The sequence below is a fragment of the Rhinopithecus roxellana genome, chromosome 19 (assembly GCF_007565055.1).
Source record: "Rhinopithecus roxellana isolate Shanxi Qingling chromosome 19, ASM756505v1, whole genome shotgun sequence".
NCBI classification, from domain to species: Eukaryota; Metazoa; Chordata; class Mammalia; order Primates; family Cercopithecidae; genus Rhinopithecus; species Rhinopithecus roxellana.
The window spans coordinates 70,516,369-70,647,249 of record NC_044567.1 but is presented as its reverse complement, the minus strand read 5'-3'; the positions used below and the strand labels follow the sequence as shown (position 1 = coordinate 70,647,249).

Here is a 130,881-nt window from a genome sequence, read left to right as displayed (position 1 = left end):
ACTCCTGTTTCAAAAAACAAAACAAAACAAAAAAGATGTAGAGGAGATGCCAGGCAGGAGAGATGTAATGAGGTAGAAAGGCATTCCAGCCAGGAAACAACCCCAAAAACAGTATGAAAAAAAAGATCACAGAAGCTCACAAGCCCAGGGCCTTCAAGACCTGAGCTGGAAGCCAGAGCTGTGACCACACTGTGTCACAAAAGATAGCCCAGGGGAGGGGCTGGCTGGAGCAAGTCTCTAGAAAGCATTGAGGGCTTCATGGGCTCCCTGAGTATGGGTTTTGCCTCAGGGCAATGGGGAACCAAGGAAGTCTTCAAAGGGAAGGGACGGGATGGGGTGAGACCTGTGGTCACTGCCTACTGTTGGGCTGGGGGGCTTGGGAACCGAGGCAGGTGAATTGGGAATGAAATCAGTTCCTATTCTGCCTCCTAAGCCATGTGCCCTGACACAGCCTGAGAAGAAGGAGGGCCTTTTTCCAATTTACTTCCTAGAGGGAGGGGCCTCTTTGTGTTCCATTCAGAGGCCCAAGATGTCCCCGGTGCTACCAACAGCCCCAGGCTATGTAATACTGGGGCAGAGCCCACGAGGGTGAAACAATGGGGAACCTTGGGGCAAATCAAACCCTTGAGCTGGCTGGAGCAAGCCAGGCCAGAGCTGACAGCTGCAAATGGGTGGGGAGACCCTCAGAGCTGCACCAACCCAGGGTTCTCCCCTAGTCTCACCGTGGAAACTGCAGCCTCACCTGGGATGCCCCAGTGGCATCCTGTGGGGTCACTGAAGCAGCAGATCTCATCCCCTGGCCTTTGTGTAGGCTTCCCTAGGGACACGGCTGTACTTCACTGCATACTTTTGGGGTCCTTTGCCCTCTCTGGTTAGGCCCTCCCATCTGCCCACAGTCACCAGGTCAAGCAGGATGCTGAGAAGCCAAGGCGCGGCGGGAGGAGGGTCAAGGGTCATGTGCACACACACACACTCATGGCTGGGAGGTGCTCCCACCTCCTGCCCTTGTGCATCGCCTCACTGTCTTCATGCTGAGCACACGTGGGGCAGCCAGCTTGCCTTGTCCTGCCTCCCTTGCATGAGCCCATGCTCCTTTGGAGCCAGAACTGGAGCTGGCCCCACTTGGCCAACTATGAGCACTCAGGGCAACCGTGCTGCCTCCAAACAGCACACAACCTTCAGTGTCCCCGATCCAGGCCCTGGTCGGTAATCTAGGCCTACCCACAAGATCATTACCAGGTGTCTTTTCATGGACAGCAGTGACGTAAAAAGACCAAGAGTCTCTGCCCTGCCGAAAGTTGTCCTTAACCTGTAAATTCACATTCTCCCTCTCTCCTATCCCCTCTCCCACCTCTCTCCACTGCATCTGGGCTGGGCCTGCAGTTCCCGGCCCCTTGTTTGCTCCCAGCCTCCAATCCCTCTGCCTTAGATATTTGGGGTGACTCACATTTACTCTTATTAAAATGTCAGCCCTGGCACAACATTCCAAATAGCCTCAGTGACCTCATCCCATCAGGGTTGCCCCTGCCTGCTGCACCCACCCTGTCCCCACAGGGAGTGGCAGGAAGGTGGCACAGACAGCTGCGGAATGCCCCTGTGCCTGGACATCCAGTGTCCCTCCAGGGAGCAAGAAAGCCAGGAGCTTCAGGGATCCCAATTCCCTGGAGATATTGTGCAGGGAAAGCTGGGGACAGTGAAGACGGTTGGGACAGAGAGCAGGTTACTCTGGAGGCTCCTGGGGCCCTTTGAGCCTCCATCTGAGCTGAGCCAGCACAGCTTCCAGTCCTCCTCCCCTAGCCTGGAGGAAGGAGTACACCTCCAAGCTACCCAGGACCCCAGTGATTTCTGAGGCCAGAGGTTCCCACATAGGCTGCCCCTTAACATCACCTGGGGAAGCTGTTAAAAACTCAGATTCAACAACTCAAACTGTGCATGTGCATAAGGGAGAAAGCTCCAAGCTGTACTGTCCAGTAAAACAAGCAAGATGCACCAGCATGCATGTGGTGCACACCTTTAGATTAAAAACAGGGGGAAGGGCCGGGCATGGTGGCTAACAGCCACCTGTAATCCTGTAATCCCAGCACTTTGGGAGGCCAAGGCGATTGGATCACTTGAGGTCAGGAGTTCGAGACCAGCCTGATCAACCTGGTAAAATGCCGTCTCTGCTAAAACTACAAAAATGAGCCAGGAGTGGTGGTGGACACCTGTAATCCCAGCTACTCGGGAAGCTGAGGCAGGAGAACTGCTTGAATGCGGGAGGCGGAGGTTGCAGTGAGCCGGGACCATGCCACTGCACTTCAACCTAGGCAACAGAATGAGACTTCATCACACACAAAAAAAAAGCAAAAAAAAAAAACCACAGGGGGAAGGGTGGGCACAGTGACTCATGTCTATAATCCTAGTACTTTGGGAGGCCAAGGAGGGAGGATCGCTTGAGTCCAGGAGTTCAAGACCAGCCTGGGCAACACAACGAGACCTTGTCTCTACTGAAAATTTAAAAATTATCCATGTGTGGTGGCATGCCTGTGGTCCCAGCTACTCAGGAAGCTGAGGTGGGAAGTCATTCGAGAATGGGAAGTTGAGATTGCAGTGAGCTGCGACTGCAACACTGCACTCCAGCCTGGGCAACAGAGTGAGACCCTATCTCTCAAAAGAAAAAAAAAAAAACAGGGAATACAAATCCCTATTTGTATTTGTTTGTGTATATATAAATATAAATAACATGCACAAAACCAACTGCTAATAATAGCAGTTACCTTTTTTACTGTGGTAAAATACATACAACAAAATTTACCATCTTAACTTTTATTTTATTTATTTATTTATTTATTTGTTTGTTTGTTTATTTATTTATTTTTGAGACAAGGTCTCACTCTGTCGTCCAGACTGGAATGCAAAGGTGTGATCTCAGCTCACTGCACCCTCTGCCTCCCAGGTTCAAGCGATTCTCCTGCCTCAGCCCCCCGAGTAGCTGGGATTACAGGTGTGCACCACAACATCCGGCTACTTTTTGTATTTTTAGTAGACACGAGGTTTCACCATGGTGGCCAGGCTGGTCTTGAACTCCTGACCTCAAATGACCCACCCACCTTAGCCTCCCAAAGTGCTGGGATTACAGGCATGAGCCACCACACCCAGCCCATCTTAACCATTTTAAGTGTACAGTTCTGCAGTATTAAGTACACTCATAGTGTGAGCAACCATCACCACCATCCATCCAGAGTGCTCATCTTCCCAAACAGAAACTCTGTCCCTGTTAAACACTCACTCCCCATTGTGCCCTCAGCCCCGACCGTCGGCCCCTGGCAACCACCATTTCACTTTCTGTCTCTACGATTTTGACTGCTCTAGGAACCTCATTGAAGTGGAATCATAAAGTATTTGCCCTTTTGTAACTGGCTTATTTCACTTAATGTCCTCAAGGTTCATCCATGTTGTAGCAGGTGGTAAAGTTTCCTTCCTATTAAGGCTGAATAAATATTCCATCATGTGGATGGACCACACTGTGTTTATCCACTTACTTGTTGATGGACATTTGGATTGCTTCCACCTTTTAGCGATTGTGACTAACACTGCTATGAACATGGGTATACAAAGATCTACTGGAGTCCGTGCTGAAATTCTTTGGGGTATATACCCAGAAGCGGAATTGATGGATCATACAGTAATTCTATATTTAAGTTTTTGAACCACTGTACTGTTTTCCAAAGAAGTGCACTCTTTTACATTCCCACCAGCAGGGTACAACGGTTCCAATTTCTTCGTATCCTCACCAACCCCTGTTATTTTCTGGTGTAGTTTTTTTGTTTTATTTTTGTTGGGGGGTTTTTTTTTTGTTTGTTTTGTTTTTGGTCTTGTTTTTGTTTATTCTTTTGAAGGGATGGTTACCCTCTGAAGGGATGCACGGAAACGGACAGATGAGGGACAGGGAGGAAGATTAATATTCACTGCAGGTCATTTAACACTTTCTCACTTTTTTTTCTTTTTTTTTTTTTGAGACAAATCTTGCTCTATTGCCCAGGCTGGAGTGTAGTGGCGCCATCTTGGCTCACTGCAACCTCTGCCTCCCAGGTTCAAGCAATTCTCCTGCCTCAGCCTCCCAAGTAGCTGGGATTACAGGCATCCAGCTAATTTTTTAAATTTTTAGTGGAGACGGGGTTTCACCATGTTGGCCAGGGTGGTCTCGAACTCCTGACCTCAGATGATCCGCCCACCTCGGCCTCCCAAAGTGCTGGGATTACAGGCGTGAGCCACCGTGCCCGGCCACTTTCTAACTTTTGAATCATCTGAATATATTACTTATTCAAAAAGGTACTTTGTTTTTCCAACAGGTGTTATGAAAATTTTCAAACATACAACAAAGACAAAAGAATTTTACAAGAATCCATACATCCATCACCGAGATTCCACCATTAGCATGCACTATTCTTACGTTATCATATATCTAGCCATCCATCTATCCAACTATTAAAAATAAGGAGAGTGTACTTTCCTGGGCCCCTCCCAAGACCTGCAAGTCACAAGTGGGGCCTGGAAATCTGTTTCTGTAATCTGTTCTCCAGATGATTCTGGCATTTGGGAACTTCTGTCCTGGTCCAGCTACTCATCCCATGCAGAAACCACACCTGCAGTTAGTCAGTGGTCAGCGGGGGTGGGATTCTTCCCTTGTCTAAAAGCCCCTTAGCCTCACAAAAATGTCTCTCGAAGGAAGATCTTATCTCACTGGGGCCAAAATGGTCTCCAGACTGAACTCCATCCTGGCCAACCTCTTCCCCAGGACACGCTTTGGTGCCTCATCAACACCACTTTCAATGTGGCCCCAGAACTAGACAAAACTCTACAGCATGACCTGCCCAGGGAAGGAACTCCCGGTCTCGTCCCTCCCTAAGCTGGAACTATTCTTCCATGGTTCAGCGTGCATTTGTCCTTTCTGCTGAGAAGGGGAGAATACTCTAAAGTGACGTAGCAGTGTTTGCAACAGACACTTTACTCACTAAATCAGGACAAGATTAACCAGGCCCCTTGAGTCAGAAAGTGTTTGCATCTCCTTACCCACCTTTAGCCTTCTCTTCTTGCCATAATGGTAATAAGGATGATTTCCATGATAATCCATAGAGAGAGATAAATGAAGAAATATGTATATATATTAGACAGATGAAGAGATTGGATAGATGATTGATAGATAGATAGATAGATAGATAGATAGATAGATAGATAGACAGACAGACAGACAGATAGATAAATCTATGGAGAGATTGGAGACAGAGATTGGATGAATGGATGGAAGGATGGATGGATGAATGGATGGATGGATAGATTAACTGATAGACTGATAGAGAGATAGATCAATGGAGAGATAGATACGTAGATACACAGAGATGGATCAGTAGAGAGATTAGGTAGATAGATCGATCAATGAAGAGATAGATCAATTGAAAGATAGACAGATGATTGATTGATGGATAGATTACATAGACGGATGGATCAATGGAGAGATAGATAGACATTAGATAGATAGATGGATAGATGAACAGATAGATGGATGGCTGGATCAATGGATAGGTTGATTGATGGATGGATGGAGAGGATAGAAAAAGATTAGATAGATCTATAGATACATAGATCAATTGAGATAGATGGATCAACGGAGAGACCAGATAGACAGATGAATTGATCAATTGATAGATAGATAGACAGACATATAAATAGATCAACACTGACAGAGCCCCTCCTGCATAGCAGGTGTTGTTGCAGGCACATTACTTGCATTCATTCATTTTATTGTCACAAGAACCCTACAGAGTAGGTACTATTATCCCCATTTTCTACAAACGAAGCAACTGAGGCATGGAAGGACTAAGTAACCTACCCAAAGGTACACGGCAATTTCTCTTTACACCAACACACATAAACACACATAGAGCACTCATGAATACTCATATGCTGGTCTTTAGTTTCCCAGAGCTCCCTACCATCAAGTCCTATAGTGTAGGTCCTCCTGGCTAGTATACCTGTGCTCTTCACCTTTCCTGATAACTAATTCCTTCTTCCTGCCAAAATCCAACAGTCTACTTTCCCAGAAACTTGCTAGATGGCTAGAGCCAATCTGAAAGATAAATTCAAGTTAAAGTGTCTCTGGCTGATGCACTTACCTCCTCAGGTAAATGTGTGTGTCCGTGCCAACATATATAAGTATATGCAATTTTTTTTTTTTTTTTTTTTTTTTTTTTTTTTTTGAGACGGAGTCTCGCTCTATCGCCCAGGCTGGAGTGCAGTGGCCGGATCTCAGCTCACTGCAAGCTCTGCCCCCCCGGGGTTTACGCCATTCTCCTGCCTCACGCCTCCCGAGTAGCTGGGACTACAGGCGCCTGCCACCTCGCCCGGCTAGTTTTTTGTATTTTTTAGTAGAGACGGGGTTTCACTGTATTAGCCAGGATGGTCTCGATCTCCTGACCTCGTGATTCGCCCGTCTCGGCCTCCCAAAGTGCTGGGATTACAGGCTTGAGCCACCGCGCCCGGCCAGTATATGCAATTTTTTAAGTGGAATTCTTTTTCTTTCTTTCTTTCTTTTTTTTTTTTTGAGACAGAGTTTCACTCTGTCATCCAGGCTGGAGTGCAGTGGTGGCATCTCAGCTCACTGCAACCTCCGCCTCCCGAGTTCAAGCGATTCTCCTGCCTCAGCCTCCCAAGTAGCTGGGACTACAGGCGCCCACCACCACACCGGGCTAATTTTTTGTATTTTTAGTAGAGACGGGGTTTCACCGTGTTAGCCAGGATGGTCTTGATCTCCTGACCTCATTATCCGCCCTCCTCAGCCTCCCAAAGTCCTGGGATTAAAGGCATGAGCCACTGCGCCAGGCCAGAATTCTTTTTTCAGAACACAAAACCAAAACAGACAGTGATACTAAATATTTACATATTAAAGGTAATCTTCATAGTCAAGCTTCATGACAGGGCCAGTGGAAAAGATATTGGTACCTTAGGAACTTTGTATCACCCCATAAATCACATCCCAAAAATCTAAGGATGGCTGAGACTGGCTCTGTCTCCTCTCTGGGGAACACAAAGGGGGTGATACTGAGGTATTTGGGGTGCCTTTTCAGGAATCCCCAGAAAGCCCTAGGCAGAGTCATGAGCCACTTTGTTGAAGGGACTTAGAACTTTGCAATGTGCCTCTTGGAGGTGCCAGTGGAAGGAGAGAAATTTGGAGAGCCCTCTGGGATTAGACTTGCTGGATGAAAATACAGAATGCCCACTTAAATTTGAGTCTCAGATAGAAAAAGAATACTCTTTAGTATAAATATGTGCCAGAGGGCTGGGTGTGGTGGCTCACGCCTGTAATCCCAGCACTTCGGGAGCCCAAGGCAGGTAGATCACTTAAGATCAGTTCAAAACCAAACTTGCCAACGTGGCGCAACCCCGTCTCTACTTAAAAATACAAAAAATTAGCGGGGTGTGGTGGTGCACACCTGTAATCCCAGCTACTTGAGAGGCTGAGGCAGGAGAATCACTTGAACCCAGGAGGCGGAGGTTGCAGTGAGCCGAGATTGCGGCCACTGCACTCCAACCTGGGCAACAGATCGAGACTCTGTCTCAAAAAAAAAAAAAAAAAAATCCCAGATATTGTACTGTATTGTACTGGACATATTTATACTAAAAAGCATTTGTTGTTTGTCTGAAATTCTAATTTACCTGGGCATACTGCATTTTCATTTGCTAATCTAGGACCATCTAACACTCTCAGGGAGAGAACAAGAGAGACCATGACGACAGCTTGCACTCACCAATCTCTGTCCATGGTGAAGTGGCCGAGTGCACTGCCCTGACTGTCCTCCCCACCAGCTTCAAGGTGTCCATTGAGCCAGGGCCATGATTGATTGGACAGAAGAGGGGTCATCCTGTGTCATCCTATAGGGTCACACACATACTGGCCTATGCCATGGACCCAGTAACTTACTTTTTTCAGAAGACAACTGGTTTCTTGGTAACCTCCTGAGAGGACTGGGAGGGAATCCTCCAGAATGATTTCCACTTCCCCAAACTTCATTCCCCATTATTCTTGATGACTTTTTTCTTTTTCTTTGAGACAGAGTCTCACTCTGTCGCCCAGGCTGGAGTGCAGTGGTGCAATCTTGGCTCACTGCAACCTCCACCACCCGGATTCAAGTAATTCTTGTGCCTCAGCCTCCCAAGTAGCTGAGACTACAGGCTTGCACCACCATGCCCAGCTAATTTTTGTACTTTTATTAGCGACAGGGTTTCACCATGTTGGCAAGGCTGGTCTTGAACTTCTGGCCTCAAGCAATCTGCCCACTTCAGCCTCCCAAAGTGCTGGGATTACAGGCATGAGCCACCACACCCAGCAGATGATTTTTTTTTTTCTAATCACAAAAGAAACAAACTTTCAGGGTGAAAATGCAAACATCACAGAAATATAAAACTTAGAAAGTCTCTCCAGAGATAACTGCTATGAACAGTTTGATGTGTCTTCTTCCAGATTTTCCTCTATGAGTATGATCATGTATTATTATCTTCATAAATATAATTGTATTACACAGGCTGTTCTGAAACTTGCTTCCATTTATTGTGATGTCGGGGACTTCCTTCCATATCTGTGTGCATTCCTGCTTCACTGGTCTTACTCCGCCTCGTTGTTTATGTCAGTGGCTCTGGGTCTTTGGAGCTCTAAGCCCCTTTGGGTGTTCTATGAGTGACGAATGCACACAGGCAGATCCCACAGATACGTGACTCTGAGTGTCATGGACTTCCCAAGGCTGATCCACTACTGACCCCTTCACCCTGTGCATGGTGTGGGGATGGGGGTGTGGAGGGAAGATGGGGATCACTGAAATGGGTCCAGGAGGGTGGGAAGGACGGTGTGTGTGACTTTCCTATTGATAGGGAGACCCATGCCTGGCGAGCCTCAGTCAAAGGGGTCCTGGGTCACTACCTCCCCTGTGAGACCCTCTGACTCTCCTGATCACCCACCCCTGGGCTCCTCCTCAGGCTAGGGGTTCCTCTCCTGGCATCCTCAGCAAGATCACCTGACTCCAGCAGCTGCCAACCCCCTGGGCAACGCCAAAGCCTCCTGGCCTCAAACGGGTTGGGCGACATTCACTTCCTCGCGCTGTCCTCCCGACCTGCTCTGTCATTAGGAATCCCTCGGCGGCGGCGGTCACACGGACAGCAACAAGAGGAGATCGTGCTGCTGCCCAGCACCTCGGGGTGGCTCAGATCTGCTGGAGGCCCCAGGAGAGAAGGTGGATGCTGCTCTCTCTGGTCCCAGCCAAAGTGAGTCTAGGGGCCTGGCTGGGGGTGGGGAAGGAGCTTGGCAATGTTGGAAGGTTGCCAACATTGGAAAGATGCAGGAGAATGAGGGAGAGAAAAATTGAAAGAGAGGGAGAGAGAAGAGATAACTGTGGGTGAGGAAGTAGTCACAGCTAAAGCTGTAGGACCTTGCACTGGGGCTCCAGGAGGGAATCCCAGGTGCCTGGAAGTGTCATTCTATCCCACAGGCTCTGTGCTGGGGTGGGGACACCTGCCTCTGTCACCCTGTCCTGGAAATGGGCTACTGCTATGGGGGAGTCTCAGTACTGGGGCTTCATGAGGTCAGCTCCCTTGGGCCAGCCATTGCCTTCCCCCTGCCTCCCAGGTGGCCAGAGTTTAGGGTCACTCTGAGGAAGGAAGTTTGGGTAGTTACTTCTCTGTCAGTGCTATTTCTTCTGTTCCTTTGACCAAAGTCTGAAGACAAAGTCTTCAGCTCTGAGCCTCAGTTCCCTTGTCTATGAAATGGAGACACTCCCTACCTCCCAGCGTTGTTGTCAGGATCAGATGAGGAAGGGATGCAAAATGCCAAGCGCACAATTAGGATTCAATAAATGGTCGCTGTTGTAATTATTTATTATTAGCTCAATACTGGTCCCACTTCACCGAGGAAGACCTTCTAGCCCTCCTCTCTCCTCATTTTCCTAAGGCACCAATAGGGATGCTTTTGGCACTTACTGCATCGTTCTCGAACTTGTTTGTGCTCAAACTAGAGTATGTTCCTTGCACTTCTTCTGTTGTCCTCTCCCTCACCCCAGCACCCAAACAGAATCAGGCCTTAAGAGGAACTCAAGGATGGAGAATGGAATGGGATTCAGAAAGGGAGAGAGGCAAAGAGGGAGGGGTCAGGGAAAGACTGAGAAAGGGAAGCAAGAAGGTAGGGAAGGAGGTAGCATTGTCCAGGTGTGAATGGCGTGGCTCTCTGGAAGCACGGGAAGGGGGAAGGATTGCCCAGAGAGGCCATGTTTGGAAGAGGGAAGGATTGCCCAGAGAGGCCATCGTTGGACGGGGGAATGATTGCCCAGAGAGGCCATGTTTGGAAGAGGGAAGGATTGCCCAGAGAGGCCATCGTTGGACGGGGGAATGATTGCCCAGAGAGGCCATGTTTGGAAGAGGGAAGGATTGCCCAGAGAGGCCATCGTTGGAAGGGAGAAGGATTGCCCAGAGAGGCCATCGTTGGAAGGGAGAAGGATTGCCCAGAGAAGCCATCAATGGGGCTGGGATGTCTTCTGCACTCCCTGGGTCCTTTTTACTTCTCCACTAACTCGGATGAAAAGTACAGGCTCTCCTCCTCTTTCCCTGCTTGTCTCAAGGAGGATGGTGCTTCCTAACTTGGCTAATACCTACTCACCCAATCTATCAGCTGATTCTCACAATGTTCTACCATCTACGGAATCTCCTCTGTCTCTGTTAACTCCCCCTCCATCACCTTCACCGGTGACCTCAGGCGAGTCACTTCCCTCTCTCTAGACATGGATCTGCTCATCTCTGAAACTAGGAACTTCAACTAAGTGATCTCTAAAGTCCTTTATTCCCTCTAGGATTCCTTATTTGCTCGTCTTCTCTTGTCAGCCTTGATCTCTACTTCTCAGTTCTCCAAACGACTTAAACCATTGATCATCAATTCTCCTTTCAAAAAAGTATATTTTTTGAGAAAATTTATAAATGTCCACTAGGCTCTAAAGTTTTATAAGAACTTCCTTGACCACTACTTACCCCTAATATGTAAGCTCAGTACCTCAGGTGGTCAATAAATATGTGTTGAATAATTAGACTGATGGATGGATGGATAGAAGGATGGAACTCTTGCCGTCATACACTTTGGGGAGTTATGAAATGCAATGAAACATATTAATAGTTGATTGACTTAAGAAAATCATGGCCATCCTGATTATAATGGCTGTTTGGCATAAACATTTGCAAATGTGTTGTTAAAAAACTACTAAGAAACATTGGAATAACCATTTAAACTCTTATCGATCACCCATCATTTATCTTATCCATTGTCATCTTGTTCAGTTATTCTAATTTGAAATGAGCTGCCCTCTGTCAAGGGGGTGCGTTTTTTTAATCATCCACATACTAAGGAACATCTGGGGATGACAGGGAAGGAAAGGAAGGCAAATGCTGTGGCTGCCTCAAGAGCTGTAACAGGGGTCTCCAAGTCCCCTTTGGGAGAATAGGTGACAGGACATGGCCTGTCTTAATAATGACAACTGCTATTTACTGAGCACTTACTCTGAGCCAGACTCTTGACTCACATTAGCTCACTTAATTCCCCCAACAACTCTCCAAGGAAGATGGTACCATTATTATCAATTTCATCTTATGGACAGGAAACTGAGACTCAGAGAGGTTAAACAACTTGGCTAAGCTTATACAGACAGTAATGGGTAGATCAAAGATTTGAACCCCCAGCCCCATCCTGGGGGCCACACTGACCACCTCAAAGACCAAACCTGGAAACTCCCAAAGAGGTTTGGGGGCTGCCTCCAGGATGCCAGATTCCTTATCCCACCTCCAAATATTTTTGCTGTTTCTTAGACTATGGGACATTTTCAACTCGGCAAAATGGATTTGGAGCCAAGCCAAGAGAGGGAGAGATTCTGAAAGATTTGTGATCTTAACAGTTGTCCTTCATATACATTGATTTTGTTCTCATTATGTCATCTCTCAGGTCTGGGGGCTGCCATGCAGCTCTATTTTATCAGTGTACCCAGGAGTCTTTTGTCTCTGTCATGGATGGAAGAAAGTAGCAATAACAAGGAATCATGGTTCCTTTTAAAGAAACCGTTCTAGATAAGTTTAGGCGACTCAGTTGTGACACTGAGAACTTTTCAGTGAGGACACTTGGAGCTCACCACACACCCCAGTGGATGTTTCCCTTCAAAGCCATTGACTTGGGAAGCCATGTACTTAATCAAACAAATCTGCTCTCAGATTCTGTTTAAAACCCATCTTGTGGCCGGGCGCGGTGGCTCACATCTGTAATCCCAGCACTTTGGGAGGCTGAGGCAGGCGGATCACTGGAGGTCGGGAGTTCAAGACCAGCCTGGCCAACAAGGTGAAACCCTGTCTCCACTGAAAATACAAAAATTAGCCAGGGGTGGTGGCACGCACCTGTAATGCCAGCTATTCGGGAAGCTGAGATAGGAGAATCTCTTGAACCCAGGAAGTAGAGGTTGCAGTGAGCTGAGGTCGTGCCACTACACGCCAGCCTGGGTGACAGAGCAAAACTCCCTTTCAAAAAAAAAAAGAAATCATCTTGTTACTTTATAGTGACTCCGTAGCTTTGATTTCAAACTATCATGCCACTTGATCACTCATTTACTTTCCTATCAGACTTGGCTCCCAGTGACTTCTGGCTACTCCCAAAATATCAGACATATTCTCAAAGGATAAAATTCTGTCTCCATCAAGGTTGATCAGATGCTTCTCTCACTGCCTCAGGCAGCCCCATAAGAAGAATCTGGAGAATGACTGAGCTGTGGCAGGTGAGGGAATGAACCCAAAACTTCCTGACGTGACTGTGTGGAAGGCCAGCAGGCATTTGAATGTGTAAGTTCTGAGCTTTGTTTTTTTAAACAGTCATTGCTTTATAGCCACACTTAGCACAGAGGAATGCAATCCAATGGCTGGAGGAAATCCAGTGGACCCGCCAACCCCAGGTGAGGGCAGAGGTTGAGACTAGCACAGGCTTTTCTGGAAAATGGCCACTCTGGGTGCAGGCCCAAATTGGAGACTAGACTAGGTCTGTGCGTGCTCTTCTCAGCCACCTGCTTCCCCTGGTAACAGGGACTTCCTTTCTTCACTTCCGTCACTGAAGCAGGAAGACGTGAGGCAGTGACCTCACCATGTGTGTACATGGTGATTGAGGTGAGACATCAGGAACTCCACACACCTCCTCCTGGGGTCCAGTGTGACTGGGTTCTCTGGTTCTCTGTCTCCCAATTCTTGCTTCCAGAAGCATCTACTCCTCTCCTCCTAAGGGTCTTGGGCTCTAGGTTTGAGTCAGGTGGGCCATAGAGGAGGAGCAGCAGAAGAGCCAAGAGTAGGAGGAAGAGAGAAGTGGAAGACAGGGAGAGGGGATAAGAGGCAGTGGAGGCAGAGGTGTAGGTAGGAGTTAGGACGGGAGGGGAAAGAGGGAAATGCCTCAATATTCACGACCCTTCCCGCCCACAGCTGAGTGTGCCATCTCCCAGTGGCCATGTCAGAAGGGGAGAGCAAGGACAGCTCGGGCAGCGAGTGCCCCGTGTGCTACGAGAAGTTCCGGGACCTGGAGGGCGCCAGTCGGACGCTGAGCTGTGGCCATGTGTTCTGCCATGACTGCCTGGTCAAGTACCTGCTGTCCACCCGTATAGATGGGCAGGTCCAGAGGACCCTGGTCTGCCCCATCTGCCGCTACGTCACGTTCCTCAGCAAGAAGAGCTCCCGCTGGCCCTCCATGCTGGACAAGAGCTCCCAGACCCTGACTGTGCCTGTGGCCCTGCCCTCCGTGCCCCCACTGGACAGCCTGGGTCACACAAACCCCTTGGCCGCCTCCTCCTCCTCCTGGAGGCCACCCCCGGGCCAAGCCAGGCCGCCGGGCAGCCCGGGCCAGAGCACCCAGCTCCCCCTGGACCTGCTGCCCAGCCTGCCCCGGGAGTCGCAGATCTTCGTCATCAGCCGCCACGGGATGCCCCTGGGGGAGCAGGACAGCGTGCTGCCCCGCCGCAGCCTGGCAGAGCTCTCAGAGGCCTCCCCGGCGCCCCGCTCCGCCCGTGCCTTCTGCTGCCGATCGCGGGCCCTGCTGCTCATCACGCTCATCGCCGTGGTGGCCGTGGTGGCCGCCATCCTGCCCTGGGTGCTGCTGGTGAGGAAGCGGGCATGAGGCACACAGCAGGGAGACCGCCGGGCTGGCCGTGGCCTGGGGTGGGACGGGAGGCCCCACGGCAGCCCTGGTGCCACCAAGCTCCGAAGGGCACGCGGGCAGGCAGAGGGGAGGTCCTGGGCACAGAGAGGGCCCTGGGCTTCCCCGACCCCCGCAGGGAGGCTGGAGCTGACTGCATGGGCGCAGCGTGTTTCCCCTCGTGAATCCTCAGCAGATGCGTTCCCCTTCCATCTAGGCTGGGAAGATGGGTGGTTACTGCCCTCCTGCAGGCTCACCAGCCCTGAGCGGCAGACCTTACCTGCCAGGTGTCCTGCCCAAAGCCAGGTGGGCCCCTCCAGGGACAAGGAAGCCCTGCCGGCAGATGTCCTACTGGGTGGTCGATGGCAGGATCCTCCAGGCCAGAATTCCCACCCAGGATTTGTGGCTTGCCCTAGGGAACAGACAGAAGGGGCGCCCAGAATCTCAGCACTCACCCCTGACCTCCACCACAGTACCCCATCCCCAAGCCCTCCCTGTCCCCAACCTGCCAGCTTAGAAGGGCTTCCCTGAAGGAGAAGCTGATCTCAGAGGCTGCCTCAGAATTTCTGGGAGAATGAACAGAAACTGTTCTTCCCGGAGAGCTGAGGCCAGATCTAGAGACAGGGGTTTGTTGATAGACGCCACCCTAGCAGAGTGCCCCACGGACGGAGCCAGGGGTCTCCCTGAGCCCTCCAGGCCCAAGGAGGGATCCAAACTTTGAGTCCTAGGGTTCTCAAGGGTGGCAGGGAGTGGAGGGGAAGCCTGACAGGCGAGCCTTGAGTCAGCTGAGAACTATGTGGGCAAACGAACCCCTGGGGACTCCCACCTCCCTCCCAGCTGGTCCTCCTCCTCATGACCCAGCCACTCATTCAGAAGCCACACCAGCTGGGCCAGTTTCCTAGGTGGATTGCCAGGCTGGGCTGGGTGAGGAAGGGTGGGGAGGAAAACAGCTATGCTTGTCAGGGACGCCGCCATCTCAACTGACGAATGCTGAGGCCCAGGTGCCATCAGCTGCTCCCCAGGTCTCTTTGCCTGGGGCCCCCAAGTGGGACTATGAAGAGCCTCAGGTTGGGTCTAGCCTGAGTCATTCGGGGATAGCTATTGGCTGTTTATTGAGGTCCGTAAGTCAACCAACGCCTTTCAACGGAAAACAACAAAATCCTCCAGCAATTATCTCAAATAAGTGGCGGCCTGCACCCAGCTGTGCCCACGGTTGAGCTCTCCCAACTTCCCCCAACCTATACCCCTCTCAGCAATTTGCTGTCTGTGGGGGAAGAAATAGCAGTCTACATTTTATCTAGTTCCTAAATGCCTGCAGTGGCGGTCATCTGGGGACCGCTGGGGAATTGGGCCCTACTACAGGGGATATTTGGGACATAGCGAAGCCTGCTTTGAAAGCATTTGTGGGCTTCTCTGTGCTCATTTCAAGATTACAGAAGTGGCCGGGTGCAGAGGCTCACGCCTGTAATCCCAGCACTTTGGGAGGCCGAGGCGGGTGGATCACGAGGTCAGGAGTTCGAGATCAGCCTGGCCAATGTGGTGAAACCCCGTCTTACTAAAAATACAAAAATTAGCCAGGCGTGGTGGCGCATGCCTGTAGTCCCAGCTACTTGAGAGAGGCAGAATATCCGCTTGAACCCGGGAGGCAGAGGTTGCAGTGAGCCAAGATCGCGCCACTGCACTCCAGCCTGGGTGACAGAGCGAGACTCCGTCTCAAAAAAAAAAAAAAAAAAATACAGAAGAGCACAGGTGCTATTGTGGGGAAGGGATACAGATGGATTCCATGGGGAAAATATTTATTATAGGAATAAAAATAATGTTAAATTTGCAAACACTCCAATGAGTCTCTTTTAACCTCAGCCAGGCTGTTTTAAACAGTGTCATGTATTTTTGGGAACCTGGTTCTAGTCTTTTCAGATTCTGTCGTATTTGCCAAAAGTTTCTTTCAAAATACCCTCAGTGTTTTCACATTGTTCAGTGGTGACCTGTAGCTGCAACTTCTTTTATTTTCAGAGAATGCCAAAAGCTATTTTTAAAATAAAGGTATATATTTTCTCAAAGATTCCAGAGACTTTGCAATGTATGTGGGAAGCTCCGAGCCTGGACTTGAAGGACAATTCACTTTAGATGAAAAAGTTTGACGCGGTGTCTCACTCCTGTAATCCCAGCACTTTGGGAGGCCGAGGCAGGTGGATCACGAGGTCAGGAGTTCGAGACCAGCCTGGCCAGCATGGTGAAAGCCCATCTCTACTAAAAATACAAAAAATTGGCCGGGCGCGGTGGCTCAAGCCTGTAATCCCAGCACTTTGGGAGGCCGAGACGGGCGGATCACGAGGTCAGGAGATCAAGACCATCCTGGCTAACCCGGTGAAACCCCGTCTCTACTAAAAATACAAAAAACTAGCTGGGCGAGGTGGCGGGCGCCTGTAGTCCCAGCTACTCCGGAGGCTGAGGCAGGAGAATGGCGTGAACCCGGGAGGCGGAGCTTGCAGTGAGCTGAGATCCGGCCACTGCACTCTAGCCCGGGCAACAGAGCAAGACTCCGTCTCAAAAAAAAAAAAAAAAAAAAATACAAAAAATTAGCCAGGCATGGTGGCGCGTGCCTGTAGTCCCAGCTACTCGGGAGGCTGAGGCAGGAGAATCGCTTGAACCTGGGAGGTGGATGTTGCAGTGAGCCGAGGTCACGCCACTGCACTCCAGCTGGGTGACAGAGCGAGACTCCGTCTCAAAAAAAAAAAAAGAAAAGAAAAGAAAAAAAAAAGAAAAAGTTTGAAATACAAACACAAATGGCTCCTACACTTCTATTCAACCACACTTGCAAATGAAAATTAAAATTCTGCTGGAATGCCATTAAATTAAAATTAAAATTCTGCTGGCATGCCATTTTTCACCTATGAGCTTGTCAAAACCTGGAAGTCTCATAACTCACTCTGCTACTGAAGCTGAGGGAGGCAGGGGAATGGTTAGTGGGAATGCATATTATTAAAATCCCTATCAAGAGCAATGTGACATTATCTACCAAAATTTCTGTCTTGCTCCAGTAATTCCTGTTCTAGAAACATCCTACAGATATACTTGCATGTATGGGCAGCAGCATACAAATGATGCTATATAATTGCAGTGCTGTTTATAAAAACAAAGGATTGGAAAAAACCCTGAATGCTAATCAATAGGGTACTGGTTATTTATCTTAAGATCCAGGAAATATCATGCAGCTGTATAAAAAGAAAAAGAAAAGAGCAAAGAACAAGAAAGGACTCAATGAACTTATACGGAATGTCTCCAGGGTACAATGGAAAACGAGGAAACGCAAGGTGTGGAACACTGGATACTGGATACTACAATTTGTATAGAAAGAGCGAGAAATAGGCCAGGCACCGTGTCTCACGCCTGTAATCCCAGCACTTTGGGAGGCCAAAGCGGGTGGATCACCTGAGGTCAGGAGTTCGAGACCAGCCTGGCCAACATGGTAAAACCTGGTCTCTACGAAAAATACAAAAATTAGCCGGGCATGGTGGTGCACGCCTGTAATCCCAGCTACTAGGGAGGCTGAGGCAGGAGAATTGCTTGAACCCAGGAGGCGGAGGTTGTAGTGAGCTGAGATGGCACCACTGCACTCCAGCCTGGGAGACAGAGCAAGACTCTGTCTCAAAAAAAAAGAAAAAGAAAAAGAAAGAAAGTGGGGGAATAAGAATTTACATTCCTATTTGCTTACTTATGCATCAAAAAAGAGGGAATGCAGGGCACGGTGGTTCACACCTATAATCCTAGCACTTTGGTAGGCCAAGGTGGGAGGATCGCTTGAGGCCAGGAGTTCAAAACCAGCCTGGGCAACATAGCGAGACCCTATCTCTATAAAAAAAAAATAAAAATTAATTACCTGGGTGTGGTGGCACACCTCTGTAGCCCCAGCTACTCAGGGAGTTGAGGTGGGAGGGTCTCTTGAGCCCAGGAGGCTGCAGTGAGCTACAATTGCACCAATGTACTCCAGCCTAAGCAACAGAGTAAGACCTTGATGAGAGAAAGAAAAGAGAAAGACAAGAAGGGTGGACAGGGAGGGAGGGAGGGAGGGAGGAAGGAAGGAAGGAAGGAAGGAAGGAAGGAAGGAAGGAAGGAAGGAAGGAAGGAAGGAAGGAAGGAAACGAGGGAGGGGGAGGGAAGGAAGATGTACAAAAAACTAATAATTCTGACTAGCCATGGAAAGGGATGAGAAAATGATGGAATGGGAAGGGGAGTTTTCGCTTTACCTTTTTTTTTTTTTTTTTTTGAGACGGAGTCTTGTTCTGTTGCCCAGGCTGGAGTGCAGTGGCGCAATCTCTGCTCACTGCAAGCTCCACCTTCAGGGTTCCCGCCATTCCCCTGCCTCAGCCTCCCGAGTGGCGGGGACTACAGGCACCCACCGCCACACCCAGCTAATTTTTTGTATTTTTAGTAGAGACGGGGTTTCACCGTGTTAGCCAGGATGGTCTCGATCTCCTGACCTCGTGATCCATCCGCCTTGACCTCCCAAAGTACTGGGACTACAGGCATGAGCCACCACGCCTGGCCTTACTTTACCTTTTATACCTTTTGATGTTTGAACCAAGTAAATGTATCATTCAAAAACTGAATTGAAAAACTATTAGAAGCTAAAGATATCTTCAGTGCATACACCTGTTGCCAGGTAAGATCGCCCCAAGAACATTCAAGAGCTGCCAAATCACCTGTCCTGTGGTTCGAGTGTCAGCTACTGGCTTAGTGGGGCTGGTTTGTCTGGTTAGAGGTGTGACATCTTATGCTAATAGGTGCCCAAGGAGTAAGGTTTAAAAGGGTAATGTTCTCGGCGTTCCTGAGTTCCTGAGCATTTCTCTGGGCCCCGTCATTGAATGTGCTTGTTTTGATTCCCCTTTCTCTTCTTTTCTTCTTTGTTTTCAAATAAAATCTTTCGTTTTAAGCAACCATCATGGGGTCAGGGCACTACAGGACAATACCGTTACATAGATGGATGGATGGATGGATGGATGGATGGATAAACAGACAGACAGAGGGATGGATGCCTAGGGTTAAACTTAGTTGCTCTTCTCTTCCTTTCCTTGTCCAGAGGCACCCCAACCCCTGCAACACACATACAGACACACACACAGACACAGACACACACACACAGACACAGATACACACACACAGACACACACACACTCGCACAGACACACACACAGACACAGACACACACACAGACACACACACAGACACACACACACAGAGCCACTTCCCATCATCATAATAACCAATAACCTTTAACTGTAACACACACTCACACAGTCTGAGCCTACCAGGCAAGCTTAAAGATCCACAGCATTGCCAGCAGGACCCTGACGAGGGTTGCCAGGATCCTGAGCGGGCATATTAGAGACCTCTGTGCCCCTCAGAAACAGTTCTGTAACCTCTCCCCTCACTGAACCCTGTGTGACTCACAAGACCACTCAGCTGCTATCTCCTTTTGACCTCCTTGTCAGTATACATGTCCTTTTTGGGGCCAGGTGCAGTGGCTCACGCCTGTAATCCCGGCACTTTGGGAGGCCAAGGCGACCAGATCACGAGGTCAGAAGTTCGAGACTAGCCTGGCCAACATGGTGAAATCCCGTCTCTACTAAAAATACAAAAATCAGCTAGGCATGGTGGCGTGCACCTGTAATCCCAGCTACTCGGGAGGCAGAGGCAGGAGTATCGCTTGAACCCAGGAGGTGGACTTTACAATAAGCCGAGATCGTGCCACTGCACTTCAACTTGGGCGACAGAGCGAGACTGTCTCAAAAAAAAAGTCATTTTTCAGGGACACACAATAAACAACTTTGCCTCATCCTTACAACTCCTCACTTTTCTTCATCCTCCTCCTACCAGGACAGATTCACTCCGCAGCTCATTCTCAGCACAAACCACTTGCAGTTCCCAATACGCAGTGGCGTGCAGGCCTGGGCCTTTGCTTACAAGCCTCCCTCCGCCTGAAACACACTCCCCCCACCCCCAAACCCCACTCCACCCCATCTACCTGGAAAACTCCTACCTAGCTCTTTAGAAACAGTAGAGTTCCAGGGTTACTTCTGAAGACGTGCCCACTTCCTTGCTCAGGGGAACTGCCGGCTCCAACGCTGCCTCCCCATCCCCCACAAAGCGTCCCATCGGTGACACTTCCTTATGCTTATCTGGTCACATCTGTCTCCCCCTCAACAAAGTGCTCCTTCAGGGGAGGCTAGATCTTACAGATCTTAGTATCTCCAGTGCCTGAATTTAGTAAACAGTAAGAGCTGGAGAAATATCTGTAGAATGAGTGAATGAATGAATAAACCTGACAGCTTGGTGTCTAGAAAAAAGTTGAGTCCAAGCAACTCTAGGTGTGGAATCTAGCTATAACCCCTGCTTTGCTGTGTCTGGAGCTTCAAAATGATCCTAAAGGGACCTTTCTCAAATCCAGGAAGAGGAATGTGGGCAGCGAGGGAGAGGGCAGTCAGACTAGGCTGCAGGGTGAGGGCAAGGCACCCAACAGACGCGTGTTAAGAGAAAGGGACGGCCAGGCGCAGTGGTTCATGCCTGTAATCCCAGCACTTTGGGAGGCCGAGATGGGCGGATCACGAGGTCAGGAGATCGAGACCATCCTGACTAACACGGTGAAACCCTGTCTCTACTAAAAATACAAAAATTAGCCGGGCGTGGTGGCGGGTGCCTGTAGTCCCAGCTACACGGGAGGCTGAGGCAGGAGAATGGCGTGAACCCAGGAGGCGGAGCTTGCAGTGAGTGGAGATCGCGCCACCGCACTCCAGCCTGGGTGACAGAGCGAGACTCCATCTCAAAAAAAAAAAAAAAAAAAAAAAAAAAGACCATCCTGTCTAACATGGTGAAACCCCATCTCTACTAAAAATACAAAAAAATTAGCCGGGTGTGGTGGCGGGCGCCTGTAGTCCCAGTCACTTGGGAGGCTGAGGCAGGAGAATGGCGTGAACCTGGGAGGCAGAGCTTGCAGTGAGCCGAGATTGTGCCACCTGCACTCCAGCCTGGGCGACAGAGCGAGACTCCAGTTCAAAAAAAAAAAAAAAAAAAAAAACAGAGAAAGGGATGTTCTAACGAGGCTACTGGTCATTTGCATTTGCATGTGTGGACAATTTGTACCCTGCAAACCTTCACACTGTATCAAGCATCATGCTGTACGGACGGTGGGCTGAAGGTTTTTTTATTATTATTATTTTTTTTTTTTTTTGAGACAGAATGTTGCTCTGTCACCCAGGCTGGAGTGCAATGGCGAGATCTCTGCCCACTGCAACCTCCACCTCCCAGGTTTGTGTGATTCTCCTGCCTCAGCCTCCCAAGTAGCTGGGATTACAGGTGCCCACTGCCATGCCCGGCTAATTTTTGTTTTTTCAGTAGAGATGGGGTTTCGCCATGCTGGCCAGGCTGGTCTTAAAACTTCTGGCCTTAACTTCTGACTTAAACTTCTGACCTCAAGTCTGCCTGCCTTGGCCTCCCAAAGTGCTGGAATTACAGGTGTGAGCCACCATGCCCGGCCTGAAGGTTTCATTTTGAGACTCGTATTGAACAGAGGGAGAAAGGAAGGAAGGCTTGGGAGGGTAGGGTGTCAGCAGAGGATACGAGGCTGAGGAAACAGAGAGGGCCTTGGTGGGAAGAGAGGAAGACGATGGGGATACCCGAACAGGAGGAGAGTTGGGAAACTAGTCAGGACAGTAGGAAGAAAGAGAAGAAGTGACAATGTGAAGGCCAGAAGGGCAGGCAAGATAGGAAGGCCGGTACCTTCCGCAGCTCCCTAGGACTTCCAGACCCAAATCAGTTTCAGGGCTGGCTCATGAAAGATGCCTCGTAAATATTTGTTGAAGAGAGTCGCAACAGAGGAATTCTTGCTGAATTTTTCAGTTATGAATAGAATGTAGGGCTACTTCCTTCAGAACATATTTAAGAACACAATTATTTTTAAATCATGAAAACGTATGTTCGTGCTGACCATCCTCTGGGCAGTCCTGGGTATGAGGTCCCCCACCAATTGGGGCTATATATACAGTTCCCAGAAGAGGCCGGGGAGCCAGCCTGCACGGGTTCCCTGTGACTTGCGGGTCCTGAATAACCTTGCACCGAGTTCCTCTCATTTCTCTGTGGCTGAGTTGCCCAATCTGTAAAATGGGGACAGTAATACCAGCAACAACAGGGCCATTTTGTGGATTAAAAGAATTCATGATGTAAAGTGTAGAGAAGAGCGTCCCCACACCCAGCAGGCTCACTACATCTTCGGTATTGTTGTGAAACGCGTGTCCTCTGTCACTGTGACACCTGTGTCATTCATTCAGCAGAAGCCATTCAGCACGGGTGCCTGCTGCACTGCGGCTGCCTCAGAAACCATTTGCAGGGGCCGGGTGCGGTGGCTCACGCCTGTAATCCCAGCACTTTGGGAGACCGAGGCGGGCGGATCACTTAAGGTCAGGAGTTCGAGACCAGCCTGGCCAACATGGTGAAACGTCGTCTCTACTAAAAATACAAAAATTAGCCGGGCGTGGTGGCGGGCGCCTGTAATCCCAGCTACTAGGGGGGCTGAGGCAGGAGAATCGCTTGAACCCGGGAGGCGGAGATTGCAGTGAGCGGAGATCGTGCCATTGCACTCCAGCCTGGGCAACAAGAGCGAGAAGAAAAAGACAAAAAATGAGAGCGAGAGAGAGAGAAAGAGAGAGGAAAGAAAGAAAGGAAAGGAAGGAAAAGAAGAAACCATTTGCAGGTTTCCCCTCCCGCCTGGCTCCTTCGAAGCGTGGTCTGGACCAGCACCTCTCGCAGCACTGGGGGCGCCTTAGAAACGCGGCCTTGGACCTATTTCCGCGTGGGGGCGATCGGTGGCCCCGGTCCTCGCAAGGCTCCCCGCCACCCAGAACCGAATCTCTGGCGGGCCCCGCGGTGCGGTCAGCAGACGCCGAAGTGCAGGGGCGATGGCCGGCGTCGCGATGGAGCTCGTTAAAGGACCGGCACGCTGGCCGCGCCCACGCCACGGGCGGGCGGGGACGGTGAGTGCAGGGACCCAGGCGACCGGCCGGCCAGCCGGCGTCCCCGCGCCTCCTGGCGGCCAGAAGCAGGGCATGCCCTTCCCAAGGTAAGGGGGTGCCGGTCACCCCCGCCCCCCCGGCACCTGGGAGTGAAGGTACCAGGGGGTCTCCTGGGGCCGCTCGTTCCTTCATCACCCCCAGGGGCAGTTGGACCCTGAGCAGCCTTCGCCACTCGCCCGGGGACTACCCTTCCCAGAGGATTCAGCGACAGCACCCGGGTCTCGGAAGGCAGACAGACACTAGGACCCGGAAGAGAGAGTTTTGCAATTCCTCGCAGTTCCCCTCCTAGCCAGTAGGTGACACTAGCCATAAATTTATTTCCCAGTTTACTGCTCGCCCTCAAACTCCGCGCCCCTCTCGCTCCAAGAGACAAAGGTCTCGCGAGCTCTTTCGTAAACTTACAGAACCGGAAGCAGCGTATAGTTCTTTTCCCTTTTGCGGCCATCACCGAAGCGGGAGCGGGTAAGGATTCAGCGGGCAAGCGAGTGTAATCCACAGCCATCCGTTCTTGGGCATGGTGGCTTCTGATCGCGGGGGTCCCGAGAGTCTCCCGTCGGCCGAGTAGCAGCCAGGAAGGGGAGGCCGGGATGTTTTTTTTTTTTTACCTGTTGGTCGCTTAAATCAAGGGCCGCCGGACCGGAAAGGGATGGAGGGACCGGGGATCTGGGGACTCGAAAATGAGTTGAGGAAAGGGAGCCTGTGGAAATAGACTCGAGTCTGGGCAATGTCGTTTCCTAGAGAATAGTCTCTAAGTAACTTCTCGGTAAAGTCTTCACGGAACTTCCAGACCACACTTCCCTATTGGGAGACTTTAGGACCCGAGACGTGTGCAGGCTTTTCCAGGTTCGGGATGGAGGGCCTTACTCATTTTGGAGGAGCTAAATATGTATTCACTCTTAAGCCCGTAGAATATGAACGTTGATTGTACCTTTTAAAACGTGAGGTTATAGTTAAGAGAGAATTGTGTTGCCGGTCTGCTCTGCCCTAATTCAGCAGAGATGTAAGTCCAGTCTTGATTCCCTCAGGCACTACTTGAGGAGTTGGGAAGAATGTAACTAAAAGGTCTTATAACTGGGACACGTGTTTTTGATGCAAGAGTCTTTAGTCCGAAAACATATACGGAAAACACCCGAATAAAACATAAAGTTTCGAGCTTCGGTTGATAGGCCCTTCTGATCAAGCAGTTTTTATTGAAGTTGGAGAACATGACAGTTCCTGTGATTATTCTAGACTATCAAGATAAAATCATTGCGGTTGTTTGGAAACTGGATGATATTTTGGTCATTTAAGAGCCTTTTTAACTTTTTATGTAGCCAAAATGAAATTTAATCCCTTTGTGACTTCCGACCGAAGCAAGAATCGCAAAAGGCATTTCAATGCACCTTCCCACATTCGCAGGAAGATTATGTCTTCCCCTCTTTCCAAAGAGCTGAGACAGAAGTACAACGTGCGATCTATGCCCATCCGAAAGGATGATGAAGTTCAGGTGTGTATCCCTACATGTTCTCGTGGTCTTGATGGATATTTCACGCACTTAGCTTAGAAGAGGGATTGCATTCCTGAGAAAGATGCTTCTAAGACTCTTCCTCCCAAAGAGTGGCGAGATGAGCCAGGGACCGAAAAACAATAAGCCGCTGTTCAGTTTTTAATTGTATTCTTAGGTAAAAATCTCTATTTTCTTTTTTTTTTTTTTTTTTGGAGATGGAGTCTTGCTCTGTCGCCCAGGCTGCAGGCTGCAGTGCGGTGGCGCGATCTTAGCTCACTGCCAGCTCCGCCTCCTGGGTTCACCCCATTTTCCTGCCTCAGCCTCCTGAGTAGCTGGGACTACAGGCGCCCGCCACCACGCCTGGCTAATTTTTTGTATATTTAGTAGAGACACGGTTTCACCATGTTAGCCAGGATGGTCTCGATCTCCTGACCTCGTGATCTGCCCACCTCGGCCTCCCAAAGTGCTGGGATTACAGGCGTGAGCCACCGCGTCCAGCTGAGACAGGGTCTCACTCTTACCCAGACTGGAGTGCAGTTGCATGGTCATAGCTCACTTTTGGGCTCAAGTGATGCTCCCATGTGGGACCTTTTGCTTTTGTAGAGCGGGGTCTCACTTTATTGTCCAGGTTTGTCTCCAGTTCCTGGGGATCATGCCCGAAAATCAATTTTCCCAAACGTCAGATGATGTGGCCATAATTAGGTGACATATAATCAGAACATTGCCTTGGGATTATCCTTTTATCAATACGTTGTGACTACCCAACAGGCTCATTTTGTCTGCTGTCCAGATAGAGCTGATTTATCTAGACAGGAATTGCAATAAAGAGGTAATTCATGCAGAGCCAGAACGGGAGACCAGAGTTTATTACTCAAATCAGTCTCCCGGAAAACTTGGAGACTGGAGTTCTTTTGAAGGATAACTTGGCGGGTGGGGGCCAGGGAGTGGGGCGTGTTGATAGGTCACATCAGAGATGAAGGCATAGGGAGTTGAAGCTGTCTTCTTGCTCTGAGTTGGTTCCTGGATGGGGACCACAAGATCAGATGAGCTGGTTTAGTGATCTGGGTGGCACCAGCGGATCCATCAGTGCAGGGTCTGAAAAAAATACCACGCAAATCTTAGGCTTTACAATGTGTTATCCCTAGGAGCAGTTGGGGAAATTTAGAATCTTTTGGCCCGTAGCTGCCTAGACCATAATTTCTAGTCTTCCAGCCAATTTGTTAGTCCTACAAAGGCAGTCTGGTTCCCAGGCAAGAACGGGGTTTGTTTCAAAGTTAAACTGTAGACTAAGGTCCTCCCAAAGGAGTTAGTTTAGTCTATGTCCAGGAATGAGCAAGGCCGTCTTGGAGGTTAGAAGCAAGATGGAGTGAGTTAGGTCAGATTTTAACTGCTGTCATTTTCTCACTGTTGCAATTTTTGCAAAGGAGGTTTCAGTGTTTGGTCATTGAAGAGGCAGTTGAGGACCAGTAAACAGAATTGCTCCAAATCTAGATTCAGGAGCTGTAATGAAGCGTAGTCTCACGTGATCGTTGGTGCTTACAGGTAAATAATTTGTTGGATCTACTTAGGTGAAGGTTTCTATAAATGACCCTTAGGTGTAATCTGTAGTGCAGCTAGTGATTAAAGAATTCAGGCAGTCTCTAAAGCCATTTACATACACATCATCAATGTTTTTTCATGCTATTTAAATAAAATGTAATGGGTTCACAAATGAACAGTGTGGGTTGAGAACAGCTGTTGGTCCCTGCTATAGTAGTAGTGCTAAACTTGCCAGTAGACCTTGAAAACAGTCATCTCTGTTTTCAATACATATCAATGCAAGAAAGTCATAAACTGGGAAGAAGAATCTGTTCAGAAACACTTGTCCTGACAAACTGAGGACCACTAGGATTCCTGTCCGTTAACCTTTGGGAAAGAATTGGTTTGTTCCCTTAAGCATTTGTTGCTGCCCTGTGACTAGCACTAGGTTGAACACATTAATGGGTTCAGATTTAAATACTCTTGGTCTGTTGCTGCTTTTGAGATGGAGTAACAAACTCCTCGTCAACTTAACTACAAGTTACCAAAGTGAACTCTTTTTTTTTTAACCTTTTAATATAATGATAGGGTGAATGGTGTATGCATGAGTTCGTTTACTTGATTTATAAGGTTCATCTTTTCTTCAAATATTTACTTCTGAATTTGCACTTAGGTTGTACGAGGACACTATAAAGGTCAGCAAATTGGCAAAGTAGTCCAGGTTTACAGGAAGAAATATGTTATCTACATTGAACGGGTGCAGCGGGAAAAGGCTAATGGCACAACTGTCCATGTAGGCATCCACCCCAGCAAGGTAGGTGTTTTTGAGAATGAGAGAAGGAAATTATGGCAATTATTGTTGACATGTGATTGTTTACAGAGCAAGCCCATAGAAATAGTCCTTGGTTTTTCACATGTGCTGGAAAAAAATATATCTTGAAGTAAATACTACTGCACTTCTATTGAAAATTCTAATAACATTTAAAATGTTTCTGAAATCAGAGTGTCTTTAATGGTCATTATGTTTCTGTTAGTTTGTTTTTGAGACAGGTTCTTGCTCTGTCACCCAGGCTGGAGTGCAGTGGCACAATCTCTGCTCACTGCAGCCTCCGCCTCCCAAGTGCAAGTGATTCTCCTGCCTCAGCCTCCTGAGCAGCTGTGACCACAGGCATGCACCGCTACCCCTGGCTAATTTTTGTACTTTTTACTATAAAATTGCACCATGTTGGCCAAAGGTTTCACTGGGTTGGCAAGGCTGGTCTGGCCTCAGGTGATCTGCCTGCCTCAGCCTCCCAAAGTGCTGGGATTATTGGCATGAGCCACCATGCTCATCCCATCGTGTATATTAAATGTGTTTTTTCTTCAAAGGCTATTAGTAAGCTGATTAACAATCAATAATTCATAGATCTTAAAATTTGGGAAGTAGGTTTTTGTAAGATGAAATGGCACTTTGGCCCTGGTTTTTCTTTTTTGAGACAGAGTCTGGCTCTGTGGCCCAGGCTGGAGTGCAGTGGCGTGCAAGCTCCACCTCCCGGGTTCACACCATTCTGCCTCAGCCTCCGGAGTAGCTGGGACTACAGGCGCCCACCACCATGCCCGGCTAATTTTTTGTATTTTTAGTAGAGACGGAGTTTCACCGTGTTATCCTTAGCTAGGATGGTTTTGATCTCCTGACCTCGTGATCCGCCCACCTCTGCCTCCCAAAGTGCTGGGATTACAGGCATGAGCCACCGCGCCCAGCCAATAAATGTAATTTTTAAGCCTCAGAGAAGTCAAAAGCCTGGTAGAGTAAAACATCTGTATATCTCTGACCTAGAATTCTCTATTAAAATTTTGCTACGTGTTCTATGTCCATTTTCTCCGCCCCCAGTGAATTTACTAAAAAAAGATCGTGAACTTACCTGTAATTATTTCAGTATGTATCTCTCAAGAGCAAGGACTTTCCCATTCCTTAACCTACTCCAGTTATATTTTTCGCTTCCCAACACCAGAAAAGTTGTTTTAAAGGTCACCAATCTTGGGCTGGGCACGGTGGCTCAAGCCTGTAATCCCAGCACTTTGGGAGGCCGAGACGGGTGGATCACGAGGTCAGGAGATCGAGACCATCCTGGCTAACACAGTGAAACCCCGTATCTACTAAAAATACAAAAAACTAGCCGGGCGAGGTGGCGGCGCCTGTAGTCCCAGCTACTCTGGAGGCTGAGGCAGGAGAATGGCATAAACCCGGGAGGCGGAGCTTGCAGTGAGCTGAGATCCAGCCACTGTACTCCAGCCTGTGTGATAGAGCGAGACTCCGCCTCAAAAAAAAAAAGTCACCAATCTGGTAGCAGATTGTCTTTTTGTACTGCACATGTCAGTGCAGCATGTGACAGTCGATCTTTTAGTAACTCAGTAATCATCTTCTAATGAGTATCCCAAACTTGGCATGTTCAAACCATCATAGTGTATGTCAGCTCTCTATCTTCCTAATTGCTTAGACCAAAATGTCATTAAACATTTTTTTTAATACGGGTTCTTGTAGTGTTACCCAGGCACTGGTCTCGAACTCCTAGCCAGAAGCTATCTTCCCACCTAGGCCTCCCAAAGTGTTGGGATTATAGTCATGAGCTGCCTTGTCCAACCAAAAATGTCATTTTGACTGATTTATTATATACCTCACATCAGTCTATACGATCTGTCTCATTATAATACCTAGAATTCTGTCTGCCCTTTGCCATCACATTGGCCTGTAAGACCTTAACTGATTTGGCCGGGCGCAGTGACTCACGCCTGTAATCCCAACACTTTGGGAGACGGAGGCAGGCAGATTACCTGAGGTCAGGAGTTCAAGACCAGCCTGATCAACTGGTGAAATCCCATCGCTACTGAAAATACAAAAAAATTAGCTAGGTGTGGTGGCGGGCGCCTGTAATCCCAGCTACTTGCGAGGTTGAGGCAGGAGAATCACTTGAACCTGGAAAGCGGAGGTTGCAGTGAGCCACTGTTGTGCCATTGCACTCCAGCCTGGGTGACAGAGCGAGACTTCCATTTCGGGGAAAAAAAGACCTTAACTGATCTTCCCTTACTTCTGACATCTTTTCCATTCTGTATGTTCTAGTCTGCTCGCCTCCTAGCAACTTGGTAGAATTAGAAATTCTAGGAGCCCAGGCCTACTGAGGCAAAATTAGGGCTTTTGACCCAGGTGTCTGTTTTTAATAAGCCCTCCAGTTGATTCTTATTCAAGTGTGAGAAACACACCTGTGAAACTTGATAATTGCCTGCCTTTGAACCTTGCAACTTGCTGTTCTCTTCCAGATACCTATCCATAGATAAATTGCTTAGCACTTTAGGTCTCTGTTCAAATGTAGCTTTATCAGTAGGACTTTGCCTGATCACTCAAAGCCCCTCGGCCTCCTCACACTTGCCGCCTTTCTCTATCAAAGTGATGTCGATTCATTTGTACATGTTTTCAGGCTCCCTATACTAGAATATGAGTTCAGCAACTGGAGATTTTTGTTCGGTCAGCATGCTGTATTTCCAGCGCCTCTCTTCACCCTTTCCTTGCCTTCACAAAACTAAAGTTTATCATAATTTGGATGTCTTTTAGGATTTGAACTGTGGGAATAAGATCTATATTGTCATATTCTCACTAAAGATTTTTCTGGTGGAATTATGTATGGATACCTTTAATTTCTAACATTAAAATTCTGAAGTTACTTTATTATATTTTTCTGTTTTGGGGTGGGGTTTTTTTTGTTTTGTTTTGTTTTGGACAGAGTTTTGCTCTTGTCGCCCAACCTGGTGCAGTGGTGCGATCTCGGCTCACTGCAATCCTGTGCTTCCCGGGTTCAAGCAATTCTCCTGCTGTAGCCTCCTGAGTAGCTAGGTTACAGGCATCCGCCACCACACCTACTGTTTTGTTTGCTTGTTTTTTGAGATGAGTTTCACTCAATCGCCCAGGCCGGAGTGCAATGGGATGATCTCAGCTCATTGCAGCCTCCGCCTTCCGGGTTCCAGAGATTCTCCTGCCTCAGCCTCCCAGGTAGCTGGGATTACAGGAATGTGCCACCATGCCCAGCTAATTTTTGTATTTTTAGTAGAGAAGGGATTTCACCATGTTGGCCAGGCTGGTCTCGAACTCCTGACCTCAGGTGATCCACCCGCCTCTGCTTCCCAAAGTGCTGGGATTGGGGGCATGAGCCACCGCACCCAGCCTGAAGTTACTTTAGAAACGAATGTATATGCCAGCTTGTAAAACTGGAGTGAGAAGAGCAGAATCTTATTTCTCAATGAAAAACACATTTTATAATGAAGCACAGAAGAGGCTATGATAAGAATTATTGATGCCATCTTGCCTTTTTCTCCTTTGTTGGTAGGAAATTAGTAAATAAGCCAGGTTTGATGGCTAAAGAGTAATTTCTGGAATTTTTTAAAAGTTAACTCTTATTTAGGCATCAACCTACCCCAGGTGTGAGAAATGGTATTGCATGTTGGGCTTTCCCATGTGTTTTAGTGATTATTTAAAGCTTGGGAGTGTTTTTCTTATTTTTCTGCAGGTAGTTATCACTAGGCTAAAACTGGACAAAGACCGCAAAAAGATCCTTGAACGGAAAGCCAAGTCTCGCCAAGTAGGAAAGGAAAAGGGCAAATACAAGGAAGAAACTATTGAGAAGATGCAGGAATAATCTTATATAAAAGCTTTGATTAAAACTTGAAACAAAGAGCCTGTGTTTTGTGTGTGGTGATTTATGACACTCCCTAGTTTTCAGTGGATTGGTCTCTTACCTCTGTTTTGTCAGTCTAAATTTTTCTGAAATCAGGACTGATAAATTTTTTTTTTATAGTGGGCAGCAGCATTTGAGGATATATCAGTACCTGGAGGGGTCTCATTGAGAAGAAGGCCTATAAGAAAAGCTAGTTGGAAATACTTCCTCTTGAACCTGTTTCTTAACTTTCTTACTATAGATAGGTTGCTATATAGACAGCCTATATTTTTTAACTTACTGTATATAAAAGTTTGTATTGCCATTGGATAGGAAGTCTTGCTTTCAATAGGATAAGAAGCTTCTTTGACTTCCTATAGCATCTAGATCACTTCAAGCTGTTCGTCTAGATTGAGAGATCTCAGGTTCAGGTTCTCTGAGGGACCCATGGGCCCCCTTTACCTTGTTTTCTGCACAAGTGCTGGGTGAGTGCCATCAGACCAAAACCTAACACATCTTTAGGTTGAAATATGAACTAAACCGCAGCTTCGTCAGGATGAAGTGATGAGGTGGCAGCAGTGTGTGTGTTCCTGCCGTTACTCATTTTAAGGATCTAAACAGGATACCTGAAGCCAGTTTACTTTCCAGGCTCAAGTTAAGTCACTGGCTTGGACAAGGTCGCAGCTGTCATCTGGGTGGACAGCGCTGCAGGGTGCCCGCAGTGCTGTCCTGGCCGGGCAAAGCCTGGAGTGAAGAGCGGTGGCTCCTCCGATCCGCGTTGCCTCGAGGGGGCGGGGCTTCCGGCTGGCTCTGACCGGCTTCCGGCGGGAGGTGGGGCGGCGCTGCTGCTGCTCGCGGGCTTCTGGGTGGAGGGGATTCAGACGCAGCGTCTGGTGTATCTCTCTTTCCCGATCTTCCACAGTCTGCGGCTCTTTTCTCCACGGCGCACCCGCCTCAGCGGTTCAGCCCTGAGCTGGCTGGCGGACGGGCGTGGATCCAAGCGGTGGGAGCAGTCTGCGAAGTCAGGATAGGAAAGCAACACAAAGGAGGCGACGCCCCAGCCCGGTCGTCAGGAATAAGTGGCGTGCCCGGTGGTGTGGACGGTGCGGGGACACTGTACTAAGTGCCTTATCTGCATTGTCATTGAATCTTCATAGCAATCGATTGTCATGGGTACTGGTCCTCTCCCCGGATTGTAGATGAGGAAACTGAGGCTCCAGTAACTTTGCTTTAGTCAGTAAATGGTAAGAGTCAGAAAATGAGTTCCCAAGCGTAGACTCGGCCATACCGCTGCTCTGCCTTGCTAATGACAGTCTACCTGTAAGCGACATTTTTGACTCAATGTCCTTTGAACACCTTTTGTGCTCAGCTCTGTATTCGTGGGCCCTCCAGAGGGGGTACAGGCAGGCAGAGAGCTCCGTCCCTACTTTTTAGGTTGCATACATCTGAACTGGTCGACTGCAGATGCAAATCAGAGTGCTCCTGTGAGTGTGGTACAGGTTGTTGAGATGAAGGCAAGATGGCAATCAGCTGAAGTTACTGAATAAGTCGGGAAGGAGGCTGATTTCAGCTGGCTGGGATTGGGAAGATCAATGCGAGGACATTCCAAGTCGTAAACAGCCGAGGCAAAGACTCACAGGTGGGTGAAGGGGGTAAACATGGCTTTGGAAATATTTCCAGTTTTCTCTGACCATCTCGTTTATCACTTAGCCGTTTATCACTTAGCCGTCAGCACAGATCACACCAGGAAGCTGATTGATTTACGATCACATTTCTTTCATGTTGCTTTGGAAAAGATACTGAAGCCTCAGGCAACATAATGAGACCTCGTCTCTACCAAAAAAAAAAGAGAGAAAAAAAATCAGCGGGGCCTGGTGACGCATGCCTGTAGTCCCAGCTACTCGGGAGGCCGAGGTGGGAGGATGCCTTGACCCTGGAAGCCGTGATCATGCCACTGCACTCCAGCCTGGGTGACGAAGTGAGACCCCTCTCAAAAAAAAAAAAGGTACTGAAAGCTTAGAAATCTGCAGGAGTGGGCAAGATGAATAGGTTAGTAGGTCCCGACATCCTGGGCTGCATGCGGCCCACAGGCCACAGGTTGGACAAGCTTGATCCAAAGGAAGATGCCGCCTATTACAGCCAGTTATTGCGAGGCAGCAATGCCGCCAGTGCAGCCAGAACATCGCCTTTTCCAGAAAGCCAGAAATCGAGGCCGGGCGCGGTGGCTCACGCCTGTAATCCCAGCACTTTAGGAGGCCGAGGCGGGTGGATCACGAGGTGAGGAGACCGAGACTATCCTGGCTAACACGGTGAAACCTCGTCTCTACTAAAAATACAAAAAACTAGCCGGGCGAGGTGGCGGGCGCCTGTAGTCCCAGCTACTCTGGAGGCTGAGGCAGGAGAATGGCGTGAACCCGGGAGGCGGAGCTTGCAGTGAGCGGAGATCGAGCCTCTGCCCTCTAGCCTGGGCAACAGAGCAAAACTCTGTCTCGAAAGAAAAAAAAAGGCAGAAATCGAGATTTTTATGTGAAATCTCCCAATCTGTAAATATAGGTGAAACATTGCTTTTTTTTTTTTTTTTTTTTTTTTTTTTTGAGACGGAGTCTGGCTTTGTCGCCCAGGCTGGAGTGCATGCATTGGCACGATCTCGGCTCACCGCGAGCTCCACCTCTCGAATTCACGTCGTTATCCTGCCTCAGCCTCCTGGGACTACAGGCTCCTGCCACCACACCCAGCTAATATTTTGTATTTTTAGCAGAGATGGGGTTTCACCGTGTTAGCCAGGATGGTCTCGATCTGACCTCGTGATCCGCCTTGGCCTCCCAAAGTGCTGGGATTACAGGTGTGAGCCACCACACCTGGACAAATCATTCAGATTTTTAAAAATCACTAGATGGACCAACCAAAATAGGTCTATTAGACAATTGTGGACTTTGGACTCTACTGTAGAATTTCATGGTATAGTAAGGACTGGATCTCTTACTAAAGACTGAGATTCTACATCTTTTGGTTATAAATTGTTTCTAGCCTGTTGCCTTCATTCTTCTTTCTTTTTTTTAAGTTTTTTTATTTTTAGAGACAGGGTCTCACTATGTTGACTAGGTTAGTCTTGAACTCCTGGCCTCAAGCAGTCCTCTCACCTTGGCCTCCCAAAGTGTTAGGATTACAGGCATGAGCCACTGTGCCCAGTTGCCTTCACTATTTTATAGAATGAAGATGAGACTTTTCCTTTCTTTGCGGTCCCCTGAAGGGAATCAAACAGCAACCAATACAGCACTCAAGTTCTGAGAGATGCTGGTTTCAGAAAGGAATCTGGAAGGTGCTCTTTCTGGACTCCATTGAATACCTTGTGGTTTCAAGTCTGTTAGAACTAGTAGGACCGGCCGGGTGCGCTGGCTGTACATGCCTATAATTCCAACACTTTGGGAGGCCAAAACAAGCAGATCACTTGAGGCCAGAAGTTCAAGGACCAGCCTGGCCAACATGGCAAAACCTCATCTCTACTAAAAATGCAAAACATTAGCCAGGCGTGGTGGTGTACCCCGGTGTTAAAAAAAAAAAGCTAGTAAGACCGTGGGATGGTAATAGATATTCCTTGGGAAACAAAGTCGCGTGTCAATGATTGAATGGTACTGGTGGATGAAACAAAGAAGCTGGTTTCTTTACTGCAGGACTTCTCAGAGCCTTTTTTTGTTTTTCAAAACAGGCTGTCACTCTGTCACCCAGGCTGGAGTGCAGTGGCACAATCTCGGCTCACCACAACCTCTGCCTCCTGGGTTCCAATGATTCTCCTGCCTCAGCTTCCTGAGTAGCTAGGACTACAAGTGTGCACCACCATGCCTGACTAATTTTTGTATTTTTAGTAGAGACAGGGTTTCACCATGTTGGCCAGGCTAGTCTGGAACTCCTGACCTCAGGTGATTTGCCCACCTCAGCCTCCCAAAAGTGCTGAGATTACAGGTGTGAGCCACTGTGCCCGGCCTCGGAGCCTTTAAAATGTCAGTTTGCAGAAGATCTTGAACACAGGCTTAGAGTAAAGAACAATTTTGCAAATGTGCAGTTTCTTCATTTCTGCAAGGCATAGCTTTGGCCAGGCCCACTGCCTAAGGCCTGTAATCCTAGGACTTTGGGAGGCTGAGGCAGGTGAATCACTTTAGCCCAGGAGTTCGAGACCAGCCTGGGTTTTTTGCAACATGGCAAAGCCCCATCTCTATAAAAAATACAAAAAAAGAAAAAGAATGCAAATGCATATTTTTCACATTTTAAATTTTGGATGTGTCTTATCAATACATTCATTTAATACACACTGTTTTTCCTCTCAAAAGAAAGTTATTGAGTTAGTGGTTTTACAGTCAGTAATGTCTTAGAATCAGGAATATTCATGATTAACCAGCAATGCTGAGGAAGGGAGTTTGAAGCCCTTTTAGCGGAGGACCTTCAGGACCTGGAAGTACGCCCCGCTTAACTGAGACTCTTGCTCAGCTTTGAAAAATTTCCATCTTTGTCTGCTTCTCAGGATTCTGCCCTGCCCCTCCGCTCCGCATCTGACAGCTGGGATCTTGGGATCCTGTTTTCCTAAGCTTGCTGGAATTCCTGCAGTCCTCATATGAACTCCCCTGGCCTCATCACCATCCTGTCTTAGGGCTGTTCTAACTAAGGAATCCCGGTTTAGACAACTGAGTATCAAGTTCTCCCCTTAAGGAATTATCTGATCACAGTGGCATGTAGACTCCATTTGGGGTATCTCTTTTCTGCAGGATCATCTCCTGACATATCTCCATGTACACAGACATAATATTTCCATTGGAAACAGATCCTGCCATCCCTGTTAGGAGTCATCAAGCCTGTGCTCAAGTTCACTTGGACTCTGCTTTATTCTGGAAATATTAATACACAGGCTACAGCTCTGGCAGCGTCAAAACTGGCCAGACCAACAGACCCCCCCAGGAAAGCAAAACTCCTTTCCCTCACCCATGAAGCTGTACTCATCTTGTTGGATATGAGACCTATTTCTTATTTCTTCCATTTATTCACCTGACTCGCTTTCAGAGTCCTCTATGCCGCATGCCTTCATTTCTGATGCCCTCTCTTGTCTCTTCCGCAGTCCTGCTGAGGCTGCTCCTAATCCCAGGCCCCAAGACTGTATGGTCCCTGTGGCAGCAGCCAGTGTTGTCTCAGGAAGCAACAGCATTTGAAGATATGACCAAATACTGGAATTATTTAGAAGCCTCTCAAAAGGATTGCTACAGAGACACAATGCTGGACAGTTACAAGAACACGGTCCCACAGGGTAAGGACTCAGAATCTTCCTTTATTAATCTTGTGAACAATTGTCAAGAGGAAACCGTCGTTTAAAAATATTCCCACAGTAGGCCGGGCGCGGTGGCTCACGCCTGTAATCCCAGCACTTTGGGAGGCTGAGGCGGGCGGATCATGAGGTCAGGAGATGGAAACCATCCTGGCTAACACGGTGAAACCCCGTCTCTACTAAAAATGCAAAAAATTAGCCGTGCGTGATGGCGGGCGCCTGTAGTCCCAGCTACTCGGGAGGCTGAGGCAGGAGAATGGCGGGAACCCGGGAGGCGGAGCTTGCAGTGAGCCGAGATGGCGCCACTGCACGCCGGACTGGGCGACTGAGCAAGATTCCGTCTCAAAAAAAAAAAAAAAAAATTCCCACAGCTTTCTTCTTGATTCACGCAAAATTAGGACAGACTCTTCTACCCATAAACATTTTTTTCTTTTTCTTTTTTTTTTGGAAACAGTCTCCCTTTGTTGCCCAGGCTAGAGTGCAGTGGCGCAATCTCAGCTCACTGCAACCTCCGCCCTCCGGATTCAAGCAATTCTCCCTGCCTCAGCCTCCCGAGGAGCTGGGATTGCAGGTGCCTGCCACCACACCTGGCCAGTTTTTGTATTTTTAGTAGAGACGGGGTTTCACCATGTTGTCCAGGCTGGTGTCAGACTCCTGACCCCAAATGATCCACCCACCTCGGCCTCCCAGGGTGCTGGGATTACAGGCTTGAGCCACTGCGCCCGGCCAAGAATTTGTTTCTGCTGATCATGGGAAGGCTCAGAAGCAATGCCTGGTACAAATTTCAATTTAAGAGTTTGCTGTTATTATGTGGTACCTTTTAGCAATGTTCTCCCATTTATATTATTTTAAAGCGTACTGACGGTAAGATTTTAGTCTTCTGTTTATCCTCTCTCCTGTTCAGTTAATGAAAACCAGTTGATTAGGTTTCATGCTATAAGCTAATGGCTTCGTTGTTTTTTCTGTTTGCCTAAAGTCTAAAACCTCTACATATTTGTGATTTAACTGATGTCAAATTCTATTGCTATGCTATGGTTTTGGATGGTGCCAGTTGGCTTTCTAATTGCTTTTTACTATTACTCTATTATCATTCTTCCATATAATCATCTTCAAAAATTATATGAAAGAATTAATGAGGAACTTTAGAGGGAAAGTCTTCCAGGTGGGAGTGTCAGTGAATTTAACTTTGTTCTCTTTTTTTCCTTTCTTAGGATCCTTCTTACAGTTCTCCATGATGCCTCAGAGAGCTGGAAATGATCCACCTGGTGTTTCAAATGTGAATGAAATGGAAATGGAGATAAGTAACATGAGAGAAAAGTTTCTTATGAGTGTAACAAAGTTAGTAGAAAGCAAAAGTTACAACAGCAAGGTATTTTCCAAAGAAAAGTACTTTCAAACAATAAAGGAAGTTAAAGAAGCTAAAGAAAAAGGGAAGAAGTCATCACGTGATTATCGCCGTGCAGCAAAATATGACGTGATCTCTGTACAGGGCACAGAGAAACTGATAGAGGCTACTCATGGAGAACGTGATCGAATACGGTATTATGTACATAAAGAAGAGTTGTTTGATATTCTTCATGATACACATCTCAGTATTGGACATGGTGGGCGGACACGCATGCTCAAGGAGCTGCAAGGAAAATATGGGAATGTCACCAAAGAAGTTATTGTCTTATATCTGACTCTGTGTAAACAGTGCCACCAGAAGAACCCAGTACTCAAGAAAGGTCTTCCGCCCAAGCCCATGACTTTTAAGGACATTGACTCCACATGCCAAGTTGAAATACTTGACATGCAGTCAAGTGCCGATGGTGAGTTCAAGTTCGTTTTATACTACCAGGACCACTTGACCAAGTTTATTATTTTACGGCCATTAAGAACCAAACAGGCCCGTGAGGTGGTCAGGGTCTTGTTAGATATTTTCACAATTCTTGGTACACCTAGTGTGTTAGACTCTGACAGTGGCGTTGAGTTCACAGACCAGGTTGTTCAGGAGCTCAGTGAGCTGTGGCCAGACCTAAAGATTGTGTCTGGTAAGTACCACCCTGGCCAAAGCCAAGGCTCCCTGGAAGGAGCAAGCCGTGATGTGAAGAACATGATAAGTACCTGGATGCAGAGTAACCACTCATGTCACTGGGCCAGAGGCCTCCGATTCATGCAGATGGTGAGGAATCAGGCTTTCGATGTTTCCTTGCAGCAAAGTCCATTTGAGGCAATGTTTGGTTGTAAAGCCAAATTTGGGCTATATTCCTCAAACTTGCCCCGGGAAACTGTGGCTACTTTACAAACAGAAGAAGAGCTAGAAATTGCTGAAGAACAGCTAGAAAATAGCCTTTGGATCAGGCAGGAAGAAAGAGTTGAGATTGGAGCAGACAGATCTGATATGGATGATGACATGGATCCCACTCCTGAAGCTACAGAACCCAGCACCTCACAAGGGGCTTCCGGTCTCCACTGCTGGTGAACAGATGGCTGCTGGGTGGACAGTCACAGGTGTCTCTCTCAGCATAGTCATCTGAGAACTGTTGCCAGAGGCCCTGGGGGAATGGATTGAAGGCTGCACTCTCAGGTCAAGTTGTACATGGTAGTCCTTGTTCAAAAAGGGAAAAGTTTGGGTCTGTGTATTTATTCTTAGGGCTACCATAAAAAATTACCACAATCTGGCCGGGCGCAGGACTCATGCCTGTAATTGCAGCACTTTGGGAGGCCGAGGTGGGCAGATCACTTGAGGTCAGGAGTTCAAGACTAGCCTGGCCAACATGGTAAAACCCTGTCTCTACTAGAAATACAGAAATTAGCCAGGCTTGGAGGCGTGTGCCTGTCATCCCAGCTAACCGGGAGGCTGAGGCAGGAGAATCACTTGAACCCAGGAAGCAGAGGTTGCAGTGGGCCGAGACCATGCCACTGCACTGCAGCCTGGGTGACAAAGCAAGACTCTGTCTCAAAAAAAAAAAAAAAAAACCACCACCTGGGTGACTTAACAGAAATTGAGTCTCACAGTTCTGGAGGCCCAAAGTCTGAAATTAAAGTGGTTAGTAAGGTAGGTTCTTTCTGGAGGCTCTGGCGGAGAATCCATTCCATGCCTTTCTCCTTTCTCTAGTGGCCATCGGCAATCCTTGGCATTCCCTGGCTTGTGACAGCGTAAGTCCAGTCTCTGCTTCTGTCTTCGTGTGGACTTCTCCCCTGTGTTGTGTGTATTCTCTCCTGTCTCTTGTAAAGACATCACTGGACACCAAACCCATGTCACTGGATTTAGGGCCCACTCTAATGAGGATGATCTCATCTCGAGACCCTTACCTTAATTAGATCAGCAAATACTCTTTCCAAGTAAGGTGACATTCACAGGTACTAGGGACTTGAACTTGGACTTATCTTTTTAGAGACAGGGTCTCCTTATATTGCCCAGGCTGGTCTCAAACTCCTGGGGTCAAGGGATTGGCCTCCGAAAGTGCTAATATTACAGGTGCATGCCACCACACCAGCCAGGACTTTTTTTTTTTTTTCTTTTTTTGAGATGGAGTCTCACTCTGTTGCCCAGGTGGGAGTGCAGTGGCACAATCTGGGCTCACTGCAGCCTCCACCTCCCCAGTTCAAGCAATTCTGCCTCACCCTCCTCAGTAGCTGGGACTACAGGCGTGCACTGCTATGCCCAGCTAACTTTTTTTTTTTTTTTTTTGGAGACAGAGTCTCACTCTGTTGCCCAGGCTGTAGTGCAGTGGCATGATCTGGGCCCACTGTGACCTCTGCCTCACAGGTTCAAGCGATTCTCCTGCCTCAGCCTCCCAAGTAGCCAGGACTACAGGCACGCACCCCCACAAACCCAGCTAATTTTTGTATTTTTTAGTAGAGACGGGGTTTCACCATATTGGCCAGGCTGGTCTCAAACTCCTGACCTCGTGATCCACTCGACTCAGCCTCCCAAAGTGCTGGGATTACAGACGTGAGCCATCGTGCGTGGCTGGACTTACCTTTTTAAGAGACACAGTTCTACTCATTGTAGTCAATAGAAGAATATGTCTGCAAAACAAGAACTGATGGGGTCTCAAGAATGTAAAGCTGGTGGGACTGCCCTAGATACATCTAACATATATTCCTGCCCCTCAGACACATACCCTAAAACATGGAGGCATCACAGGAAAATAAGCAGATGAAGGAAGGCCAGGCACGGTGGCTTATGCCTGTAATCCCAGCACTTTGGAGGCTTAGGCAGCCGATCACTTGAGGTCAGGAGTTCGAGACCCGCCTGGCCAACATGGTGAAACCCCGTCTCTACAAAAAAAATATTAGCCGGGCACGGTGGCGTGCACCTGTAATCCTAACTACTCAGGAGGCTGAGGTGAGAGGATCCCTTGAACCCAGGAGGCAGAGGTTGCAGTGAGCCAAGATCACGCCACTGCACTCCAGCCTGGGCGACAGAGCACAGCTCCATCTCAGAAAAAAAGTAGATGAAGGAAAAGTAATGGGAAGAAAAGAGGTTCATCTAAGATGCCATAGAGACTGGCCACCTTACCAACTGGGCTGTTTCCCGCTTCAGGAGAAACCATATGTGTCATCCCTTAGAGCATTATGCACAGAGAATTGTGTAACTGCATGAAACATATATTAAAATTCGGTCAGAAGTAAGATATGACTGGAATTTGGGTATGCGTCTGCCACTTGTCTGTGTCTCAAGCACTTAAAAACATATCCTATTCCTGGCACAGTTCAGTGCATTTCGGGAAGTGACCAATAGGGAAACAATCAAGGTTTCTGGAACAAAATGCAAGAGTTGGCCTGAGATCACTGCTCTACCTAGAGAGGAGTAGGGCAAGGCCAGTCTGGGTCAGGGTTCAGAGTAAGGATGACTGACCCAGCCACAGGGGAGGACAGTGCTCAGGACCTGTGTACTCCTACGTTCCCTATGCCTAAGACACATGCCCAGCCCATGGAAGGTGTTCAGTGAATTGAATGAATAAATGATTCTACAAAAATGGGCACAGGGAAGGAGAAAGGGCCTACAGTCTTTTATTCTTTTTATTTTATTTTTATTTTGAGATGGAGTCTCGCACTGTCGCCTGGGCTGGAGTGCAGTAGCACGATCTTGGCTCACTGCAACCTCCGTCTTCCAGGTTCAAGCGATTCTCCTGCCTCAGCCTCCCGAGTAGCTGGGATTACAGGCGCCCACCACCACGCCCGGCTAATTTTTTTTATTTTTAGTAGGCACGGGGTTTCACTATGTTGGCCAGGCTGGTCTCGAAAGCCTGACCTCATGATCCACCTGCCTCAGCCTCCCAAAGTGCTGGGATTACAGGTGTGAGCCACCGTGCCCAGCCAGTCTTTTATTCTTTATACAGGTGTCCTTCCTGCATATCCCAGAGCCATCTAAGACCCATCCTGATTGTTACTAATGCCAGTTCCCTCTTCTGTAAGGGGCAGTAACATGCCAGTGCTGCCTACCTCACAGGATTGTCCTGAGAGACAAGCGAGATTCTGCATGTGAAGGAGCTTTCTCTCTGAATGGTGAAGTTCTACGATGCGACTCATCTTTGCCGCAAGCAGACCCTGTCCTCCACGTGAGAGTGGGAGACCTCTGCTCACTGCCATTTCTTCTCAGATTCAGCAGTGTGAAGTTGGCAGGGATCCAGGGAAGCCGCATTATTATTACATAGGAAGTGACATCACTTCCCAGCTTGTTTTGGGGGGCCAAAATCTTGCTCTGTTCTTGGCCAGCACCTTACTTTCCATCCCCCTTCCAACCCATTGTCTTTCTTTGTAACTCAGCCCAACAGGTCTGGGAGGCCCAACTTTGACTGAGGATGTTACCTTCCCCTCCCCAATGCTGACCTCCTCCCTCCTAGTTACTTGGCATACCGGGAACCACATCATCAACTCGTGGGTAAAAGGTGACACATGAGCCATAACACTGCTTGGTTTCCCAGAGATGCCTGCAAATAACCAAGGTTTCCAGGAGCTGCCAGATCACTCTTCCTCTTTTGCATCTTAATGTTGGCAGTAGGAAAGAGTGAGAGGTGGATTCCTGGACCCAGTCTGGCCTGCATTATTTTAGCATCTGGAATAGAGGTCACCAACCGGTGTGCCACAAGCTAGTCTCAGCTTGCAAATATATTTTGTCCACATAATATTTTTATTTTTATTTTTGTTTCCAAACAGAGTTTCACTCTTGTCGCCCAGGCTGGAGTGCAGTGGTGCCATCTCGGCTCACTACAACCTCCATCTCCCGGGTTCAAGTGATTCTGCCTCAGCCTCCCGAGTAGCTGGGATTACAGGCGCCCGCCACCATGCCCGGCTAATTTTTTATTTTTAGTAGAGACGGTGTTTCGTCATTTTGGTCAGGCGGGTCTCGAACTCCTGACCTCAGGTGATCCACCCACCTTGGCCTCCCAAAGTGCTGAGATTACAGGCATGAGCCATGGTGCCCAGCCTTTTAAATTTTTTTTTTTTTTTTTATTAAGCCAACTCTTTAAACACTGGAGAGTTCATATAAAAATCTGGATGTCAGGCCGGGCGCGGTGGCTCAAGCCTGTAATCCCAGCACTTTGGGAGGCCGAGGCGGGTGGATCACGAGGTCAGGAGATCGAGACCCTCCTGGCTAACACGGTGAAACCCCGTCTCTACTAAAAATACAAAAAACAAAAAAACAAAAAAAAAACTGGATGTCTAGCACCTCTTGAGAATTCGGCATATGTGGCCACAGTGGGCCCACAATTTCTGTATGGCAGCAAATGAGGAGACGCAGTGCATGTGGCACTCTCCAGGTGGCCACCCTCAGCCACTCACATGCACATGCATTTCTGTGGCCCAATGCTAAAGAAAGGCCAGTGCGGGGCGTGGTGCCATGCACCTGTAATCCCAGCTACTTGGGAGGCTGAATTGGGAGGATCACTTGAACCTGGGAGGCCAAAGTTAAAGTGAGCTGTGATCGTATCACTGCACTGCAGCCTGGGTGACAGAGACCCTGTTTCCAAAAAAAAGAAAAAAGGCCAGCAACAGAACTGTATATCTCTAGGAACTTATGATAGAAGTGACATTTCAATCAGTGGGAAGGCATGTATCATTCAGTTAATGATGCTGGATCGATTGGCTGCCCATTTGACAAAAAGGAAGTCTGACCCCTAAACATTAAACATATAAAAATAACGATAAAAATATTGGGGGGCCGGGCGCAGTGACTCACGCCTGTAATCCAAGCACTTTGGGAGGCCGAGGTGGGTGGATCCCCTGATGTCAGGAGTTTGAGACCAGCCTGGCCAACCTGGCGAAACCCCATCTCTACTAAAAATACAAAAATTAGCTGGATGTGGTGGCAGGCGCCTGTAATCCCAGCTACTTGGGAGGCTGAGGCAGGAGAATCACTTGAACTCGGGAGGCAGAGGTTGCAGTGAAGAACCAAAATTGCGCCATTGCACTCCAGCCTGGGCAACTGAGCGAGAATCTGTCATATATATATATGAAAAAATACTTTTGTGACCTTGGAGAAAAATATTAATATATTTGGCTAATAAAAGTAAATACTGGTATGGAAAAATAATGCCATTTAAAAAGTAGAAAATAGGGCCGGGCGCGGTGGCTCAAGCCTGTAATCCCAGCACTTTGGGAGGCCGAGACGGGCGGATCACGAGGTCAGGAGATCGAGACCATCCTGGCTAACACGGTGAAACCCCGTCTCTACTAAAAAAAAAATACAAAAAACTAGCCGGGCGACGAGGCGGGCGCCTGTAGTCCCAACTACTGGGGAGGCTGAGACAGGAGAATGGCGTGAACCCGGCAGGCGGAGCTTGCAGTGAGCTGAGAGCCGGCCACTGCACTCCAGCCTTGGTGGCAGAGCAAGACTCCGTCTCAAAAAAAAAAAAAAGTAGAAAATAGGCTAGGTGCAGTGGCTCATGCCTGTAATCCCAGCACTTTAGGAGGCCAAGGTGGGTGGATCACCTGAGGTCAGGAGTTCGAGACCAACCTGGCCCAAATGGCAAAACCGCATCTCTGCTAAAAATACAAAAATTAGGCATGGTGGCAGGTGCCTGTAATCCTAGCTACTCAGGAAGCTGAGGCACGAGAATTGCTTAAATCTAGGAGGCAGAGGTTGTAGTGAACTGAGATCGTGCCACTGCACTCTAACGTAGGTAACAGAGGAGACTCCCTCTCAAAAAAAAAATTGTTTTCTAAAAATCTGTTATGATTTTCCTTCTCATCCTTGGCCATATCTTCTAGTCTGTTTTAGCTGTGACTTTTCTGTATAAGACCCCCTTATGCCTCTTCTAGGCTCCAGCCTTCTGACTACTATGGGCTTCTCAGAGTCAATAATCTCCCCTAACATATTCTTCCTTCTGTTTTCCACTAGTTCTATTAATGGCACCAGGGGTCACCCAACCCAGAGACATCAGTGTATCATTCTCCCTCACCGTCCCTAGCTAATTTGCTAAATTATGTCATCCCTACCAGTGGCAGATTATATTTTCCAAATGTCAACGCAACAGTATATCTGTAACACGTGTTCTTCTAGAACTTTGCACTTCCCTATCAAGAGATGGAGTTTTTGTCATCCCTCCTTGAACCTAGGCAGAAATTTGTTCTTGCCTTGACCAGTCTAGTACAAAAAAGTAATAATATGTGGCTTCTGAGGCTGCTATAAAAATACTACCAGGCCGGGCGCGGTGGCTCAAGCCTGTAATCCCAGCACTTTGGGAGGCCGAGACGGGCGGATCACGAGGTCAGGAGATCGAGACCATCCTGGCTAACACGGTGAAACCCCGTCTCTACTAAAAATACAAAAACTAGCCGGGCGAGGTGGCGGGCGCCTGTAGTCCCAGCTACTCGGGAGGCTGAGGCAAGAGAATGGCGTAAACCCGGGAGGCGGAGCTTGCAGTGAGCTGAGATCCGGCCACTGCACTCCAGCCCCGGCGACAGAGTGAGACTCTGCCTCAAAAAAAAAAAAAAAAATACTACCTCACTCTCTTGGAATGGTTACTCTTGAAACCCCGTCACCATGTTGTGAGGAAGCCCAAGCCACATCGAGAGGAGCCAAAGCCCTGGGCCCTCAGCTCTGGCTGAGCTCTTAGCCAGCAGACAGAACCAATCTGCCAACCATATGAGTGAGCCATCTTAAAAGCAGACTCTCGGCCAGGCACAGTGGCTCACACCTGTAATCCCAGCACTTTGGGAGACCGAGGCGGGTGGATCACGAGGTCAGGAGATCGAGACCCTCCTGGCTAACACGGTGAAACCCCGTCTCTACTAAAAAGTTAGCCAGGATGTGGTGGTGGGCGCCTGTAGTCCCAGCTACTCGGGAGGCTGAGGCAGGAGAATGGTGTGAACCCGGGAGGCGGAGCTTGCAGTGAGCCAAGATCGCGCCTCTGCACTCCAGCCTGGGCGACAGAGCGAGACTCCATCTCAAAAAAAAAAAAAAAAAAAAGAATCTCCAATGGGCCAGGTGCGGTGGCTCATGCCTGTAGTCCAAGCACTTTGGGAGGCTGAGCCAGGAGGATTGCTTGAGCCACAGGGTTCGATACCAGCCTGGGCAACATAGTGAGGCATGGTATTAATTAGCCAGGTATGGTGAATCACACTGTAGGCCCAGCTACTTGGGTGACTGAGGTGGAAGGATCTCTTGAGCCCAGGAGGTTAAGGCTGCAGTGAGCTACAATTGCACCACAGCACTTCAGGGGGAAAAAAAAAAGAATCTGCAGTGGTTCCCCATTACTCACAGGATAACAACTTAAACCTGGCATCCAAATTGGACTATCATATGGTCCCAACTACCTTTGTGGCTTTGGAATTAAGGCATCAGGTCTAGGCACATGAATTTCCTGGTTGCACTTGTTTTGTGTGGGGTTGCAGGAAGAAACTCAGGCCATCGGCTACTCTAGACACTGCCAGAGTCACTTATTCTTTCCAGAATTTGGCTTCTTCATCTAAGGTGAGTGACAATTGAACCAACTCATATTAAAGTTCTCTTCCAGTTCTGCCCTGTGTAGTGTGAAAACTGTCATCTTGTACTTTTTTACTTCCTACCTCTTCTAGAACTCCAGCCTGAGCCTCCTGCCAGGGGGCGTGTCCCCACTTCCGAGATGGAGAGAAGATGGGAGACTTAGAGATGAACGCTTTCTGTGAATGTTCTCTATTTACCCACTTTTTCAGAACTAGCTCTGGCCTTATATTGTGGAATAGAATCTGTTTGTCTGCAGCTCTAGCGGTAGAAGGAACATTTTCTTCTGATATTTCTGAGATCCCTATTACCAATGGTTTTTTGAGACTAAGCATTGGAATGTCATTAGCACTGAGAAGGAAGGGCAGTCGGGGAGGCAACCGAGAAGCTCAGACTTACATTCTTGCTTCCAAATTATTTTGCATGCTTTCTGGACGTCAGTACAACAGACCATTGAAGTATGGTTTGCCAAGGTTAGGTTCAATCACGGCATGAGCCCGTTACCTCTGCAGTTACTTTAACATTCTTCAATTTGGTGACTTTGGGTTGTTGAATTGTAAGGGGGGAAAGTTTTTTGTTTTGTTTTGTTTGTTTTAGTTTGTGATTTACAGTTCTTCCTTCCATTTGTTTTGTGAAAGCTTTACAGAAATTGATCTGAAACAGGAGATACTTTGAAATATAAAAGAGCAAGAGTTATCCCAGGACTTTCATTCAAAACGTTGACTGATGGCAAAACAAGTTTGTCCCTGGAATCTTCAGAATTTTCTTCAGAATTCTGTCCCTTTGAACTTAGTGAATTTGGTTTCTCTTTTAGTTCCTGGTTCTGCCTTATTTTTATCATGGTGCTAATCTTTGTTTACCCAGGTTCTGACATTTTTACCCTAGAATTAATTACCCCAGATGGTCCACTCTACTGTGTTTTCCAAGCAAACAAAGTAGGCAGGAAACGTGAGCTTCCTGCGCAAATTGCTTTTCCGTTTTCATATGAGACTTTGCCTTTTAGAATCATATTTTTCATATGTTTACTTTTCTTAGGTATAATTGATTATTATTATTATTATTATTATTTGGTTTAGATCTAGTCAGAGTTTCCCTTTTCCATTTAAAATTTGGTCCTGGTATTTTGGTTTTTGCTTCCCCACATCTCAATTTGTTCAATCTTATTGTTCTATTTAATTTGAATTGCTACATCCTTTCTGTTGACTAGCTCCTTGCTCAGAATAACTTTTCCACACCTGGAACTTTGGCATAGGAGTTCTCTTCACTTTTATGCATTTCCCGCGACATTACAGGGTGAGTACGTAGCAGATGAGTGCTTGTGAGCCTTTCCTCTGGGTTTCACACAGATGGCTCACTCCTAACTTTGGTGAGTCATTCAGTGGCCAGATGTTTGCCTCTTTCCTCCTCCCCACTCTACCCCCACAATTCAGTGTACTGTTCTTTGAATGACATCCCCTCTGTTTTTGCCTCTCTTTCTCCTGATGCAATGGCCAGAATGCTGGAAATGGCTGCCTTAAATGTAGGGACCATCAGGATCTCGCTCAATACAGAACCCAGGTCACCTGTAATAACACAGCTGCCTCCCAGTCCTGAAACCCTGCCTTTCTGCCCTGAGAGGGGTGCAGAGAACCAGTCCAGACACCTGAAACTGCCACCCTTCTTCATCTCCAGATGCAGGGGCTCTCTGTATCAGGAAGAGAGCCTCTCTGAAATCCACTGTCATTCTGGGCTTTTCCTTGACCAGCTCTCCTTACCTATCCCTTCTCTAGCCTGTCAGTTTCACTCATTCATTGGACATTTATAAGCACTAAGTATGTACCAGGCATCCTGCTAGCCTTTGGAGGTACCAACAGGTAAAGAGACTGCTAAATGCAGAAAAATGGGCACAGAGTAAAGACTTGTAAGTCTGTAAAGGAGTGCTCAGTGAGAAGTCACACAAGCTAAGTTTCCTTCTTTTTTTTTTTGAGACGGAGTCGCTCTGTCACCCAGGCTGGAGTACAGTGGTGCGATCTTGGCTCACTGCAAGCTCCGCCTCCCGGGTTCACGCCATTCTCCTGCCTCAGCCTCCCGAGTAGCTGGGACTACAGGCGGCCGCCACCACACCCGGTTAATTTTTTGTATTTTCAGTAGAGACGGGGTTTCACCGTGTTAGCCAGGATAGCCTCGATCTCCTGACCTCGTGATCCGCCCGCCTCGGCCTCCCAAAGTTCTGGGATTGCAGGTGTGAGCCACCACGCCCGGCCGAGCTAAGTTTCGAAGGACCATTTGCAGATCACTGCTGAACATTCTCCATCCTGCCTACTTTGTATTAGAGGACTTCTTGCAGGGGAAGTATGGTCAGCAGGATCCTCACTCAGAGACCTGGCAGACACCACCTTAACCCGGTGATGAAAGTTAACCTCCCCAGTATACGTGCAACTGCTGCTGCCCCGACAGGATGCACTGAGAACATTTCTGTGACATTTCTACCACAGATACGCTACTTGCATCTAATTATGAAGAGACAAGAGACAAACCCAGATTGAGGGGCATTCTGCAAAATAATTGCCCTGTACTCTTTAAAAAATGGCAATGTTGAGAAAGACAAAGGAAGACTGAGGGGCTATTCCAGTTAAAATAGGCTGGAGACATGGGAACCAAACACAATGCATGATCCAGAATATTCTTTTATTACAATGAGCATCATTGGGACAGTTGGCAAAATGTGAATATTGTCTGAAGATTATAATATTGTATCAAAGTTAATTTCCTGATCTTGAGGATTGTACTGTGGTTATGTAAGAGAATGTCCTTGTTTTTAGGAAATAGATGTTGAAATATCTTGAAATAAAGAGCATTATGTCGGCGACTTCTTATCAAATAGTACAGGAAAACGTGTGTGTGTGTGTGTGTGTGTGTGTGTGTGTGGAGAGAGAGAGAGAAGGGAGGGACAGAGAGATATATAACAAATGCAGCTGGATGCGATGGCTCATGGCTGTAATCCCAGCACTTTGGGAAGCCGAGGTGGGCAGATCACGAGGTCAGAAGTTCGAGACCAGCCTGACCAACATGGTGAAACCCCGTCTCTACTAAAAATACAAAAATTAGCAGGGCATGGTGGCACGCGCCTGTAATCCCAGCTACTCAGGAAGCTGAGGCAGGAGAATTGCTTGAACCCAGGAGGTGGAGGTTGCAGTGAGCCGAGATCGTGCCACTGCACTCCAGCCTGGCAACAGCACGAGACTGCTTCTCAAAAAAAAAAAAAAAAAAAAAAAAAATGCAGTAAAATGTCAACACTTGTGGGGAATCTGGGTGAAGAGTGGGAATTCTTTGTACTGTTCTTGCAACTTTTCTGTAAGTCTACAATTACATCCAAAAAACATTAGAAGAATTGACAAGGTCCCACCAAAGAGGAGAGACAGCTTTGAACACGGAGATACAGGACAGTAACTTGGCAGTTTGTTCTTTGGTCTGCAAAGGCGGTATTCATGTGAGTGAGAGTCACTTGTCTTCAAGTCCTGGCATTTTTTGTAGCAGATCCCAAAAGCTGCCTGAAAGCCCCCAGGCCTCGTGTTGTTTCCCCTTCTGTTCACAGGTATCTTCCAGGCACTCACTAGAATATGGTGTCTGACAAGTTTCTCAGCTAACCAGGCATGGAACCAGAATTCTCAGAGATACCGAGGACAGTTTCTATCGCACTGAGCAGGCTTCACCCTAGACAGTGGTCCCCTACTGAGAACAATTCTTCCTTTCCCCTGGCTACAAAATAGGGATTCCTGGCCTATTTCTGCCAAATGCTCTATGGAAGCAGAAAATGAAAAGTCTTGTGTTTTCTCCATTATAGAAAATTAGGCCAGGTGCGGCGGCTCATGCCCGTAATCCCAGCACTTTGGGAGGCCGAGGTGAGTGGATCACTTGAGGTCAGGAGTTCAAGACCAGCCTGGCCAACATGCTGAAACCCTGTCTCTGCTAAAAATACAAAACTTAGCCAGGTGAGGTGGCGGACATCTATAACCCCAGCTACTCAGGAGGCTGAGGCAAGAGAATCGCTTCAACCTGGGAGGCAGAGATTGTGCCACTACACTCCAGCCTGGGCAACAGAGCGAGACTCTGTTGCCATTAAAAAAAAAAGAAAAGAAGGCCGGGCGCGGTGGCTCAAGCCTGTAATCCCAGCGCTTTGGGAGGCCGAGACGGGCGGATTACGAGGTCAGAAGATCGAGACCATCCTGGCTAACATGGTGAAACCCCGTCTCTACTAAAAAATACAAAAAAAAACTAGCCGGGTGAGGTGGCGGGCGCCTGTAGTCCCAGCTACTTGGGAGGCTGAGGCAGGAGAATGGCGTAAACCCGGGAGGCGGAGCTTGCAGTGAGCTGAGATCCGGCCACTGCACTCCAGCCCGGGCGACAGAGCGAGACTCCGTCTCAAAAAAAAAAAAATAATATTCCCTCTTTCTTGGCCCTTGGTTTTTGGGGTGCTTTTTTATTGTTTAATAATGGACTTTATTTTTATTTTATTTTTATTTTTGAGACAGAGTTTTGCTCTTCTTGCCCAGGTTGGAGTGGAATGGCGCAATCTTGGCTCACTGCGACCTCCACCTCCCGGGTTCAAGCGATTCTCCTGCCTCTGCAAGTCTGTAGTTTACATTAGGGTTCACTCTTTGTGCTATGCATTCTATTGTGTGTGTGTGTGTGTTTGTTTGTTTAGAGACAGGGTCTCGCTCTATTGCCCAGGCCAGAGTGCAGTGGCGCAGTCACGGTCCACTTCAGCCTCAAGCTCCTGAGCCTAAGCGATCCTTCCACCTCAGCCTGCCAAGTAACTGGGACTACAGCATGTGCCACCATGCCCGGCTCATTCTATGGGTTTTGACAAATGTAAAATTACATGTAGCTACCATTAAAGTATCATACAGAATAGTTGCACTGCCCTAAAAGTCGCCTGTGCTCTAGCTAGCTATTCATCCCTCCCTTCCTACTCCCCAAACTCCTGGAGACCACTGATCTTTTTACTGTCTAAAGTTTTGCCTTTTCCAAAATGTTATATAGTTGGAATGATATAGTATGTTCCTTTTTCAGACTGCCTTCTTATACTTCGCAATGTGTATTTAAGATTCCTCCATGTCTTTTGTGGCTCGATAGTTCATTTCGTTTTTTGCACTGAGTAATATTCCATTGTCTGGATATACCACAGTTTATACATTCACCTGCTGAAGGATATCCTGCTTGCTCCTAATTTTTGGCAATTATGAATAAAGCTGCTATAAACATTTGTATGTGGTTTTTGGGTGAGCATCAGATTTTGGTTCATTTGGATAAACAGGAGCACAATGATCGCGAGATCATATGTTAAGAGTATGTTTAGTTTTTTAAGAAATTGCCAAACCAGACCGGGTGTGGTGGCCCACTCCTGTAATCTCAACACTTTGGGAGGCTGAGGTCAGAAGTTCGAGACCAGCCAGGCCAACATGGTGAAACCTCGTCTCTACTAAAAATGCAAAAAAAGTAGTCGGGTGTGGTGGTACACCCCTGTAATCCCAGCTACTCAGGAGGCCAAGGTGGGAGAATTGCCTGGCACCACTGCACTCCAGCCTGGGCAACAAAGCGAGACACTGTCCAAAAAAACAAAAAAAACAAAGAAAAGAAAAGAAATTGCCAAACTGTCTTCCAATGTCGCTGGCCATTTTGCCTTCCCACCAACAACGAATGAGCATTCTTGTTGTTCCATATCATTGCTAGCTTTTGGTGTTGTATTTTGGATTTTAACTATTTTAATAGGTGCAGTGGTATCTCATTGTTTTTTTTTTTTTTTTTTTTGAGACGGAGTCTCGCTCTGTCGCCCAGGCTGGAGTGCAGTGGCCGGATCTCAGCTCACTGCAAGCTCCGCCTCCCGGGTTTACGCCATTCTCCTGCCTCAGCCTCCCGAGTAGCTGGGACTACAGGCGCCCGCCACCTCGCCCGGCTAGTTTTTTGTATTTTTAGTAGAGACGGGGTTTCACCGTGTTAGCCAGGATGGTCTCGATCTCCTGACCTCGTGATCCGCCCGTCTCGGCCTCCCAAAGTGCTGGGATTACAGGCGTGAGCCGCCGCGCCCGGCCTCAGACATGTCTTTCGCAATCTTTTCTCCCAGTGAGGGTTTTGTCTTTTCATACTCTTGAGACACTTAATGTTGTCCAGGCTGGTCTTGAACTACTGGCCACAAGTAATCCTCCATCCTCAGCCTACCCCATGGCTAGGCTTGGCCCAACACTTGGTTTTTATTTACCCTATTTCTGTTTCTCTGTTTCAGAGCTGGCTGGCTAATCTTGGCCGGAGCCAGAGACTACAAACTTGAAGTAACAATGATAGAGATTTTTAAAAGAAAAAAAAAAAAAAGCTGTTTTCAAGATAAAAGTTTACTTACTCCAGTGCTGTGAAAATCAAAATCAAGATGCTTAGCACTCAGTCACTTTAGGAAACTAATAAAACCTAAGAGTGTTTTTTGGTTTTTTTTTTTTGTTTTTTTGTGAGACAGAGTCTTGCTCTGTCACCCAGGCTGGAGTGTAGTGGTGCAATCTCAGCTCACTGCAACCTCCGCCTCCTGGGTTCAAGCGATTCTCCTGCCTCAGCCTCCCAAGTAGCTGGGATTTCAGATGCCCACCACCACACCCAGCTAATTTTTGTATTTTTAGTAGAGACAGGGTTTCGCCATGTTGGCCGGGCTGGTCTCAATATCCTGAGCTCATAATCCACACACCTCTGCCTCCCAAAGTGCTGGGATTACAGGAGTGAGCCACCGCACCCAGCCAAGAGTGTTCTTTTAAGACATGAGAAAAAATTTAAAATTTTCTAAAAATTAAAAAAAAAAAAAAAGACATTAGATCAGGCCGAGCACAGTGGTTCACGCCTGTAATCCCAGCACTTTGCGAGGCTGAGGCGGGTGGATCACTTGAGGTCAGGAGTTCATGGCCAACATGGTGAAACCCTGTCTCTACTAAAAATACAAAAAAATTAGCCGGGCGTGGTGACACACTCCTGTAATTCCAGCTACTCTGCAGGCTGAGGCATGAGAATCTCTTGAATCCCTGGGAGGCAGAGGTTGCAGTGAGCTGAGATTGCGCGACTGCCAGGCTGGGTGATGGAGTAAGACTCAGTCTCAAAAAAACAAAACAAACAAAAACAGACATTAGATCAAAGATATAAAGAAGATATGGTAGCCCCCCGCTTATCTACAGGAGATACAGTCCAAGAGCCCCAGTGGTTGCCTGAAACCGTGGATAGCACCAAACCCTATATATACTGTGTTTTTTCCACATACATATCCATGATAAAGTTTAATTTACAAATTAGGCACAGTAAGAGATTAACAGTAACTAATAATAAAATAGACAAATTATAATGCTCAGAATGATATGTAATTTAAAGCTTATGAATTGTTTATTTCTGAAATTTTCCACTTTTTTTTTTTTCTTTTTTGAGACAGAGTCTTGCTTTGTTGCCTAGGCTGGAGTGCAGTGGCACAATCTCAGCTCACTGCAACCTCCACCTCCCTGGTTCAAGTGATTCTCCTGCCTCAGCCTCCCAAGTAGCTGGGACTACAGGCATGTGCCACCACACCCAGCTAATTTTTGTATTTTTAGTAGAAACGGGGTTTCACCATGTTGGCCAGGCTGATCTTGAACTCCTGACCTCAAGTGATCCACTTACCTGGGCCTCCCAAAGTGCTGGGATTATAGGTGTAAGCCACTGTGCCTGGCCATGCTTAATAATTTTGGACCCCGGCCGGGCGCAGTGGCTCAAGCCTGTAATCCCAGCACTTTGGGAGGCCGAGACGGGCGAATCACGAGGTCAGGAGTTCGAGACCATCCTGGCTAACACGGTGAAACCCCGTCTCTACTAAAAAATACAAAAAGCTAGCCAGGCGAGGTGGCTGGCGCCTGTAGTCCCAGCTACTCGGGAGGCTGAGGCAGGAGAATGGCGTAAACCCGGGAGGCGGAGCTTGCAGTGAGCTGAGATCTGGCCACTGCACTCCAGGCCGGGCGACAGAGCGAGACTCCGTCTCAAAAAAATAAATAAATAAATAAATAATAATAATAATAATAATAATAATAATAATAATTTTGGACCCCAGTTGACCACAGGTAACTGACATCATGGAAAGCGAAGCAAAACCACCAGATACCTTGATCTTAGATTTCTTGATAATGACAGAACTACTGATAATAAGGAACTACCAGTAGTGAGGGAACTACCGTAAATTCTAATCTGTATTGGGGAACGAAGACACGATCATCAAAAGCATACCTGTGCTGTAACTTAAAATCTCTCCATTCTTTTTCTTGTTTGTTTGTTTGTTTATTTGTTTTTCAGATAGGGTCTTATTCTGACACCCAGGCTGGAGTGCGGTGGTGCGATTTCGGCTCACTGCAGCTTTGACCTCCTGGGCTCAGGCAATCCTCCCACCTCAATCTCCTTTGTAGCTGGGACTACAGGCCTGTGCTACCATGCCCGGCTAATTTTGGTATTTTTTGTAGAGTCGGAGTTTCACCATGTTCCCTAGGCTGATCTCAAACTCCTGGGCTCAACCAATCTGCCTGTCTTGGATTCCCAAAGTGCTGGGCTTCGAGGCATGAGCCACGACCCTGCCTCCCTTCTTCTGTCAAGTTTATTTGTAAATGTTTCCTTCATTACTCAGACTTCATACATTTATTGTTCTCTCTGGTGGAATATTACCAGCCTCTTCAAGCCTTGCTGTCTGATTCTGATTCAAATTAACATCTGCAAATCCTAGCCATGTAAGTATTGGAGTTGTCTTTGTAAAGCAGAACAATTTTAGTTTCAGTCTGTTTTAATCCTCCCTTTAGCCAAAGAAGTTGTGTCCATCAGCACAGTCTCAGTTATGCTAAGGTAATAAACAACGTGAAATCCTAGATGCTTACAACAAAAAGATTAAATTCTCACTCACACCGTGTGTCTTGGTCTGCTCAGGCTGCCATTGCAAAAGTCCATAGACTGGGTGCCTTAAATAGCAGAATTATTTTTCTCACAATTCTGGAGGCAATAAATTCAAGATCCAGGTGTTCTGGCTGATTCCGTTTCTGGGGAGGGCTTCCTTCCTAGTTCAAAGGCAGCTGCCATCTAGCTATGTCCTCACACGGCCTTTCTTCAGTGCATGTTTGCAGAGAGAAAAAGACAGAGTTTTGGTGTCTCTTATAAAGAACTACTAATCCTATTGGATAGGGCGCCCACCCTTATGATGTGATTTAACCCCAATTACCTCCTAAAAAGCCTCATCTCCAAATATAGTTACATTGGGAGTAAGGGCTTCAACATATGAATTTCAGGGAGAAACAATTTAGTCCATAGCACTACCTATCCATCAAGCCTCTGCTGTGGGCTCCACTCCATGTCTCCTCATTCCAGCACCCAGGGTGACAGATCAGCCACCACTTTGAATGTTGTTACTGTGGCAGAGGGAATTAACACTAGTAATTAAATGTTCCACGTCCACTTCCAAATCTCCTACAAAATGTCTCTGTGGCTCAAGCTAACCTGAAACACTGCAGGAAAGAGACTTCTGAAAAATAGTTGCAGTTTAGCTAAGCTGACACAATACACCAAATAGGTAAGGAAGAAAGAATACCAATCCTAGGCCGGGCGCGGTGGCTCACATCTATAATCCCAGCACTTTGGGAGGCCAAGGTGGGCAGATCACCTGGGGTCGGGAGTTCAAGACCAGCCTGACCAACATGGAGAAACCCTGTCTCTACTAAAAATACAAAATTAGCTGGACGTGGTGGTGCATGCCTATAAATCCCAGCTACCCAGGAGGCTGAGGCAGGAGAATCGCTTGAACCCAGGAGGCAGAGGTTGCAGTGAGCCAAGATCATGCCATCACACTCCAGCCTGGGTTGGAGTAGAGACGGGGTTTCACCAGGTTGGCCAGGCTGCTCTCGAACTCCTGACGTCAGGTGATCCGCCCGCCTTGGCCTCCCAAAGGGCTGGGATTACAGGTGTGAGCCACCACGCCCGGCCCTAATTTTTTTTAAATAAGGCTTCAAATAATTGCTTGGCCCTTCCCTCTCTTCCATCGTGTGAAAACACAACAAGAAGGCACCATCTTGGAAACAGACAGCAAGCCCTCACTAGGCATGGAATCTGCTGGTGCCTTGGTCTTAAAGTTCCCAGATTCTAGAATTGTGAAAAATAAATTTCTGTTCTTTATAAATTATCCAGTCTTAGGTACTTTGTTAGAGAGCGCAGATGGACCAAGACATTCAATTAAAATACATTTTAGGCTGGGTACAGTGGTTCATGCCTGTAATCCCAGTGCTTTGGGAGGCTGAGGCAGGAGGATCACTTGATGCTGGGAGTTTGAGACCAGCCTGGGCAACATGATGAGATCCCCTCCACCATCTTCAAAAACACTTTTTTTTTTTTTTTTTTTTTTTTTGAGACAGAGTCTTGCTCTGTTGCCCAGGCTGGAGTGCAGAGGCGTGATCTCGGCTCACTGCAAGCTCCGCCTCCCAGGTTCACACCATTCTCCTGCCTCAGCCTCCTGAGTAACTAGGACTACAGGCGTGTCCCTGCACTCGTGTAGCTGCCTGGTATCGTGATTTCATCTGGAGGGATAGACATGACCCAGATCAGCTATGGATGCTCTCTTGGGAGGCTGGCCTCTCTGGGCAACATGTCCAAAGCCTGATGGGCATTGCCAGCACTCCCCAAGCTAGTTTTAAAACCCAAATGTGCAACTTACCTTTTGGACCTAACCCGAATGCTTTCCTTTGTTGCCATGTTTTATTCCTGCTGTTACATAGCGGAGGGTGTAGGAGGCTTGAGTGGAAAGCTATAGCAGCCAGGGTGGATGGTGGTCTCCAGGGCACAGGCCCTATGCATTCTGTCATCGGAGCTGGACACAGAGGGTGGGACTGCTGCCCAGGACACACACCTGGGCGAACCACCTGTGCTGTGGTGCTCATTGTTCAACCTGCCTCTTATCTTTGAGCCTTTTGGCTTTTGAATCCTTCACTATGCTTAAGCCAACAAGATGGTAGGTGATATCTCTCTCCTAATCAGCGCTACCTCCTCCACCCACTAACTAGCAAATGTTGGGTCAGAGATAACAAAGAAAAAGAGGCGTAGCTCTCCAGAGGTATTTGCCCATGTACAAGTATGCTCTGGTAGAGGTTGGGCAGGTTTAGGGACTAGCAGGTGCCAAAAGGCTCCTGGGCAGCAAGAACTGGAAAACAAACTTGTTCTTTCTCCCTTCCTCTCCCTCCTCCTCTAGCTTGCCTCAACAATAGCCAGATATGAGAAAGCAGAGACGGACAATTTATTCCACATCACTCAAGCTCAGTCAAGTCAGGGAGAAAGCAGAGGAGTGCAAAGCTGGTCCAGCATCCTCCCTTTCTCATTCCTTGCAATGATGAGGACCAACCTTTAGGGCTGGGGGGAGGAGGAGGAGACGGGGTCAGAGGAATGGACAGAACTTGGTGCCAGGAGTTCAGAAAAGGTTACAGGTGTGTATCCTTCCGCTCAGGAGCCAGGACTCCCTCCTGAGTGATGGCGGTGTCTGTGATCATCTGTGCCCTTGGAGATTCTTCTACTGAGCCGAAACTGCTGCTGCAGGACACGGTGCCACTGGGGTGGCTCAGAATCGGACTCCAGAAACTTCTATGGTTGAAGTAGCAAAGGATCGCTGGGAAAGGATAGGGGAGAGGAAAGTTGTGACTGGGAGGTAAAGTGACAAGCAGGGTGAGGCCAAAGGGAAGATAAGACCCTAAAAATCTAACCCTGGGGATCGCTAGCCTCTTCCCTCCACACTTTCCCTGACCTAACTTTCCCATGTCCCTTCCTTCCCCCAGGGCCCTCTGGCCACTCACCGCAGCTGACATATAGGATAAGCACCAGCCAACCAATGAAATAGCTCCATCCGATGGGGATGGATACATTCCTCTCCACCTCAAAGATCCAGATGTTAATGGGAAACAGCATGAGGGTGGAGAAGATGAAGGTCACTAGGAGACAGGAAGCAGAGGGTCTCGTTGTCATGCAAGAGTCCCACAGGACCATGCACAGAGGGACTGGCCCCTGAGGGTCCATCACCATGCACAGAGGGACTGGCCCCTGAGGGTCCAGGAGTCAACCCCTCCATTTCTACCTCTCCTGTGACCAGGAAATGATGTAACTCGATTCTCGGCTCTGTTCTCCCACCACCCACAAAACCCCCACACCACCCCCAAAGAGGAGGGAGAAGTGCCTAGAAAGATGTGGGTTAGGAAAACAAAGGACCTTTTCCAGAGCTAAGAGGCACCTTCACAGAAGCTCAAGATGGTCCCGACCAAGCCGACAAAGGGTAATTTCTGAACAGCGGGCAGGTAGGGCAGGTGCAACCAGATGGTGAGGACGAGGCCCAACCCCAGGGTCAGGTTGAAGCTTAACTTAGCCACCTTAAACATGGGCTGATTTGTCCACAGCTTAAAACTGTCTGGGGAAAATGACAAACAAAAAGATCAACTAAGGATTTACAAAAGACAAAACATAAAAAAGAGCAAATACAAGAAAACGTACCGCCGGGCACGGCGACTCAGGCCTGTAATCCCAGCACGTTGGGAGGCCGAGGCAGGTGGATCACAAGGCCAGGAGTTCAAGACCAGCCTGGCCGACATAGTGAAACCCCGTGTCTACTAAAAATACAAAAATTAGCTGGGCATGGTGGTGTGTGCCTGTAGTCCCAGCTACTCGGGAGGCTGAGGCAGGAGAATCGCTTGAACCTGGGAGGCGGAGATTGCGGTGTGCCACCGCACTCCAGCCTGGTCAACAGAGCAAGACTCCGCCTACAAAAACAAACAAACAAAAAAAGACAGAAAGAAAATGTACAGGTCCATTAATAACCAGAGAAATGCACATTTGAAGTAAAAATGAAATATTGCTTTCACTTTTTTTTTTTTTTTTTTTGAGACGGAGTCTCGCTCTGTCGCCCAGGCTGGAGTGCAGTGGCACGATCTCGGCTCACTACAAGCTCCGCCTCCCAGGTTCACGCCATTCTCCTGCCTCAGCCTCCTGAGTAGCTGGGACTACAGGTGCCGGCCACCACGCCCGGCTAATTTTTAGTATTTTTAGTATTTTTTTTAGTAGAGACGGGATTTCACCATGTTAGCCAGGATGGTCTCGATCTCCTGACCTCGTGTTCCGCCTGCCTCGGCCTCCCAAAGTGCTGGGATTACAGGCTGGGTACACCGCACCCAGCAGCTTTCACTTCACAAATAAACCAGGCTCCTTGATATAGAGATTGATTGATAATCTCAACCGCATGCAAATGAATACCTCGACAGAAAAAAAAAATGGACAGAGGACTTAAACTGCAGTTCTCCAAAGAAGGAGTACAAATGTCTGATCAACATATGAAACTCAACACAAAGAATTGCTAATTAAATGTGATTTGTGAAAAACCATCGAGGCCAAGCACGGTGGCTCACACCCGTAATCCCAGCACTTTGGGAAGCTGAGGTGGGAGGATCTCTTGAGCCTAAGGGTTTGAGACCAGCCTGGACAACATAGGGAGGCCCTGTCTCTTTGAAAATATACAACTGGGGCCGGGTATGGAGGCTCATGCCTGTAATCCTAGCCCTTTGGGAGGCTGAGGTGGGCGGGTCACTTGAGATCAGGAGTTCAAGACCAGCCCGGCCAACATGGTGAAACTCCATCTGTACTAAAAATACACAAATGAGCGGGGCATGGTGGCACGCGCCTGTAATCCCAGCTACTGGGAGGCTGAGACAGGAGAATTGCTTGATCCCGGGAGGCCAAGTTTGCAGTGAGCTGAGATCGTACCACTGCACCCCAGCCTGGGGGACACAGCAAGATTCCATCACAAAAAAATAAAAAAGAATATATAAATACACACACACACACACACCCACACACACACACACACTTGGCTGGGCACAGTGGCTCACACCTGTAATGCCAGCATTTTGGGAAGCCAAGGTGGGCGGATCACAAGGTCAGGAGATCAAGACCATCCTGGCCAACATGGTGAAACCCCGTCTCTACATACATATATATATATAAACTGTCAAATTAGCAAAGATCAAAATAAGATTGATAACACCTAGTATAGGAGAATATATAGAGAAAAGAGGTCCTCTCGCACACTCTGGTGGGCAGCATTTGTGGTGAATGATCTGGCATACAAGATCCAGAAAATCTACATTCTTTTACCATACAATGCTTCTTCTTGGAATTTATGTTAAGGAATAATCAGATATCTGCAGCAAAATCTGGGTACAAGAATCTTCTTTGCAGAGGTATTAATATGTCGGCCAAGCATGCTGGCTCATGCCTGTAATCCCAGTACTTTGAGAGGCTGAAGTGGGAGGATCACTTGACGTCAGGAGTTTGAAACCAGCCTGGCCAACATGGTAAAAACCCTGTCTCTACTAAAAATACAAAAATTAGCCAGGTGTGGTGGCACCTGTCTGTAGTCTCAGCTACTGGGGAGGCTGAGGTGGGCGGATCGCTTGAGCCCAGGAGGCAGGGGTTGCAGTGAGCCAAGATCACACCACTGCACTCCAACCTGGGCAACAGAGTGAGACTCTGTCTCAAAAAAATAAATAAATAAATAAGTCCAATAAGCTCCTTGATTTACAAGAGATTTGTAAAATAAATTATACTATACCCATAAATTGGGTTATTGTGTGTTCATTTAAAATGGTGATAGGTGATAGACTAGGCACAATGGCTCACACCAGTAATTCCAACACTTTGGGAGGTGGAGGCAGGAGGATCACTTGAGACCAGGAGTTGGAGACCAGCCTGGAGAGCATTGGGAGACCCTGGTCTCTACAAATTTAAAAAAAAAAAAAAAAGTAGCCAGGCATGGTGGCATGCACCTGTGGTTCCAGCTACCCGGGAGCTTTGAAGTGGGAGGATCACTTGGGCCCAGGAGTTCGAGGCTACAGTGCAATAAACTACAATCACACCACTGCACTCCATCCTGGGTGACAGAGTAAGACACTGTCTCAAAATAAAAATAAAAATAGGGCCGGGCGCGGTGGCTCAAGCCTGTAATCCCAGCACTTTGGGAGGCCGAGACGGGCGGATCACGAGGTCAGGAGATCAAGACCATCCTGGCTAACACGGTGAAACCCCGTCTCTACTAACAAAATACAAAAACTAGCCGGGCGAGGTGGCGGGTGCCTGTAGTCCCAGCTACTCGGGAGGCTGAGGCAGGAGAATGGCGTAAACCCGGGAGGCGGAGCTTGCAGTGAGCTGAGATCCGGCCACTGCACTCCAGCCCGGGCGACAGAGCGAGACTCCGTCTCAAAAAAAAATAAAAAATAAAAAATAAAAATAAAAAAATAAAATAAATAAAAATAGATGCTTGTCTCTGAATAGAATGTCTCTGGAAAGAAACAGTAGAAACTGAGGAGGGAGACTGGAAACCAAGAGATAACAGACTCACTTCACCATACAATCCTTTGTATTCTTTGAATATTCACTGTTTATACACTACCTAATCCTAATTAAATAAATTTAAAAAATCAGTGATGTTTGGCTGGATGCGGGGGCTCACACCTGTAATCCCAGCACTTTGGGAGGCCGAGGCAGGCGAACCACCTGAGGTCAGGAGTTCAAGACCAGCCTGGTCAACATGGTGAAACCCCCGTCTCTACTAAAAATACAAAATTTAGCTGGACATGGTGGCGGGCGCCTGTCATCCCAGCTACTTGAAAGCTGAGGCAGGAGAATCACTTAAACCTGGGAGGCAGAAGTTGCAGTGACCTGAGACCGCCACTGCATTCCAGCCTGGGCAACAGAGCAAGATTCTGTCTCAAAAAAAAAAAAATTAAATTAAATAAAATAAATAAATAAATAAATAAATATAAAAAGCCTGGCTGTCTTTGAGTAGCTCCATAGAGCAAGGCGCCTACGTGAGTTTCAGAGCCAGACACACCTGAGTTGCAATTCCAACCCTGCCATTATTAGGTTGATCCATATGAAATGGCTCCTTTTGTAGGTGAAAAAGCAGTCAAATATTAGCATGTCATTTGGTTCAATCTAATAGCTTTATGACCCTGAGCAAGGTACTTAATCTCTCTGAGTCCCAATTTTCTCATCTCTAAAATAGGCATAATTATCTCTATCCCTTAGGGTTGACTGAGGACTAAATCGAACAAATGGAGGAAGTGTACAATAAAGGATAGCTTTTGTTTCCCCAAATTTATTATAAGAGCATAATACTTTCATCATTTATTATATGAATACTTTCATATTCATATAATAAGGACATAATACTTTCAGAAAATAATAGCTGTGTGTTTTTTTCATGCTAAGGAAAGTGAAAAAATTGAAATAAGGGTCAAAAGCTCTGGTTATCCCCAGCAGCTGAGAAAGAACTCCAAATTCCTGAGGGGCGAGGGAACAGCATAAGCAGAGATTAACAAGAATCAGATCCAGGTGTGGTGGCCAGGGCCTGTAGTCTGAGATTCTCAGGAAGTTAAAGCAGGAGGATCCCTTGAGCCCAGAAGTTCGAAGCTGCAGTGAGCTATGATTGTACCACTGCACTCCAGCCTGGGTGACAGAGTGAGACCTTGTCTCTAAAAAAATCGGTAAAACAAACAAAAAAAACAAGGATAAGGAACGAAGCAGCTGCAAGAATTCAGGGAAGGAAGGAACACGGAAACCAGGTGTGGAAACAGGAAAATGATCCAGAAAAGCAAGGCCTGAGGCAGAAGGAAAGGAGAGTGTGTGGGATCAGGGCCTGAGAAGGGACAGTGCAAGGGTATGGCCGGGCGCGGTGGCTCAAGCCTGTAATCTCAGCACTTTGGGAGGCCGAGACGGGCGGATCACGAGGTCAGGAGATCGAGACCATCCTGGCTAATATGGTGAAACCCTGTCTCTACTTAAAAATACAAAAAACTAGCCGGGCGACGAGGCGGGCGCCTGTAGTCCCAGCTACTCGGGAGGCTGAGGCAGGAGAATGGCGTAAACCCGGGAGGCGGAGCTTGCAGTGAGCTGAGATCCGGCCACTGCGCTCCAGCCTGGGTGGCAGAGCAAGACTCCGTATCAAAAAAAAAAAAAAAAAAAAAAAAAAAAAAGCTCTGGGTACACAAGACTAAGGAAACCTCCATCTCACTGGGGCTCTTCTCCCTGGTAAATTAGGTGATTAATGAGTGAGTCTCTTGTGCTAAGAGTCCATGCCCCTCAAAACTTTTTTTTTTTTTTTTTTTTTGAGACGGAGTTTCGCTCTTGTTACCCAGGCTGCAGTGCAGTGGTGCGGTCTCGGCTTACTGTGACCTCCGCCTGCCGGGTTCAAGCGATTCTCCTGCCTCAGTCTCCGGAGTAGCTGGGATTACAGGCATGTGCCACCATGCCTGGCTAATTTTTTGTATTTTTAGTAGAGATGAGGTTTCACCGTGTTAGCCAGGATGGACTCGATCTACCTACCTCAGGTGATCCGCCTGCCTTGGCGTCCCAAAATGCTGGGATTACAGGCGTCAGCCACAGCGCCCGACCTGATTTTTTTTGTTTGTTTTTAGAGACAGATGTCTCACTAGGTTGCCCAGGCTGGACTCAAACTCCTGGGCCCAAGCAATCCTCCCGCCTCAGCCTCCTGGATAGCTGAGACCACAGGTGTATGGCACCATGCCCAACTCTCTCACAGCATTCTTAGAAGCACACATTTGGCTCTGGGTTTTATCAAAAGCAATGACATTTTCCTTTGTACCAATCAAATCTATTTAGCCAGGCTACAGGACGAGAAATGATCGTTGGAGGTCTCAGTGCCAGTGGAACTATCTTGCAGGCCAAAAAGTAAAGATGACCAGGGAGAGGGAACAAGAATACATCCAGGGTGCAGATATAGAGGCCAAGACAGGCTGGAGGCCTGGGCTGGGATTGGGGGTGGAGGGGCTCACCTTTCCCATTCTCTAAGTCAGAACAGCTCCTGGATTTGCAGAAGTACAGGAGGCCCATGGACATGATGTGGGCTGATGTGTAGATTCTGTTGCTGACATCTACGGGCCAGCGCTGGTAGAAGCGGCTCCTAGAGAGGTACAGCCATTTCTTGGAGAAGGCCATGACCAACAGTAGGATAAAGGCAACCAGGCTGAGCTCAGAAGCCAACACCTGGGCCATCCAGTGGAAACTGTGTGCGACTCTCCATTGAAAGGGAAGCGGAGAGTTCCGGCGCTGGCTCAAGGACCTGTTACTGGTGAGGGAGACGGTGGAGGACAGCGGTCGCCCATCTTTTCCCAGCTCACCTCTGCCCCATTCTGCCTCCCCACTCTTCGTTCCCTTTCCAGGTCTCTGATGTTGGTCTCTTTCTCCTTCTGACCTAGGGAACTCACTCCCAGAGTCTTCTGCATCCATCTTGAGCACCACTTCTCCACCTGTCTCCCTCTTCCCTCACCAGCCTCGGTTGTCTCTTCTCATCTTTCAGATATTTTCATCAGCTGCCACTATACAGCCTGGGGTCTGAGAAAGAATGAGGAAGTCTAATAAGAGACCTTGATCTAATAAGAGACTCTTGATCCAAGAGAAGGCCCCATTCAGCAGGCCAGGTCCCCTAACTGCCACGGAATTTTCCTGGGGGCACAGTGAGATGGGGGAGGAGAACCAAGATGTCAGCTTTTTTTTTTTTTTTTTTTTTTTTTTTTAAGAGAGACAGAGTCTCCCTCTATTGCCCAGGCTGGGGACTGGGGTTCCGTGACACAACTTTGGCTCACTGCAACCTTGAACTTCTGGGTTCAAGTGATCCTCCCACCTCAGCCTCCTGAGTAGCTGGGACTACAGGATTGTGCCACCATGCCTGGCTAATTTTTCTTTTTCTTTCTTCTTTTTTTTTTTTTTCTTGAGATGGAGTCTCGCTCTGTCGCCCAGGCTGGAGTGCAGTGGCACAATCTCAGCTCACTGCCAGCTCTGCCTCCCGGGTTCACACCATTCTCCTGCCTCAGCCTCCCGAATAGCTGGGACTACAGGCGCCCACCACCACGCCCGGCTAATTTTTTGTATTTTTAGTAGAGACGGGGTTTCACCGTGTTAGCCAGGATGGTCTTGATCTCCCGACCTCGTTATCCACCCACCTTGGCCTCCCAAAGTGCTGGGATTACGGGTGTGAGCCACCACGCCCGGCCACTAATTTTTCAATTGTTTGTAGAGATGGGGTCTTGATATGTTACCCAGTCTGGTCTCAAACTCCTGACCTCTGCCAGGCATGGTGGCTCACACCTGTAATCCCAGCACTTTGGGTGGCCAAGGTGGGTGGATCACCTGAGGTCGGGAGTTTGAGACCATCCTGACCAACATGGAGAAACCCCGTCTCTACTAAAAATACACAATTGGCTGGGCATGGTGGCGTGTGCCTGTAATCCCAGCTACTCGGGAGGCTGAGGGAGGAGAATTGCTTGAACCCAGGAGGCGGAGGTTTTGGTGAACCGAGATCGCGCCATTGCTCTCCAGCCTGGGCAATAAGAGTGAAACTTAGTCTCCAAAAAAAAAAAAAAAAAAAAAAAAAAATCCTGCCCTCATGAGATCTTCCCCGCTTGGCCTCCCAAAGCATTGGGATTACAGGCATGAGCCACCGCACTTGGCCCATGGCTCCAGCTCTAACTCTTTCTGGAAATCCTGTTTCTCAGGCCACAGCCCAGAACTGTGGATCTGACGCCTCCCTCCAGTTTCTGCCCCCCTTTACATATGAGCAATGGTCTGGGAGAGGCCCTCCTGTGGTTTACATGTGGTTAATTTGTCCTCACCAAACCTCACGTTGAAATGTGCTCCCCAGTGTGGTGGTGATGGGAGGTGAGAGGGCCGCGTGGGTGGTGTTCAGGTCATGGGGGCAGATGCCTTGTGAAGGGATTAACGCCTTCCCTGAGACCTCACTCCATTAGTTCCCCACAATAGCTGGTTGTTAAAAAGAACTTGGAACAGTTACCAAGCAAAAGGGCTCACTGCCCGATGTGCATAGAAGCCAATACTAGGGCACTAGGTTTTGAGAAAAGAAAAGCTTTATTGTGAGTTGACCCACAGGGATATGGGAATCCAGCTCAAATCTGCTCCCTTTGCTGGCCTTAAGACAGTCCTTCCATGAGAAAAGGTTTAGGGGGTGGATTCTGGGACTAGCAGGTGATTGGTGAAAGAAAGGAGAAGTCTAGAAAGTCCTTAACTATGTCCAGTTATCTCTGCAAGCTTCTTCATGGGCTGCATGTGCAAATTTGGTGGCGTTAGTATGAAACATCAGGTGGAAATTCGGGCTGCGACATCAGCAAGCTCGTTCTGTGCAGATTGCAGTCAGCTATACGGGTTCCCACGGATTTCAGCCAGTTCTGTTGTAAGCAAAGGGAGTTTCAGGATTTCAGCAAGCTGTTTCTTGGCTACCATCCTGTAACTCGAAAATGTCCGTTAATCACTGGTTTATTTAACTCTTTGGGGCACAGTTTCAGCTCCTCCCTTACCTTGCGATCTCTGCGCAAGCCAGCTCCCCTTCGCCCTCCGCCATAAGTGGAAGCAGCCTGACATCCTTAACAGACGCCCAATCTTGAGCTTTCTGGCCATCAGAATTGTGAGCCAATTAGCCCTTTTTTCTTTTCTTTTTTTTTTTTCTTTATGAATTATTCAACCTCAAGTATTCTGTTATAGCAACACAAAATGGACTAGGACAGTCCCCTTTTCTCTTCCTATTTCCTCTGCCCTAACCCCAACCCCAAATGCTCACTGATGGAGCAGGGGGAGGGAGCAGGAGCTTGTCCCCAGGAAAAGATCCTCCCTCCATTGTTCTTTGGAAATGTCTTGCAAAGATGTCATCGAGCTTCCCACTGCTTTCCCCAACCCTTCACTCCCTCCCAGCTCTGCTCACTGCTAGTCAATCATCACCAATTCCTTTCCTCTTCTTTTGACTTTTCTTTTTCCTTTCTTTTTTTCTCAGCACCAGAAAGAGGAGGACGTAGGATGAGAACGGGTCCTGGGGATATCATGCCTTCTGAGAAGATTATTATAATTATTTTTATTGATGATTGATTGCTTGAAACGGTCTTCCTTCATCACCCAGGACAGAGGGAGTCTCTGTCTCAAAAAAAAAAAAAAAAAAAAAGAACATAGCCTTTGGGGTCCAACAGGCGAAGCTATGAAAAATGGGTCTTCCCCCCCGCTTTTTTTTTGAGTTGGAGTCGCTCTTGTTGTCCAGGCTAGAGTGCAGTGGCGCCATCTTGGTCAGCTAAGTGCAACCTCCACCTCCTGGGTTCAAGTGATTCTCCTGCCTCAGCGTCCCAAGTAGCTGGGATTACAGGCATGCACCACCATGCCCGCCTAATTGTTTGTATTTTGTAGAGACAGGACTTCACCATGTTGGTCAGGCCGGTCTCAAACTCCTGACCTCATGTGATCCACCCATTTCAGCCTCCCAAAACCTTGGGATTACAGGCATGTGCCACTACACGCGGCCAGGTGTTCCTCTTAATAGCCCTGTGAACCTGGATGTCATATATTTTTCGTATGCCTCAGTTTACTCATCTGTAACACAGGAATGATATTTTTCTCATAGACTTGGTAAGAGTGCTGAATGAGATAATGATCAAAAAGCACTCACTACTTCATAGTAAATTCCTGGCAACTGGTAATTATATTGTTAAATTATCATTTTAATTATTTTTACAGTCTTTCACTAGCAAACAGGGAAGGAGCAAAAACGCAGAAGATAATTCCTGGCAAGCATCCTTGCCAGTCAGTGGCATCCGCAAATCCTGGAATAGATTAACTCTCCTTGTAAGCAAAAGGAGAATGAACTATGAATCCTGATGTCACCTGTGCAGTGGGACCTCAGGAATGGTTGGAAGTTGAAATTCAAAGCCTGTGAGGGCGCTTCCTCTGGCTCTGGTCTCTGCCCCTCCCTGGGCATCTTTCTCTGTCTCTGCAGACCAGCCTCTTCCTCTGCTCTGGCCCACATGGTAGGAAACGTGGCCTTCACACTCCAAGCTGTGTATCAGACACCTCCAGCTGCTGGAGGGGAGACCTCTCAGTCCCACGTCCAAGCATTCTCTGACCTTACCAGGGACGAGTGCCATCCTTAGAACAAGCAGTCACAGTTGGGGCACTGGGTCAGAAGACAGAATCTTTTTTTTTTTTTTTTTTTTTTGAGACAGAGTCTCGCTCTGTCCCCCAGGCTGGAGTGCAGTGGCGTGATCTCGGCTCACTGCAAGCTCCACCTCCCAGGTTCACACCATTCTCCTGCCTCAGCCTCCCAAGTAGCTGGGACTACAGGCGCCTGCACTAATTTTTTGTATTTTTGGTAGAAACGGGTTTTCACTGTGTTAGCCAGGATGGTCTCGATCTCCTGACCTCGTGATCCACCCACCTTAGCCTCCCAGAGTGCTGGAATTACAGGCGTGAGCCACCGCGCCGGGTCAGAAGATGAATCTTGAAGACAGGAGAAGCGGACAGCGCTGGGAGAGGGGGTGGCCCGCTGAGAATGTCATTTACACAGAGCCAGCGTCCTCAGGATTGGGTTTCCTCCCTTGAATGCTGTTTAGTTTTTAAGTTTTTCCTGGAGTTTCTTTTTTTTTTTTTTTTTGAGACAAAGTCTCGCTCTATCGCCTAGTCTGGAGTGCAGTGGTGTGATCTCGGCTCACTGCAACCTCCGCCTCCCGGGTTCAAGTGATTCTCCTGCCTGAGCCTCCCAAGTAGCTGGGATTACAGGTGCCCGCCACTATGCCCAGCTAATTTTTTGTATTTTTAGTAGAGACGGGGTTTCACCTTGTTGGCCAGGTGGGTCTCAAACTCCTGACCTCGTGATTCACCTGCCTCGGCCTCGCAAAGTGCTGGGATTACAGGCATAAGCCACTGCACCCGGTTTTTTCCTTGAGTTTCTAAGGGTTTTTAATAATAAGCATTTCTCGGCCGGGCGTGGTGGCTCAAGCCTGTAATCCCAGCACTTTGGGAGGCCGAGACAGGCGGATCACGAGGTCAGGAAATCGAGACCATCCTGGCTAACACGGTGAAACCCCGTCTCTACTAAAAAATACAAAAAACTAGCCGGGCAAGGTGGCGGGCGCCTGTAGTCCCAGCTACTTGGGAGGCTGAGGCAGGAGAATGGCGTAAAACCGGGAGGCAGAGCTTGCAGTGAGCTGAGATCCGGCCACTGCACTCCAGCCTGGGCAACAGAGCAAGACTCCGTCTCAAAAAAAAAATTAATAATAATAATAATAATAAGCATTTCTCACAGCAACACACAACGTGGAAGAATCTTGGAAATAGAGGTTTCCTGAAAAATGTAACCCCCAGAAGACTACACAGTACATAGGATGCCATTTTTATAGAGCCCATAACCAGGCTCAACAAACAAAGCATTGTTTAAGCTTATGTAAGCTTATGATTGCTTGGTAGTTTTTTGTTTTTTGGCTTTTTTTATACTTTAAGTTCTAGGGTACATGTGCACAACGTACAGGTTTGTTACATATGTATACATGTGCCATGTTGGGGTCCGCGTGTTTCCTGAACAAAGGAATGAACACACAAGACAACACAAGACAAACATGGCGGCCGCCCCAATGACACGCTCCGCTTTATTTTATACCGTGGTTTGTGGAATGTTACCAAGTCACAAGACACATTGTTGTTTTTCTGACCTTTCCCTGACTTTCTGGATTTCCAAGATGTTTACATATAAACAAGCCCCCAGGGTCTGCTATTTGGAACTGAGGCCAGTCTTGTAGGCTCCTTTGTCCTCCCTGTTTGCAGAGGAGGAATGCCCTGCTTCGTTTGCAAGAGCATATAGTCCTCTACAGTGCCATGTTGGTGTGCTGCACCCATTAACTCATCATTTACATTAGGTATATCTCCTAATGCTATCCCTCCCCCATCCCCCCTCCCCACAATAGGCCCCGATGTGTGATGTTCCCCTTCCTGTGTCCAAGTGATCTCATTGTTCAATTCTCACCTATGAGTGAGAACATGCAGTATTTGGTTTTCTGTTCTTGCAATAGTTTGCTGAGAATGATGGTTTCCAGCTGCATCCATGTCCCTACAAAGAACATGAACTCATCCTTTTTTATGGCTGCGTAGTATTCCATAGTGTATATGTGCCACATTTTCTTCATCCAATCTGTCACTGATGGACATTTGGTTTGATTCCAAGTCTTTACTATTGTGAATAGTGCCACAATAAACATACGTGTGTGTGTGTCCTTATAGCAGCATGATTTATAATTCTTTGGGTATATACCCAGTAATGGGATGGCTGGGTCAAATGGTATTTCTAGTTCTAGATCCTTGAGGAATCACCACACTGTTTTCCACAATGATTAAACTAGTTTACAGTCCCACCAACAGTGTAAAAGTGTTCCTATTTCTCCACATCCTCTCCAGCACCTGTTGTTTCCTGACTTTTTAATGATTGCCATTCTAACTGGTGTGAGATGGTATCTCATTGTGGTTTTGATTTGCATTTCTCTGATGGTAAGTTGATGATGAGCATTTTTTCATGTATCTGTTGGCCATATAAATGTCTTCTTTTGAGAAGTGTCTGTTCATGTCCTTTGCCCACTTTTTGATGGGGTTGTTTGTTTTTTTCTTGTAAATTTGGTTGAGTTATTTGTAGGTTCTGGATATTAGCCCTTTGTCAGAAGAGTAGATGGCAAAAATTTTCTCCCATTCTGTAGGCTGTCTGTTCACTCTGATGGTAGTTTCTTTGGCTGTGCAGAAGCTCTTTAGTTTAATTAGATCCCATTTGTTGCATAGTAGTTTTTTAAAAGCAGTGGCACAGTGAACACGAAATGTCATATGATGGTTACTTCTCAAGAAGGTAGAGGAATGGGATGAGGAGTGTTACACAGGCACATACACATTACTAGTAAGAGTCTAGCTCCTGGGTTGGGTGCCTGGATTGGGTGATAGATGTATGGATATTCTTTTTTTTTTTTTTTTTTTTTTTTTTTTTGAGACAAATCTCGCTTTGTCACCTAGGCTGGAGTGTAGCCGAACTCCTGGGCTCAAGCAATCTTCCCACTTCGGCCTCCTGAGTAGCACAGGTGTGGTGCACCTGGGCTCAAGCGATCTTCCCGCCTTGGCCTTCCAAAGTGCTAGGATTACAGGCACAAGCTACTGTGCCTAGCCAGGTATTTATTATATTATAATCATTTACAACTAACATAGATTTCATATCATCTTGTGAATGTATCAAACATTGTTTTTCAGAAGGTCATTACAAATAGTTCAAGAAAGGAAATGTAATCTAAGTGATTACTAGCTCTGCAACAAAAGATATTTATATAGTCACAATGTATAAGGTAAACACTGTTCATTGCCTTTCAACTCTTAGAATCAACAGATGGACAAAGCAAGGAAGACTTAATTATAGCCACAAAAGTAAACGTAACTGTCATCAGCCTTGATGTTGCACCAGCAAAAGCCTAGAAGAGGTAAACTGAAAGGTGGAAGGACGAGAAGAGAACTGAAGAGAAGCTGTCCACTAGTAACAGAGAGAATTGACAGAGAAATCCCCTAGCTTCCTTGCTCCTAGGTTGGGATATCTCTAACACATGTCCTACATCAGGAGCTGGCAAACTTTTTCTGTAAAATAATCCAGATAATAGGCCAGGCACGGTGGCTCATGCCTGTAATCCCAATGCTTTGGGAGGCCAAAGTGGGCAGATCACGAAGTCAGGAGTTTGAGACCAGCTCAGCCAACATGGTGAAACCCTGTCTCTACTGAAAACACACACACGCCAAAAAAAAAAAAAAAACAGCCGGACGTGGTGACTCACACCTGTAATCCCAGCTATTCAGAAGACTGAGGCAGGGGAATTGCTTGAACCCGGGAGGCAGAGATTGCAGTGAGCAGAGATCACATCACTGCACTCCAGCCTGGGAGTCAGAGCGAGACTCTCTCAAAAACAAACAAAAAAAAAAGTTAAAAATAAAGAAGTAAATACTTTAGGCTTTGTGAGTCATACAGTCTCTATCACAACTATTCCGCTTGGCTATTATCCTGTGAAAGCAGCCACAGATCATATATAATTGAATAGGAGCAGCTGTTCTGATAAAACTTTATTTTATGACACAGGCCAGTTTGCTCAACCCTGCTCTATGCTGTCCCCCAGAGTTCCCCAGTGGGATCAATCTCTAGTTGCTCATAGTAGGAACTGGTTTTGTACCCCACCTTATTGGCTTTCTTCCCTTCCCCATCTCAGTTTCTTACACCTTTACTATTGTATCATGGGGTCACCTCCCGGTTAACTACCTGTTCTCAAATCTTTGTCTCAGGGTCTGCTTCTGGCAGAACCCAAATGAACACAGGTAAGAACTGTTATTATCAGTGTTTTTTTGTTTGTTTGTTTTTGGTTTTGGTTTTTTTGAGACAGAGTCTCACTCTGTCGCCCAGGCTGCAGTGCAGTGGCACGATCTCAGTTCACTGCAAACTCCGCCTCCTGGGTTCACGCCATTCTCCTGCCTCAGCCTCCCAAGTAGCTGGGACTACAGGCGCCCGCCACCACGCCCAGCTAATTTTTTGTATTTTTAGTAGAAACGGAGTTTCACCATATAGCCAGGATGGTCTCGATCTCCTGACCTCGTGATCCGTCCTCCTCAGCCTCCCACAGTGCTAGGATTACAGGCGTGAGCCACCACGCCTGGCCTATTATCAGTGTTTTTCAGCAGAAAAAACTGAGGCACACAGAGGCTAAGTCATTTGCTCTAAGTCACAGAGCCAGCATTTGAACTGGCCAGTCTCACTCAGATATATTCAAAACATCCTGGAAAATCAGCAGAGTAGGGTAGGTGGCCAGTGGTCAGAGGAGTGGGGATCTCCGCCAGCATGAAAAGAATGCCCCAGAGTAGTGGAGAGGACAGAGGCAGACATGGACTTGACCCTTGCAGCACCATCAGGGAGGCCGCCAACACCAGGAAATGATGACTGCAGGGCATCTAGGCATACAGGAACTTGGGCAGCTTCCCAAAATAGTCTTCTCATGGCCCAAACATGACACGGAAGCAGCTGAGAGCCACCAGATCTAAACAGACCTCATGACCAGGCGTGGTGGCTGACACCTGTAATCCCAGCACTTTGGGAGGCCGAGGCGAGCAGATCACCTGAGGTCAGGAGTTGGAGACCAGCCTGGCCAACATGGTAAAACTCCATCTATACTAAAAATACAAAAAAAAAAAAAAAAAAAAAATACCCAGGGGTGGTGGCTCACACCTGTATTTCCAGCTACTCGGGAGGCTGAAGCAGGAGAATCACTTGGACCCAGGAGGCAGAGGTTGTAGTAAGCCAAGATTGCACCATTGCACTCCTGCCTGGGTGACAAGAGTGAAACTCCGTCTCAAAAACAACAACAGAAAACAATTTCTTTTTTTTTTTCTTTCATGCTTAAAGGCAAATGTATTCAGTTCCTTTCCATGCAGCACACAATAAGGTTATCTATGTGCTTATTTAGAAAACAATTTCTAACCTATAACGCCTCTGTTTCCTTCTTCTCTGCTACTCCTAAATTTTTACATGTGTTCTGTTCAAACAGCCTAGACTACAAGGAACATTTCTTAATGCAGATCCCAAATTTCCAGTGGTCTAGGGATGGACACTGATTGGCCCACCTTGGAGAAGTTGTAGACTCTTAGACAACCAATCAGCCTTGGGGAGAGGTGAGAGCCAAGTAGCAGAATATGGCTCCTGGGAATCCATCCCTGGGTGGGATGGAGTCTTCAGGAAGAAGGTTGGGTGGGTTACCCAGTAAGCGTCCTATGGAGTGAGAACTCCATGTGAGGGAACCATCCTTCAAGGCTGAGCTCACATGCCATCCTCTGGATGAGGGCTTCCCTAACCCCGACCATTGAATTTACCTATCTCTACAATTGTCCCTACAATTCCCAAGCACATTCGATCTATATTAATCTACATGGTCGTGGCCAGGTGCGGTGGCTCATGCCTGTAACCCCAGCACTTTGGAAGGCTGAAGCAGATGGATTGCTTGAGGCAGGAGTTCGAGACCACCCTGACCAACATAGCAAAACCCTGTCTCTACTAAAAATACAAAAATCAGCTGGGCATGATGGCATGCACCTGTAATCCCAGCTTCTTGGGAGACTGAGGCAGGAGGATTGCTTGAACCCGAGAGGCAGAGGTTGCAGCGAGCCAAGATTGCACCACTGCCCTTCAACCTGGGTAACAGAACAAGACTTGGTCAAAAAAAAAAGCCGTAGTCTGGAGACAGCCCAGGTTCAGCTGTAGAAGTTAAACAAGCCAAAGGTTCACTTTCCCAACTATTGATCTAATTACGTGACCTAGGATCAACCAAACAGACACAGTGTCCCTGGACTTAAACTTGGGAGCCAGTGACACAAAGCAGGGACAGAGGAGAGTCTATTTTACAGTGGTGACAGCAGGCGGGCCAGGAGTAGCACTGTCAGCGGTATAAGCAGCAGCATCTGTTGTGAGCATTCCTGGCACAGCGGGCTTTGTTGTCATGCTGACCAGGACACCCAGTGACGGGGGTTGAAGATCGTGTGAATCTACCATGCGTGCTTGACAGACCAGTTCTGTGGAGTGCTTTTTGTGGTAGCTTGGGCTGTGTTACCTCCTACACTCCTGCCTGTTCTATAGGCTTGATTCTCCAGCTTTCCTGGAGACTCGGTGACTATCCAATATCCTGTCCGCAAACTCCATTTTCTACAAACATCATCAAAGTCGTATTCTGCTGCTTATAATCCAGACTGATCCATTTTTCCTTTTGGGAAGTGCTCCTCCATCCTCATTTTAATAATATGTATTAGGAAGAAGCATTTATTTCCCATTCATATTTCCAGGTAGATAGGTGAAAACCCCTAACTTCTCTCCCTATTTCTTCTTCATTCCTCCTCCAAAGAAGATGGAGCACCTTATCTGATTGGTGAATGCAGCAGTCAGGATAGGCAAGGTTATGCTGTGGTAACAAGCAACTGCAAAATCTCAGTTGCTTAAAACAGCAAAGATTTCTTTGTTGCTCAAACTCTATGTCACTGTTTGTTGTCTCAGGGCTCCTCTCCATGTCGTCCTCATTCCGGAGCGTAGGATAATGAAGCAGGTACCACCTGGACCACTAACTGTTACCATGTCAAATGGAAAAAGAGTTTGTGCAGCCAATCAAGCACAGGCTCTTAAAGCTCCCAGCTGGAGGTGATAAACATCACAACTAATGACATGTAACTGGCTAAAGCAAGTCACATGCCTGCACTTTACTCAGAGGGAGCCCACCATGTTCCCAGAGGAAGAAATGCAGCTATTTCATTAATGGGACAAATAATTAACACAGTGGGTTTGGGATGAAGGGATGTGTGGTGGTTCAGCTTCATCTGGGTTCTCTTTTGGCAACCTGCTCACCTGGGACGGGCATGTGTTCCTGTCTGCTCTTGGTCACACAGTAAAACTCCCCAGGACTAGGCGATCAAGGGTGAATTTTTTTTTTTTCGAGATGGAGTTTTGTTCTGTTGCCCAGGTTGGAGGGCAATGGGGTGATCTTGGCTCCCCACAACCTCTGCCTCCCGAGTTCAAGAGATTATCCTGCCTCAGCCTCCTGAATAGCTGGGATTACAGGCATGCGCCACCACGTCCAGGTAATTTTGTACTTTTAGTAGAGATGGGGTTTCTCCATGTTGGTCAGGCTGGTCTCGAACTCCTGACCTCCCGCCTCGGCCTCCCAAAGTGCTGGGATTGCAGGCGGGAGTCACAGAGCCCAGCAAGAGTGAATTATTAAAAAGCCAATTTAACCAGAAAAAATAAAGCCACATTTACAAACATCTTTACCAGTAATAATGGTACTATTGTGATCTACATATGCTTGTCTTCTATTGGTTGATGCCTAAAAACTCATCGCTGTGGTTCCAGTGAGGGCTGCAAAGTGGTGAACACGTGACCCAAACTCAAAATGATTGAGGCAAGGCCAAGCGCACAGTGGCTCACACCTGTAATCTCAGCACTTTAGTAGGCCAAGGCAGGCAGATCACCTGAGGTCAGGAGTTCGAGACCAGCCTGACCAACATGGTGAAACCCCCATCTCTACTAAAAATACAAAAATTAGCTAGGCATGATGGCGCACGCCTGTCCTCCCAGCTACTTGGGAGGATGAGGCAGGAGAATCGCTTGAACCCAAGAGGCAGAGGTTGCAGTGAGCTGAGATTTCACCACTGCACTCCAGCCTGGACAACAGAGCAAGATCCATCTCAAAAAAAAAAAAAGATTGACCCAAGCTAGATCCTTCTAGAGTTATTCCCTGGGACTTTGTAATTGAAGTCAAGTGCAAAGTCAGTGGTGAAACTATGAGGCTGAACTCTGAGTCTATGAGAAATTCCTTTCATTCTGGGGTAATCCCCACTCCTCTGTCCACTGACCCCGCCCCACCCTGCTGATTCTCAGAGTATTATTTCAGAATCTACATTCAAATAATGCTTTGAATATTATATTCGAAGTATTAGAGTCACTTAACTAATACTTTGTGAAACCCACATATATGTATGTGTGAATATATCTGTATGTGTATGCACATATATAATGATATGTAGATGCATATATATACACACATATATATGTTATCCATTAATCATAAATAAGTACTACTATACTAATAACTTTAAACATTTACAATAATATATTTTATAAAGGGCATGATAAGAGTAGAAATATGGGGCTGGGCATGGTGGCTAACACCTGTAATCCCAGCACTTTGGGAGGCTGAGGTGGGCAGATCACCTGAGGTCAGGAGTTCAAGACCAACCTAACCAATATGGTGAAACCCCGTCTCTTCTAAAAATACAAAAATTAGCCAGGCATGGTGGCACATGCCTGTAATCCCAGCTACTCAGGAAGCTGAGGCAGGAGAATCACTTGAACCCAGGAGGCGAAGGTTGCAGTGAGCCAAGATCATGCCACTGCACGCCAGCCTGGACAACAGAGCAAGATGCTGTCTCAAAATAAAAAGATTAAAAATATGGAATGTTGCTAAATATTTATTTCTCGCCCCCATGGATCATCATATATATGCTGCTTCAGAACACTTTGAATATATCCAGAATTCTCGAGTGAGACTGCCAGATGCAAATGCTATCTTTGCCAATTGCTAGCTCTGTGAACCTGAAATACTTAATCTCTTTGTGCCTCAGTTTCTTCTGAGAGAATGAAACCAACATGCACCATTCTGTATTTTCACTCTGGTATTCTTTTATTTGTTTTTTCCTTAGAATTGTCCATGTCAATCTGTCATGATTTTACTCTCACAAAGACAAAATCAAAAATCATTAACACAGCTTTTCTTTCAGCAGGATAATGGCGGTATTTAGTATTTCACAAAATGAAGCACCGTAATTGCAGCTTGCTTTTTCACTCTGACGTTCTAAATGCCCAATCTAGTCCTTTTTTTTTTTTTTTTTTTTTTTTTTTTTGAGACAGAGTTTCACTCTTGTTGCCCAGGCTGGAGTGCAATGGTGCGATCTTGCCTCACTGCAAACTCCGCCCTCTGGGTTCAAGCGATTCTCCTGCCTCAGCCTCCCAAGTAGCTGGGATTGCAGGCATGTGCCACCACACACAGCTAATTTTTGTATTTTTAGTAGAGATGGGGTTTCACCATATTGGTCAGGCTGGTCTCGAACTCCTGACCTCAAGTGATCCACCCGCCTCAGCCTCCCAAAGTGCTGGGATTACAGGCGTGAGCCACCGCGCCCTGTCTGGTCTTGTCTTAACTAAAATGGCAAGCCATCATGAGGACCAAATTGAAGCAACTTTGGCAAAATTACATATTGTAACAAGCAGGCAGACTTGAAGTGGACCTGCCCACCTCAGATTTGCATCCTACCATTTGGGAATTCATTGCATGATCCACAGAGTCTGAACAGGAAGGCAGACAGGAGAGGAAGAGCCGACAGTGAGATAAATGGCCTCTCTGGAATAGCTAAGAGTACAATTGTATGGATTATCTGAATCAGTTAGGACTCTGTAGCTAATAAAAGAAAGGAGATTCAAACTGGTTTAAGGGATAAAGGGAATTTAATGACCTACAGAACTGAAAAATCAAGGCTGGTCTCAGTGGCTCATGCCTGTAATCCCAGCACTTTGTGAGGCTGAGGTGGGCAGATCGCCTGAGGTCAGGAGTTCGAGACCAGCCTGGCCAACATGGTGAAACCTCGTCTCTACTAAAAATACAAAAATTAACCTGGTATGATCGCAGGCGCCTGCAATCCCAGCTACTCAGGAGGCTGAGACAACAGAATCACTTGAACCCGCGAGGCGGAGGTTGCAGTCAGCCAAGATCTCGCCGTTACACTCCAGCCTGGGCGACAGAGTGTGACTCCCTCTTAAAAAAAAAAAAAAGCTAGGCATGGTGGCACATGCCTGTAGTCCCAGCTACTAGAGAGGCTGAAGCATGAGAATAGCTTGAACCCAGGAGGTAGAGGGTTGCAGTGAGCCGAGATCATGCCACTTCATTCCAGCCTGGGCAACAGAGAGGGACCCTGTCTCAAACAAACAAACAAAAATAACTGAAAAATCAAGATATAAGCTTCAGATGAGACTTGATCCTGGAACTCAAGTGATGATAACAAGGACCTGGCTTTTCCCTTGTCTCTCCATTTCCAGTTTTGTGGTGTTGGCTCCTTCATCAGGCTGTAATCCAGCTGCCTCCCCAGCAACTCCAAACTGCCTCTCACTGCACTAAAATGGCAGCCACTGATCCAGACCTTATATCCTCACACCACAATGCCCAGGGAAAGAGAGAATGGCTCATTCAAGTGGCTCTTGGGTGGGTCTGGAATTAACTGTCTCTGAACTCTTTGGTCCAAATTGGGACACACACCCATTTCGACCCAATCACGGTAACCAAGGGTTGTCTTAAATCAAGGAAGAGTAACTGGGCTCAGTGCCTCGCCTGTAATCCCAGCACTTTGGGAAGCCAAGAGGGGGCAGATCACGAGGTCAGAAGTTCGAAACCAGCCTGGCCAATATGGTGAAGCCCCGTCTCTACTAAAAATACAAAAAATTCGCCGAGTGTTGTGGTGCACACCTGTAGTCCCAGCTAGTCGAGAGACTGAGGCAGGAGAATCCCTTGAACAGCAGCAGGCAAAGGTTGCGGTAAGCCGAGATCACGTCAGGCCTCTGCACTCTAGACTGGGCGATAGTGTGAGACTCTGTCTCAAAAAAAAAAAAAAAAAAACCTCAGGGTCACTTTGAAATCCAATTTTTAGTCAGTATTTTGTATTCTTTATTTTTAAGGTTCCCAAAAAGTCTGGATTCAACCCCAACGCTTTCTCAGAGGGCAGCTTCAGGTTTCTAACGGTGGATGGCGTGGGAGAGGCTTCAGTCAGCAGTGGTTGTAGGGAAGTTCGGGCGCAGCCCACGGCTCCATGCCCTGCGACGGGGGCACGTGCAGGCACCAGCTTGAAAAACTCCATCGGGCGCGGAGCTGACCCACTCGGCTCCGAAGCCAACCCTAGTCGGATCAAGCAGCTGAACGCAGGCCCTGGGACCTGGTGATGGCCGTTGCGACCTCGAGAGTTCTGCGGGTGGGTGGGAAGGAGGAGTGGCGCGCTGAGGGGGGCGTCGGGCAGTGTTCTGGACAGCAGGAGTCAGTGCCTCAACTTCCCCAGGATTCTTCCGTGGGAGCAGCCCACTCCCACACTCCGCCCCGCGTGGGAGACGAGCCCTGAGAACCAGAAGACACACCAGGCCAGGAGACTCCAGAGCCCTGCCAGAAGACTTGCTGAGACCCCACTGAAGGTAGCCCTATGGCCGCGCTGAGCTCACGCACTGAGTCCGGGTCTCCCGCAGAGAGCCAGGGACAGCCCCTGCAGGAGGGGCGGGGCGGGGCGGGGCGGGGCCCAAAGCTGGGCGTGGCCACGCCCCAGAGGATGAGTGGAGCCCCGCTAGAGTCGGGGGGTCTTCGAGGAGCTCCAGCGCTCTGCTCCCCTTGGTGTCGCCGAGGCTGCTGGGGGGTGGTGAGACCGTGGCTTGGAGAGGACGTGCTGGGAAGCTGGGTCTGGAACCCGCCAGGCTTGCGGTGGAACTGTCGCGGGAGAGGCACTGCTGCACCGGGACGGTGGGCTGGTGGGCTGGCCACTCTGGAGAACCTGAGCCTGCAGTTACCTCTGTAGCTGAACCTGCGAGTATGGAGGGAGGAAAGAGAAGCTTTCCGGGATGGCCAGAGAGCAAGCCAGGCTGAAGGGCTCCGGAAAGGCTCACAGGAAGTGGGCTGGAGGGTTCCTTGCGGGTGGAAGGAGGAGGAGAGAGCTAGGGAGCAGGCTTGGGGGACTGGGGCGTGGGGGAAAGAGGGCGAGGCTCCTCTCTTTCCTCTGTTGCTTGTGGGCGTGGTTGCAACCCCCATCCCCGCTTATCTGCGATGTCGGCCACAAAGATGTTGACCCGGAGCCCACAGAAGGCCAGTGCAAAGAGAGGCCCGTGCCCTTTACTTTCTGCCTTATCTTGTAGGAAAAGAAAAACTTTTTATCCGAGGAAGGCAAGCCTTTTAAAATTATCAGGCCCATGGAGAGGATCGCTTGAGCCCAGGAGTTCCAGACCAGCCTGGGCAACATGGCGAAATGCCGTCTCTACAAAAAATACAGAAATCAGTCGGGTGTGGTGGCTACTGTCTGTGGTCCCAGCTACTCAGGAAGCTGAGGCAGGAGGATCGCTTGAGCCCAGGAGGTCGAGGCTGCAGTGAACCAAGATCGTGCCACTGCACTCTGGGCTGGGTGACAAAGCCAAACTTTGTGACCAAAAAAAAAAAAAAAAAAAAATCAGGGCCAGAGAGGAATTAAAATGAGACAACAGTGACATCCGATTACCCCCTTTGAGCTATGTGTTCATCTCTTGAACTGCTTGCACTGGCTTGCTATTGCCATAAGTAGCTATAAATTAACCTAGTAATGCCACACTGGATACTATAACCCACCCCCTATAGCTTAACAGTATATAGCCAATCACTAATCAATGAGGTTCCTTTAAACCAATGAGTATTCATAACAACTTTGTATCAGCCCACTCCCTGTCCCCATTTTTGCCTTTGAAAACCTGCTTGTAACAAAGCCCTAATGGAGCTCATATCCAAGGTTACTTGGGTCTGAGTCTTCCTGGCAGCTGTCCTCCCTTTGTTTTTTGTTTGTTCGGTTTTTTTTTTTTTTTTTTTTTTTGAGACAGAGTCTTACCCAGTGCCCAGGCTGGAGTGCAGTGGCGCGATCTCGGCTCACTGCAACCTCCGCCTCCCGAGTTCAAGCGATTCTCCTGCCTCAGCCTCCCAAGTAGCTGGGACTATAGGCGCCCGCCACCAAGCCCGGCTAAGTTTTTTGTATTTTTTAGTAGAGACGAGCTTTCACCGTGTTAGCCAGGATGGTCTCGATCTCCTTACCTTGTGATCCGCCCGCCTCGGCCTCCCAAAGTCGTTTTTTGTTTTTTGAGACAGAGTCTTGCTCTTGTCACCCAGGCTGGAGGGCAATGAAGCGATCTCAGCTCACTGCAACCTCCGCCTCCCGAGTTCAAGCGATCCTCCTGCCTCAGCCTCCTGAGTGGGTGGGATTACAGGCAGGCACAATGACACCCGGCTAATTTTTCATATTTTTAGTAAAGACGGGATTTCACCATGTTGGCCAAGCTGGTCTCGAAGTCATGACCTCAGATGATCCACCTGCCTCAGCCTCCCAAAGTGCTGGGATCATAGGCTTGAGCCACTACGCCTGGCCCCCTTGGGCTCAGGTAAACTCTTTGAGTCATATTTTGTGCCTCAGCTTCTTTTAGGTTGACAATTGACTCCCAGAATATGGAGTCTTCAGCTATGAGGAGCAGGGCCATGGGTGAAGAGTGCCCACACTGACTCAAAGAGAGGTCCCCAGCTGGGGCCCAGCTTTCCCACCCTGTCCCCTCAGGAATCTCTCCCCTGGGACGCCTGTGCCTTTCCTGAGCCTGTGGAAATGTTGGTTTCCTCCACCTCCCCAGCATGATAGACTGTGAGGGAATAGGGTGATAGTGGCTCTAGAACTCCCCAGCTGACTCAGTGAACCTCTCTGTACTACCCCCACCAGCATGCCTGGAACCCAAACAGGGCACAGCTGAGAGGCTTCTCCCATGGGCCCTCCTACGCCGCCAGTGAGGAAGTTGCAGGAGGCAACCCAGAGGGGCAGGAAGAACACAGGAGGGAGGGGACGCTGTACTCCCATAGCAGAGATGCCTGAGGGAGAGGGAGGGAGACAATTCGGGATGAGCTGAGTTACCTCCTGCCACCTGTCCTGTAACACCCCCCATCAGTCTCCCTCTTCTGTCCTCCTTACACCATCCCCATCTTGGGTCTATCCACACTCTCCTTGCTGTGGTCCTCATTCCCCGACATCCGCCCCTTTCCCATATAGCTGTGTTTCATGCCCTTCGGCCCCCTTGGACAGGCCAGCAGGATGCAGACTCCTCTAGGACAAACACACTCAGATCACCCCAAAATGGAAAGCGGGATCTGAGATAACAGAAACCAACTCCTAAAAGTCAGAAAACATGGCAATCCCCTCCCTTCCTGTCTTCTCAGTCTCTTTTGGAACATATGGTTGTATTGTATGCACCTTTTTGTCTCCAAAGTAACCCTTACCTGGTCCACATCTCCCTATTATCCCACCATCAGAACATCTGAATTGGAGCATGGGGGCTTCCTTAGTGGAGGACTCCAGTAGGGGATGAGGAGCCAGGAGAGAAGGTGTATGGGGTACATGTCTGCCCCGGATGTCTGTCTTTCTGAGTAGCCCAGTGTGTCTCCATCTTATGCCAAAGAGGGAGGGAGACCTGGGTGGGGAGGGACTCCCCCTACCAGGACACTTGAAGGGTCAGGTGCACCAATTCCCATCCCCACTACCACTACCTTCTGTTCCTGGGCTATTGTCCCCTGTTGCCTCCATTCGAATGCTCTTTCCCCAGATCTTCCCAGGGCTACTTCCTCTGGAAGTCATCTGGGTCTCAGTTCAAATGTCATATCTTCCAAGATCTTCCCTAAAGCCACCACCCTCCCCCCAAAAAACACACACACAACATTCTATGCCACAGCCCTTGCTGTATTTTCTGCTTACTGCTTACTGATTTTATCTTACTGCTGGTTTTTTTTTTGGGGGGGGGGGTTGTATTATTTTGTTTTTTAGATGGAGTTTCGCTCTTGTTGCCCAGGCTGGAGTACAATGGTGCCATCTCGGCTCACCGCAAACTCTGCCTCCCGGGTTCAAGTGATTCTCCTGCCTCAGCTTCCCAAGTAACTGGGATTACAGGCATTCACCACCACGCCTGGCTAATTTTGTATTTTTAGTAGAGACGAGGTTTTACCATGTCGGCCAGGCTGGTCTCGAACTCCTGACCTCAGGTGATCCGCCCGCCTTGGCCTCCCAAAGTGCAGGGATTACAGTCGTGAGCCACTGCACCCGGCCTAATTTTTGTATTTTTAGTAGAGACAGGGTTTCACCATGTTGGCCAGGCTGGTCTTGAACTCCTGACCTCAAGAGCTCCACCCACCTCAGCCTCCCTAAGTGCTGGGATTACAGGGGTGAACCACCAGGCCCGGCCTGATCTTATCTTACTTATTAATTTGTTGACATGGTAATTGTCCCTGTCACGTCTCACCCTCAGGATGAATGTTTCCTGAGGGCAAGGACCTTGTCTTTTTCATGTCTGTATGCCCAGATCCTAGAACAATGCCTGGCACATTGAAGGCACTCAATAAATAGGTATAATTGAATTAAACACAGAGATGATTGGCTGGTCAGTAAAGGGCCTTTATTGCTGCCTTTTTTTTTTTTTTTTTTTTTTTTTTGAGACAGGGTCTTGCTTTGTCACCCAAGCTGGAGTGCAGTGATGCAAACATGGCACATTGCAGCCTCCACCTCCCGGGTTTAAGCTATCCTCTTGCCTCAGCATCCCAAGTAGCTGGGACTATAGGCGCATGCCACTATGCCTGGGTAAATTTTGTATTTTTTGTAGAGACAGGGTTTCATTATGCTTCCCAGGCTGGTCTCAAACTCCTGAGTTCAAGTGATCCGCCCACCTCGACCTCCCAAAGTGCTGGGATTACGGGTGCGAGCCACTGTGCCCGGCCCTGATTGCCCTTTTTATTCTTCTCGCTGCATTTTCATCGCCTGCCTGAGCCCCAGGCATTGCCCAGTCTGCAGCGGTCCCCAGCCACAGCTGCTACAAACCCACCACCATTGCCACCACCACTACCTCAGAGCCCTCAGGAACTGTGAGTGGGCTGACACACTCAGGTCTTGCACATGACCTTCAAGCCCCTGTTCCCAACAGAATTGACCCCTGCTCTGGACCTCTTTCCAAGCAGCCCCATCCCCCTTATGAAACCACACTTGGAGACCACTGCTCCTATAAGCACACACTTCCCTAGAGAGCCTCAGTACAAATGCACCACTATTTATTGAGGGTTCCCCACGTCAGGCACCCTGCTAGGGGAGTCTCCAATGTCATGGACTGCCAAACACCAGTGCTCTCTGCCTCTGAGTCTCCCGGAGTCCCTGTGCCTCCTGCAGTCAATGTGACAGCGTCGGTCCTGGGCAAGTTGCTCTGCTGAAGGGGGAGGCCTTGTTCCCGGCTGGGACCCCCTGCCAGTCACTGTCCACCTTGCTATCTCTGTCCCTCACCTCCTCTGGTATCATGCGAGGCATTTGCTCATCTGGAAACTGATACTCTGGATAGGGTTGGGCAGCCACACCCGCTCTCCGATCTCTCCCCACTGTTTGGCCCAGTGTTTCCGTGAGAGGATCAGGACAAAGGCAAAAAAGCCCAGGAGGTTCACTGGCTGGCCTGTGATCCACAGCTCCCGTTTCTTCACCCAGATGCAGGATCTGATGTGGTTCCGAAGCTCAAGGCTGAGGCTGGTTGGTGGATTATACTTCAAGTTGGGGAATCTGCAGGCAGGAATTATGGAGGCCAGCGTTTGGGGCAAGAAGGGCCTGCAGACTTCAGGGGCCTCAGGACCCAGCTACTGGCCATCTTCAGTCCCTTGGGCTCCTCTGCCAGGTTGTTGGCTGCTCCATAACATTGCCCCGCACCTGCCATGGAACCCTGGCCTCCAAGAGACCCAGAGCTCAGGGCTCTCATCCCCTGGGTGCCAAGCCACACCCAGCACAGTCTCTTCTGGAGCTCAGACTTAGCATCTTTCTTGGAGCAAGTAATAGGAAAAATGAGAGGTAAAGGAAGAAACGGAGCATTTGTGGGTGAGGAACACAATCACCACGGTCGGCAGAATGCCTTCCCTGATACATATACACACATATCTACACATGCAAGTGCACACATGCAGATTTTCTGAGACACACACTCTGAATTCTTCTGGAAGAGAAGAACTGACTTGAGAGGGAACAGGAAGTATCCATGAATGGAAACTAGTATTTCCCGGACTCAAAAGACAGGACCAGTCATTGCTGCAGAACCAATCAGGGTGACTACTGGTCTCTTGGGCCCAGATCACCATTTTCTTTGGCTGGTTGGCTTCCTGCTGATTCCTGTTCACAATTTTATCCTAGGACTTTATCTCCAATGAGGCCCTTTTTTAACTGCCATGACCTAGATTTATCTTCCTTGGCCTTGAGCATAGCAGGAATAGTCATTGGCCGTAAGCTCAGCCAGCTCAGTACTAAGCTTCTGTCTCCATTGGCCGCACATTCAAGGCATCCTCATTCATTCTTATTGCTGTGGGCTCAGGAGGCCGTTTTCATTGGCTGCCCTGTCCTGAAGCTCGATCTCTATTGGTTGCCACGAGAGGTAGTATCTCCACTGACAGTGAATGCAATGGATGAATGGGCTTTGTTCTCTCCGTGCCCCACTGGTAGGTGTCTCCCAACATGTGCCCCCTCCTCAGCCTGCATTAGGGTGGGGGGGCATTGGGGGTGCCTGAAGAAGGCCCAACAGCCTCAAGAAGCCTCTGGTGCTGGCGAAGGTGCCTCCTCCTTTCGTGTTCCCCTGTGACTTCACACACCAGCTGGGCAGGGAAGGCCCCAGGAAGCCCCTTCAGCCAACCTGGGGGAAGAGAGACAGGGGATCCAGTGAGGTGGGGACAGGAAGCAGGTGAAGAGGGAAAGGGGGCCTCATGGGTTCTCAGGCCCTTGGGGTCATTGTAGGTGTGGGAATTCATGGACAAGCCTGGAGCATCAGTAGAAAGGGCATCAGAAGTGGAGGTGACAGCAGCTTGGAGAGGGTCTGGGCTGCTCCTCCGTCAAGCCCTGCAGTGGCTGCTCATGTCACTTGGAGTAAGAGGTGGAGTCCTTGCAGGGACCTGTCAGGTCCTGCGTGATCCCATCCCTGCCACTTTTGTGACCTCATTTGCTTCTCCTCCTTTCTCTCTCCTGCTGGCCACACTGGCCTCCTTACAGTTCCTCAGCCACACACCAACCACAGGGCCTTTGCACTGCCTGCTGCCTCCAGCTGGGACATTCTTCCCCCAGACACCATGGGCCTAAATTAGCTCCATCAAGCTTCATGCTGCCTTCTCAGTGAGGTCCACCTTGGCCTCCCTATTGAAAATTTCATGCTGCCCAACCCTGGAACTCCTGAACTTCTTTGCTCTGCTCACTTTTTTTTTTCCCCCATAACACTCCTCACCTTCACGTGTACTTTATAATTTACTTATCTATTTTGCTCATTCTTTATCGTCTGCCTCCTCTGCTAGAACATGGCTCCAGCCAGGAAGGAAGTTTGATTCACAGTCCCTAGAACAGCGAGTGGCACTTCGTAGGTGCTTAATAAATATTTACTGAATGAATAAATGAAACACGGCCAGGCGCAGTGGCTCATGCCTGTAATCATAGCACTTTGAGAGGCTGAGGCAGGAGGATCACTTGAGCCCAGGAGTTCAAGACCAGCCTGAACAACATAGTGAGACCCCCACCTCCATTAAAAAAAAAAAGAAAGAAAGAAGGCCGGGCACCGGAGGCTCATGCCTATAATCCCAGCACCTTGGGAGGTGAAAGCAGACAGATCACTTGAGGTCAGGAGTTCAAGACCAGCCTGGCCAACATGGTGAAATCCCATCTCTACCAAAAATACAAAAATTAGCCAGGCTTGGTGGCGGGTGCCTGTAATTCCAGCTACTTGGGAGGTTGAGGCAGGAGAATCCTTTGAACCCGGGAGGCGGAGGTTGCAGTGAGCCGAGCTCACACCACTGCACTCTAGCCTGGCTGACAGAATGAGAATCTGTCTCAAACAATAATAATAATAATAAATACAAAATAAATAAATGAAAGACGGTCTCACCTTCAGGGGTCTTGTGCAGGTGTTTGGGGGCAGCCCTGGACTCCAGACTCCGTCCTTCAGTTTTGGCAGGTATAGATGGCTCTGAACACAGTTCCTGGGAACAGTCTGGTTGGGGGTGGGTGACTTTAAAGTGATTCTGTTTAGCTTCTCCCCCATATTGCTCTAAGACTCATTTTTTCTTCCCTCCTCCCATCTAGGGGGATACTCACCACAGTCCTCATAGATGGTGTCTGGGGAGCAGGGAAGAGGGCCTGGGGTCGGGAAGGCTCCTAGCCAGCGCTGCATGTCTGATCTGGTGGGGACATTGGGAAGTGTCACAGATGGCCCAAGAGATCCTCTGGGGCTGAGGCAGGAGCCACAGAAGAGAGAGACTGGGGAAGTCGGAGGAGCTCTGAGAGGTCAGATAAGCGTCCCAAGGGTGTTTTCCGAAGGAGACACAACTCACAGGGAAGAAGCTTGGAGTAGCCGGTGGGTGGGGCGACCCTGGTGGTTGCTGAGAAGGGAGAGGCGGAAGGTAGGGGGTCCAGATGGATCCGGAACCTGCTGGGCCTGGACCAGGGAGCGATGGGCATAGTCCAGAACCTGTAGCCGCTGCCCACTGCCCAGGGATGAGGTCGTTCAGAAGGACAGCAGGGGTCCCACTGGACCCCTCCTGCCCACGCCAGACTGGGCTCCTTCCTTCCCTAGGACTCACCTCTTAGGCTGAGTGATGAGCAGCAGGTCACTGAAGAGCAGCAGGCAAAGAGGGGTGAAGCGGGGGCGCGAGGCAAAGAGCACGCCCCCCCGCCGGCACCCTAACTCGGTCAGCTCTCCCTGGAACTCCAGGCGCCGTGACCAGGAGACTAGGGGCAGGGCCTGGGAGGAAGCAGAGGCAGAGGAGGTTCTAGCAGCAGCAGCAGCAGCAGCAGCACCGTGGGGCAGGGCAAGATGGGGAGCCTGGGCAGGGATGTACCTTGACTTTATGGAAGCGCAGCCTTTGGGTGAGCCGGATCAGCTCTTCAGTCTGCTTCATGCGCCCCACCTCAGCGCTGCAACGCTCGATGATCTAGGTAAGGGGATCTGTGTTACCCCCCCCCCCAGCGGCCAGACCCCTACTCCCTACCATTTCTCTCTACCACCTTGTCACCTCCCCCTACTTCAGTGTCCCTCCTGCCCACCTTGCTGACAGCACCCAGGGCCTTCTGGGCATTCTCCTGACGGCTGGACCCCTCTTCTGTCTGGCGCAGGATATTCTGGGGACAAGGAGGAAGGGTGACTGGGCCCCCTGCTCTGTGGCCCTGGGATTCAGAGGGGCCACAGCTCAGAGGACCTGCCTGCTTTGGCCAATTTCAACAAGGCTGACAGACCTCATCATTCACCATCTGCAGAACCCTAAGCAAGTCCTGTTACCTCTCTGAGCCTCAGCTTCCCCATCTGTAAAATGGGGCTAATATCCACCTAGCATATCAATAGCATTGTTTTGAGGATTCAAGAAGGTAATCTATGTAAAGTGCTTAGCATCGTTCTTGGTACGTATTAAATGTTGAAAAGAAGGTTCCTATTTTTTTTTTTCAGAGTCTGGCTCTATCACCCAGGCTGGAGCGCAATGGCGCGATCTCGGCTCACTGCAACTTCTGCCTCCCAGGTTCAAGTGATTCTCCTGCCTCAGCCTCCCAAGTAGCTGGGATTACAGACATGCGCCACCACGCCCGGCTAATTTTTTGTATTTTTAGTAGAGATGGGGTTTCACCATGTTGGCCAGGCTGGTCTTGAACTCCTGACCTCAGATGATCCACCCGCCTCAGCCTCCCAAAGTGCTGGGATTACAGGCGTGAGCCACTGCGCCCGGCCCGAAGGTTCCTATTATTTTAATAATTATTAACCAGGCCCGGCGTGGTGGCTCAAGCCTGTAATCCCAGCACTTTGGGAGGCCGAGACGGGCGGATCACGAGGTCAGGAGATCGAGACCATCCTGGCTAACACGGTGAAACCCCGTCTCTACTAAAAAATACAAAAAACTAGCCGGGCGAGGTGGCGGGCGCCTATAGTCCCAGCTACTTGGGAGGCTGAGGCAGGAGAATGGCGTAAACCCAGGAGGCGGAGCTTGCACTGAGCTGAGATCCGGCCACTGCACTCCAGCCTGGGCGGCAGAGCAAGACTCCGTCTCAAAAAAAAAAAAAAAAAAAAAAAAAAATTAACCAAAACTGTTAGTGCAGGCAATATAGCAGAGTAACTAAGAGTGCTTAATTACAATTTTTTCTCCATCAATTATTTCTATATGACCTGGGACAAGTTATGTGACCTGTACCTTAGCTTTCTCATCTCTAAAGTAGGACAAATAATAGTTCCTACGCTCACACAGTTGTGGGTAAGGTTACACAGGTGTATAGCACTAAGAACCATTCCTAGAAAGCTCAATAGCTGTTGAGCTATTATGATTAGTATCATTATTATTGTGCTGTCTACACTGGAGATAGATAAAGCTGAATAAGATCATAAAGACACTAAAATCTAGTTGGGAACTCTTCACATAAAGATCCCCTCATTCGCTGGGCTCAGTGTCTCACGCCTATAAGGCCAGAGCTTTGAGAAGCTGAGATAGGAGGACTGCTTGAGGCCAGGAGTTCAAGACCAGCCTAGCCAACGTAGTGAGACCCTGTCTCTATAAAAATAAAAATTAATAAATAGCAGGGCATGGTGACATTGTGGTCCCAGGCTGAGGCATGAGGATCCCTTGAGCCCAGGAATTTGAGGCTGCAGTGAGCTGTGATTGTACCACTACTCTAAAGATCCCCATATTGGGTGACCTGGTTAGAAAGGAGTCTCCATGGCCGGGCGCGGTGGCTCACGCCTGTAATCCCAGCACTTTGGGAGGCTGAGGCAGGCAGATCACAAGGTCAGGAGATCGAGACCACGGTGAAACTCTGTCTCTACTAAAAATACAAAAAATTAGCCGGACATGGTGGCGGGCGCCTGTAGTCCCAGCTACTCGGGAGGCTGAGGCAGGAGAATGGTGTGAACCCAGGAGGCGGAGCTTGCAGTGAGCCGAGATCACGCCACTGCACTCCAGCCTGGTGGACAGAGCGAGACTCCATCTCAGAAAAAAAAAAAAGAAAAAGAAAGGAATCTCTACTTTGCAATAGAAGACAGCATGTCAGCTGGGAGCGGTGGCTCATGCCTATAATCCCAGCACTTTGGGAGGCCAAGGTGGGCAGATCACGAGGTCAGGAGATGGAGACCATCCTGGCTACCATGGTGAAACCCTGTCTCTACTAAAAATACAAAAAATTAGCCGGGTGTTGTGGCGGACGCCTGTAGTCCCAGCTACTCAGGAGGCTGAGGCAGGAGAATGGTGTGAACCAGGGAGGCGGAGCTTGCAGTGAGCCGAGATCATGCCACTGTACTCCAGCCTGAGCGACAGAGCAAGACTCCATCTCAAAAAAAAGAAAAGAAGAAGAAGGAGGAGGAGAAGAGTGTCTCAAACTTTTTTTTCCCAGTATCACTCCACTAGGATGCCTTTTTTAGATAATTTTCCCTAAACATCCCTCTCACCATGAAAGTTTAATTCTACAGATCTACTAGAACTCTGTTTATGCACTAAAGCTTAATGGAGTACAACTGTTGGAATAACTAAGATTATTTTCACCCCCAAAGAACCAATTTTTGCCCCCTTGGGGGTTATATCACCCCAGTTGGGAAGGCATGTTGGTAGAAGAATACAGCCAGAGACAATCTCAAAAACCACTCACACACTCCCCCCTGAGACCCAGCAAGCAGAAGGGACTTGCCCAAGGTCACTCAGACAGTCAGTGGCAGAGCTAGGTGTGGAACGCCTGTCTCCAGCCAGAGGCCCTTTCCCTGCACCTGGACCTGGAGGCAGTCCAGGTAAGGGGAAGAGCGCACAGGGCCCCTAAGGCAGGGCGTGGTGGATCCTAGGCTGAGACACCCAGATTCGTAGTTATGATTTGGGGGATTTTATGTTTAAGGTGGAGTAGTGCGTGGTGATAACTGGAGGGCCAAGAAGCCCTCAGGAGAGTTCTCCGATGGGGTTGGTGGGGCAGAAACTGCTGCAGCCGGACGGGTACCTGCAGTAGCATGCGAAGCCGGGTGATGCGCTGGAAGGGCAGTAGCAGGAAGGACGGCAGCGGGAGCCGCTCACACTTAGGGAGGCTCTGCAGCCGGCGCAGCTCGGCGGAGAAGCGCACGTTGGTGTCCCTGCAGAAGCAAGAGTGGTTAGCGGCTGCCTGGAGGCCCTAGTGCCCCAGCCTGCTGTGGCGTCGACCCCACCCCTCTCTCCAGCTTCCTCCACACCCCTGGGACACTCACATGAGGCGGCTGTAGGTCTCCTCCTGATACTGTTGGTTCCGCACATAATCCACATACACCGAGAAAGGCCCCACAGCGTGGGCATGCACCACATCACACAGGTCGCTGATGTGGGGGGAAGAGCGCACACGGGACAGGAGCGTTGCTAGAAACCTGAAGGAATTGGGGAAGCAAGCAATGGGGCGGGGCAGAGAGCCAGGTCTCCCGGGTTCTTGAGAGAAGGGCTGGGAACCAACTGGGTCAGTAGAAGGAAGGACCTGGGCCCGGGAGAGAGGAAAGGGCGTGCCCAGCAGCCTAAGGGCAGGTTCCCTGGAAGTACAGGAAGCCACTGACCGTTCGCTGACTCCCTGGACTCGCTGCACATTGGAGAAGAGTGTGTGGTGATCACGGGGGGTGAGCGTGTCCCGGAGTGCCTGGCTCAGCACGAAGGTGTCGGTCAGCAGCCGCAGGGAGCGCAGGTAGGAAGCCTCGGACGTTACCACCTCGAAAAGACTCTAGAAAGAAGAGCAGGCAATCGTGGGAAGCCAGGACCCTGGGCCCTCCTCCCCGACGTCTGACCCATGCAGCCCGCCCAACCCCAGCACCCTCCTCCCGTCTCCCACTTCCAGCTCCCACCTCCTGCATGCGCCTCTCCTGGGGGCTGAGGGTATCCAGAAGGCCGCTTGTTTGCACAGCCGGAAGCTCCTGCCACAGGGTGTTGCGAGGTCCAGGGGGTCGTGGGAAAGTGGGCGCATCTCCAGCATTTGCTGGAGAAGGACTCCCATCCTCACCGACCCCCCACAGCTCCTCTGACAGCACGGCTGCTCGGTAGGTCTGGTACAGAGGTTCTAGAGGGCAAACATAGCACTTCAGGGAAGCCCAGGGCCCCCAAACTCTTCCCCCACTGCTTGATGGTCACAGCAGGGACCCTCAGGTCCAGAGGCCCTCACCATCCTGCAGGGGCAGCTCCCAGTTCTGCTCCTTCAGCACCTCTAGCCCCTCCTCTTCCCTGTGGAGAAAGAAAGGGAAGGGAGTCCCCAGGGCCACGACTACTGCCTGCCGCAGAGTGCTTGTTGTTCCCATGCTGGACAGGGCAACCCACATGCAGGTTGGATGTAGGGATCCTGACGGCTCCCTACGTCAAATCTCAGGCTTTTTGTTTTGTTTGAAGGGGAAAGACAAGGTCTCGCTATGTTGCCCAGGCTGGTCTTAAATTCTTGGCCTCAAGCAATCCTGCCACCTCGGCCTTGCAAAGTGTCAGGATTACAGGCGTGAGCTACTTTGCCGGCCCAAATGCCAGATCTTTTTATGTGTCTTTTAGAGAGGAGCCCCTGAACTAAGTGGGCCCCATTCCTATCTCAACTATTGTAGACCAGAGACTTCTGAGTCTCCTTCTCAGCCCTCTCACATAGCAACCATTGTCTGGAATGCCCTATTTGTGTGTCAAGGAAGCTCAGCGTGGTGGACTACACTCTCACACCTCCCACCAGCACGTGTAGCCCCTTATCTCCCCTGCTCTGGTCATCGGCACCACCACACCTCCATTTCTGATAACAACGGTGAATCTAAGATAATTAACAAGCCTGAATAGCATAGAAGAGATGGTCATGATTGCCAAATAGATTTTCAGACAATAATTACAATAGAAGCTCAAGGTGAGGGAAGGGAATTAAAGTGGTACACTTACTCTGGGTCCGGCTCTTCACAATATCATATCCCCACGATTCCATGAAGTGGTTTCTATGCTTAGCCCCATGTCATAGATGAGGACACTGAGACTCACGAAGGCTAAAGACCTTCTTCTTTTTTTTTTTTTTTTTTTTTTTTTTTTTGAGACAGAGTTTCTCTCTTGTCGCCCAGGCTGGAGTGCAGTGGCGCAATCTTGGCTCCTTGCAACCTCCGCCTCCCGGGTTCAAGCGATTCTCCTGCCTCAGCCTCCCAAGTAGCTGGGATTACAGGCGCCCGACATGACGCCCAGCTAATTTTTGTATTTTTAGTAGAAACGGGGTTTCACCATGTTAGCCAAGCTGATCTTGAACTCCTAACCTCAGGTGATCCTCCCGCCTCAGCCTCCCAAAGGGCTGGGATTACAGACATGAGCCACCATGCCGGGCCTTCTATAAGATCACAGAATTGATAAGGGCCAGAGCTGGGATTTGAAACAATGGCTGCTTATCTCTAGAGCCCTGGCCCTTGTCCCCTCACCTTTGTGCAGGTGGGATTTAGCTGGAGCTGAAGGTTAGTCTGCCCTCAGGTAGAAGCATGGTGGGGAGAGAACCAGGGAATAGGGGTGGGGATGTTCGGTACCTCCCCTCCACAGTTGCTGGAGGAGCGTTCCGAGGAGCTTCATCAGGACTGTCCCCTAGAGAGAGAAGCCAGAGTGAAGAGAAAAAAACTCAAGGATCCCCAGCCCAGGACTCCCAGCTCTAGCCTCAGTGGAAACAGTTACTATAAAAACTGCAACTCTCATCAGCACCAGAGCAGCAGCTGGTAGGGAAGCAAAGAACCCAGGGCCTGTTGGGGATTGTAGTTTGTTGGGGTTTTAGTCCCCCCTGCCCCTCTCTTATCCCCTCACAGCCCAGAGGTCCACTCCCCCAGGCCCTGCACCTGTTTGGATTCCATCTTCAGAAGGCAGATCAAGATCTGGCTGTGGGGGGTCCCCGAAAATGGTGACGTCCTGCCTGCCACGAGTTGGTTTGGGAGGCTTGAGGGGTGGCAGGAGTTTGCGCTCGGCAGTGGAGCGGTAGGATGTGAGGACAACAGCAGGGTGACCGATGCTTGGAGGGTTGGGGCGGGAGCGAGAGGTCCGCAGCGGGGAGGCCCGACGGGGGACCCTGGGGACCTCCTCATAGCCCCCCACAGGCACCCATCTGAGCTCCAGGCCAGGTCGGGTGGTGTGGCAGACACAGGGGCAGCAGGGAGGGCAGGCCAGGCCAGCATCTGTGGGAGATGGATAGCCTAAGGAGAAAGCCCTTGGGGCCCAGCCCCATCCCTGAGACCATAGACCTCATCTCCATCTTTAACCTGCCCAGCAACTGCAACACCAAGGTTGAGGCATCTGTAGATCTCGTCCACCCTGACTCCCTTCAAATCCTGACATACTGAAACCAGATATCCCAAACATTAAATCCATTTCTGAAAAGGTAGCCCCTGAAAGTTGTTAGCACTGAAAACGAAGAAGATGGGTGGATTGAGGTCACCCAGCGCCACCCCCCTACACTCACCTGGAGCACCGTTCTCCTGGGACCCACTCCCGGGGAGGGGAGCTTCTCTCTCCCCATTCACATCTGCTCTCGCTTGGAGACCTGGCTCCGGGGCATCTGCATCCTGAGCCCGGCCTTCAGCACCCCCTTCAAACCTGCCAGCCAGCCTCCTCACAGTGCCAGGGGCTGAGGCAGAGCCATTCTGAGCCAGGACCCCGGCCATGGGGAGCAGAGGCGTGCGGGGTGACCCAGAAGGCTTGGGTGGGGGGACTGGAGACCGGGGAGCAGGTTCTGGGGAGGCGGAGCGCCGGGACACTGGACTAGGTGTGGGGGTGCTGGAAGGTGACTCTGGGGAAGTCTGGGAGTCGAGGCTGGTTCTAGAAGCTGAGGAGGGCAAAAGAGCAGGGGGCTTGAGGGATGCAGCTGGGGGCTCCCAGAAGATGGGGGTGCACATTGGGGTTGGTGCCTCATTGGAGGTTCGGGGAAGTTCTTGTGGAGAGGAGCCGTTGTGGGGAGGCCCTGAGGACTGGGCAGCCCTGGAACGAGAAGGAGGGCGGGGGCGGATGATCCGAGGGGGCTTCTGCGTGGGGGGTGTTGCTGCAGGAAGGGACTGGGCTGACATCTTCCTCTGTGGTCTTCAAAGGGGTGGGGTGCTCTGCTGGAGTCATCCCCTGAGGAGGAGGGAGGGAAACAGAAAAACCCTTAGTGCCCTGCAGGGTGGATAAACTGAGGCCACTGGAAGGCAGGATTTTGAAGTCAGGAGGGAAAGCTGGTGTGGCGGTTTCAGAGAATCCATAAAACTCAATACGGGGGATCCCCTTTGCTAGTACAACCACTCTGTGTCTGCCTACTGAACCACGTGTCCGTGGGGTGTGTTGTGGAGGTTTGTGTGTGGTTGTGGTAGGGGAGTGGCACGGTGTATTGTGCGAGTTCTGTGCTTGCCGGGTGGGTGTGCAGGGGGAGAGTGCAGTGGACAGTGTGTGGCCTGTGGCCCGTGAGGAAGTTCTCAGTGTGAGTGTCTGAGATAGCGGTGGCAGGGTGGGTGTGCGATGTGTGTTCTGTGCTGTCTGGGTCTGGGTGCCGTGGGTGCGCCTGTCTGCCAGGCCTGGGCTGCGAGGCATGCATCACTGTTTCCCTGCTCCACCGGCCCTCCGCCCCCCATTTCCCAGTTCCTCTCTCCGGACTCTCCCTTTCCGGATTATTTTTAGTCTCCTTTTCCTGCCATCAAGATTCCTGGAGCCTCTGACCCCCGGAGATGAGGAGGCCCTGGCTCAGTCTCTCCTGTCCTGCGTCTGATCATCCCCGCCTGCCCTTGGGTCTGGTCACAGAGAGAAGCCCAGCACAGGCATGACTCTTGCTGGGAGGCCTGGGGAGGTGGCTGGGAGAGCCAGCTTAAGGAGAGGCCAGGGTTTCTCTTCCTCCCTCGAGGAAGGAGGCTACAGTCCCAAGAAGGCTGCAGGGTCAGGGCTGGGAAGCAGGGGAACCCCCAAACTCCCTTCAGGGGTCAGCAGGAGAGTCAGACCCCTCCAGGCCTCGGATTGGGTCCTTGAGAAATGATGAGGGGGAACAAGGGGGTTGTAAATGACGGGTCTTGCAGCTCAGTGGCCTCTGTGTTCTGGCAGAAAGTCACTTAGCAAAGTGACCCACACAGTGGTCTTGACCACTGGCCAGCTCCTCCCCAGCCCCTACCCCTCAGGGATCCCACCCCCTCTCGGGTACCTGCATTTACTTCCTTCCGTACCCCCCACTCAGGAATCCAGGTACTCGGGCCCCAAACACTCACCCTTGAATCCCCTCCACTCTCAGTCACCTCCCAGGGCTGAGTGAGTAGGGGCAGGAAACAGGAATCAGATCCGCCTCCCAACCGGACACCGCCCCCCCAACAAACCACACCACGCTCCACATGCGCACATCACACGGGGCCCCAGGAGACAGAGGTATCCAGGGTCTCAGAGGTTAACGGGCTCTGGGGAAAAGCTGAAATTCAGGCATGGAAAATGTGTGTGCAGGTTCTACCTGAACAGCTGTGTAGATGGGGGCTCACAGGAGTGAGGTGGACAGGGATGGGGATAAGGACAAGACCGCAATGGCACAGAGCATGGGTAACTGGACGCCTCTGTCTCAGCTAAGGGATACTGCGTGCGTCCTTCCACGGCGAGTCTCACCATCTTTCCCAGGACTCGCACCACCACCTGTCTCTTCAGCCGGGCGTGCGCCAACCCCTCTTTCACCCCGAGGGACCCTCCCGCAGGCCTCCCTCCTTAACTCTGCAGGAGGTCCCCATGAATTTACCTTTATCTTTTTGGAATCAGTTGCTATTTTCAGCGTGTCCTGGCTGCCCCTTGGAGCAAGGAATGCGGGGCTGAGGTCTCCAAATGTCTGTTCCTGTGATTCTGGGGCGGGAGCTCAGGGCCCAGATTGAGATCTCTGCGGAGGAAGCCAGTTCCTCAGCCCCACCCAGCCATTGTGTCTGGCGTGTGTGTGTGTGTGTGTGTGTGTGTGTTGGGCGGGGGAGGGGGGCAGGAGGTAGTACTGAGGGGAGGAGAGGTGTGGACTTGGGATCTGTCTCCTCCAGGGAGGTATAACATTTGCAGGGGGCCCAGGCGTCATTGTTCACCCTTATAATCCCAGTACTCCAGCACTTTGGGAGGGCAAGGTGGGAGGACTAGCCTGGGCAACATAGTGTGATCCTGTCTCTACAAAAGATTTTTTTAAAATTAGCCATGGACAGGCCAGGCGAAGTGGCTTATGTCTGTAATCCCAGCACTCGGGGAGGCCGAGGCAGGCAGATCACCTGAGGTCAGGAGTTCGAGACCAGCCTGGCCAACATGGTAAAACCCTGTCTCTACTAAAAATACAAAAAAAATTAGCTACTTGGGAGGCTGAGGCAGGAGAATTGCTTGAACATGGGAGGCAAAGGTTGCAGTGAGCTGCGATGGCACCATTGCACTCCAGCTTGGCCAACAAGAGTGAAATTCCATCTCAAAAGAAAAAAAAAATAGCTATAGCGGCACACATTTGTGGTCTCAGTTACACAGGAGGCTGAGGTGGGAACATCGCTTGAGCCTAGGAGTTGGACTCTACAGTGAGCTGTGATTGCACCACTGCACTTCAGCCTGGGCAACAGAGCAATATGCTGTCTGAAAACAACAATAAAGAATGTGCAGAGGTCGGGTGCAGTGGCTCATGTCTGTAATCCCAGCACTTTGGAAGGCCAAGGCAGGAGAATCACTTGAACCCAGGAGGCAGAGGTTGCAATGAGCCAAGATCCTGCCACTGCACTCCAGCCTAGGCAACAGAGCAAGACTCCATCTCAAAAAATATAAAAATAAAAAGTGTCCCAGGAGTGGTGGCTCACACCTGTAATCCTAGCAGATTGGGAGGCCGAGGTGAGTGGATCACCTGAGGTCAGAAGTTCGAGACCAGCCTGGCCAACATGGTGAAACTCCATCTCTACTTTAAAAAAAAAAAATACAAAAATTAGCTGAGCATGGTGGCGGGTGCCTGTAATCCCAACTACTCTGGAGGCTGAGGAGACAGAATCCCTCGAACCCAGGAGGCGGCAATTGCAGTGAGCCGAGATCGTGCCATTGCACTCCAGCCTGGGCAACAAGAGTGAAACTCCATCTCAAAAAAAAGAAAAAAAAAGAAATTAGCCGGGCAAGGTGGCACTCCCCTGTAATCCCAGCTACTCAGGAGTCTGAGGCACAAAATCGCTTGAGCCCAGAAGGCAGAGGTTGCAGTGAGCCGAGATCGCGCCCTGCCCTCCAGTCTGGGCAATAGAGTGAGACTCCGTCCCAAAGGGAAAAAAAAAAAAAAAAAAAATGAGCAGAGGACGGGAGCAGTGACTCATACCTGTAATCCCAGCACTTTGGGAGGCTGTGGCTGATGGATCACTAGAGGTCAGGAGTTCGAGACCATCCTGGCCAACATGGTGAAACCCCATCTCTACTAAAAATACAAAAATTAGCCAGGTGTCATGGTGGGTGCCTGTAATCCTAGCTACTCAGGAGGCTGAGGCAGGTCAGGAGAATTGCTTAAACCCAGGAGGCAGAGGTTGCAGTGAGGCGAGATCATACCATTGCACTCTAGCCTGGGTGACAGAGTGATTCCATCTCAAAAAAAAAAAAAAAAAAAAAAAAAAAAGAGGCAAGACTAGAATCTAACGACAGGTGTATGATAGTTTTTAAAACATAATTCTCCTCTCTCCTCTCTCCTCTCTCCAGTTTCCCATTTTTACTAAAGACAAATCATGGTAGGTCAAATTTGCTTTACTATACTTGGTCAGATTATTTGCATAAAGTTCAGCAAGAATAATTATTTTTTACATAGGCTTTTTATTTTGTTTGTTTATTTATTCATTTATTTATTTTTTGAGACAGAGTCTCACTCTGTTGCCCAGTCTGGAGTGCAGTGGTTGGATCTTGGCTTACTGTAACCTCTGCCTCCAGGGTTCAAGCAATTCTTCTGCCTCAGCCTCCCAAGCTGCTGGGACTACAGGCTCATGCCACCACAGCTGGCTACTTTTTTTATTTTTATTTAGTAGAGACAGGGTTTGGCTGTAGTGGCTAGGCTGGTCTCAAATTCCTGACCTCAGGTGATCCACCCACTTTGGTGTCCCAAAGTGCTGGCATTACAGGTGTGGGCCACTGTGCCCTGCCTCTCACATAGGCTTTTTAAATTGGCTGTGATGGAACTTTGTTCCATAGAAGGAATCTCAGATAAGAATTTTTTAAAGCTGAGCCCAGCCATGGATTTGTACCATCAAATGCCTATGAGTTGGGAGAATTCTTCTTTTCTTGATGTCCCAAGATAACTTAGGGCTCCTGGGCCTGTCAGAAAGCAACATTCTTTACTTACCACAAGTCAGGAACCCTGTACTGGAACTGTATAGACAAGGTAAGAGGCCAGTTTTCTCAAGGGGCTTTTATTGGCTCTGTAAGTCAAGTTTGATTCCTTAAAGAAAAGCACACCATTGCAGCCAAAGCCTTGATAAAACCACCAAGTTAAAAACTGGCAAAATAACCAGTTTCTCCAAACGTGTCCTGTTACACATGAAACAGATTCTTATTGAACGTATGCAAATAACCATATTGCCATAAGTTAAAAGTACTCACAAATAGTTTCCAAATTCTGGAGAATTAGGTAGAGAGAAACAAAATGCTCCAAATTTTGTTCACAGGAGTATACTTAATTGTTAAAAGCTGTCAGTAGCTCAAAATAAAAGTTTCCTTGACTCTGAAAAACAAAACAAATTTTTTTTTTTTTTTTTTTTGAGACGGAGTCTCGCTCTGTCGCCCGGGTTGGAGTGCAGTGGCCGGATCTCAGCTCACTGCAAGCTCCGCCTCCCAGGTTCACGCCATTCTCCTGCCTCAGCCTCCCGAGTAGCTGGGACTACAGGCGCCCGCCACCTCGCCCGGCTAGTTTTTTGTATTTTTTAGTAGAGATGGGGTTTCACCATGTTAGCCAGGATGGTCTCGATCTCCTGACCTCGTGATCCGCCCGTCTTGGCCTCCCAAAGTGCTGGGATTACAGGCTTGAGCCACCGTGCCCGGCCAACAAATGTTTTAAGCAAAAAGTCAAAAAGATTACTCAGTCTTCTATTAGTTCAGTCCCTGCAGTTCATTCCTGTTCTGCTTGATATTCATGAACAGTTCAGCTCTCCAGGAGTCCTGAAAGTGTTCCCTCTATTCTGATGTCACAATCTCCAAAGTTATCAGAAACCTGCATTCAAGAGCACCTGTTAGAGTTTTATAGCTGATTATGAAACCACCTTCTATCTGGGTGTGATGGTGCATGCCTGTAATCCTAGCTATGTGGGAGGTTAAGGCAGGACAGTTGCTTGAACCCAGGAGGTGGGGGTTGCAGTGAGCCAAGATCATACCACTGCACTCCAGTCTGGGCAACAGAGTGAGACCCTGTCTCAAAAAATTAAAAAGAAAGGCCGGGTGCAGTGGCTCACTCCTGTAATCCCAGCACTTTGGGAGGCCGAGGCAGGCGGATCTCAAGGTCAGGAGATCGAGACCATTCTGGCTAACATGGTGAAACCCTGTCTCTATTAAAAATACAAAACATTAGCCAGGTGTGGTGGCGGGTGCCTGTAGTCCCAGCTACTCGGGAGGCTGAGGCAGGAGAATGGCATGAACCCAGGAGGCAGAGCTTGCAGTGAGCCGAGATCGCGCCACTGCACTCCAGCCTGTGCGACAGAGACTCCATCTCAAAAAACTAAAAATAAAAATAAATGCAATAAATAAAACCACCTTCTAAAGAGGACCAAAACAAGACAACAATTGTCCGTGGATGACAAAAAGTTTTAGGGCAGTCATAGTCAAAGACCCAGTTGACAAGGAAATTTGTCACCTCTGTGGCACACAATAATTAACATAACAATTATAATTATTACTGATAACATACACTAAGTCATATCAGAATTATAGGAGTTTCCCATAATTTTGGAACACATACCAATAACAAATTTTTACAAATACAGCCCCCAAGAAAACCAAACACCATTTTATATTAAACAATGCTTCCTGTATAAGTTTTATACCAAATAAGCCAAATATGTCATTTTTGGACTTTAGGGACCCTAATATCTTAAAAGATTAATTGAGTCAGAAAAAGACACAATTTATAATTTGATTTTAGAAAGTTCGTCAAATATCAAAGGTTTAAAACACTTGATATCACAAAATAGGATCATAGGCCATTGTAAAATAAGTCATTGATTTAACCAAAGTGATAACTCAAGGACTTCAAAAAAAAGGCAAAAACCTTTATTCTTTGATAGAAAATACTTAATTTTCCAAACAATAAGCCCCAGTAAAAACAGCATGAAGCCAATTAAATTTTTTTCCAATTTTTTTTTTTTTTTTTCTTGAGATGGAGTCTTGCCCTGTCGCCCAGGCTGGAGTGCAGTGGTGTGATTTCCACTCACCGCAACCTCTGCCTCCTGGGTTCAAGTGATTCTCCTATCTCAGTCTCCCAAGTAGCTGGGATTACAGGCACCTGCCAGCACGCCTGGCTAATTTGTTTTTCTTTTTTTTTTTTTGAGACGGAGTCTCGCTGTGTCGCCCAGGCTGGAGTGCAGTGGCACGATCTCGGCTCACTGCAAGCTTCGTCTCCCAGGTTCACGCCATTCTCCCACCTCAGCCTCCGAGTAGCTGGGACTACAGGCGCCCGCCACCACGCCCGGCTAGTTTTTTGTATTTTTAGTAGAGACGGGATTTCACCATGTTAGCCAGGATCGTCTTGATCTCCTGACCTTGTGATCCACCCACCTCGGCCTCCCAAAGTGCTGAGATTACAGGCTTGAGCCACCGCGCCCGGCCAATTTGTATTTTTTTAGTAGAGACAGGGTTTCCCCATGTTGGCCGGGCTGGTCTGAAAGTCCTGACCATGTGATTCGCCCGACTCGGCCTCCCAAAGGGCTGGGATTACAGGAGTGAGCCACCACACCAGGCCCCAAAATTTTATAAACAGTCTATAACATTTTAATCTTGACCATAAGATATAATTTCCATAACTTTTGTATAACCTTTACGACCTTTATTAAGGAGTCAGTTAATGCTCCAAGAAAACGTTGTTAATCAGACAAGAGGGCCCATATGGCTGATCTTGCATCAGTGTGCCTTTGACATTAATGGTTAATTTATAGAGAAACTGAATTTATTTTATTTCACAAAATCAGTCTTTACCATCTCACATGCCTTCTGCGATAGTCTCTGGGCCTTGAGGAGTTGAATAGCTTTAATTTGTGGCCGTTTGTCTCAGCAATACAGTTTATTTTGATTGACATCTTCTACTGGGCCTGAAGATGAGGCTTTAATTGATGTCAGTTTTTTTTTGTTTTTTTTTTTTTTTTTTTTTTTTTGAGACGGAGTCTCGCTCTGTCGCCCAGGCTGGAGTGCAGTGGCCGGATCTCAGCTCACTGCAAGCTCCGCCTCCCGGGTTCACGCCATTCTCCTGCCTCAGCCTCCCGAGTAGCTGGGACTACAGGCGCCCGCCAGGTCACCCGGCTAGTTTTTTGTATTTTTAGTAGAGACGGGGTTTCACCATGTTAGCCAGGATGGTCTTGATCTCCTGACCTCGTGATCCGCCCGTCTCTCGGCCTCCCAAAGTGCTGGGATTACAGGCTTGAGCCACCGCGCCCGGCCTGATGTCAGTTTTTAAGATTTAGCAGAATTTGGTGTCCTTCTGAGACCCAAGAATCAAAGCCCTGTAACTCAGTGTCACAAGGACTTTAAAAGCACACACAGAAAAATACACAGATGAAATAAACTTAATTTTTAAAAATTGTTTTTGGCCCACCACGGTGGCTCACACTTGTAATCCCAACACTTTTGGAGGCCGAAGTGGGTGGATCACCTGAAGCCAGGAGTTCGAAACCAGCCTGGCCAACATGGTGAAACCCTGTCCCTACTAAAAATACAAAAATTAGCCAGGAGTGGTGGCAGGTGCCTGTAATCCCAGCTACTCTGGAGGCTGACACAGGAGAATCGCTTGAACCTGGGAGGTGGAGGTTGCAGTGAGCCAAGATCAGGCCACTGCACTCCAGCCTGGGCGACAGAGTGAGATTCCATCTCAAAAAAAAAAAAAAAAGAAGAAATAAAGAAAAGAAAAGAAAAAAGAAAACAACCAAGAGTAGCCTCTGTTCCAATAACTGTTTTAGTCAATAAATCAGGTAGCACAATACAAAAGTAAGCAGTTTGGCCAGGCAAGGCAGGTGGATCACCTGAGGTCACGAGTTCGAGACCAGCCTGGCCAACATGGTGAAACCCCGTTTCTACTAAAAATACAAAAAATTAGTCAGGCGTGGTGACACACGCCTGTAATCCCAGCTACTCAGGAGGCTGAGGCAGAAGAATCACTTGAACACCGGAGGCAGAAGTTGCAGTGAGCACGATCGCACCACTGCACACCAGCCTGGGCACGACAGCGTGAGACTCCATCTAAAAAAATAAAAAAGTTTATTTTGCCAAGGTTGAGAGCATACACCTGTGATACAGCTTCAGGAGATCTTGATGACATGTATCCAAGGTAGTTAGGGAACAGCTTGGTTTCATACATTTTAGGGAGACATAAGACCTCAATCGATATATGTAAGATGTACATTGGTTTAGTCCAGAAAGGCGAGACAACTCAAGCACAGAGAGGGCTTCCAGGTCACAGGTAGGTGAGAGACAAACTGTTGCAATCTTTTCAGTTTCTGATTAGCCTTTCCAAAGCAGGCAATCAGATATGCTTTTTTTTTAAGACAGAGTTTCGCTCTGTCACCCAGCTGGAGTGCAGTGGCGTGATTGTGGCTCACTGCAACCTCCATTTCCCGCGTTCAAGCTATTCTCCTGCCTCAGCCTCCTGAGTAGCTGGGACTACAGGCGTGCACCACCACGCCCAGCTAATTTTTGTATTTTTAGTAGAGACGGGGGTGTCACCATGTTGACGAGGATGGTCTCGATATCCTAACCTCGTGATCTGCCCGCCTTGGCCTCCCAAAGTGATGGGATTACAGGCCTGAGCCACCATGCCCGGCCCCAGCTATGCATTTATCTCAGTGAGCAGAGGGATAACTTTGAGTAGAATGGGAGGCAGGTTTGCCCTAAGCAGTTCCCAGCTTGACTTTTTCTTTAGTTTAGTGATTTGGGGGCCCCAAGATTCATTTTCCTTTCACACTGGTATATCCCAAAGTTCTGGAACAGGATCGGGCACATAATAGGTACTCAATAGTTGATGAATTGAACCAGATTGAATTGAATCCTTCCCACAGTTCGCTACTCCTCTTTTTTTTTTTTTTTTTTTTTTTTTGAGAAGGAGTCTCACTGTGTCGCCCAGGCTGGAATGCAGTGGCAGGACTTCAGCTCACTGCAACCTCTGCCTCCCAGGTTCAAGCAATTCTCTTGCCTCAGCCCCCTAAGCAGCTAGGATTACAGGCATCCGCCACCACATCCAGCTAATTTTTGTACTTTTAGTAGGGACAGAATTTCAACACGTTGGTCAGGTTGGTCTTGAACTCCTGACCTCAAGGGATCTGCCCGCCTCGGCCTCCCAAAGTACTGGGATTACAGACATGAGCCACCGTGCCCAGCTTTTTTTTTTTTTTTTTTTTTTTGACACTCTTGCCCAGGCTGGAGTGCAGTGGCATGATCTCGACTCACTGCAACCTCTGCCACCTGAGTTCAAGCGATTCTCCTGCTTCAGCCTCCTGAGTAGCTGGGATTACCGGCGTGTGCCACTGTGCCTGGCTAATTTTTGTTATTTTTTTAGTAAAGACAGAGTTTCACCATTTGGCCAGGCTGGTCTCAAACTCCTGACCTCAGATGATCCGCCCAACTCAGCCTCCCAAAGTGCTGGGATTACAGGCCTGAGCTACCGCACCCGGCCTGTATTTCTTAAATGTATTTGAATGTATTTGATTGAGACCAGTCGCGGTGGCTCACTTGTAATCCCAGCACTTTGGGAGGCCGAGGCAGGCCGATCAGCTGAGGCCAGGAGTTTGAGACCAGCCTGGCCAACATGGTGAAACCCCGTCTCTACTAAAAATACAAAAAATAGCCGGGCGTGGTGGCAAGCGCTTGTAATCCCAGCTACTCTACTCGGGAGACTGAGGCAGGAGAATCGTTTGAACCTGGGAGGCAGACGTTGCAGCGAGCCGAGATTGTATCACTGCACTCCAGCCTGGGTGACAGAGTGAGTCTTGGTCTCATTAAAAAAAAAAAAAAAAAAAATTGATTGAAGTCTCATGTCTCCCGAAAATGTACAAAAGCAAGCTGCACCCCAACCACATTGGGCACATGTTCTCAGGATCTCCTGAGGGCTGAGTCACAGGCCATGCTCACTCATATTTGGCTCAGAATAAATCTCTTCAAATATTTTACAGAGTTTGACTCCTTTTGTCAACATCACCATCTATTTTATTTGTGTTTTATCTCATTCCAAAAAGAAACTGAGCTCCGAAAATCATATTATGCAATAAACATGAGACTATTTTTGCATGCACATGTTATTTATTATAAAATACTTTTGCGAAGACACTGAAAGTCTGTGATGTAATAATTCATTCTCCTACCAGCCTTACAGAGCAAAAGTTTTCTATTTTTTCATATTCCAAAGGTGCCATCATAGTTTCAAGTCTGTCTTCTGCCTTGTTCGCTTAGCATTGCTTTATAACCAATTTTCATGTCGCTACGTGGTCTTTGCAGCTATAATGTTTCCTGGAATATAATGTTGCATTAAATAGATTTCACCATTCCTGGTAGCAGCAACGTCCATCACCTACGAAACTCTCCATCATCCGTGTGGTTCCAGTGGGACAGCCAATCACAACAGCCTCCCTCTGGCCACGTGACTCGGGTTTGGCCAATCACAGTACCGTATTCCTCTGGCCACAGAGACTGGTCCGGGAATGAGCAGGTCGGCACAGACTCCTAGGGAAAGAGAAGCTTCTGGGCCTCTGAGAAAGAGAAGCTTTCTCCTTCCTCCAAGCTCAAGTTCCTCCAAGGCAGCAACAATCTAAGTCAGGAGCTGTCTGTGCCTTGGCCTTCTTCCTTACCCTGGAAACGGAGGAAACCAGTCAACAGTGGGAGAAAATGAGCCCCATACCTGAGGGAAGCAGAGCCAAGAGAGGGGGGAGGCCTGGTGGTGGCGCATGCCTGTAGTCTCAACTACTCCGGAGGCTGAGGCAGGAGGATCACTTGAGCCCAGGAGTTCGAGGCTGCAGTGGGCCAAGACCACGCCCCTGCACTCCAGCCTGGGTAACAGAGCAAGACCCTGTCTCAAAAAAAAAGCAGGGGATTACAATGATATTTGAGTCCCTTGGACTTCCCAGTTTCCAGAGGCATGACATTCCCTTTTGCGCTTGAGCTGGTTTTAGCTGGTTTTCTGTCACTTACTGCTGAAAGACTCTTGACCATTGCAATTTATCCCCTAGTGCAGAACTGGGAGACAGTCCTCCTAAGGAAACTCACAGTCTTTATCATTACAAATAATGAGTGTGGCTGGGCATGGTGGCTCACACCTGTAATCCCAGCACTTTGGGAGGCCGAGGCAGGTAGATCACTTAAGGTCAGGAGTTCATGACCAGCCTGGACAACAAGGTGAAACCCCGTCTCTACTAAAAATACGAAAATTAGCCAGGCGTGATGGCACGAGCCTATAATCCCAGCTACTCAGGAGGCTGAGGCAGGAGAATCGCTTGAACCTGGGAGGCAGAGGTTGCAGTGAGCCAAGATCACATGATTGTACTCCAGCTTGGGCGACACAGAGAGACTCCATCTAAAAAAAAAAAAAAAAAAAAAAAAGGCTTCAATTTGAAGTCTTTTTGAAATATTGTTGGCCGGGCGCGGTGGCTCAAGCCTGTAATCCCAGCACTTTGGGAGGCCGAGACGGGCGGATCACGAGGTCAGGAGATCGAGACCATCCTGGCTAACACGGTGAAACCCCGTCTCTACTAAAAAATACAAAAAACTAGCCGGGCGAGGTGGTGGCGCCTGTAGTCCCAGCTACTCGGGAGGCTGAGGCAGGAGAATGGCGGGAACCCGGGAGGCGAAGCTTGCAGTGAGCTGAGATCCGGCCACTGCACTCCAGCCTGGGTGACAGAGCAAGACTCCGTCTCAAAAAAAAAAAAAAAAAAAAAAAAAAAAAAAAAAAAAAAGAAATATTGTTAATAAAGTAACCCTAGGAGCTTCAATGTGATTGGTTTAGACTTTGCTTGGAGAGTCTGTTCTGGAAGGATGAAGGAGCCCTCAAGTGTCTGCCCCATCTCTTTGTGTCCACACCCAGCAGCCTCCTTCAGTCTTCCTCATGTCACTGACCTGTTGGTTGGGAAAAGTGGGTGTCAGGGAGAAGAGGCACTTAGACTGTTCCTTTAAAATCAGGTAGAGGGGTTTAGCCAAGCCAAGAGGCAGGGCATGACTGAGCGCTGTGGGAATCCAGGGAAGTGCAGGCACAGCAAAGAGAAAAGTAGGCACATCTGGAAAACTGTGAAAAGGAAACTTATCTGAAATGAAAAGAGGAACACATGGAGGCCATATGGTGAGCAATCACACAGGGCAGACAGACCCTGAAGGCTTCAGAGCAGAGGTAAGGGGAGTGGATCACAATAGTTTTTGTTTGTTTGTTTGTTTTTGAGACAGGGTCTTAAAATCGCCTTGCAAAGTTATAATGGAGGAAATTAGGACAGTGAAAGAAGTCAGACCTAACCAGTTCCATGTTGCTTCTAACCTTTAAGCTGTCCTTGTTCATTCCTTGGCGTAGGCTGAACTAACTTTGGGAAGGAATTCAGTTCATGGTTTGACTCGAAACCAAATTGATAATAGCCCTTAACCGAAAAGACCCCCTTCTTGCCTGGGGACTGGTCTGCCTTTGCAGGACTAATAAATTGACAAATTAGCTACGAGATTATAAATTAGTTTGGAGGTCATGCAGCCACTGGCTCCATGAATCAGCTGATGCCACTCAGACCTTAATCTGACATAACCAGTTCTGTCATCACACCCAGGAACAGAAGACAGCAAGAAAAACTCACTTCTAGCCCCTACAATTCCATCTCCAACCTGACCAATCAGCACGCCCCACTTCCCAAGCCCCTACCCCCTACCCGCCAAATGATCTTTAAAAACTCTGATTCTGCTTGGGGAGACTGATTTGAGTAATAATAAAACTCCCATTTCAGCTGGGCGCAATGGCTCTTGCCTATAATCCCAGTGCTTTGGGAGGCCAAGGTTGGTGGATCATGAGGTCAGGAGTTCAAGGTCAGCCTGGCCAACATGGTGAAACCCCATCTCTACTAAAAATACAAAAAATTAGCCGGGTGTGGTGGCGCACAACTGTAGTCCCAGCTACTCGGGAGGCTGAGACAGGACAATTGCTTGAACCCAGGAGACGGAGGCTGCCATTGCACTCCAGCCTAGGTGACAAAGCAATGCTCCGTCTCACAAAAAAAAAAAAAAAAAACAAGATTTGGTTTAGGAGTCATGCAGCTGAAGGTTGCAAGATTCTGAACCTCCCCAAATTGCTCCTGGGGATAACATCATTGTTGTAAAACCTAAGATCAGGGCTTGTGATATTTTGCAGACCCTGCACTCAGAGCATCATCTGGCAACACCCACATCAATAAACTGGTTCATCTGGTCCCACCCAGGAACCGACTCAGTGAAAGAGGAGAGTTTCAACTCCCTATGATTTCATCTCCCACCTGACCAATTAGCACTCCCCACTTTCCGATCCCCTACCCACCAAATTATCAAAAACCCTGATCTCTGAATTTTCAGGGAGATTGACTTGAGTGATAATGCAATCAATTTTGCATGTGTCATGGCTGGCCTCGTGTCAATTAAACTCTTTCTTTACTGCAGTGCCGTGGTCTTTATTTGTGCAGAGGCCAGGAGGAGCCTGCTGGGCAGTTACATTTCCACAGAGGATGCTAAGCTGGTGGAATATGGGCCCGGAAGTACTAGTGGCCATCAATGAGGTGGCCTGAGAATAAAACCAATATATGGCAGAGGTGGAGAGAGTCAGATTTGAGTTCCTGATTCTGCTGGCCTGAAGTCATATCTGTGTCTGGAGTTTTCAGTTGTGTGAGTCAATGAGTTCCCTTTTTGCAAGCTAGTTTGAGTTGGATTTCTGTCACTTACAACAACAAAACAATCCCTTATAAAGGGAGCTTATACAGGTTTTGGTCCAGGTGAAGATATACACAGACGAGCCTTCCACGCCACCACTAGGTGGAGTCTGAGCACTTCAGGTGCGGGGTCAGCCGCCAAGAGGAACCCATCAGTGTCTAGGCAACCAAGGAGGAGGCAAGAAAAACACAGCCACCAGCCCTCCAAGCCTCCGTGTGGTTCTGGCTCCCTCTCTATGGTACCACCCCTTCTTTCAGACATCTGGAAACTTTTATGTTCCCTATACAACTCCTCTCAACTCTGACTCAGGACATTGACATCCAGGAAAAAATGATAACAGCCTACAATAAATCAAGACAGCATGATATTGGTCAAAGACTAGACACACAGATCAAGGGAACAGAACAAATATAGAAAACAGATTTTTTACAAAGGACCAAAGGAAGAAGAAGAAAAAAGAAGAAGAAGGAAGAAGAAGAAGGAAGAAGAAGAGGAGGAAGAGGAGGAAGAGGAAGAAGAAGAAGGAGAAAAAGAAGAAGTAGAAAAAGAAGAGAGGAGGACGAGGGAGAAGAAACCAAACCCAGACCTCACATAGTTTACAAAAATTAACTCAAAATGGATCATAGATCTGAATGTAAAAAGTAAAACTATAGGCCGGGCGCGGTGGCTCAAGCCTGTAATCCCAGCACTTTGGGAGGCCGAGACGGGTGGATCACGAGGTCAGGAGATGGAGACCATCCTGGCTAACACTGTGAAACCCCGTCTCTACTAAAAAATACAAAAAACTAGCGGGGCGAGGTGGCGGGCGCCTGTAGTCCCAGCTCCTTGGGAGGCTGAGGCAGGAGAATGGCGTAAACCCGGGAGGTGGAGCTTGCAGTGAGCTGAGATCCGGCCACTGCACTCCAGCCCGGGCGACAGAGCGAGACTCCGTCTCAAAAAAAAAAAAAAAAAAAAGACCGGGCGCGGTGGCTCAAGCCTGTAATCCCAGCACTTTGGGAGGCCGAGACGGGCGGATCACGAGGTCAGGAGATCGAGACCATCCTGGCTAACACGGTGAAACCCCGTCTCTACTAAAAAATAGAAAAAACTAGCCGGGCGAGGTGGCGGGCGCCTGTAGTCCCAGCTACTCCGGAGGCTGAGGCAGGAGAATGGTGTAAACCTGGGGGGCGGAGCTTGCAGTGAGCTGAGATCCGGCCACTGCACACCAGCCTGGGCGACAGAGCGAGACTCCGTCTCAAAAAAAAAAAAAAAAAAAAAAGAAATTAGCTAGAAAATAAATAAGTATATTGGATTATAACTCAAAGTATAAATGTCCATGAGTCCATCCCAATTAAATAAATGGTTGAATAAATAATGGGGGATATCTCATATGAAAGAACTCCATACCGGGAGTGGTGGCTCACAGCTGTAATCCCAGCACTTTGGGAGGCTGAGGCGGGTGGATCATCTGAGGTCAGGAGTTCGAGACCAACCTGGCCAACATGGTGAAATCCCGTCTCTACTAAAAATACAAAAATTAGCTGGGCGTAGTGGTGACTGCCTGTAATCCCAGCTACTCGGGAGGCTGAGGCAGGAGAATCACTTGAACCCGGGAGGCAGACGTTGCAGTGAGCCGAGATTGTGCCATTGCACTCCAGTCTGGGCAACAGAGTAAGACTCCATCTCAAAAATAAAATAACCTCCAAATAATGTATTTATATACTCCCCTTTCAAGGAGGGAGAGGCATAACTTCCTACTTAATGTGAACTGTGCTTAGTGACTTCCTTCCAAAATGTACAATATGGAAAGGGGAAAAAAAAGAAAAATATTGGGAGGCTGAGGCAGAGAATTGCTTGAACCTGGGAGGTGGAGTTTCAGTGAGCTCAGATCATGCCACTGCACTCCAGCCTGGGCGACAGACTGAAACTCCATTAAAAAAAAAAAAAAAAAAAAAGAATAATGTTATAATGGGAAAAACTGACAAATGCCACCTCAGCCAGATGATCAAGGTCAATATCAACAGTGATGAGTCATGTTGATAGTATGTATCAAGTCATGTTGATAGTATGTATTCTTTAATGTGAACTGTGCTTAGTGACTTCCTTCCAAAATGTACAATATGGAAAGGGGAAAAAAAGAAAAATGTTATATCGGGAGGCTGAGGCTGGAGAATCGCTTGAACCCAGGAGATAGAGGTTGCAGTGAGTGGAGATCGAACCATTGCACTCCAGCCTGGACAAGATTGAAAAAAAAACAGGAGCTACAGACATGACAATTCAATGTAATTTGGTATCCTGGATGGGATTCTGGAACAGAAAAAGGACTTTGAGCAAAAACCAATGAAATCTGAATAAAGCATCCACTGTATCTCTCTCTCTCTCTCTCTCTCTCTGTTTTTTTTTTTTAGACAGTCTGGCTCTGTCACTAGGTTGGAGTGCAGTGGCGCCATCTCGGCTCACTGCAACCTCTGCCTCCTGGGTTCAAGAGATTCTCCTGTCTCAGCCTCCTGAGTAGCTGGGAATACAGGCATGAGCCACCATGCCCAGCTAATTTTTGTATTTTTCGTAGAGATGGGGTTTCACCATGTTGGCCAGGATAGTCTTGATCTCTTGACCTCATAATACGCCCGCCTCGGCCTCCCAAAGTGCTGAGATTACATGCGTTAGCCACCGCGCCCAGCTTGTATCTCTTTTTTTTAATCTTCTTTTTTAGAAACAGGATTTCATCATTTTGCCCAAGTGGGTCGTGAACTCCTGGGCTCAAGCAATCCTCCTGCCTCAGCCACTCAAAGTGCTGGAATTACAGGTGAGCCACCGCACCCAACATGAACTCAAGATTTAAAACAATGATGAAATCTTGGCCGGGCGCAGTGGCTCACGCCTGTAATCCCAACACTTTGGGAGGCCGAGGCGGGCGGATCACGAGGTCAGGAGATCGAGGCTATCCTGGTCTAACACGTGGTCTCCACTAAAAATACAAAAAATTAGCCGGGCGTGGTGGCAGGGGCCTGTAGTCCCAGCTACTAGGGAGTCTGAGCCAGGAGAATGGCGTGAACCTGGGAGGCGGAGCTTGCAGTAAGCTGAGATCGCGCCACTGAACTCCAGCCTGGGCGACAGAGCGAGACTCCGTTTCAAAGAAAAAGAAAAGAAAAGAAAAAACAAAGCCTAAGGATTTAACCAAGTTCCTTCCTCCATCCTTCAGGCCTCCCACCCTCGGCGCCCGCGGCCAGCCACGGCCACATCCAGCCACGCCCCGGAGCTAGAACCTGCTGCACTACCCGGCGCAGCCTCAGGATACTGGCTCCGCAGCACAGGTGTGTCCCTCTCCCTGCTCAGGCCGGTCGGCGGCTTCCGGGCTCTCCGGGCGCTGGCACCAAGCATGGCGTGGACCTAAACTTAGGTGACCCCACCCGGTCACAACCCGGGGTAGGAAGCTAAAGAAGGGAGCCGTTCGCCCACCCGAGGGGCGGTCCCAGCACCCCAGTGGGGAACTGCTGCGCTCGGCCTCTGTGTTCGATCGGGAACCCAGGTCTCTTTCCTGCCAATGACAAAACCTTCGCGTCCCAGGCCTCCTTTCCGGAGCCGGAGTCCGCGGCCAAGCGCTGGTGGCGGGGCGGGGAGAGTTAATTCCAACTGCCTCCGGCTGATTCCGGGGACCGGAGCGCCGAGAGCTCCTCCCATTGGCCGCGGAGCCGGTTCGGCGCTGATTGGCTGAGGGCCTCGGCTGCGGCTCTCGAAGGCTCCCCATTGGCCCAGCGCTCCAGTGGCAGGAGTGTGGCTGCCTGGCCTCCGCAGGGTACCCGGGGTTGAAGCTGCTGCGAGCTCCGGTGGCTGCCTGGGTCCTGACTTCTTTCTCGGATCCAGATCTCGTTGCTGGCTCGAGGAAATCACCGGCTTTTCTCCCGGATCCTTTTCTTCTCTAACCTGCTGGCTTTCTTTTTCCTGCCTGCCTGGCTTCCATCTCCCAGCTCCGCGGTTCCCTCCTCTACTCCCCTGCCCCCGTCGCCCGCCATCCTGAGCCATCCCACCTGCCACCTTCTGTCTTTTGCCCCTCCTTGACCTCAGAGGATCCTGCCATAAGCTTCTCACCAGAATCTCCTAGATTTCTGTCTCTTCCCTGCTTGCCAGCTCCTGACTCCCAAATTCCAGCTGACCACTTCCATTTGACGACTTGACATTTGACCCTGACACCCTTGACTGCAAACCTAAATTCTTACCTTCTGCAGCCTGTACTGCTGAAACAGGCCTTCCCCCTGTCTTCCAACCCCGCTTTCTGACGCCCATTTTTACTTTCTTACTCTTGGGCCAGTCCCTGCTACAGTTATCCCATCATGGACTTCTTGATGAGTGGCCTGGCAGCCTGCGGGGCCTGTGTATTCACCAATCCCCTGGAGGTGGTGAAGACCAGGATGCAGTTGCAGGGAGAACTGCAGGCCCCTGGCACATACCAGCGGCACTACCGAAATGTCTTCCATGCATTCATCACCATCGGCAAGGTGGATGGCCTGGCTGCCCTGCAGAAAGGCCTGGCCCCCGCCCTCTTATACCAGTTCCTGATGAATGGCATCCGTCTGGGCACCTATGGACTGGCTGAGGCTGGGGGCTACCTGCACACAGCCGAAGGCACCCACAGTCCTGCCCGCAGCGCAGCGGCTGGGGCCATGGCTGGGGTCATGGGAGCCTACTTGGGGAGCCCCATCTACATGGTAAGAAGAGGATTCTTGCCTGGGACTTACAGGGCAGATCCTTGTTGTAAAATAGGAGCCTGGTCTTTCCAAGGGCATAGGTGGCAGGGTGCTACCCCACTGCAAGCAGGGAAAGGCATCAGGAAAGAGCTGGTAGGCTTTGGAGTCTTCTGACCTGCCCTATACACACCCATCTGATGGACACGATTGAATGTATTGATTAAGATTATTGACTTTGGGCCGGGCGCGGTGGCTCAAGCCTGTAATCCCAGCACTTTGGGAGGCCGAGACGGGCGGATCATGAGGTCAGGAGATCGAGACCATCCTGGCTAACACGGTGAAACCCCGTCTCTACTAAAACATACAAAAAAATTAGCCAGGCGAGGTGGTGGGCGCCTGTAGTCCCAGCTACTTGGGAGGCTGAGGCAGGAGAATGGCGTGAACCCGGGAGGCGGAGCTTGCAGTGAGCTGAGATCCGGCCACAGCACTCCAGCCTGGGCGGCAGAGCGAGACTCCGTCTCAAAAAAAAAAAAAAAAAAAAAAAGATTATTGACTTTGGAGCCGGTCACCGTGGCTCATGCCTGTAATCTCAGCACTTTGGGAGGCCAAGGCGGTAGGATCACGAGGTTAGAAGATCCAGACCATCCTGGCTAACACGGTGAAACCTCGTCTCTACTAAAAAATACAAAAAATTAGCTGGGCATGATGGCAGGCCCCTGTAGTCCCAGCTACTCGGGAGGCTCAGGCAGGAGAATTGTGTGAACCCGGGAGGCAGAGCTTGCAGTGAGCCGAGATCACGCCACTACACTCCAGCCTGGACAACAGAGCAAGACTCTGTCTCAAAACAAACAAAAAAAAGATTATGGGCTTTGGAATCAGCCTTTCTGGAACTAAAGTCCTGGCTTTGAAAATTACTAGTTGGTGAGCTTCAGTTGCCACATCTGTAAAATGGCAATAATTGTAGTGGCCTTTCTGTGTGATTATTGGGAGGATGGAGGGAGACAAATGCGGTAGACATGGAAGCATTAGTGCGAATCCTGGCAGAGAGTAAGCATTTGGTAGCATTGTTTTCATTATTATGTGTTGATATTGAGGTTGGATTTGTGAAGGGGAGGATAAGGAATTTAACATACGTCAGAGAGTGTAGGGATCAGGAAGATCCTGGTTATTACAGAATTAACAATCTCAACATCTGCCCCTTTGAGTTATCTGGTATAGGTGAAAGGTCAAGAGCCTGAGGCCCAGAGAGGGGAAGTGATCCACTCAAGGTCACATAGCTGTTTATTGCTAGGACTAGGCCCTGCTTAGTGCTCCTAAGAGCAAAAGAGACTGGGAAGTAGTGCGTCCTGTAGCAGAGGCAGTCTGGTCTCATTCGCAGGGTTTGAGTTTCAGGGACAGTGGTCTCTCCAAAGTCGACTAGATACCTTTATGGGGAGTGGGGGCTAGAGAGCAAGTTTTGCCCAGAGTCTGATGGGGAGCCTGATAGAAGTGGTGGCTGGAGATCCGGTCTGGGAATGGGAGCTGGCATGAGAGGCTGGACACCCAGGTCTTGCCTAATATGCCTAAGGAAATATTGCCATTCTCCAACCACTCCACCCCCAACTGCTAGCCCCAAGGGAAGAAGGATATGAAGGGGGTGGGGTGTCTTGCAGTGCTGGGAGATCCATCCCCCCGCAGCTGGAGCCTAGAGACAGAGTCTTTTTTGTTAACCAATTTGTTAAGTAGGAACAACAATAATTATCAGAATAAGAGGATATTCATTGCTGAACACCCTAGAGGAAATGTGAGGGGGTCAGACATTTGGTTCTGACGTAGGAGGATGGCCACTGGGGCATAAGCTATGATATTCTCTTGTTCGCAGGTGAAGACACATCTGCAGGCACAGGCAGCCTCAGAAATTGCTGTAGGGCACCAGTATAAGCATCAGGTGAGAGTTCCCAAGTCTGCCAAAGTCCCTGATCATCCTTTCTCTTTTCCCCTAGCTTTCTGCCTGTACCCAACAGCTCCAATCCCAGCCGTTGCTCTGCTCAACCCATTAGTTCTGTCCCATTTTGTCCCTGAAGCCTACCCAGACCCTCTTTCCTTTTTTTTTTTTCAGACGGAGTCTCGCTCTGTTGCCCAGGCTGAAGTGCAGTGGCATGATCTCAGCTCCCTGCAACCTCTGCCTCCTGGGTTCAAGCGATTCTCCTGCCTCAGCCTCCCAAGTAGCTGGGACTACAGGTGTGCACCACCACACCCAGCTAAATTTTGTTTTGTTTTGTTGAGACAGAGTCTCATTCTGTTGCCCAGGCTGGAGTGCAGTGGCGCGGCCTCGGCTCACTGCAACCTCTGCCTGCTGAGTTCAAGTGATTCTCCTGCTGCAGCCTGTTGAGTAGCTGGGATTACAGCCATGTGCCACCACGTCCAGCTAATTTTTGTATTTTTAGTAGAGACAGGGTTTCACCATGTTGGTCAGGCTGGTCTCGAACTCCTGAACTTGTGATCCGCCCGCCTCAGCCTCCCAAAGTGCTGGGATTACAGGCATGAGCTGCTGCACCTGGCAATTTTTGTATTTTTAATAGAGATGGGGTTTCACCACGTTGGCCAGGCTAGTCTCAATCTCCTGACCTCAGGTGATCCACCCACCTTGGCCTCCCAAAGTGCTAGGATTACAGGCATAAGCCACCACGCCCAACGCCTCTTTCCAGTATGTATTCCAGTTCCTCTAATTTTCTGCCCCCGTTTCTCCTGACCAGTGAATGCCCTCACTTCCATGCATCCCACCCCAGTTCTTGGGAGCCCAGGGAGGGAACAGTGGGGTGACTAGACAACCAAGGGCCCCATTCTGGCTCTAAGCCCACATTGAACTGTTTGTCTGGACGACAGGTTCCTATTAAGCACCCATCCTTGGCAGTGTTAGGATGGCAGCCCCTGATGCTGGGCTGTCTGAACCCCACCCCCTGGTCTTCCCCACACTAGGGCATGTTTCAGGCGCTAACCGAGATTGGCCAGAAACATGGTCTGGTGGGGTTGTGGCGTGGGGCTCTGGGCGGCCTGCCCCGAGTTATCATCGGTTCCTCCACCCAGCTGTGCACCTTCTCATCCACCAAGGACCTCCTGAGCCAGTGGGAGGTACTGCCTGGGAAATGGGTGGGTCTGTTTTGGGAAGGGGGGAAGGGGAGGGCAAGCTGCACTGGGCCCTGGAGGAGACGGTGCCCCACATTCAAAGGTGAGGGAGTGGCAGGAGGGCTTGGAGGTCACTGACTCTTTAGACCCTTCCCGCAGTTCTCTTGTCACTTCCTCCCAGAAGGGGTACCTGAGCCTTCAGGGTACCCTGGCCTTCCTCCTTCTCAGTGTTTTTGCACTGTTATAACTGGTGCGGTGGAAGCTCCCCGAGTTACCAGCATCTGTGTCCCCAGGGCAGGGACTGTCCTGTCCTTGGGGTGGAATGGTTGGCTGGTTGACAATGCTCTTCCTCTCTACCCCCTTAGATCTTTTCTCCTCAGAGCTGGAAGTTGGCTCTGGTGGCTGCCATGGTGAGTGGCATTGCAGTGGTCTTGGCCATGGCACCCTTTGATGTGGCCTGCACAAGGCTCTACAACCAGCCCACAGATGCACAGGGCAAGGTAAGGAAGTGCTCTGGGATGCAGGCAGGGAAGCAGGGGTTCGGGGAGGCAAATTGCGGGTGCAGGTGGGATAGCCTGAAATGCAGCCTGTGGAGGAGCTGCCCCTGGTGGGCTCTGACAAACTCCTTCTCTGTGCTCTCCCTCCCTCTCTGACATGCTCTCAGGGCCTCATGTACCGGGGGATACTGGACGCTCTGCTGCAGACAGCTCGGACCGAGGGCATTTTTGGCATGTACAAGGGTATAGGTGCCTCCTACTTCCGCCTCGGCCCCCACACCATCCTCTCCCTCTTCTTCTGGGACCAGCTACGCTCCCTCTACTACACATACACTAAATAACAGCCTTTCTCCCAGACTCCACCAAATGAGCACTCCTTGGCCATTTGTGCCTCCACCACTATGTCCTGGTGACTACTGATAGGTGACCTTTCATCCATCCATGAGGGACAGCCAACCCCACTCCCCATCTGTTCTCAGGGTTGAACACTACAAGCGTTTCCCTTCTTTCCTTGGGTGTTACTTTAAACCTTCCCTACCCATTCCCTGGGTAATTCACACCCCTCTCTCAGGGCTGAACCAGTCATCCCAAAGTGTATTTCCTCCCTCTCACCACTGCCACACTTGAGTCCCTCCTGCTCCCATGAACAGCTTTAAACTCCTCCCTCCAAAACCAAAGGGAATTGGGAGACCCAATTCCCAGGTGTCTGGGACCCAGGCATCTTGTTAGATTCAAAGGCACAGAGATTATATTGATTATAAAGCAAGTTTATTCTGAAGAGGGATTGTCTTATGTTTATGCACAGGGAAGAAATGAGAGGAAACCCTCTTTTCAACCTCTTTTCCCCTTCACAGAACCGAGTCCCCAAGTTCTCAGCAACATCATACAGTGCTTCAGCACCTTTACTGGGGACCAAAGATGTTGGGATCATGAAGGGTCAGACTGGTCACCAGCTGTTGAAAGTCACCCAGGCTCCAGGGTGGAGGTGACAGATTTTCAGGGCCAAGAGATGACCTGTTGTCAGGGCTTGGGGTGGGGAAACAGATGGAGAGAGAACATCATCCAGGCCTGAGGTTTGGAAATTGCCAATTTCGGTTCCAGAGGACCTGGGTATCAGTTACCCCAAACCTCTGGCCCACTCCTGCTTCCTTGGAGGATCCCACCAGTGAGTCTCCCTGTTCTGTCCCTCCCAGCCCAATTCTCCTGGGAACCCAGTCATGAGATACCCGCCCGTTCCTTCCTCCTTACGGGGGCTGATTGAAGGTGAGCAAGAGATCAGTCTGGTACTGGGGCAGCCTCAGCAAGGCCTGATGAAGTGTCACATCCTTTGCTACCTAAGGGGATCAGAGTCAGGATGCTTACCTGGATCTCTGCGCCCCCGCTACCGCCCTTCCAGGACATTGCACACTCTCAGGCCCTCACCTGCTGGTTTTCCTTAGCTATCTGCTGCTTGCCAGAGAGGACCCAGGCTTCTTGACAGCAGCCCCTCAGGGCCAGGTTCTCCAAACTGAGAGGCTGAACAGACTCCACATGGACAGCCCTAGCCCCCTGCACGCCACCAACATCCTCAAAGTGGTACCTGGAGTAGGGAAGCGGGGTCAGGAAGGGACATCTCTGGCCGCCTCCCCGGGAGCATCTTTAAGTCGCACGGCTGGCTCCCGGCCCCTGCATGTTCTCACTGCCCAGATTAACCGTCGGCCGCGGGTCCCGCCCACTGCCCCGGCCCCGCCCCTGCCATTGGCCAGCCCAGGGCCCTTCCCTCACCGGGCAGCCGCTTCACCCTGCACGTGGGCCTGCAGCTCGAGAAGTTCCACGATCAGGCTCTGGTCCGTCACGGGATGGCAGAAAACTTCTTGATTGTCCGGGACCGGTCGGAGGTCGCTGGAGTGAGGCAAGGCAGACCCTGGTTGACCCCGGTCTCTTCCCACAACCCACCCAGTCAGCCGCCCCTGGGCGCCCCGGCCTTCTCACCTTACGTCAATGGCCCCCGTGGGGAGGATGGCGGAAAAGGCGCCCCCGAACAGCGGGCAGTCTCTCATGGGCTCCATGGGCCTGAGGCTGGGTTATGGGCATTAGAAAGGTTTAAAAGAAGCCCACATTGGGTCACGTGGCAGCGGCTCCCTGGGTTTCGCAGCTGCCACCGCCACCTGGGTCTAGCTTAGCTCCCGGATCCTTTAAGATTTGGTTCCGCCCCGCGTTATCGCTGGCCAATCAGCGCCAAGGCCCTGGGGGCGGGGGTCAGCGGCGTTGCTCCGGAAGCTGCGCTCTTAGGAGGGCGCCGGGCGGGACGGTGGGGTCTGGCTTGGGGTTAGGGTCTGCCTCCTGGGTTCAAGTGATTCTCCTGCCCCAACCTCCTGAGTAGCTGGATTACAGGCATTCACCACCATGCCGAGCTAATTTTGTATTTTTAGTAGAGACAGGGTTTCTCCATGTTGGTTAGGCTAGTCTCGAACTTTCAACCTCAGGTGATCCACCTGCTTCGGCCTCCCAAAGTGCTGGGATTATTACAGGCGTGAGACACCGTGCTCAGCCCAGACCTAATATATATTGTTGAGTGATTGAATAAACTGAGTGCAAATGTCCAGAACCCAGGAGATCACCCATACCCTCATGGTTTCTAGATGTCACCTGCTTCCCAGCCAAGAATTGGGCAAGAGGATTCTGATCTTGAGGCCATTCCACAGGGTTCCAAGTGCTGACCATACCTCTGGACCCTAATGATTTAGTGAAATGAAGCCAAATGGTGCGTATTTATTGGTCTCTTACCTTGCCAGGCCCTATGTGAAGGGCTGGAGATACATTTAGGACACAGCCCCTGATGCCTCACTGAAGGTGTAAAAGGAACAGTGGAGCACACTTGGAGTCTTTTTTTGTTTTTTGTTTTTTTTTTTTGAGAGGCGGTCTCACTGTTGCCAAGGCTCGACTGTAGTGGTGGTACAATCATAGCTCACTACAGCCTCAACCTTGTGGGCTCAAGCCATCCTCCTGCCTCAGGCTCCTGAGTAGCTGGGACTACAGGCACGCACCACCATGCTCGGGTAATTTTTGTTTTTTATTTATTTATTTATTTATTTATTTATTTATTTATTTATTTATTTAGAAATGGAGTCCCACTGTGTTGCCCAGGCTGGTCTCGGACTTCTGGTCTCAAGTGATCCTTCTGCCTTGGCCTCCCAAAGTGATGAGATTGAGTGATAAGACTCAAAGTGGTGAGCCACCATGCCTGGCCCACACTTTGAGTCTTAAAGGTTGACTCACAATTCAGTAGGACATCCTAGGGGTATTCTAGCCGGGGGAACATCAGGAGCAAAAACTTGGAGATGAGAGGGCATGTTTTGGGGAAAGCAAGTGTATCCGTTTGGCAAGAGAGGGTAGGATGGGAATGGGTGGCAGGGAGCTGCGAACATGGTCAGGTGTGCAGGGTTTTTGTAGCACACACTAAGGAGCTTGACTCCTCATTCCTTACTACAGCCATCAGACTCCTCTCTGAGTCTCATTTCATCTTTAAAATGCTGTTGGGGGGCCAGGCACCGTGGCTCATGCCTGTAATCCCAGCACAGCGGGAGGCCAAGGTGGGGCAGATCACTTGAGATCAGGAGTTCGAGACTAGCCTGGACAACATGATGAAACCCCATCTCTACTAAAAACAGAAAAATTAGCCGAGCGTGGTGGCGGGTTACTAGGGAGGCTAAGGTAGGAGAATTGCTTGAACCCAGGAGGTGGAGGCTGCGGTGAACTAAGATTGTGTCACTGTACTCCAGCCTGGACAACAGAGCAAGACTCCATCTAAAAAATGAAATAAAATGCTGTTAGGAAGAAATGAGATATGGATATAGTTGAGTCTGACCTATTTCTGGGTAAAGAGAGTGGAATAAGTCTGCTGTATGAGGAATTTGAGAGAGCGGGGACGTTACAGGCTCCAGAGGGAGAGAAGGAGCCCAGCCATGGGAAACCAAAGGAGCCAGGTCAGAGGAGTCCACCCCATGATGCTTCTCTGGGATGATTGACAGACTTCTCTGTCCCTCCCTCCCGCTTTGTGCCAGCCTGCTCTCCAGCCCCGTTCCCCACCAGGGGCATTACTGGCTGTGGCTGCTTTGGGAGCAGTCAAGCAGGTAGAGTCCTTGGAAACGGACCTACAAGGACATAGAAGTGAACAGGGTGCCTGCACCAGGCATAAGGGCGTGTGGAGGCCTATTACATGGGCCCAGAGGAGGTCACACTAGGTCAGGAAGGTTGAGAAAAAGCCCCCCCCAACTTCCTCATTTTGGGCGTGTGGCATGTCTCATGTTCTGCCATGAGCCCTGTGCAGCTGGGGACCCCTGGCCCTCCACAATTCTGTGGGCTCTTGGGGGGTGCTCAGCCAAACCTCTGGATGAATGGGGTGGAAGGCCACCCTCACTTGGCAAATCCCCACGCTTGGCTCCACTTCCCCTTCTCCCTTCACCTCTTTTTATTTTTTTTTTTTTTGTGCCTGTCACTTCTGCTGGCCCTGCCACCTCTCAACTCCCTCAAGTGTTCAAATCCCAACTTCCCAAGGGACAGGATCTAACTGGGTCGATTAGTTGTCATTCAATCTGCAAGTACCTATTTGGCAGGTTCTCCTGCCTGGCCACTCCTCAGGCCACCACCCAAATACAAGAGAGATCTCTGGTCCAGCTGGCTGTGGCTAGGATGATGAGTGTCAGGGGACAAATCTCAGTACAGAGATGGCCAGCAGCCACTTTTCTCAGGAGAATGTGAGGATGTGACTGGCTCTCAGTCCACTGGTTGCAAGTAGGCCTGCAACTGATTGATTCTCTACACCTGGGACATTCCCTTATTCAGTGCCCTGCATGCAGTTGATGCAGCTGTTTGCTTTGGGGACAAGAGTCCCAGCGACTCTCCCCTTTAGGGCACCAAGAGATGGACTCAAATCAGAGAGATACCACCACACCCAAAGTCAGGCATCCCTTTGAAAAGAGTTAGGGCAATAAGTATTTCTATTAAGCAGGGGTTTTCGTCTTTTTTTCTACTCAAATCAGAGAGATACCACCACACCCAAAGTCAGGCATCCCTTTGAAAAGAGTTAGGGCAATAAGTATTTCTATTAAGCAGGGGTTTTCGTCTTTTTTTCTACTGCAGACTGCTTTGGCAGTTTTGTGAAGCCCATGATCCCCTATTCAATATAATGTTATTGTTATTGTTATTTTTTCTGTTTTTTTGAGACAGGGTCTTATTCTGTCACCCAGGCTGGAGTGCAGTGGCACGATAACAGCTCACTGCAGCCTCAACCTCCTGGGCTCAAGCCATCCTCCCACCTTGGCCTCTCAAAGAGATTACAGGCATGGGCCAGGTGCGGTGGCTCACGCCTGTAATCCTAGCACTTTGGGAGGCCTAGGTGGGCAGATTGCTTGAGCTCAGGAGTTTGAGACCAGCCTGGACAACAAAGTGAGACTCTGTGTCTATTACAAAAAAAAAAAAAAAAAAATTCACCGGGCGTGGTGTCATATGCCTGTAGTGCCAGCTACTGCACTCTAGCCTGGGTGACAAAGGGAGACCCTGTCTCAAAATATTATGCATATTGAAAATAAAGATGGGCCAGGCGCAGTGGCTTACGCCTGTAGTCCCAGCACTCTGGGAGGCTGAGGCAGGTGAATCACTTGAGGTCAGGAGTTTGAGACCAGCCTGACCAACAGGGTGAAACCCTGTCTCTACTAAAAATACAAAATTAGCCGGGTGTGGTGCTACACACCTGTAATCGCAGCTACCTGGGAGGCTGAGCAGGAGAATCACTTGAACCGAGAGGCAGAGTTTACCGTGAGCCAAGATCATGCCATTGCACTCCAGCCTGGGCAACAAGAGCTAAACTCTGTCTCAAAAAAAAGAAAAGAAAAGAAAAAGATGAAATTTTTATCCAAGCTCATTGACTAAAGATTAAGAAGCCCAGCTATGAAGTATTTTGTGTATTTAGCCCTTTACTAGGCTTTAGGGGAGGGTCTAAAAATGGGTAAAACATAGCGCTTCTTTCTGGGCTTTCAGCCTGAACAGGAAGAGCTAGGGCGTGCTACAGTTCATATCCTGTAATGAGATCTAGTTCATGCCCCTGCTTAGTCCCCAGCTGAGACACCTGCCTTGGGGAGATGCTTAGGATTATGTGACAATCAATGGTAGCCACAGTAGATACACAATACACAAAGGCCTGCTATAATGAAGTTAGTGTCTGAGGAAGATCAGTGCGTCCTCGTGTTTGGAGCAATTCTGCACCTGTCACTCAGTCCTTTCCCTGGAACTTTTCAGCCGCATATCCCATCATTTTCTCCTTATAGTCTTTTTCTTTTCTTTTTTGAGATGGAGTCTCGCTCTGTCACCCAGGCTGGAGTGCAGTGGCATAATCTTGGCTCACTGCAACCTCCACCTCCCGGGTTCAAGTGGTTCTCCTGCCTCAGCCTCCCGAGTAGCTGGGATTACTGGCGTGTGCCACCACTCCTGGCTAATTTTTATATTTTTAGTAGAGACGGGGTTTCACCATGTTGGCCATGTTGGTCTCCAACTCCTGACCTCAGGTGATCCACCTGCCTCAGCCTCCCAAAGTGCTGGGATTACAGGTGTGAGCCACTACACCCTGCCATTTTCCCCTTATAGTCTGTGTGCTAGACACTGAACTTTCTTCAATCCCTCAACTGAGTCAACCTCTTTCATGCCTCTGGGCATTTGCACATGCGATGCCCTCTGCCTAGAACTTTCTTTCCCCCTTCCTCCCTAGCCAGCTCATACTCTGATCTCCAGAAAACATTTCTGGATTAACTGCTGGCTTCTGCTGTGCTGCTATGCTCCTGTCACCACTGCAGGCGCCTCACTGTATAATACACTAAGCACCAGGAGACGGGTACATGTCTGCCTTTCACCATCAACTTCTCACTGACTTGTACAGGGCCTGGCCTGTATTTATTGGATGACTGTTAAGAGATAGGTTATTTACCAGTTAGGCCCTGTTAAGGTATATTATACAATAAAGAACTTGCCTGGGCCAGGCGCAGTGACTCAGCCTGTAATCCCGACACTTTGGGAAGTTAAGGTGGAAGGATCACTTGAGCCCAGGAATTCAAGACCAGCCTGGGCAATGTAGCCAGACCCCATCTCAACAAATAATTTAATTAGCTGGGCATGGTGCTATGCACACCTGTAATCCCAAGGAAGTTGAAGCAGGAGGATCGCTTGAGTCCGCAAGTTTGAGGTTGCCGTGAACTATGATTATGCCACTGCACTCCAGCCTGGGTGACAGAACAAGACTCCCATCTCTTAAAAAAAATAAAAAAGCGGGGCCGGGCGCGGTGGCTCAAGCCTGTAATCCCAGCACTTTGGGAGGCCGAGACGGGCGGATCACGAGGTCAGGAGATCGAGACCATCCTGGCTAACATGGTGAAACCCCGTCTCTACTAAAAATACAAAAAACTAGCCGGGCGAGGTGGCGGGCGCCTGTAGTCCCAGCTACTCGGGAGGCTGAGGCAGGAGAATGGCGTGAACCTGGGAGGCAGAGCTTGCAGTGAGCCGAGATTGCGCCACTGCACTCCAGTCTGGGCGACAGAGCGAGACTCCGCCTAAAAAAAAAAAAATTAAATAAATAAAAAATAAAAAATAAAAATAAAAATAAAAAAGCAGGCACAGTGGCTCTAGCCTGTAATCCCAGTACTTTGGGAGGCAGAGGCAGGTGGATCACCTGAGGTCAAGGGTTCAAGACCAGGCTGGCCAACATGGTGAAACCCTGTCTTTACTAAAAACACAAAACTTAGCCGGGCGCAGTGGTGGGTGCCTGTAATCCCAGCTACTAAGCTGAGGCAGGAGAATCACTTGAACCCGGGATAGGGAGGTTGCAGTGAGCCGAGATCGCACCACTGCACTCCAGCCTGGGCAACAGAGTAAGACTTTGTCTCAAACAAACAAACAAAACAAAAGCAAAAACAAAAGGCTGGGGGCGGTGGCTCACGCCTGTAATCCCAGCACTTTGGGAGGCCAAGGCGGGTGGATCACGAGGTCAGGAGTTCAAGATCAGCCTGGCCAACATGGTGAAACCCCGTCTCTACCAAAAATACAAAAATTAGCTGGGTGTGGTGGCGCATGTCTGTAATCCCAGCTACTTGGGAGGCTGAGGCAGGAGAATTGTTTGAACCGGGACCTGGGAGGCAGAAGTTGCAGTGAGCCAAGATCAAGCCACTGCACTCCAGCCTGGGTTACAAAGGGAGACTCTGTCTCAAAACAAACAAACAAACAAACAAAAAACCTAATTGCCCTTTATGCCTGGTTCCTGAAAAACTCAAAATCTGTGGAATTTCCTGTTATGGGAGTTCTTTGTTATTCATGATAGGCCCTAATGGTTTATACTAATGAGCTGTCTCATGGTGGGCCCCTAGATAGGTTATGCTAAGGACATGAATCAGGATGGGGGTGAGCCACGCCAGAAAGATCAATCATGTGATTAGAGGGTTAAAGCTTTGGCCCAGTTGATATCAGCCCGATAAAACCCCAATAGGAATTCTGGACACTGAAGTTCAGTGAGGCTTCCTGGTTGGTGAACACATTGATGTGAGAGTAGGCGCTGTGCCCTAACTCCTCAGCAGTCCCCACGGGAGCTCAGATTTTGGGACCTGTTCCAACCTTCCCAATGTATATTCTTTTTTTTTTTTTTTTTTTTTTTTTTGAGACAGAGTCTCGCTCTGTTACTCAGGCTGGAGTGCAGTGGCATGATCTTGGCTCACTGCAAGCTCCACCTCCTGGGTTCACCGCTCTTCTGCCTCAGCCTCCCAATTAGCATGGACTACAAGGACCCGCCACCACGCCCAATTTTTTTCTCCCCCCGCCCCCCCCCCCCCCCCCCGCCGAGATGGAGCCTTGCTCTGTCACCCAGGCTGGAGTGCAGTGGCATGATCTCAGCTCACTGCAACCTCTGCCTCCTGGGTTCAAGCAGTTATCCTGCCTCAGCCTCTCGAGTAGCTGGGATTACAGGTGTCCCCTACCATGCCTGGCTAATTTTTTTTGGTATTTTTAGTAGAGATGGGGTTTCATCATGTTGACCAGGCTGGTCTCGAACTGCTGACCTCGTGATCTGCCCGCCTCGGCCTCCCAAAGTGCTGGGATTACAGGCGTGAGCCACTGGGCCCAGCCAATTTTTTGTATTTTTAGTAGAGACAGGGTTTCAGTGTGTTAGCCAGGATGGTCTCTATCTCCTGACCGCGTGATCCGCCCACCTCGGCCTCTCAAAGTGCTGGGATTACAGGCGTGAGCCACTGGGCCCAGCCAATTTTTGTATTTTTAGTAGAGACAGGGTTTCAGGGTGTTAGCCAGGATGGTCTCGGTCTCCTGACCCCATGATCCGCCTGCCTTGGCCTCCCAAAGTACTGGGATTACAGGTGTGAGCCACTAGACCCAGCCCTTTTTTTTGTGAGTCTCACTCTGTTGCCCAGGCTGGAGTGCAGTGATACGATCTCATGTCTGGCTAATTTTTGTATTTTTAGTAGAGATGGGGTTTTGCCATGTTGCCCAAGCTGGTCTTGAACTCTTGACCTCAGGAGATCTGCCTGCCTCGGCTTGTCAAAATGTTGGGATTACAGGCGTGAGCCACCGCGCTCAGACGCCTATGCATATTCTTTATAATAAAACCACAATTATGCATATTCTTTATAATAAAACCACAATACCACAATCATAAGTATGGTGCTTCTCTGAGTTCTGTGAGTCCTTCTAGTGAATTATTGAGCCTGTGGGGATTGTGGGAACTTCTGAACATATAGCCAGTCAGGCAAAGTGTGGCTGACTTGGGGACTCTTGAGATTTGTGGCTAGTGTCTGAAATGAGGGGAGTCTTGTGGAAGATTCAGACCTTTACTTGTGGGATCTGACACTAACTCCAGGTGGTCAGCACCAGACTTGTACAGTACGTGTGGAGGGATGAGCGTCTGCGCTAGGCTGTTACAGTTAGGACAGGGAGAGATGAAGCCAGGATGAGCAGTGCAGTAGGAAAACAATAATATGGGGTGATGCACAAGGTGGAGGGGAAAAATGAAGAGCAAGTTCCAAGATGGAAGCCTGCTCAAGAAGAATGGAGATACCAGCCGGGTGACTCACGCCTGTAATCCCAGCACTTTGGGAGGCTGAGGCAGACAGATCACGAGGTCGAGAGTTCGAGAACAACATGGTGAAACCCCATCTCTACTAAAAATACAAAAATTAGCCAGGCGTGGTGGCACACACCTGTAATCCCAGCTACTCAGGAAGCTGAGAGGAGAATCACTTGAACCTGGGAGGCCAAGGTTGCAGTGAGCTGAGATCCAGCCTGGGAAACAGAACAAGACTCGGCCTCAAAAAAAAAAAAGAAAGAATGGAGACAGCAATGACAGAAAGGAGGAGTTGGAAGGTTTGGGTTGTAAGTAGGGCAAAGAGGACAGACGGCCTCTGATCTTTGCTGTTAAGTCACGAGATTGGGTACTTTACCCCCTGTCCCCTAGTTCTCAACAATGACAGAGGCACAATATGGACAAGGGAAGGAGGACTTTCCACATCTACAACCAGTCTATGCAAACCTACCCAAAGGCCAAGGGAGCTAAGAGGCTGAAGAGGAGACAGGCTGGGATTGGTGGCTCACGCCTATAATAGGAGCACTTTGGGAGGCCAAGGTGGGCAGATTACCTGAGGTCAGGAGTTCAAGACCAGTCTGGCCAACGTGGTGAAACCCTGTCTCTACTAAAAATACAAAAGTAGCCAGGTGTGGTGGTGTGCACCTGTAGTCCCAGCTACTCGGGAGACAGAAGAATCACTTGAACCCAGGAGGCAGAGGTGGCAGTGAGCTGAGACAGCGCCACTACACTCCAACATGGGTGACAGAGCAAGATTCCATCTCAAAAACAAAAAAAAAAACAACAAAAAAAAGAGAGACTGATGTATCCAGTTTTTCAAAAAGAAGCATTTAATAGTGACTTAGAAACAGAAGCCAGGCGTACCTGACGGGAAAGGTATACATGCCTCATGTAGAAATGCATGGTACCACTGACATCAACACCTCAGGAAAAGGCGCAGAATGCTATGTGAATCTACCTTAGAGCAGGATTGAAGGTCACAGTAGATGAAGTGGCAATCTTAGAAGCATTCCAGAACAGGGGTTAACCAGAGGACAACACGGCAGATCAGCATCCAAGATGGAGCAGCTTCATCCTCCACGACAACCCAGGCCGGGATCTCTGTGTCTGAAACCCAGTGGAGCTGGCCCTTGTTTCTTCCTTTGGAACCCTTAGAAGGTGCCATCTCTCTTTTTTTTTTTTTTTTTTTTTTTTTTTTTTTTTTTTTTTTTTGAGACGGAGTCTCGCTCTGTCGCCCAGGCTGGAGTGCAGTGGCCGGATCTCAGCTCACTGCAAGCTCCGCCTCCCGGGTTTACGCCATTCTCCTGCCTCAGCCTCCCGAGTAGCTGGGACTACAAGCGCCCGCCACCTCGCCCGGCTAGTTTTTTATATTTTTTAGTAGAGACGGGGTTTCACCGGGTTAGCCAGGATGGTCTCGATCTCCTGACCTTGTGATCCGCCCGTCTCGGCCTCCCAAAGTGCTGGGATTACAGGCTTGAGCCACCGCGCCCGGCCGCCATCTCTCTTAAGAGTCCATGTAGTCCCAGCCTCCAAAGCACCACATAATTTAGCTCTTTTCTTTCTTTCTTTTTTTTTTTCTGAGACAGAGTTTCGCTCTTGTTTCTCAGGCCAGAGTGCAATGGCTGCATCTCAGCTCACCGCAACGTCTGCCTCCTGGGTTCAAGTGATTCTCCTGCTTCAGCCTTCCTGAGTAGCTTCATGTAACAAACTGCTACTCATCCTTCAGGTCTCAGCTCACTCAGAGAATCCTTCCCTGATCCCAAAAGTCTGAGCCACATGCCCTTCTATGAGCTCCACGGTACCCTGAGCTTCCCCTAAAAGGCACTGGATTGAAGTCACTTGTTCCAAGTCTGTCTCCCTCGTGTGCGCCCCTCAGGAGGAGGCCCTTGACAATGTTGTTCCCTGAGTGACAGTATGGGCAGGGCTGTCTCACAGAGATTTGTCTCATTCTGTAGTCGCAGGCTGCCCCTCCAGGCTGACCAGGTGAGGGAGCTGCACAATGCCCTTCCTGCTTGGGGGAAGATGGCCCAATGCTGCAGGCACTCCTAGTGGACTGCTCACACAGAAAGGTTTCCTGAAGCCTACAAGACGCCAAGACCCAGGCTCCACTGCAGCAGGTCTCCGGTCTCTACCATCTGGCTGTTTGCCGTTCCCAAGTGTCCAGTGACAGGTTTATTTGGTTTCCACCACCACAGGGTCTTACATATAGCAGGTGCTGGAAGCATGATGCTTGCCAGGCACCGGGATACTGACCACCCAGCTGCCGTGGGAGATATTCCTTCACCAGGCTCACCACTGACTGATGCCCATCCCCCTTCTTTCCAGTCTTTCTCCATTATCTATGTTCCGGTTTGAGCAGTGTCCCAGACACACTTCAGAGCGAAGTTCCTTGGTGGGCTGGCCTGTTGGAGAGCAGAGGGTACCCTGGCGGGGAGCCTCTCTCAAACAGATGGCCCCCACCAGGTGATCCCATCTGGATGCTCTCACCCACACTGCTTCTTTGTGCTTAGCCCCTGCCTGCTGCCTCCCCAGCCAGTACTGCTCCTTCTAGCAACTGAGGATGACGTAATGTGTGCTTAGTTCAGTGTTGTGTCTTTTTCTGTGCAACGGAAGGGCCGTGTTGGCAGCCAGGCAGATGTTAAACTAATCAAGAAAAGAGGCCGGACGCGGTGGCTGTAATCCCAGCTACTCAGGAGTCTGAGGCAGGAGAATTGCTTGAACCTAGAAGCCAGAGGTCTGTAATTCCAGCACTTTGGGAGGCTGAGGCGGGCAGATCACGAGGTCAACAGAACAAGACCATCCTGGCCAACATGGTGAAACCCCATCTCCACTAAAAATACAAAAACCAGCTGAGCGTGGTGGTGCCTGCCTGTAGTGCCAGCTACTTGGGAGGCTGAGGCAGGAGAATTGCTTGAACCTGGGGGACAGAGGTTGCAGTGAGCCAAGATCACGCTATTGCACTCCAACTTGGGCAGCTGAGCAAGACTCCATCTCAGAAAAAAAAGAAAGAAAAGAGACTTACTGGTTCTCCCTGTCTTT

The 130,881-nt window shown here is 49.0% G+C and overlaps 7 protein-coding genes and 1 non-coding gene across 18 annotated transcripts; 4 read left to right on the top strand and 4 right to left on the bottom strand.

Moving 5' to 3' along the window:
- Window positions 1-9,190: 9,190 nt before the first annotated feature.
- On the top strand, window positions 9,191-15,739 carry RNF222 (ring finger protein 222). The gene is made up of 3 exons (XM_010362442.2): window positions 9,191-9,291; window positions 12,745-12,882; window positions 13,507-15,739. Exon 3 carries the CDS (start codon window positions 13,532-13,534, stop codon window positions 14,192-14,194), a length of 663 nt encoding a protein of 220 aa, XP_010360744.1. The 5' UTR covers window positions 9,191-9,291; window positions 12,745-12,882; window positions 13,507-13,531; the 3' UTR covers window positions 14,195-15,739.
- Window positions 15,740-23,557: 7,818 nt separating this feature from the next.
- On the top strand, window positions 23,558-30,983 carry RPL26 (ribosomal protein L26). 2 transcript variants are annotated; one of them, XM_030923424.1, is made up of 5 exons: window positions 23,558-23,569; window positions 23,682-23,739; window positions 24,591-24,763; window positions 26,955-27,095; window positions 30,817-30,983. In XM_030923424.1, exons 3-5 carry the CDS (start codon window positions 24,596-24,598, stop codon window positions 30,943-30,945), a joined length of 438 nt encoding a protein of 145 aa, XP_030779284.1. In that variant the 5' UTR covers window positions 23,558-23,569; window positions 23,682-23,739; window positions 24,591-24,595; the 3' UTR covers window positions 30,946-30,983. The 2 variants fall into 2 exon arrangements, with proteins under 2 accessions (XP_030779284.1, XP_010360742.1); XM_010362440.2 differs by lacking the exon at window positions 23,558-23,569 and having other exon boundaries at window positions 23,665-23,739.
- Window positions 30,984-31,118: 135 nt separating this feature from the next.
- On the top strand, window positions 31,119-39,754 carry KRBA2 (KRAB-A domain containing 2). 5 transcript variants are annotated; one of them, XM_030923421.1, is made up of 4 exons: window positions 31,119-32,602; window positions 36,068-36,253; window positions 37,483-38,082; window positions 39,372-39,754. In XM_030923421.1, the coding sequence occupies exons 2-4, from the start codon at window positions 36,163-36,165 to the stop codon at window positions 39,575-39,577; spliced, it is 897 nt and encodes a 298-aa protein (XP_030779281.1). In that variant the 5' UTR covers window positions 31,119-32,602; window positions 36,068-36,162; the 3' UTR covers window positions 39,578-39,754. The 5 variants fall into 5 exon arrangements, with proteins under 5 accessions (XP_030779281.1, XP_030779279.1, XP_030779280.1 ...); XM_030923419.1 differs by lacking the exon at window positions 39,372-39,754 and having other exon boundaries at window positions 31,119-32,207; window positions 32,398-32,602; window positions 37,483-38,883; XM_030923422.1 differs by lacking the exons at window positions 31,119-32,602; window positions 39,372-39,754 and adding an exon at window positions 32,944-32,968 and having other exon boundaries at window positions 37,483-38,883.
- Window positions 39,755-57,455: 17,701 nt separating this feature from the next.
- On the bottom strand, window positions 57,456-64,727 carry ODF4 (outer dense fiber of sperm tails 4). Of its 2 annotated transcripts, none has more exons than XM_010362436.2 (3): window positions 64,067-64,727; window positions 58,028-58,162; window positions 57,456-57,843 (listed from the first exon to the last, which is right to left on the bottom strand). In XM_010362436.2, exons 1-3 carry the CDS (start codon window positions 64,518-64,520, stop codon window positions 57,659-57,661), a joined length of 774 nt encoding a protein of 257 aa, XP_010360738.1. In that variant the 5' UTR covers window positions 64,521-64,727; the 3' UTR covers window positions 57,456-57,658. The 2 variants fall into 2 exon arrangements, with proteins under 2 accessions (XP_010360738.1, XP_030779746.1); XM_030923886.1 differs by having other exon boundaries at window positions 64,412-64,727.
- A 12,618-nt stretch (window positions 64,728-77,345) lies between these two features.
- On the bottom strand, window positions 77,346-77,483 carry LOC115895027. The gene has a single exon (XR_004055234.1). It is a non-coding gene; the product is annotated as a small nucleolar RNA SNORA69 (small nucleolar RNA).
- Window positions 77,484-84,507: 7,024 nt separating this feature from the next.
- ARHGEF15 (Rho guanine nucleotide exchange factor 15) lies at window positions 84,508-97,257 on the bottom strand. 3 transcript variants are annotated; one of them, XR_747881.2, is made up of 16 exons: window positions 97,146-97,257; window positions 94,875-95,524; window positions 94,258-94,590; window positions 93,958-94,012; window positions 92,601-92,659; window positions 92,287-92,498; window positions 92,005-92,165; window positions 91,672-91,824; window positions 91,431-91,560; window positions 88,524-88,598; window positions 88,319-88,411; window positions 88,061-88,221; window positions 87,812-87,915; window positions 87,576-87,658; window positions 87,367-87,471; window positions 84,508-86,133 (listed from the first exon to the last, which is right to left on the bottom strand). XR_747881.2 is itself a non-coding variant. In XM_010362434.2 (16 exons), exons 2-16 carry the CDS (start codon window positions 95,473-95,475, stop codon window positions 85,982-85,984), a joined length of 2,526 nt encoding a protein of 841 aa, XP_010360736.1. In that variant the 5' UTR covers window positions 95,476-95,524; window positions 97,146-97,257; the 3' UTR covers window positions 84,508-85,981. The 3 variants fall into 3 exon arrangements, 2 of the variants coding, with proteins under 2 accessions (XP_010360736.1, XP_010360737.1); XM_010362434.2 differs by having other exon boundaries at window positions 87,812-87,964; XM_010362435.1 differs by lacking the exon at window positions 97,146-97,257 and adding an exon at window positions 96,637-96,678 and having other exon boundaries at window positions 87,812-87,964.
- A 15,843-nt stretch (window positions 97,258-113,100) lies between these two features.
- On the top strand, window positions 113,101-118,515 carry SLC25A35 (solute carrier family 25 member 35). Of its 2 annotated transcripts, XM_010362431.2 has the most exons (5): window positions 113,101-114,156; window positions 115,997-116,062; window positions 117,094-117,246; window positions 117,606-117,740; window positions 117,905-118,515. In XM_010362431.2, exons 1-5 carry the CDS (start codon window positions 113,782-113,784, stop codon window positions 118,076-118,078), a joined length of 903 nt encoding a protein of 300 aa, XP_010360733.1. In that variant the 5' UTR covers window positions 113,101-113,781; the 3' UTR covers window positions 118,079-118,515. The 2 variants fall into 2 exon arrangements, with proteins under 2 accessions (XP_010360733.1, XP_010360734.1); XM_010362432.2 differs by lacking the exon at window positions 117,094-117,246.
- RANGRF (RAN guanine nucleotide release factor) lies at window positions 118,489-120,044 on the bottom strand. 2 transcript variants are annotated; one of them, XM_010362433.2, is made up of 5 exons: window positions 119,709-120,044; window positions 119,502-119,618; window positions 119,160-119,316; window positions 118,986-119,071; window positions 118,489-118,763 (listed from the first exon to the last, which is right to left on the bottom strand). In XM_010362433.2, exons 1-5 carry the CDS (start codon window positions 119,783-119,785, stop codon window positions 118,640-118,642), a joined length of 561 nt encoding a protein of 186 aa, XP_010360735.1. In that variant the 5' UTR covers window positions 119,786-120,044; the 3' UTR covers window positions 118,489-118,639. The 2 variants fall into 2 exon arrangements, with proteins under 2 accessions (XP_010360735.1, XP_030779765.1); XM_030923905.1 differs by lacking the exon at window positions 118,986-119,071 and having other exon boundaries at window positions 118,494-118,763.
- Window positions 120,045-130,881: the final 10,837 nt, after the last annotated feature.

What these genes read in the sequence shown, in the direction of transcription:
- RNF222 (XM_010362442.2), top strand. Translation starts at nt 13,532, where the DNA reads ATGTCAGAAGGGGAGAGCAAGGACAGCTCGGGCAGCGAGTGCCCCGTG.
- RPL26 (XM_030923424.1), top strand. Translation starts at nt 24,596, where the DNA reads ATGAAATTTAATCCCTTTGTGACTTCCGACCGAAGCAAGAATCGCAAA. An exon ending in GAAAGGATGATGAAGTTCAG is followed by an intron (nt 24,764 to 26,954) that starts GTGTGTATCCCT and finishes ATTTGCACTTAG; the next exon opens with GTTGTACGAGGACACTATAA. An exon ending in TAGGCATCCACCCCAGCAAG is followed by an intron (nt 27,096 to 30,816) that starts GTAGGTGTTTTT and finishes ATTTTTCTGCAG; the next exon opens with GTAGTTATCACTAGGCTAAA.
- KRBA2 (XM_010362437.2), top strand. Translation starts at nt 36,028, where the DNA reads ATGCCTTCATTTCTGATGCCCTCTCTTGTCTCTTCCGCAGTCCTGCTG. An exon ending in CAAGAACACGGTCCCACAGG is followed by an intron (nt 36,254 to 37,482) that starts GTAAGGACTCAG and finishes TTCCTTTCTTAG; the next exon opens with GATCCTTCTTACAGTTCTCC.
- ODF4 (XM_010362436.2), bottom strand. Translation starts at nt 64,520, where the DNA reads ATGGATGCAGAAGACTCTGGGAGTGAGTTCCCTAGGTCAGAAGGAGAA. An exon ending in TGACTTAGAGAATGGGAAAG is followed by an intron (nt 58,163 to 64,066) that starts GTGAGCCCCTCC and finishes CCTGTCTCCTAG; the next exon opens with TGACCTTCATCTTCTCCACC. An exon ending in TATCCTATATGTCAGCTGCG is followed by an intron (nt 57,844 to 58,027) that starts GTGAGTGGCCAG and finishes ATCCTTTCCCAG; the next exon opens with CGATCCTTTGCTACTTCAAC.
- ARHGEF15 (XM_010362434.2), bottom strand. Translation starts at nt 95,475, where the DNA reads ATGTCAGCCCAGTCCCTTCCTGCAGCAACACCCCCCACGCAGAAGCCC. An exon ending in GGAGCTGCCCCTGCAGGATG is followed by an intron (nt 92,499 to 92,600) that starts GTGAGGGCCTCT and finishes TTTGCCCTCTAG; the next exon opens with AACCTCTGTACCAGACCTAC. An exon ending in CCTGCACAAGACCCCTGAAG is followed by an intron (nt 86,134 to 87,366) that starts GTGAGACCGTCT and finishes CTCTTCCCCCAG; the next exon opens with GTTGGCTGAAGGGGCTTCCT.
- SLC25A35 (XM_010362431.2), top strand. Translation starts at nt 113,782, where the DNA reads ATGGACTTCTTGATGAGTGGCCTGGCAGCCTGCGGGGCCTGTGTATTC. An exon ending in ACCTCCTGAGCCAGTGGGAG is followed by an intron (nt 117,247 to 117,605) that starts GTACTGCCTGGG and finishes CTACCCCCTTAG; the next exon opens with ATCTTTTCTCCTCAGAGCTG. An exon ending in CCACAGATGCACAGGGCAAG is followed by an intron (nt 117,741 to 117,904) that starts GTAAGGAAGTGC and finishes ACATGCTCTCAG; the next exon opens with GGCCTCATGTACCGGGGGAT.
- RANGRF (XM_010362433.2), bottom strand. Translation starts at nt 119,785, where the DNA reads ATGGAGCCCATGAGAGACTGCCCGCTGTTCGGGGGCGCCTTTTCCGCC. An exon ending in ACGGGGGCCATTGACGTAAG is followed by an intron (nt 119,619 to 119,708) that starts GTGAGAAGGCCG and finishes GCCTCACTCCAG; the next exon opens with CGACCTCCGACCGGTCCCGG. An exon ending in CTCACCTTCAATCAGCCCCC is followed by an intron (nt 118,764 to 118,985) that starts GTAAGGAGGAAG and finishes CCCCACCCCAAG; the next exon opens with CCCTGACAACAGGTCATCTC.